Genomic DNA, 144,179 nt, shown 5'->3' on the forward strand with positions numbered 1-144,179 from the left:
AGTAAGAATGGCAGCAGTGGCGCAAGGGGTGTGAAAGCGGAACCCATGGGTCATTTTTCAAACTCTGAACTGTGCAGTAATGGATTTAGCACCCATCTTCCTACTTCCTTAGAGTTTAGTCTTGTATGAAGCTTTCAACGGTTTAGGTTTCTCGACAACTGTGCGTCCAATGCTGTCAATGGGGAAATGGACAGACCTTTAAAGTTTGCATTTTAAAAGGTGGGATGCCCTACCTTATCTGAAGTTTTGTGGGCTGTTTGGACGGTCACATCACACAATATAGAGGTTTCCTTTTGCAAATACCCCCAAAGAATTCAGGAGGATTGATCTAGGGCCTAAGGAGATGCTATGAATGAAAAATGATTTCAGGCTTTGTTCATTCATTTGTTTTCTCCTCAGTGGCACTAAAGTCACAGAAAATGCTTTATCCTTCCTTTAGCAGGTGGATGACACTTTACTGAGAATATATATAGAAATGTATACTGTGCACACTATATAATACCAGATATGGGCTGCTTTTAAAAGGAATTCCCTCCTGCCCCATTGTTTTGTGAGCAATTTGCTGCATATTTTGTTGTATGTGTTGCAGGAAAGTGTTTTACATACACACAGTGTTAGACTACTGCTTGCTACCACCTGCAAACCATGGTTGCACACGCTCCAATCTCCCAGGTTTGCCAACATGTACTAAGGGTTTGGTTTTCTTGGAATGAAGGTCACTGGGCACTGTGATATCTTCAGGATATATAGTTTTATTTACACTTATACACAACTGGAGCACAAGATAGAGGAGGTCACAGCATTAACACTCCATTAGGTTTCCAGGGACAATCTCTCTTTCTTTTTCTTTTTCTTTTTCTTTTTCTTTTTCTTTTTCTTTTTCTTTTTCTTTTTCTCTTTCTTTCTTTCTCTCTCTTGCTCTCTCTCTCTCTCTCAAAATGCTTGTTCTTCTACCTTTAGGATGACATAGCATTTAGCCAGGTGAAATGGGGATGAAGGCCCACCGATTTGTCTCTGGCAACATGGCAACTCTTTAATCCTGAACATGCAGGATGCTTACAGGACCTACTACAGTACAGCCATTATGTTAACAAAGAGACTGAGTTGAGCAGTTCAGTGGTTCTCTTCTCCTACAACTCCTTTCCCCATCATCTAGTTTCCTATGTGAAGGGATGTTTTATGTTCGTTGGAGAGCTTTCAGACCCATGAGCACCAGTCTACAGAGGTACAAGTCATGATGTTCTGGGAGAAAATATTCTTGATGGGTGTGGTTTTACAATAAAATAAAATGAACTCCAAGGGGGTGTGGTTTATGTGTCTGACAGTGCACACCTATACTTGTCTATGCAGAAGTGAGCCACAATGAGTTCTGTGGGACTTCATCTCAGTGAGCTTAGAACTGCAGCATACATTTCTCCCCGTAGCTGCCCTCAGACTTCTTCATTGAATAAAAAAGAAGACATTTGTTGATTCGACATGAATGCTCCATAAAGAGAAACTTGTGAAAACACTATGAACACAGCTGCTGGTAGTTTGATGGGTGAAATTATTGCCTTCCTTCTCCTGTTGGCTAAGCTACAGATTTTATATACCGATTTCTTCATTTCCCAATCAGCCCTTGCAAACTACTTCCAAAATGAAAGGCTGCACAGCCAATTCTTTCGTTTCAAAAATTGACACCTCTTCAATTTGTCATCACGTTCTATGCTTAGCAGCTTGATTTCCCATGCTCTGTGACACACTGCAATCCCCATTATGTTCCTGTCGATTTTGTCTTTGACAAGACAAGCAGCTGTCTTCATTCTGCCAGTCAAGCTAGCCAACAGCCATGTCAGGAGCAGATGGATAGAAAAAAGGGGGCATCTTCTAATTCTCATTGCCTTTTTGTTTGCTTTGTTTTCTAATCTTTCCTAATAAAGAGCTTCACAACAGCCAAAAGCCTTGACCACCCCCACCTGCATCCAAAGAAGAAGGATGCCAGCCGACATACACACAGACAAACACACCCCTTGAAACTTGCTTCCACAGGCTGTATCTTGACTTCTCAGAGTTTTGATCCATCAGATTTGCACAAAACCAGAAAACCACCAAAGTGTGTGTTTAGAATGTACAATTGCCTGACAGTGTGCTTTTGCATACTTCCTGGCAGGAAATTAAAAAACCTAAAAACAAATCGGGTGTGCATGCAGCTTTCTGCACACCAACCCTTTTGGTACTTAAGCAGTATAATAGAATCAACAAAATCTATTTGTTGACAAACACAGGGACAAACACAAAAGGGAACCACCTGCTGGTATAAATGGGAAAGACCAAAGTTGCTCTTCTTGTACAAATTAAAATATGTGTGGGTGTGGACTCCTCCAGTCTAATTCAAATAAGGAAACAGAGACCAACAGCTGAATAATGCTCAAATGTGGGCAAGCTCACCAATGTGTATCAGTTCAGAGTTATTTACATTGAATCAGTTTTTGTGGCCATTTACCCAATTTGGAGAGATATTTCAACCCCTGTTTGCTTTCACCACCCTGAAGAATTTGATACCATCAATTCTATGGAGCTTGCTCCCACAAGAATTGTCTAATCTCATTTTCAAGCCAACTAAACCAGTGGCCATGAGCACAGTTCATAACAGCACGTTTTGCAAGTTGATTACAACCCTGGACGGTTACGTCCAGTCAAAGGCGACTATGGGATGTGGTGATAATCTCGCTTTTCAGGCTGAGGGGGGCAGCGTTTGTCCACAGACAGCTTTCTGGGTCATGTGGTCAGCATGACTAAATCTCTACTGGCACACAGATGACCGTGACAAGTACCAGAGCATGGAAACACCGTTTACCTTCCCACTGCAGCAGTACCTATTTATCTACTTGCATTGGTATGCTTTCAAACTGCTAGGCTGGCAGAAGCTGGGACACAGCAATGGGAGCTCACCCCCATTGTGTGGATTTGAACCTCCTACTTCCGATCGGCAAGTCCAAGAGGCTCAGTACCTTGGTTTGTCTAGAGGACCAAACTTGAAGGCAGGACTAGAAGTGATGGGTGAGGAACTGATTTTGGCATGACATTAGGGGAAATGTGGGAGAGTTCTGCAAGAGTAGAACAGACTGTCTTGGGAGATGGCGGTCTCTCCTTTGCCAGAGACATTTAAGCAGAAACTGTAAGGCCATCTGTCAGAGATGCTAGAACTGCATCCTGCACTGCAGATCCTGCTTTGAGCACAAGGTTGAACTAGAATCCCCTAACAGCTCAGTACTTGAAACATTGTCAAATTGCTGCCATTACGACTATCCTTGTTCATCACCCTCTGCAAAAAAGTCCCTTTGACTCCCTAATTCTATGATTATCTGTTGAAGCCACTGCCAATCTATTTCACTGTGTGACCCCCTGGGTTCTAGTCTTAGGAGAGATGGGAGAGGAAATCACAACTCTTCCCCACGTAATTCATAATTTCAAAAACCTCTGACACCCCCCACTTAGCCACCCTCTTGTTAAAGTTTTTTTTCATAAAAATCTTCAAGCGGTTTAAGTCTTTCTTCATAGGAAAGGTGTTCCAGCTTCTTGATCTAGGAAGCTGAATGTAAATTTTAATGCCATGCATTTCCATTTAATAGAAAGGGGGTGTCACGTTTAAGCTTAGCTGCAGATCTGTCTTTAACAGGAGGGGGAAGCGGTGAGCATTTCCGAATGTTTCTAGACTATCACCCCCACCTCTAAAACATACTTTTTGGAAAGCATTTTAATTATCTTAAATAGATCAGATCCTTATTCCTCCCTCACACACTTCTTTCTGAAGAGCCAAGATGTCTCTAGTCTCTGTTACATGTTTAACCAAGCTTCTTGCATCTCCCTTCCTTCCCACGTTTCCATCTCCGTTTTCTTTAATATGGTATTCATTAAAACTGACCTTCAGCCTGCAAGGTTACAGTATCTTTCTTTCTTTATTAAAGAAGAACATATATAATGGCACAGCAGGGAACACCAGAAATCAGAAAGTCTTTTGTTTTAAGCAAAACAAGTGTTTTTTTTCTTTTCATAGAGAGTGATGGACAGGCATCATCAAAGCAATGCAATAATGTGTTAAGCACTGAGCTGTTAAAGAACTGCTTTAGATTAATCTGGCTATATTTTAACGCGGAAATGCACCTCCTAACTCCCTTATCTATTCCAGAGCACCTGGCACTGTGTCCTATTTAAATGTACAAATCCAAAGCTCATACTAGGTAAATATTCAGATTTCCATCAAACACATATATTTGGTGGGGGGGAGAGAGATCCTCTATATTTGGGTTTTTGGATTCCCTCCACCTCTGCAGGCGTGGGAGGAGAGGAGCTGCCAAGGGCCTATAGATTTTGTACATGAATTGAAAAGCATGACCTTGCTCCGTAATCTTCGTAGCAATGCATTCCAAAGAAAGGAAAGCTATTCTGCTGCTTGAAGTGAGTTCACGGCAGTTTTCTTAAATGCCCTTTTTTTTATTTTATTCTAAGCAGAGGCAGCAGTAACGGTTTGGGCTGCAAATCAGTTTTTCACGATGCCTGCAGAGACTGGAATGGGATGAAAGGACTCGCAACCCAAGCTGGTCAGATGCTCGCCGCCTGTGAAAAGGGGTCATCATTGGGCAACATTTTGACATCTCGACTCTGGCTTCCCTCTTCCTCTCCTGTCCTCAGGTTCTCTGCTGTTGTGCCACTGCCTGCCGGATCTTTTGTTCCAGGGCAGGTAAAGCACGGAACCTGTATAGGTCTAGCTTCTTCTTTTCCAGATAGGCAGAGCAGCTACCAATGAGACTTACAGAGTCACTGATCATGCACAGTGGCTGTCAGTGGATGTTGTACCCTGTGCACAGTGCCTCACTTGTTGGCACTCTGCAAAGTGCTAATCACTGGGCTTTGCAACACTTGGTGATCAGCCAGTCATCGGGGCTTGCAAAGCTCTGTTCACAATGCTTTGGTGGGGCCTGCAAAGCCCATTTCAGCTCAACTGCATTTTATATGAAGACATGAGATCAGTGCCGGATTTACGTATAAGCTAAACAAGCTATAGCTTAGGGCCCCACTCTCTTGGGGCCTCAGGAAAATTTAAAGGGGGAAAACTGGATGTCCATTTCCAAAATATAAGCTAAAAAACAAAATAAAACCTACATACAGTTAGAGCTTAAAAATTATTTCACTATTCATATACTTCTTCTTAATTGTATTTCAGTTCAACAATTACTGTGGTAAAATACATATTTTGTTATGTGCAAATGGCTTTAGATACCTATTAGTTCCATAAATTACCATATAGCATATATTCAACACAAGAAACAGTGACAATTTGTTGTTGACAAACGACAGCTGGACATATAAAGGGCCCCATTACCTTCAGTAGCTTAGGGCCTCATCAAACCTAAATCTGGCCCTGCATGAGATGTCGAGCAAATGGGTGTGGCTTGGCTGAAATACCCTCACCGGCCAAATGGGGAAACTTGGCAGGCCTAATTATATTTTTCTGAAACGAAAAGCTTCAACCAGAAGGTTGTATGGCAGAAGGAGACGTGGAAACTGCACCGGAAAACTCTGTTGCTCTGTTATACAAGACTAAATTAATTACCACCTCCACGCCACTCTGACAGAAGCGAGCTCTGTTTTCCTTCAATGTGCAAACTTTTATTGCTCTTTCCAGGTTGGGCCTGTCACTTATATTACAATGCGGTCAGAGTGAAAGTCAGAATTGTTGGATAACAGGGTCCTCACGACAGAAGGCGTCAGTGTCGCAAATTTGAAAAATGGGTTCCTCAAGGGTAGCTTTTGCCTGCCAAGGTTCTTTTTAAAAAGGAGCTCAGGCAGCTTTTAATGCACTGCCAGTTTCCTCTCAGCTTTCTCAAAGGGAAATTCAGTGCAGAATAATCAATCAGCCCAGATATTGAATACTGCAGTTTCAGGGGAATGCCTAGGGCAGCTCTAATTTTCTACCTCCATCTTCAAGCAGACAAAGTCTTGGACCCTGAAAAGTCTCACCTGGCTTCAGATGCAGAGAAATGTGTCTCTAATTGCATCGGTTTGCCCTGAAGTAAACCCAAGCCCAAACATTATGCACTTAAAATTACACCATTAGCAGTGGTTGATACCAAAGACCTAAAACTGCATATGCAAAATGCATCAATCTAACGTTCCACCCACACCAGAGTTGCTGTGGATTGAGCCATTCAAAGCTCCATGCACATTCCCTATAACCCTAGTGGAAGTTGCAATTTATGCGCCCCACCCCTCATTTCTAAAAATCAATATATTTTAAGAGAGGCAAAGAGAAACAACTATCACTGTTATAAGTGATGAGGAACGGCTAAGGGAGCTGGGCATGTTTAGCCTGGAGAAGAGGAGGTTAAGGGGTGATATGATAGCCATGTTCAAATATATAAAAGGATGTCACATAGAGGAGGGAGAAAGGTTGTTTTCTGCTGCTCCGGAGAAGCGGACACGGAGCAATGGATCCAAACTACAAGAAAGAAGGTTCCACCTAAACATTCGGAAGAACTTCCTGACAGTAAGAGCTGTTCGACAGTGGAATTTGCTGCCAAGGAGTGTGGTGGAGTCTCCTACTTTGGAGGTCTTTAAGCAGAGGCTTGACAACCATATGTCAGGAGTGCTCTGATGGTGTTTCCTGCTTGGCAGGGGGTTGGACTCGATGGCCCTTGTGGTCTCTTCCAACTCTATGATTCTATGATTCTATGATTCTAAGTCTCTCTGTGTGTGTGTGTGTGTGGCATGGAAGTATTGTGAGCTTAGGACAAATTCCTGGGTTCAGACTTCTTTAATTCTGATTATATATCTTCTGCACAAGGCTCTGTTTTCTCACTTTTCAGTTTTCCTCCTTTACACATCAGGTCACAATTATATTTATATATAAAAGAAAAACCCATAAAAGTTCATTAGCATTGTAGTGCAGATTTCCCTTAATATTCACATTTTTGTATGCAGTTCAGCCTACAATATACATTTGTAAAGCGATGTTTCCTAATACAATCCAGTGTTGTTATTGCATATATATGTTTTTATAAATGCACATTTCACGCTAGTAGATGCAATTTTGTCCACAAAAGATACAACTGAGGAAATGCTTTGCAAAATTCAGAGAAGTGCGAATTTCAAAGGCTGGCTGTGTTTCAGTTTGTGTTTTGTTTCAGAGAAAACGTGAATTAGATAGATTCACCTTTGAACGTGAACTGAATTCAACTTCTCCCTCCTTGCCATCCATAAATGCCACTGTTAGCAGAGCAGTGTGAGTTGGCACTTGTAGTCACTTTGATTTATGTGTGCCTCTCATCCATCTACATTTCTTTTGCATACTATGTTGACGTAAAGTTGAAGCAGTACATTTGCCTGTAGTATTGCACACCTTATTTCACACAAGGCACCCACAACGAAGTATAGATGCCACAAAGTGCAGGCGAGTGAAGGTGTATGGAAATACAGACACTTTTGTTTTCTCAGTGTTGTGATACAGCTTAAGACAAACATTCGTACCTACATGCATTCTGCTGACATTTCATTTAAGGAATGAGGGAGACAGCAGGGAACTAAATACACACCTTATTATGTTTTGCTGGGTCAGCTGATAGCTGGCTGTGTTTTCCTTAAGTCTGCATTTTGTTAGGTTAAGGCCTGCCTATTTTTCATTCTCTCCTTCTTACCAGCTAGCAACCCCTTTCCTACTTAAGCATAACTATTTCTTCACTAATTCTACAACCAATATATATCCAGCAAGCAGCACAAATTCTCTGCTCAGTCTCCATTATCTAGCCAGGTGGGAGCTCTCTATTCTCCAGTGTGGGCAGGTTGTCTTCCTTCAACCCAGTGAATTTTTTTAAAAAAATGCTTACTTTTTTGCTAGAAGAATATTTTTGTGTGCACCCCAGTCTCCAAGCATTAAGAAACTTCAAGGGTGCCTACAGCTATCCAGAGTTCAGTTGCCTTGGAGTGAAGGTGAATAGAGACTGTGGTGTCTCTATTCACCTGTGATATACATGTTTATTTACACTTATATACAACCTAGCCCTAGAATGAAATGGTTTCTAGCATTAACACTTCAACAAATCTTGCTATAGCTAAGGGCCCAGCACAGAGCAAGACAAGTCTCTGTCTCTCCAGCTTCCAGCAGCAGCACAAACCCTCCGGTCTATTACTCTCCTTTCTATGAAGATGTGGCATCCAGCCAAATAAGGGCATACCCCACAAGTGTCCGAGGAAAATTAGGACACCCTGGGTTTTTCCTGTGAGAGCATAGCAGCCATTTTAGGCATAATGATCTCACACAACTTGCCTCAAAAAAAGCACTTTTGGGGAGCTGTGATCTCACGCGGCACCCAAATTGTACATCTGGGGGGCATTTTATATAAATATATTAGTAACTTTGTATTAATGTAACTGTGTGTTTTTGTAAAATGATAGGTTGTCTGTCATTGCTTCAGTACACTGCTTAGAAATATTTTAAATATATTAAGTAGTATAGAAATCAAATAATCAGTCAATCCACATTTGGGCCACTAGTGTTTAATGAATGCCAGAAACTGCTGTATATTAACAGTATATATTTTATTTTCTAAAAGTGATGGTATGACAAGCCCTAACAAACTCACTAAGGCTGACCTTGCTTGCGCTGAAGCACTTCAGTCCTAGTTCTAGTTCCAGGGTACATGCCATACCATAATAAGGCATCGTCTGTCTATTCAGCATCACATTTCACCACAGCTAGGACTGCTGCTACTTTCAAACTCTTTCAGCATGTATCCTTTGGCTGAGTTTCACAGTGAATGGATGCTGTTTCTTGTCCCCTGCAATGCTGATTTATAGTGACAAACAAAGGAACAAAAACATCATTGATCAAAATGCTTTTCTGACAGCTGATTCTCATTCATTCCTGCAGGACTGTGCTCCCAGCACTCACTCTCTCTCTCTCTCTCTCTCTCTCTCTCTCTCTGAAAGAGAGAACAGCAATCTAGGAAACATAATCTCATCACCCAAATGAACTCACTTAATCGAGACCCTCAGACGCCACTATCAACACAAAGATTTAAACAAATTTGGTTAATTTATTTCAATTTGCACAAAATTTCTTCTCAAATGATAATGAATGAAGAGAAAACAGTTAAGGTAAACAAAGAAGCACTGTCATTGCTTTACAGTGGTACCTCAGGTTACAGACGCTTCAGGTTACGCGATTTCGGGTTGTGCACTGCGCCGAAAACAGAAGTACCAGAATGGGTTACTTCTGGGTTTCAGTGCTCACACATGTGCAAAAGTGCTAAGTCGCGCTTTGCGCATGCACAGAAGTGCCAAATCGCGACCCGCATGTGCGCAGACGCAGTGCTGCGGGTTGCGAATGGTGCAGGTTGCAAACGTGCCTTCCGCACAGATCACGTTCGCAACCCGAGCGTCCACGGTATTTCTTTATTAATTTATTGGGGGTGTCACATAATTATAATTATTATTATTAATAATAATAATTTATTTATTATTTATACCCCGCCCATCTGGCTGGGTTTCCCCAGCCACTCTGGGTGACTTCCAACTGAATATTAAAAACAGTACAGCATCAGGCATTAAAAACTTCCCTAAAGAGGGCTGCCTTCAGTTGTCTTTTAAAAGTAAAATAGTTGTTTATTGCCTTGACATGTGCTGGGAGGGCGTTCCACAGGGCAGGCGCCACTACCGAGAAGGCCCTCTGTCTGGTTCCCTGTAACCTTACTTCTTGCAATGAGGGAACCGCCAGAAGGCCCTCAACGTTGGATCTCAGTATCCGGGCTGAACGATGGGGGTGGAGACGCTCCTTCAGGTATACAGGACCGAGGCCGTTTAGGGCTTTAAAGGTCAGCACCAACACTTTGAATTGTGCTCGGAGACGTACTGGGAGCCAATGCAGATCTCTCAGGACCGATGTTATGTGGTCCCGGCGGCCACTCCCAGTCACCAGTCTAGCTGCCGCATTCTGGATCAATTGCAGTTTCTGGGTCACCTTCAAAGGTAGCCCCACATGTTCTGTTTATATCAATTCTATATATATATATATATATATATATATATATATATATATATATATGTATATATATATATATTTGCTTTCGTAGATTTTCACGGGTACAGGAATGCAGGTTTTGGTGTCTTCGGGTGTCTTCCCGTGTAAGAGTCGGGGTGTCTGTGCGACGTTTCGACGAGGTCTCACTCGTCATCTTCAGGCTGGTGCTTTCGGCTTCTTGTTACTGGAAACAAGTTCCAGTAACAAGAAGCCGAAAGCACCAGCCTGAAGATGACGAGTGAGACCTCGTCGAAACGTCGCACAGACACCCCGACTCTTACACGGGAAGACACCCGAAGACACCAAAACCTGCATATATATATATATATATATATATATATATATATATATATATATATATATATTTGCTTTCGTAGATTTTCACGGGTACAGGAATGCAGGTTTTGGTGTCTTCGGGTGTCTTCCCGTGTAAGAGTCGGGGTGTCTGGGCGACGTTTCGACGAGGTCTCACTCGTCATCTTCAAGCTGGTGCTTTCGGCTTCTTGTTACTGGAACAGAGCAGAATCTGGTGTTTGAGTTCCTATAAATACCACACCCCTCAACAGTATTTATAGGAACTCAAACACCAGATTCTGCTCTGTTCCAGTAACAAGAAGCCGAAAGCACCAGCTTGAAGATGACGAGTGAGACCTCGTCGAAACGTCGCCCAGACACCCCGACTCTTACATGGGAAGACACCCGAAGACACCAAAACCTGCATATATATATATATATATATGGGAAACCTTCTTTTGTCATTTTTCTCAGTCTTGTAAGCACTGCTTTCACTGGACAGCTAGGACTTACTTCTGAGTGAGCCAGCACAGGATGAATTCAGCATGCTTTTCAAAAGTCAAGGGAGCTGTCCAAGAAAAGGAGCAAAAGCCCAGTTCCATCTCTATTGAGCATTCATGCCGATTTGTTTGCAGGAAGGTTATACTGCAATGAGAATTCCCCTCAAACCATGATTTTTTTGATTTATAAGTCTTCTCATTAATCTTTCATTCAATCAGTCAATTAAAAAGAGGGGCAGGGTTTCTTCTGTTATTTTTACTGAGTAGTGAATGACAGTGTAGAATAGCTGGTGAGAAATTATTTTGGAAACAGCCTTGAAAACTGTGGTTCTTGTCACATTAGCTTACTCTCCAAGGTTAACCGTGTGGCCCTCAGTAGCCTACAAAACATTAGCCATTCTTGCAATGCAGTGAGGTTGAGTGGCCATCTGTCTGGGATGCTTTAGGTGGGGTTCCTGCATTGTAGGGGCTTGAATTCTACAGTTCTATGATTCTATGGGTATATAAGGGTGGCACACCTCTGCCCCAAGAATAGCATGATCACATACTTTGGAGGTGGTCAGCCTGAGGAATGGTGGCTGGAGAGCCCTTCAGGCCTCTGTTGATTCAAAGAAGACACAGTCATAGAATTTCCAGTGCACCTAGTGTGCATTTAGACATAGAAGGACTTGCACACAGAGCCATATTTCACTTCCCACAGTCAACCCCAGCACCAGCTCTTTTGAGCTCCTAGCAACCCAGTTGCTTAGCAAAACCATTCATAAAATTAGGCTTTTAATGCTGTTCCATTTCTTTCTTTTGTTGGCTCTCCTTTGTCTATGTAAAAGGGAGAGCCTCTGTGAGACAGAACCATCTTCCTAATATTTGTATTTCAAATTCCTATAACGGAGCAGAATCAAAAATATAGACAAATAAGGCATGCCCAGAATAATAATAACAAATCTTCTTCCTGCCATCCTCCTCTCTAGGACTTTGGTTGTGTGTGTTACTAGGTTAACATTTCAAAACGAAGCAACACCCTGGGGATCTGATATATGAAATATGGGTGTTGGGTCTCCATGACATTCTGTGGAACACTGACAAGAAGGCTGTTCAGCCCAATCTCCTCCAGGACTTCACTTGCATTGGGGGTTAGGGCTGATCTGGCTGCTTTCAATGCCACCGATAAGCCCTGCAATACGTAAAGTAGTACACTTCTCATCGAGGGAGCGGGCATCGCTCAAAGGGAAGAACCACTGACCTTCACAATTGCTCAGTGCTAGTGAATAGGCTTTGTGTGCAAATGATTCCCAGCAGCCCTTCCAGTTAAAAGGATCAAGGAGCAGGAGATGGGAAAGATGTATCTGCCTGAGACTCTGGGGAGTCCCAGCCAGTCAGAGTAAACAGGTCTAGGCTAGATGGACAAATAAGCTTGGCATGGTACCAGATGGCTTTCTTTAGAAACAAATTCTTCACCACTGTGTGTCATCACTGCCGGCCCTCTCCCATCTTACAAATGAAGCAGCGCAGCTCCCAGACAGTTTGTTTCCTGGCACAGTTTTGAAGCATGACTGCTGTTAACCTCTAACTAATTTCTAACTGAATTTTAGAAATTTAGCTGCCACTGTGGTGTGGGGTGTGGGGTAGTGAGGGCTTCAGAAATCCTTACAGACAATCCTGCATTATTCTCATTTCCTGCAGCTTGAAGCCATTCGTTTGAGTCCTACCCTCAAGAGCAGGAGAAAAAAAGCATGCTCCCTCTTCCATGTGACAGCCTTTAAGATATTTGAAGATGGCTATCATGTCTCCTCTCAGCCTCCTCTTCTCCAGGCTAAACATACACAGCTCCTTCAAATACTCCTCATAAGGCTTGGTCTCCAGCCCCTTGATCATCTTGGTCGCCCTCCTCTGCACACGTTCCAACTTGTCAACATCCTTCTTAAATTGTGGTGCCCAGAATTGGACACAGTATTCCAGGTGTGATGGGAGTTCTGGTCCAGCCACACTCAGAAGGCCGAAGGTTCCCCCCTCCTGCTTTAACATCACCTAGTCCATAAAAGGCAAGAAAAACCCTCGCCTGTCTCTGCAGCTTAGCCCACAGAAAATCTGGTTGTTTTGTTCTACCTGAAATGAAGGGAGGGAGCATAAGTAATTTATTTGGAGTGTGAGAAGAGGGAAGGAGAAGAGGCCTCACAGTAATTATAGATAAGCAACCAAGCGTGCCATGCTATTAATGTCTGCTTGGTTCTAATATGGAGAAAGAATAGGAATCTGCATTTCCCCTCCCCCCATTTTAATTCTTTTAACAGGCACTTTTCAAGCCTGTGGCATTAAAAAAAAAAAAAGCCACCATTGCTCTAGTTTCTGTTGACCTCGGTAGAATGGAGCTGAGAGTCAAGTTAAAATGGAAGAACAAAGCAACAGCCCCTGGGCAGCCTGTGGATTCTACCTTTTCAAGTTCCTTTTGCCCATGGCTTTGAAGCAGTGGCTATTGGCCTTTTCATATATGAAAGGAGCGTGTGATGGCTTCAAGGTCTTTGGAGAGGCACAGCCACCCAAATCCTAAAAAGAAAGTGTCAGAAACACAGTGGAGTGATGCTAGTCACTGCGGAAGCAGGTGGAGATTTGCATTCAACCGCTGTGGGTGGTGCTGTGGGTTAAACCACAGAGTCTAGGACTTGCCGGTTGGCGGTTCAAATCCCCGTGATGGGGTGAGCTCCCATTGCTCGGTCCCAGCTCCTGCCAACCTAGCAGTTCAAAAGCACCTCAAAGTGCAAGTAGATAAATAGGTACTGCTCCGGCGGGAAGGTAAATGGCGTTTCTGTGCACTGCTCTGGTTCGCCAGAAGCGGCTTTGTCATGCTGGCCGCATGACCCGGAAGCTGTACACCGGCTCCCTCAGCCAATAAAGCAAGATGAGCGCCGCAACCTAGAGTCGGCCACAAGAGCTATGATCTCCTCCATTGCCATTCCATCTGTACAGGGGGAAAGGCCATAACTCAGTGGCAGAGAATCCACTGGCATCTCCAGATAGAGCTTCTTTATGAAGTCCTGGAGAGTGGCTGCCAGTCAGTGTAAGCGATACTGGATTAACTAAACCAATATAACATAGTTTCCTATGTTATTTTGCTCACTTTAACTGCAACGTCTTTGTGAAAGGCTGTCACAAATATGATAGAGCACCTCTCCCCCCTCTTGTCTGCCCCAGAAAGGTTCAAATTACAAGAAAAGGGGATTTCACTAGTCACTAAGAATAATGTCCTGACAGTATAAGCGGCTGGGGAATAGAACAGGTTGCCATGAAAAAGAATAGGCTTTCCTTTGTTAGAGGTTTTTAAGGCTGGGCAGCCATTTACCAGGGGTCTTGCTGGAGGGGTTGGACAATATGATATTTGAGGTGCCTTCTAATTCTATATATCCCCTAATGGAGAGATCCACATGTAAGAAGCATTTCATGTGTTTGCTGATGCACACACAAATCAATGTAGAACATTGAGGGGAGGCCCCATTAGCTAAAGTGGTACCTCAGGTTAAGAACAGTTTCAGGTTAAGAACGGACCTCCAGAACGAATTAAGTTCTTAACCCGAGGTACCACTGTATGTCCCTGTTAATTCTCCTTAACCTCTCAGCAGCTTTCAGTACCATCTACCATAGTATCCTTCTGAAGCAACAGTCCAAACTAGGGGTGAGTGGCACCGCTTTGTGGTGGTTCCAGTCCTAGTTGGATGGCCGTTCCCAGAGGGTGTTGCTTGGGGAATGCTTTTCAGCCTCGTGGAACCTCCAATGTGGGGTTCTGCAGGGCTCAATCCTATTCCCTACATTGTTTAATATCTACATGAAGCCATTGAGTGGGGTTATTTAGAGGTTTAGAGTACGTTGTCAGCAGTATGCTGATGACACTCGGCTCCATTTTTCTTTTACATCTTCAGGTGAGGCAGTGAAAGTGCTGGACTAGTGTCTTGACTCAGTAATTGACTGGATGAAAGCCAACAAACTGACACTCAATCCAGATAAAGCTGAGGCACTGTGGTGGTTCTCTAGACCAGATGGGTGGGAGATCACCTGTTATTGATGGGGTTACACTTCCTCTGGAGAAGCAGGTTCATAGCTTGGATCTTGGATCCTTTGCTGTCGCTCAAGGCTCAGATGGCCTCAGTGGCCTGGAGTGTCTTCCATCAGCTTTGGCTTGTGGCCTAGCTACACCCCTTTCTGGACAGAGATAGCCCAACTACTGTTGTCTATGCTCTGGTAACCTCAAAATTAGATTACTGCAAAGTGTTATATATAGGGCTGACTCTGAAGGCAGTTTGGAAACTTCAGCTAGTGCAGAATTCAGTGGCCAGGTTGCTCACTGGAGCAAGACAGTTTGAGCATATGACACCGATCCTGGTAGCACTGGCTACCAGTTAGTTTCCAGACCCAGAACTGGTGTTGACCTATAAAGCCTTAAATGGCTCAGGACCGCAATACCTCAGGGACCGCCTCTTCCCATATGAACCTACCTGGACCCTGAGACCATCTTCTGAGGCCCTTCTTCATGTGCCTCCTCCTCCTCAAGGTGTCAGGAGGGTGGCAACAAGAGAACGGGCCTTCTCTGCAGTGGCTCCCCGTCTGTGGAATGCTCTCCCCAGGGAGGTTCGGCTGGCACCTTCATTATACACCTTTAGGCGTCAGGCAAAAACATTCCTTTTTAACCAGGCCTTTGGTTGATTTCATTGACATCCAATGCCTGTGGTGTTTTTTTGGGGGGGGTATTGGGTTGTTGTTTTTATTTTGATTATGTATTTTGTGGTTTTATATTTTGGTTTTATTCTGTGAACCGCCCTGAGACCTCCGGGTATAGGGTGGTATATAAATTCAATTAACAACAACAACAATCTTCAAACTACTGACATTTTATCCTAGAATCATAGAATCATAGAGTTGGAAGAGACCACAAGGGCCATCGAGTCCAACCCCCTGCCAAGCAGGAAACACCATCAGAGCACTCCTGACATATGGTTGTCAAGCCTCTGCTTAAAGACCTCCAAAGAAGGAGACTCCAACACACTCATTGGCAGCAAATTCCACTGTCAAACAGCTCTTACTGTCAGGAAGTTCTTCCTAATATTTAGGTGGAATCTTCTTTCTTGTAGTTTGGATCCATTGCTCCGTGTCCGCTTCTCTGGAGCAGCAGAAAACAACCTTTCTCCCTCCTCTATGTGACATCCTTTTATATATTTGAACATGGCTATCATATCACCCCTTAACCTCTTCTTCTCCAGGCTAAACATGCCCAGCTTCCTTAGCCGTTCCTCATAAGGCATCGTTTCCAGGCCTTTGACCATTTTGGTTGCCCTCCTCTGGACACGTTCCAGTTTGTCAGTGCCCTTCTTGAATTGTGGTGCCCAGAACTGGACACAGTACTCCAGGTGAGGTCTGACCAGAGCAGAATACAGTGGCACTATTACTTCCCTTGATCTAGATGCTATACTCCTATTGAATAGGTGGAGACTGGGTACTTTTTTTTCTACATAGTCCACACACATGTAGATCTATTGCATATTTGTTTTGCTCCTGAAAAGCAATGGTGGAGAAACTGCTTTCATTCAGAAAGCAAAAGCTCACTGCCGATTAACTCTGCATAAACCTGCAGTGTGTCCGTTCGAACACAGATGTGGGCAGTCTTGGCAATCGCAGGCTTCCTTCTTCATTCAGCTGGGGGAAAGGTGCAAATAACCTAATCTGGGGGAGGTTTCAAATGTGTATCAGGTAAGGACACCCAGCCTTGCAGGTGGCAGGATCTGGAATCAATCTACATTGAAAACAGCATATTGAGGATAAGCAGAACAATTCCAGATCAAGAAAAAATGACATTTTTGTGCTACCAATGAGTCTCTATGCAGCCTGAGCTAGTTGGTTATATGTCCCAGACCAGCTACTGAAGCTTTGCTGGCCCAAACTGGAACCAGGCCACAGAAACTTGCAACTGAACCTGAACAGAAACAGCAAAATTAACGGTTCGCTCTGTGCATTATGTACCACCCTCCACAAATACTTGCGCATAAACAGAGTGCTTTGGTGCATTCGGAAACGGGACACTTGATTTGGGAGTCGAAAAGCTTGGATGCTGGAGGAAATGGTCTCTTTCTATTGATAACCACCAGCGTGCTTAATTTTTCTTCCTTTGTCTGTGAAGTCCTCTGATCTATAATGACACCTAGTGGAAAGGGGCTTCATTGCAAAAGTACATCCCAATGCACTCGATACACTGTGCCGTCAAGAGATACATGTAACCCAAGAAGTAATACACAACCCATATGGCAAGGGGATGAACTGCTGGCCTCTTGTGCCATATGGTATATAGTAACCCCCTCCCCCCCAATCAGACTTGGGGGAGAACACCTTTATTGTACCCAACAGAATGCTTTTTGCAAGCCCGATTGCAATAGGAAGGTACATTTTCAGAGAAGTCACAACTGAGGAAAGGAACCCTCCTCTCCCTGTGTGCGACAACCCTTTGCTGAAAGCACAAACTAAGCTACAATTAATCTTGGAAAAGGCCTTCTATCACCTGCATGCCCCCCCCATGGTGATTTTAAGCCGTTTCCTCTGCTTTTTCCGTTGCGTTGCCATACATCCGGGTTGTCCCTGACATTTTGCCAATTCGGCAAAATGCCCCCAAAGCTATTTTTACACCCAAAAAACAGGACATGGCAGAAATTTTCCTGACGTGTGGCAAGCCACTGGTATACAACCCCCTAGAGAGCAAGGGTAGACATCATAATGCCTTCCAGATTTTGATGGACTGCAACACTCATCAGCCCCTATTAGTGTGGCCAAAAATCAGAGCTATAGGAGCTGTGCATCACATTAAGCACCCTTGCCCTAGAGACTTGGCCAAGAGGGAATATGCAGGGGGAGAGGGGGGAGAAATTCAATATCCCCCAAGCCAGTATCAGAGGCTGAAGGGGAGAGAAGAGTGGGGAGCCCCATTGCACTAGTTGAAGTCTTTGCTCAGAGCTGGATAGATGAATCCTGCCCATGGCTTTCCTGTATACCACATTACTCTGTTAGCTTCCACCATGCTTCACTTGAAAATACTTCAGGCCAGTTACAACTTTTTCATATATCTGTGTACTGCCTCCCCAATTACGAGAGCAGAGCATAAATACCCAAGTGATTGGAACTGCAAGGAGGAGGGGTCTTTTTGGATCTCTTTACAGCTGAAAGCTAGAGAATCCTTAAGGCAATTCCTGTGAAATATATAAACCCCAAGTAGACACAAACACTGTGCTCAAAAACAAAAAAGTTTATTAGTTTGATAAGAAAATAATAATAATAATAATTAGACCAGCAGGAAATAAAAAGATACAAATTCAAATGAATTCGGAGTGGAATAATTCCCTAACACATTTTCTACCAGGTAAAATAAACAGCTCACTTACAGTGGAATCCGAAACGCACTTTCCCAGCAGTGAGTCTCACTGAATTAAATGAGACTTACTCCTGGGTAACTGTATATAGGAACACAGCCTCAGTTTCTCTAAGTAATAATTTTGCAATGAAGAGAGAGCACATAAACACATTTTAAATACGATCCACACCCACATTTACAGACTTGGGGGGAAAGAGGGAAGCAAGGAAGTCCATGTGGGGTTAAAACATACACACAAGCAGAATGAGTATATCTGCTGGTTGACTATGCAGTTTGAGAAATCCTAACTGCCAGAGGGTCAGTAAAACAACCGCTGCCACCCTCTCTTCCTTCAACCTGGCCTGGCTCTGAAGTAGCTCCACCCTGAAAAAAGGCACTTTCCAGTTAAGAAAAAACTTGTGCGTTTGTCAGTGGCTTTAAACACTCCCTTCATATTTCCATTTCCTATAGCATGTGAAGCAAGCAGCAGCAGCAAATCCCTTCCATAACAGGGATATATTTACAAAAGAGGCATTCACCCTATTCCCACTCCATTGCTGGGATAGACTCACTTCTCCTTACCCATAATTCCAAGGCCACATGAACAGGCCTAGCACCCATAAGACTCCAATGCTAATTGGCTCCCTTTTTTCCCTCCTTGTGGAGACACAAGGTTGGACTGCAAAGGCCAAGCAGCCAACTTTGAACACATGGGGCAGGACGGACAGCAGTTCCCCACACAGACTGGCTTGCCATGTACAAAAAGACTGAAGGTTGAGGCTACCAAGCTGTTACACTGACACCTCCATGTATGAAAATGCCTCTGGGAAGTCAGAGTTAAAGTGTCTATCATACAAACTTCCTAGATACTCGAAATGAACCAGAGGATTTTATTTTATTTTTACATGTTGAAAAGAAACTAGTACTGATTTCAAGGATCCAACTTTGCCCCATCCCTTTTAAGCATCATTTAACATCTTTGGTTGCAGAAGCTTATTATTCCCCTTAATGAGGCACATTGTATGGAAGAATGGGCTCGACTCAAATGCTTTAGAACAAGACATTTGAAAGAAATAAACAGCTGATGCCAGCATGACAAAACAGTCAGCGAGGCTGTGGAATCTCAATTATACTCTATAAATAAATATCACTTATCCTGACTTAGGACTTTTAGCTAATGGGACAGATACTGTGATTGGCTGGAGAACCATGTCAAAATGCTGCATGGCTTATAATGTAAATAATATCTCTCCGGATGCTTCCAAATAAATACAGAATGAAATTCAAGATGAAAAAAAGAACCAGCCTAGCCACCCACCACAGAAAAATTCAGGACACTAGACGATGTTGATGTTCTCTGTCCCTTTGCAATCCATTAAAGAAAACAACATTTGCAGTGAAGTTCAAGCAGTCAATGAAAAATAAATAATTACAATGGTAACTTAAAGTACTGGTTTTCTTCTCCTTGTATTTTTAAGAACAGAGGACTCATTCACACTTATGTTTACCCTGCCCCTTTCCCCTGGGAAAACCTACGGATTAGCAATGGATTGGAACAAACAGCAATTGGGTTTTCTGCGGATCGCCATTTGCTCCAATTTAGTACTAAAGAGCAGGTTTTCCAAGGGAAAGCAACCAGGCAAAGGCAAAACCACTTTGACTCATTCATACAAAGTACAGGATAAGCAGAGAACTGCTCAGACCTGTGCTTTCTAGGAGCTAACATGATGACCTTTCAAGTCTGCATACTAAACCTTCCAAACACAGTGCAGATTACAGATTCAGAAGCTTTCAGGCTGTAAGACACTTGCATCCTGTGAGAAAGCAGAGGTTACAAATATGGAGAAAAGCTAGACAAGGCCCAAAACTTGCACCCGTAGGCATTTTGGTAGCTTGGCACTCCCTATGTTATCTGATAAGCAGAGCAATCCTAAGTGTAGGAAGCTAGTGGAACTATAGCTCCGTCCTAGATTCCATTCAGGAGCAAGGATACTGCCCGTTGAGCCAGGATAAGCCTGGCAGAGAGGAAATGAGCTAATAAAATAAAATTTGACTTACACCACCCTTTTTACTCGCCTAACAGTGTCCTCAACTTGACTCAAGACGGCAACCATTTCCAGACATGTTGTCATTTGCTTGGGTGATTTTCAGCAAGTTCCCTCCTTTCTCTTTGAACCATTCCTATCCTATTACCAGGTGGTTGGGCAGATGAACCTAGTAGGAAGGATTGTGGTTGCCCAGGAGATGGTGAACATGTGCATTGCTAATTGTAATGTGGCAATTATTGGACAATCTGTCAAAATAACTTGTTGGGGTTTTCTGAACAGAAGGTTCACCTGCCTACAATAAAGTCTTAATTCTTCTTTCTAAATAAGAGGACCTGTACCTAACACTATTATTCGATGTCATTGGGAAAGAATTTAAGGTCAACCAAAAGGCAACAGAGCTAGAAATCTGGAGACGTTAATAACAGGACAGTTGTAATCAAGCGCACCATGCTTTGTTGCTCCTTCCTCACATCTATGTCCTTCAGTTGTGTGGCAGTTGAGGTCATTCTGCCAAGTACTTTTCTTTCTGAGGGTACTGAAGTGTACGTACCACCAGCACCTTTTTTTCTAGAAGAAATAAAATAATAAAACAAGGCCCTAATAATTTGGCCTAATAATTGTTAATCATAGAATGGTAGCATTTGAAGGGACCATTCTAGTCCAACCCCCTGCAATGAAGGAATATGCAGCTGTCCCATACAGATATCCAACCTGCAACCTTGATATTATCAGCACCACAACATTCCCATCTTCTATGTAGGTAAGAGGCCTGTAGCACCTTAAAAGACCAACAAAATGAATGACCACTCTTGGCTTGCAAAGCAGATTCCTATACTGGATACATTTATGTGACCATCTCCTACCACATCAGATGAAGTGGTGCCTTGGTTACAAAAACTCATAATCAGCTGGCATTTCAAGGTGTTTTTGTATTTCGCATAATTGCCTAGCCAGGCACACAATAACTAGGCAGCGCAACAGAGCTGAAGCCTTAGCCTTGTCGGTTGATGCTCTGAAATGTGATTCTTGGCCAATACATGTTAGACCACAGCAAATGTTTTAGCTCTTTGCTCCATTCCGCAGCAGTGATTTCCAGAATCTAAATTTTCTTCTTCAAATCTCTCTGCAGTCATCTTTTGGAAGTTACATTGTTTTATTCGTGAACAGCCTTTCCCTAATTATACCACTTTGGAGTGTTACTTCCACATTATGTAGTTGGGGTTTTTTTTTAATCACATGACTACAGCAGGGGTGGGGAATCTTTGGCTATTGTTGCTAATATTCCCTGACCATTGGCCACACTAGCTACAGTTAATGGGAGTTCCAGTCCAACTACATTGGGAGGTCCACAATTTCTCTGTCCCTGGCTATACCCTTGTTCTCCACAGTTTTCTTCTCTTCACAATGTCTTAAGGGCCAGGCCACACATGACTCCTGTGGTGTATTCTCCCACAGAATTTTTCTTTAGTTAAAATTCAGCTAGCAGGGTAAGGGGTGCCATCTGAATTGAGGCTGAGGTGCAGGGGAGAGGATTTAACCCTTTGCTCCTGCACTGTGGCCTTGAGGAAAGTTGGCCCCCTCTGAGGTAACAACTGAAGAAAAGAAAAGAAAAGAAAAGAAAATACAGATACCTGTATTGATCCTTTCTTTCTCTATCTTACTCTGTAACTTCAAGCAGATTGCTTAAGTTGAAGTTGAAGAAATGGCACAATATACACAATATACATTTTGTAGAGCTTTGAATAATTGTACACAAGCATCATTAAATGACATAAGAGGACAAAGCCCAGGAAGTCCTAGCATTCGTGGTGGGGATTTGGTTTTTGTTTTCAAGGGATGTGGTTGCTCAGAAGTTTCTTCACTTAGCACAATATAGGCATGGTAGTCAGATTTCTTGGACAGATTTCACATCTAGATCACTGCATTCTTTTAGACCCAACAAGGCCAACTAAAAGTCTTTCAAGAGATATTTCCTGTGGACGGTACATCTTTGCTATTGAATCTTGCTACTATTGCACAACAGTTTCAGTTATCTGGTTCATGGCCTATTGCTGGTCAGTTCTACAATGAAAAGAAGTAACTGAAACACACAGAAGAAATAAAGAAATAGAAGAACAGGTTAAGGCTTTACCCCAACCCCAGAAAGAAAACTGGTAGGTGAATACAGCAAAAACCCACTTTGTTTCTGCATATATATATATATATATATATATATGCATACACACACAACTTCTCTTGGGAATGAGGCTTGAGAATTAGCTGTTGTAGTCACGACTTTCCAGAATGACATTCAGAATATGCTTCAGTTGAGTGAGGCGAGCCTTCAGGGAGGTCTCAGAAAAGATTGTCAATTTGCGGGTCAAGTCAAGGGGCAAAATGGAGATAAGCCACCAACACCAAACTGGTCCATCTGGAGATGCCTTGTGAGAAAACAAGGGAAAATACATTAACTCATTGTGCTAGGGGTTCCATATCACTTCATGGAGGAATCAGTTATGGCCTGTTCAGTTGCAATAACTGAGGGATTGTCCCTTCTTCGGCTAATTAGTCTGCATTCCCCACCTGCAACAGTGATGGCTGATGTATGCATATTGTCTTATTTATTATGTTACTAAGTTGTAAGCCCACCCTGTGAGCTTCTGACGTAAATTTCTTAAATAAATAGAATCCTTCAGGAACATACGGCTGTTGTTTCTGTGCTTTTTATCTTTGTTTCGTTCTTATGCCTTATCAATGTAAGCATTTCACAGGTTGTATGCTGCTCTGGGAGTACTATATTGAAAGGTTGCCTAGAAATTATCTAAATAAGAACAGTAAGGGAAAAAATAACGACAGGAACCAAACTCCACTGGGAAATGTGCCCCTTCCTCACTTAAGATCTGGATAAGGGCTGAGAACGCCTGAGGATAGGAAAGAGTTCCTTCTTTCAGAGCTGTAATTCCTACTTCCATGTTGCTTCAGAATAAAGATATGCATGTTTTGTGCTGTTCAACAAGATAATAGTTCCTGTACTTTAATTAATTAACCAACCAACCAACTGGGTAGAATAGGACAAAAGAATCTACCCAAATTAACAGGCTTCTTCACATGCTATAGTGAATGCAGGAACAAGCTGTCTCTGCATATGTGCAAGTGTTTGTATGAAAAAATATGCAAGTTGATTGGTACAGCTCAACTATTTGTGTAACAGGTACATAGATTGTACACTCATTTAATAAGAAGAACTAGCAGTGCAAAGAAGCCCACCCATTACCACCATGAATTAGAAAATAGCTGCAGGACTGATTTGGAAAGTCCTTCACTTCCAGGATTTTAAAAAATACATCAGGTAGAAAATCCTTCTACAGACTTCTCTTCTTGCCTCTGCTGCACAGCCCAAGATGAAGCATCTTGTGGAAAATGCATGAATAGGGATGACAATGTATTGGTTCCATGGATATGGAAACAGAAGCCCTCCAACGACAGTCCATTGACCAAATATTAAGTAGCCTTTCTCTAGGAAATCACACAACCAATACTGCAATCTGCATTTCCCATCAAAAGAATTAAAGTTTACTTTCATAGGAAATATGCATTAAAAGTTCATATTTAATGGATGTATTGCATTTTAAAAGTTTACTTCTTAAAACTTCGCCTGAACTTAAAACAGTGCACAATCTTAAACTGCTTAGCACCCAATTTACTTGACATACTAAAAAAAAACAACCTAGTAACAAAACAATGAACCACATGATCGAAAAAGAAAATATCATAATAGTTCCTTTTTCCTTTTCCTTTTTTGTAATTTAAAAAACCTGCTTAGTTCCCAGGCAATAAATTTAGGCAATATCCCTTGGGAAGCCATAAGAAAAGCTTGTAAATAGACCCATTTATCTATTTAGCAGTGTGCACATATTTTAAACATATGCTCTAGAAATAAATTTGGGAAAGAAAACAAATATTTCGATTCATCCCATGTCCCTTGAGAGACCAGTGCAAGAGCTTAGTTTTCTGTAAAGTTGTTCTTGGCTGATCAAATATGCCTGAAGATTACATACTGTGGTCAAAAGTTCAAAGTTGGGGTCAAAAGTTACTTTAGTGGCCTTGGGTAGCAAGTTAACAAATGGACCAATTTTTCCATTCCCACAGTTAAGGTACATACTGTGATGCAGAGGGGGTGTTGGGGTCGGAACTTAACAGGTTAAGTTGTTCCCATGATGCCTCAGCATTCTGACAAGACCCTTTTGAGTTCAACACCTTCCCCTTTGCCTTGTGCCCCTTCCCGGCATCATACAGCAAAGCATCAATTTATCCATAATGGCAGGCTGCTCTGAAAATCTTATGATGAAAAGCTGGGACTGATGGAAGTTGTGGTTCAACAACACCTGGAGGACCACAGTGGGAAAGGCTGATGTAAAGGAACTGGAGGAGCTGTTTGGTGCTTTAATCTCTAGCCAAGTCTCATTTGGTATACAAACAGAAATTCAACACTTGATCATGCTGCATCAAGTCTTATCTTCACCTCATTCCTTCAGTATTATTGTGTTCTTTCCCCCACACAATTTAGCCAAGATTGGCAGGCACCTGTAAAGATTGGCTACTGGTCTTTGAGACAGTCCACTGATCTCAGTAAGGCTATTCTTAACTTCTTGCATCTCAGCAAGCCAGCAAGAAGATGGAACAGATTAATCACAGGATGCAAATGATCGCACTGTTCCTGAGCTCTTTCAAAACAAGACTGTTGCTAAACTTGGCAGCAGGCCATTTGCATCGCCATAGGCACAGCCAGTTCAACAGTGTGAAAAGCATAACATTAACAATGGCCTGGGCTATTAGTATCCCCGTTAGGCTGAGTCAACGAGCTGTCACTTCACTAAAGGGGAGTTTGAGATGAGGGGCCAAAAACTACACAACTCCATGAACTGCGGTAATTTTTTTCAATGCTGCTTTTATCCACGAGTGCCGTGCATCTACTGGTTCCTCACCTTATTATGTTATCTAATAAATGGTCCACACATCTTGTATGTAGAATCCTGTGATCATTTTGCCCATTGGGAAGGCAGCTAGGCCAGTGCAAACCTACAGTGTATATGCTCTATTAGGCTCTTAGGGTGGGCTTGCAGGAAATAGGATGCATGCCAGTGCAAGTCACTCTGCACATTGTTGAAGCATCCAGATCTAACAAGACTGGATCTCCCATGATTTTTCAGCAAAAAGAGAAACAGAATGGGATGCGAGAGTGTCTGTATCATTAGGTACTTTTCTCCTATTCTGACCCTTCCCTAGTACATTGTGTTTCACTAGTGCTTTTGAATCTGGACAGCTCCCATTTCTAGGAGCCTGGAGAGAGAAAGTGCCAATACCTGTATATCTTCCTCTTTCTCAGGAAGAGGTCCATGGTGCATCAAAAGCTGTCTGAAGGTGGTGTCTCCATGTTCATAAAATCTCTGAGTTAGCTGGTATGTGCAGTCATGAAGAATTTGAAGCTCAGCCAGTTCTTCTCCTTCCACCTTTGCAGAGAGAGCAGCAGATGGAAGAACAAAAGAAGTGGAGGTGATGGAGAAGGGGAAGGGGAAGGATAAGAAGGGCGGAAAGAGGGAGAAAAGCTCTGTACGAACAACAAGGCCTTGATTTAAAGGGATGTCAACTAAAGCTTTAGGTAACTAATTGGCAGTGGGCAAATTTTAGCTGGTGAAGCTGAGAGTTAATGCCATGCTTTCTTCTCTCCTTTTTGAGGTTATTTTGGTTTTCAGATATGTGTCCTATTAAAGGTAAAGGTAAAGGTACCCCTGCCCGTACGGCCCAGTCTTGACAGACTCTAGGGTTGTGCGCTCATCTCACTCTAGAGGCCGGGAGCCAGTGCTGTCCGCAGACACTTCCGGGTCACGTGGCCAGCGTGACGAAGCTGCTCTGGCGAACCGCCACCAGAGCAGCACACGGAAACACCGTTTACCTTCCCGCTATAAAGCGGTACCTATTTATCTACTTGCACTTAAGGGTGCTTTCGAACTGCTAGGTGGGCAGGAGCTGGGACCGAACGACGGGAGCTCACCCCGCCGCAGGGATTCAAACCGCTGACCATGCGATCGGCAAGTCCTAGGCTCTGAGGTTTTACCCACAGCGCCACCCGAGGTTATTTTGGTTTTCAAATATGTCTCCTATTAACCGCACTGAATGGTGGCCTTTCCTTCTAACAATAAATTGGCTCTCCCGCATCCATCAGTATCCTAAAAGGGCACGTTTGTGTGTCTGAAATTTTAATTTGATTAATCAGTTGAAAGGCAGATTAACACATCAGCTCAAGTTCCTTAATTGGTTGACAGCCCTACTAGTTTTGCATTTCTCCTGCACAGAACTTTCAATCAACAAAGTGCACCTGTCATTGCAATGATTTAGTAACTCATACCACATACACCCCATCACCAAAGCTGGCGCATAAGTTATACGGCCAATGGAGGAGACACTCTGTCCTATTCGGTGTTACGATTGCTGTAGCCATAAGCTACATGGGGCATGTTACTCACCTTCTCATCATCCAGATACTCAATATCTGCAGTGTGGTAGCCATCTCTATGTCCACGTCTCAAAACCTGGAACCTCCGTTTGCCTATGGTATCCACTAAAGAGCGTCCATCAGGTAGAAATGCTATCTTCTGAATCTCCAGCATGCAGCCATAATCAGCAAAACTGAAGAGAAGGAAACCAACATTGAGAGGGTTTCATAGAATAAAAGAATCGTAGAATTGTAGAGTCGGAAGGGACCTTAGGGTCATCTAGTCCAACCCCTTGCAATACAGGAATCTCAACTAAAGTTCAATAGAGGGAGAAAGGGATTAGAGAGGTCAGAGCCACTCTGCCAGGATCTCTCTGCCACTTACCTCTTCCCATTCTCATACATACACATGCCAAACATCTTTGTGCCAGTTTCCTGACACCTTCGCATCATGAGGCGGTAGCGAGGCTCAAAGACATGAAGGGGACACACAATGCCTGGAAAGGACATTGTGCACACAAAGATTGGGATATTCTTAGTCAAGCTGCAGAAGGAAGGAGAAAGAAGCATAGTTACATGCTCTCGGTGTGGCTAAAATAATTTATACTTGTGCATGAGCACATGTGAATAATTCGCTAAACTGGAGCTCTCCAGATGTTTCAGGCAACAATTCCCATCAGCCCCGGCTGGCACTGCCAGTGGTCAGGGATGATGGGAGTTGTAGTCCAAAACATCTGGAGAGTACCAAATTGGTGTATGCTCCACATGTACAGTTATACAACTTAGAGATGAGGCACAAGCTCTCTCTCTCATCTAGGCAGCTGTGAAGGGCAGTCATTGCCAAAGGAATGGGGAAGACTGATCCTCTCCCTTACTCTTCACTTCCACGTCCTTTTCACACCTTTCACATTTGCTGGGGTCTAGCTTCCCTGGCAGGGCCCACTGGAACTGCTACCTATCTTATCTGATTCCTGAGACACTAGGCCCTCACGAAGCATTGCTGCCAGAGCCCAACACTGCTTGAGGCCCCAAGCACTGCCACAGCCATGGAGCCACTGCTCTCCCATATCCTCCTCCCGCTAAATGGGCCTATCCAGCAGCATTGGCACTTTGGGGGTGGAAGCAATTGTTTAAGACCAACCAGAGAAGTGGATAAATGCAGGCAGCTGCAGGGCCACCATGGGAAGACAGCTCAGAGCCAGGGCAATGGTGGTGGGACGACGATGAGTGGTCAGAGGGAGAAGAGGAAGAGCAGCCTAGGAGGAGGAAGGGCCATATGCTGGGGAGATAACAGAGCTTACTGAGCAGGAAGAGTTGGGGGCAGAGGACAGTTCAGACTCTGAGGCAGAAGAGGGGGCTGGAGGTGTGGGGCCAGGAGGCAGGACACTGAAGAAGCCCAGGAGACTCCAGCTCCACACAACTCCCTTTGATCTCCTAGGACATGTGGGGAAATGAAGTAGGCTGAGGAGAAATCAGTCGTGTGCAAGTGAAGTTTGAGACTACTTAGGAAAGACCCAGGGAGGGGGAGCATTAGTGGACACGGGGAAAGTGGGGTCCTTCAGTCCTCACACCTGCCTCAATTGGGAAAGACCTGCAGATAAGGGTTGGTGGGAGTACCAGGCCACCAACCAGGCTGCAGTGCTTCCGTTTCACTTTGAATAAAGAGTTAACTTTACTGACTTCTGGAGATCTGTCATTTTATTGCCCACCTACGCCTGACCTGAGCCCTGACACTACAAAACACAAAGGAAAAGTCTCTGTTTACTTTGAAAGTTCTGCCATTTCAGCCTGGTGGACGCGTTTCCTGTCTGCAAGTTGTAAAGGGAAGACAGCCATCATGAGCTCCTCCAGCAGAAGAGTGGTGTTGTATTTTCCAGCTCTCAGGTACTGGAAGAAACCATAACATCGTAAGAAGAGTCCTGCTGGATCATGGCAAAGGCCCATTTAGTGCAGCATCCAGCTCTCACAGGGGCTAACCAGATGCCTATGGCAAGCCCAGGAAGAGGACCTGAGTATAACCCCACTCTCCCCACATCTGATTCCCAAAGGCATCACTTTCATTTCATGAGGAAGAAAAATCATTATGGCATGTATTAAGGATTCACCATTTCAAGTAGCCTCTCCCAACCTTAGGTCCCTAGATGTCTATGGACAGCAACTACCATCATCCCTGACCATTGGCCATACTGGCTGGGGATGATGGGTGAAACCAGGTTGGGGAAGGCCTCTTTTTTGAGAGTTGTAGATCCTTGTGCATTTTTCTAGACAACAGAATGGTTTTTGTATTCTTTTTTTTAACAGAATGTAATTATCTAGTTTTGACAGCCAAGACCACAAATCAGATACATCCCAACACCAGAAACCAAATTCCAGGTTAGCATGTTTTCAAACAAAGATCTACAGGGCTTCCAAACACAATTTGAAGGAGAAATGCATGCACCTTTTTCATGTTTGATATTGCCACTATTTGAGATCAGTTCCCTCTTATTATCGGAGTCTATATTGTGCTATCTAGATTTAAAAAAAACAACAACACTTAGTCAACACACATCACAGCCTTCTTTCTTCTTGTTTTCATGATGAACAAACCAGTATCTACTATCAGGAGGGCCTCGCCCAAGTGGGGCAGAACTGCAGCAATAACCGCCTGGCACTGCCACTTACTGGGAGGGGCAAAGTGGTGGAAAGGTCAGGGCTGCATGACTACAGCAGCAGAGCAAATCTGACATGGATATCAACCCACCCCTCCTAGTAAACAGCAGTGGCACTGCTGCCAAGAGGCTAGTGCTATGGTTCCAGCCCACAAGGTGAGCAGCTCCTGTCTATGTGTAAGTCTAGAAAGCACAAAACTCAGGTAGAGGAAGGAGAGAATATGGAAACTGAGGTGCGGGAGCATTTACTCTGCAGTGCAGGAAGAAAATCAGGGCAATGCTGTAGCTCAGGGCCAAAGCATCTGCAATCCCCAGAATCTCCAGGTAGGAGAGACTACTGCCTGACAACCTAGAGAACCACTGCCAGTCACTGTAGACAATACCGGTCCTGGATAGCTCAGTTGGTTAGAGCGTTGTGCTAATAATGCCAAGGTTGCAGGTTCAATCCCTGTATGGGATAGCGGCATAGTTCTGCATTGCAGGGGGTTGGACTAGATGATAATCGGGGACCCTTCCAACTCTATTCTACGATCAAGGTAGGCAAATGGTCTCACGAGTATAAGGCAGCCTACTTCTGAAGTAATATGGCAATGTCTTCCTTAATTGGTTCCTTTAAGCAGGAAATTACAGTGATTGTTCCCTGATCATGTCAACTGCTTCTTTTCTTCATGTGAATCCTGTTGCATGCAAAATCACATGGGGGAGGGACCCTCTACCTATGCAGGATATGGCCCACAGAAACCATACCTATAGCATCCATATAATAATTCAACTTAAGCTGATGTTTCCAAGGTGGGGGACAACGACTGTATTTGCCTCATGTCTGTAGATTAGCTTTCCTATTCCATTACTTTGCTACCTGTTCACAGGAGGCCAGTTTGCTTGTGTCTGCTATTGACCCTTCTCCATTATGGGATGTGTTATGTGATTTCCCATTTCAATAATGTCATCTGCTCAGCAATAAACCTGTGTCTCAGAGGAGCCTCTTAATTGGAGGCTGAAAGCATTATTTAATCATTTCCACATCTAATGCAAATATAATGTTTCCATTTAATCAACAATTATCTACGCAAGTCATACCTGGCAATATTCAACAAACCCGCATTTATTTAGCACTTGGAGAAGAGCCAAGTACCTTTTGGTCTGATGATCCTAGCAAGAAAGCAGGTGCAGCGATTTCTACCATAGCCCTGCACCTGCTATAATTTCACTTACGTAACATGCTGCTTTTTCTAACAATTATCCAGGTCAACAATGGAATTAAATAAATGCCATCAGCTACTCACAGTGATAGAATCCACAATGATCTTTTCCCCTCAAGCACAAAGAAAAGCTCTAATTCAGGTCAAATTAAACACAAATTCAGACCTTCCTTTTCCTCCATTATGCACACATCCTGCAAGATTCCTCTTACCTCTCTGAGGCTCTGTTTGCAAAGTGGACAGTTGGGTCTATGATCTAGGCAACGCTCCAAGCATTCTTTGCAGAAAGTATGGCCACAAGGTGTGGTCACAGGCTCAAAGAACATTCTGCAGAAAAACCAGAGGAAGAAAGGGAACGTGAAAAATTCAGGTGGCAAGAGAATTCCCAAGCAGCATCACAGACAAGGCTAAGGTTTTTTTAAATGTACCAAAAAATATGTCCATTTGTAGAAAGTTTGGTAGTTGAAGCCACATTGCTAATTTTTGATGGCTGATGGTAAAGTATATAGGGACTTATTTCTTAACAATGAAAAATCTCTAGTACAGATCATTACATTGTTATGGGGAAAGGAGTACTGTGTATATGCTTCACTGTCTTCCAAGAGTCATGTTTGCATGTTGTGTGTGTATGTGCACAAATCCGCTGTTTGCTGAAAATCCTAAGCACTTATATAAAACTTGCTTTTTCTTTTTGCCTGATAACATCAAGCAATTCATTTGGGAATAAAGCGAAACTTATATTCAGGCCGATATGGTATTTGGTGTTTTCCTATTGTAGTTTTATGTTGTGAACTGCCTTGAGATCTGCAGATGAAGAGCAGTCTACTAATTTAATAAATACAGTGGTGCCTCGGGTTACAGACACTTCAGGTTACAGACACTTCAGGTTACAGGCTCCGCTAACCCAGAAATAGTACCTTGGGTTAAGAACTTTGCTTCAGGATGAGAACAGAAATGGAGCAGCAGCAGAGGGATGCCCCATTGGCTAAAGTGGTAAAGGTAAAGGGACCCCTGACCATTAGGTCCAGTCATGGCTGACTCTGGGGTTGCGGTGCTCATCTCACTTTACTGGCCGAGGGAGCCGGCGTACAGCTTCCAGGTCATGTGGCCAGCATGACTAAGCTGCTTCTGGCGAACCAGAGCAGCGCAAGGAAACGCCGTTTACCTTCCCACCGGAGCGGTACCTATTTATCTATTTGCACTTTGATGTGCTTTCGAACTGCTAGGTTGGCAGGATTAGGGACCGAGCAACGGGAGCTCACCCCGTCGCGGGGATTCGAACTGCCGACCTTCTGATTGGCAAGTCCTAGGCTCTGTGGTTTAACCCACAGCATCACCTGCTAAAGTGGTACCTCAAGTTAAAAACAGTTTCAGGTTAAGAAAAGACCTCCAGAATGAATTGAGATCTTAACCCAAGGTACCACTGTAAGTAAAAATAAAATAAATATCACACACTTTAACTGTTCTAGTCAGTGGTGCACCCAACAGATTATGCACCTCCTCATTTATGTGGTAAGATGGCAATCCAAGAATGTTCCAAGGTGGCATGGGGTAGCTAACTGAGAAGGGCTTGCTGTCTGTCTGTCCATGGCCTGGTATCGATCCAACCATGTTTTCAATGTCAATTTTTCAGAAGTTCATAAGGCACAACATCACCCTCATTCATGAGAAGAAATTGCTTAGCTACGAAACAAGGAGAAATAGGCACTGTAGGCCATCACAAGGAGCCACTGATTTTTCATCAACAGCATGTGGCATTTTCCATTGGTCCTCCTTCCATTTTGAAGGAAGCATCACCAAGCCTCACCTCGACTGCATTGGCATGTAGTCATCTCATTTCCCTTAACTAAAGTTTAGGTGGATAAGCCTGGGTGACAAAGTTGCTAATAAGGATATTGCCTAATTACAGGCACAAATCCCCCAGGCCATGAGCCTTTTGGCAAGGCTTGGGAGAATTAAGCTTTTAAATCCTGAGAGAGAACGAGATCAGCACAGGGGCATCATTCACATCGGTTTCTCCCTGTCGTTTCCTTGATGAATGAGGAAAGGAAAGGCTGGAAAAGGTTCATAAAATAGGCAGACAAGGTGTGTGTTTAACTGGACATCCAAATGAACCCAAATCTCACAATCTCACAAAGCTCCAGCACAGAGCCCAACCTCATGCTTCCGTACAACTCAGCAGAAGTAGGCAGAGATGAGGGATCAGCTTTGCTCAGTTTCTCTGTATTTTTATTATTAAATTTCTATGTTGTCCTTCATCTAATGATCACAGGGCAGTTTACAGTCTAAAACACTATCTGCTGAGAGAAAACAAGATATAAATCTAGAAATAAATAAATAAGGGCGGCTAATTTTATATTATTTGTGTGTGTGTGTGTGTGTGTGTTGTTTTATATGACGTATGTATCCCGACTCAAAATCATGGGTGATAATTCAACTACGTTTTACTCATAGCAGACCCCCTGAAATTAATGAACAAGCTAAAGTTAGGTCCATTTAATGGGTCTACTCTGAATAAAACCTAGTTGAGCATTGTCCTGTGTATATGGAGGCCATGGTAAGTATTTTAATAAATTGTTAAATAAATGGCTATCAACACTTTCATCTGCGATGATGAAAAGCGCTGAATTCTCAAATGCTATTATAAAGTCATTTTCACACCTCCCATTATATATATTGCATTCCACTCTCCGCCTTTCAAGCTTTGGCTAGAATGTGAAGCAGATGACTGATCACAAAGTTCTCACGTCAAAGTGCACAGGTGATCCTTTATCCAGCAACTCTAGAAACTGACCGTATGCAAAGAGAACATTCCAAGTCTGATGTACTCAAGAGATCTGCAAAGTCTGGTTTATGCTCCTGGGTTGACTTGGCTTCTGCTGCCGATGCCCCTTCTTCAAAATCTTTGTTAGTGAAAGAAAAAGCAAGAGAGAAATGTTGAATGCCACACATTACCCCACCTCAAGTCCACAGGGCAGCTTCATCAACTTTGCTTTGCAGATGATAATCACAGTCATACTGGAACAACCCATGCCTTTGTACCTCAACAGACTAGTGGTCTCATGCTACACCTGAGCGACAAGGGAAACTGCATCAATAAATAGTGCCTTCACACCTTACATTTTTAGGTAGAAACCTGAGGGTTAAAGTGAATCCCTCCTGAATGTGAACTTAGTGGCAAACCTAGTAACATCATGGGAGTGGTTTTTCCAGCTACTCCACCATTCACCTTTGAAGGCTTATAAGAAGCTTCTGCAGGAGAGGGACCATGAGTAAAAACATGGAAGGGGTGTTTCTAGGACTAAACTGAAACTGTGAAGCTTCCTTGTTATGTTGCTGTTGGATACTGCATGTTGTTATATTTATAGTACTGGAATGTAGTTTTTGGTGTGTTATATTTGATATTGTTTTATTATGTCTTTACGAAATTGGTTTTGGATTGTTTGTTTCAAATGCATTCCTATTTATATGTTGCAACCTGCTTTGAGTGTTATTTTTTTGTGTGGAAAAGCAGCGTACAAATAAAAGGAATGAATGAATGTCTCGGTATAATGTGTGAAATGGCCTTATGGGATTTGCAGAGGCAACCTGCCACCTGACAGCATTTTGCAAACTTGCCCTGCGTAGTGTCTGACATCTCATAATTGTAACACTTAACTCAGGCTTCCTCAACCTCGGCCCTCCGGATGTTTTTGGCCTACAACTCCCAGGAAGAAGAGTTTTGATTTGATATCCCGCTTTATCACTACCCTAAGGAGTCTCAAAGCGGCTAACATTCTCCTTTCCCTTCCTCCCCCACAACAAACACTCTGTGAGGTGAGTGGGGCTGAGAGACTTCAGAGAAGTGTGACTAGCCCAAGGTCACCCAGCAGCTGCATGTGGAGGAGTGGGGAAGCGAACGCGGTTCACCAGATTACGAGTCTACTCTTAACCACTAGACCACACCGGCTCTAGCTAGCAGGACCAGTGATCAGGGATGATGGGAATTGTAGTTTCAAAACATCTGGAGGGCCAAGGTTGAGGAAGCCTGACTTAACCTGATGTCCCCTTCCCTGCAACAACACCAAATAGGATTCTATGTCATCAGGCCCAGTCAAGAGCAGGCACTGTAGACTACGGAGAAAGCCTCCTGGGAGCAGCATCACTGACGCCCGCCGTGGTAGGGCAGAGCACAGTGGCAAAAAGGGCAGGGTGGCAAGGGCAGAGCCAATCTGGTCTTCCCACCAATGCGCATAATTACCCTCAGCTCACTGCCATCCTGCCCTGCTCCAAGTAGCACCATCGCTGCCTGGCCAGCTCCATAGCATCACCACACCAGCCACCCCTGAACCCAGTAGTTGCCAGTAGGTCTTCTGGCTTTTTTTCAAGCAAACCAGTGGGAGTGTGTGAGCCCCAGGCAAGGCTAGGGTTATTCCGATCACAATAAACAATGGCTTATCATGAGATCCAAACACTGCCATTTGTTGTGTAGACAGGACCTCTGCTCCTCCATTAAGACCTTGCACCCTAATATAAGCTATAAAAATTGACTGGTGCAGTTTAGAGAATAGTGGTTAAGATACCATACTCCCATGAAGATTCAAGTAGCCACCTTTTGTTTTCCCCAGGTAATACTGACTTCTAAACATTGTTTTTTTATATATATCCTTACCCCTTTCCTTCTCTGCTGAAAAACCTGAATTGGACTTCTTCCTCAACCATTCTGGTATGGAAAGTGCTGCTTGGCTGTGATCAGAAGCATCTTCTCCCAGCCAAACTTCCTTTCTTCCCTTCAAATCCTATTTCATAAAGAAAAGCATCCTCTTAAACACCTCCTTTCCAGAGCAGACCAAGCAAAAAGACTACGGGTGAAGAAAGACATGAAAAGACAGTAGTAGTCTGCAAAGCACATACATGCAATCCCCACATTTCTTGACTAACGTTTTGCTTTATTGAAATCTAAAGTTGTTGTCTGCAACAACAGTTGCCTACTTCTTTCCACTATTATTAAGACCTTCAATTCTCCAAAAAGGTAGAATCTCATTCAAGAGGCAGATTTAGAAAGCAGGAATAAAATTTCCAAGAGCAAATTACTAAAACACAGTATGTATGCTGGTTAGGTGGTCTATATGATGTGCACACCCATCCAAAGTGATATTCAAATGCATGCCTCCCTTTCATGCTGCTGCTAGCCTTGTAATTGGTACTGCCACTCCATGTTGCTTACCTGCAGGGGTTCTCCTTCAAAAGACACAAGGGCAGTTAGCTCTTCCCCTGAATTAGACCCTTTCAAGTTCTGACTGGCATCACTCTTCAGCTCCATAACAGTGCCTGGAACAGGGGAGGCGTCATTCGTGAGAATCTGGCAAGAAGAAGAAAACAGGTTACTGTATTTCTGAAAGGAAAAGAAACTTCAAGGTAGAACTTGCTTTTAAATACCAGTATCTCTCTTACTAAGAGTTTTGTAAGTCAAAAATTGTGAAGCTAGCCAAATGCAAATTAAAATGGCCCTTGCTACCACAACTAAAACAAGACTTCAAGCCAGTTTCTTTACCGTTTTTCTTTTAGTCTTTCCCTTTCACTGGACAGAAAAACTGTTTCCTACAGCTCCAAAAAATCATTAACAACATGCCTTTAAAAATATGCATGCAATGGGACTAGATGTAAAGGCAGAAGCTTATACTTATATCACAATGCATTAACTAATATATTCGACTGTAGTACTATAGTTAAAGAACCCACCTGAAATCAAATTATTGGAGGATTTCCACTCCAGGAACTAAAGTCCCCTGTCAGCATAAATGGTGTACTGTTCTGAAATGCAAACAGTCACACTACCTCACCAGAGTGTTTTACTCCTAACCCATAATAATGGCAGGAGCTAAACTGTTTTAAACAGTATGACAGATGTTCACAGCACCTGTTGCCTAGATTACTGTACACTCTTAACACCTAGCAATACTAATGTCTCGCTCATTTGAGCCTGCCATTATTGAAATATTTTCATTCAAAGCTGTGATTATATTAAAAGGTCCTGTAGCATTATTTCATGCTCAAGCCATCAAAGGGAGGGAAGTTTGCAGTGTAAACATGGAAGCGCCAGTTTAGCTTTGGTTTTGCGGCCAATCAAAATGAATACTCCATCTATTGTTTTTGAGCAGTCCGTGTAGGCACAACCATGAGGCTGCAATGCTGCATGATCAAACAGATGAAGAATCTCATGTTATTTTGCTGGGAGGCAGTAAAGTGTCAGACATGGCAACACTAACAATTCTTTATACCCAAAATTTAAGCTGAAGCTAATTCAAATGGCCATTGTGCATTTTAACAGTGTTGTCTAGGTAAACTGTAATATACGTGTGTGTGTGTGTGTGTGTGTGTGTGTGTGTATTACACACACACATTTTATGTTTTACAAGCCACATTGAGAAAGTTTTACCTTAAAGGAACATAAAATTATTTAAAATAAACAAATACCTTTTCTGTTTCGTATTGAGCAGCATGAAAATTGGGATTCAGCGTGAGGCAATGTTGGAACTGCAGCAGGGCCTCAGATTGCTTCCCCATTTCCAGGAGGACCTTTCCCTTCCTAAAGAAGACCTGCAAAGAAGCAGACAACATAGAATTTTAATTTGAAGCCTTCAGACTTCCTGAACTCCCATATTCTTCTCTTAGTGTGCTGCTTTTGGCATAATTCAGAAGGCACCAGTCCAATCCCCAGCATCTCTAAGTCAGGCCTGGGAACTGGAGACCTTCTGTCAGACAGTGCAGACAGCACTGCATGTGATGGAACAATGGTCTAAAATAAGACAGTATGCTATGTTCCTAACAGTGACTGGGAATTATTTATGATTCACATGCTAACCAAAATACATCAGTAAAAAAATCATACTTGTGATGCCGTTGAAGCCTGCTGAATACAGTAAGGGAAACCTGGAATTTATTTGCTTCTTCATTTATTATATTTCTATGCCGCCCTTCCTCCCAAAGCAGCAATAGTTGAACAAGCTGTCAATCACAAAACTACTTTTAGCCCTTTGGAGTATAACATCCGGCATGAAGATTGCTGGACTTATTTGGCTGTAATTTGGTAGGATTTATCCACTAAAGAGTGGCTATTATGCTTGCAAACTTCATCCACTTCTGTCAAAATGGAACAAAATTTGTAGCTTTGTTATTATTATTTCCCAATAGTGATTGGGAAAAACAAAGTAGGCTCAAGGCCCCAAGTTGAATTAGGCGGTCTTCAGATTGGTGCAGCCTGAATCAAGCATAAATTTTTAGTCTGAACCTAATCTTGTGTCTGCTGTACACCCCCACCTCCTCAAAGCAAAAGCCAAATAATCTAATTGAAGCAATGCATTTCCTTGTCCTGTTTGGACTTAGATTTTTGCTTAGTCCAAACGTATACATATTCTGCATATTATAAATTTGTTTTAAGTGTTTGTGAGTCACTATTCCTAGAAATGTCTCCAAATCAACGGACAGTCAATGAAAAGCTGGAATTAATGTGGTAGACAAATAAAACAGAGATGAACAGTGAACAAAATAAACAAAACAGGAGTCAGGAGACCCAATAGAACATAACGCTGGATCTCTCAGGCTCATGCCTAAATAATGGTAGTATTGGTGCCACATAAATCTATCTAGGAAGGATAGTTCAATGACAGGATGCCACCACTGAAAAGGCTGTGTGGTCAGCCATGGTACCTATGGTTGGTTTTCTGAAGCCAGCAGGGCAGACTCATATGGGGAAAGGCAATTCTACTTTCAGACCATTTTAATTCTTATCAACTTTTACAAGCCTTGTCACCCATTCCGAGACCATGGAAAATCTCACCTACCCCCAACCAACGGATGAATTATTTTACTCTAATGCCATTTCATGCTAATCGTTGCTTCTCTCTCTGAAAGTAGTCCTGATACTTCTGATCTGTGTATTGTTTCAATTAAAGAAACCAAACACCTTTACCTTGCCAGCTTCATCAGTTCAGCTCACCATCGCAACTTGTGCTCGCTGCAGGAATTCCAGCTTCTTCATAACTTCTGCCTTATTAATTTGCTGGCAGACAAGCTATGACACTGACTGAATGAATAAAGATTGTGTATGACAGGAAGCCAGACAAGTTCTTGGGGTGGGGTGCTGTTTTTCTTTTAACCCAATAGAGTTGTCTAGGCACACCGAGTTTAACGAGGATTGACAGATGAACCAATTAACATAATGCAGTGTTTACATTCTATCCTTGAAACCTAATGCTTCATTGACAGATTTGGTTAGTGTGTTTCCGAAGAAGATCTACCCAACAAAGCCGCCAGGAATGTCTACGTTTAGGATTACCAATGAACAGCTGTACCATGGCTACAGGCGATGTGCTGGCAATTCAGAAGTTAGATTCACAGTGCAGCAAGTGAACACATTTGTTTCTGCTCTCCGATGCTAGACCTGTGCTATCTGTTTTCTCCCAGCAATCTGAAGACAGTAAGAATTTCCTGGATGATCTATCTAACCCTTCTTGATACTGTGGGTTTAGCACAAAGATGGGGAAGCAGGATCTGGCTAATGGGCCAGATCCGAAACTTCCTCATCCCCTGTGGGCTACTTTGACAAACGAACAGCTCCACCCATCTGTCAGATCGCATGAAGTCACATGATATCAGGTGATTCAAAGGAAGAATTAGCATTGCACACTGTGTGCTCCAAATTATTCGCTGTAGCTTCAGTTCAAGTTGGGCTGCAAAGGGAAAAATCTGTAGCATATACAGAGTATAGAGGTGGTTGCTGTTGTTTTATATGCCTGTTGTCTTTGTCCATGGAGTTTTCTTGGCAGGGATACTGGAGTGGCTTGCCGGTTCCTGCTCCAGGTGGATCACGGTTGGCCAAAGCTCTCCACTATGACCTGTCCATCTTGGGTGGCCCTGCACGGCATAGCTCATAGCTTCTCTGAGTTATTCTGCTTCGCCACAGCAAGGCAGTGATCCATGAAGGTACAGAGGTACCTTACAGCAATTACACAGATGCTATGTCACAATCATGGATCCAAAGTTTCCTTACAAAAGACACAAGAAAAGCTCTCCCTTCATCATGGGATGCATGTCTGCTACCTACTCTGGCACAAGCCTACTTCTGCAGCAGAGGGGGTGGTTATTTGTTTGCCTTGGTTTTCGAAAAGCCTAGTTCTTGAAAGTTTTGGCTCCCAAACGCCATAAACCCGAAGTGACCGTTCTGTTTTTTGAAATATTTTTGGAAACAGAATGTCCGATGGGGCTTCTGCAGCTTCCGATTGGCTGCAGGAGTTTCCTGCAGCCAATCAGAAGCCGCGCTTTGGTTTCTGAACATTTTGGAAGTCAAACGGATTTCTAGAACAGATTCCATTCAACTTCCAAGGTACGACTGTATATGTTCTTGTTTCTATCATGTATTTTATGTTGTGAACCACCCTGAGAGCTATAGATGGGCTGTATACTACTACTACTACTACTACTAATAATAATAATAATAATAATAATAATAATAATAATAATAATACTTTATAGAACGATAGTCAAATACCATTCTCAAAAATCAGTGCTCCAGTTGTTGAGGTTTTTAGCCATCTAACATATGACCACGTACACTTCCGGGGAAAGAGAAATTACCAGAGATGTTGTCAAAGCAAACTTACGTATACAAACATCAAACAGTACAACGGATCTTTTAAGGATGCCATTTCATGGAGCTTAGATGCTCAAGAGGGGTTTTGTGTTTGGGTGGTTGTTGTTGTTTTTTGTTATAGACTGAAATGCCACTCCTCTTCTCTGGCACCCAATAATTCAAGCACCATAAAATATTCTGGTAACAGACTTTCTTAAGTTTACTGTCTGTCTACCAAATTTTGACAGTAACAGTGAACTGGGAGGCAATCTTGGCGGCTGTTCCTCAAGTACAGAATGTCTTCCTTCCAAAACCTCACCAGAGTCTGTGAATATTCCAGAAGTAGTGAGGAATTCATCTTTTTTGGCTTTCGGTAGCCAGGGAGGAAGGGAGAGAGGAGGAGGAGGATCATTTGAAGCATTCTAATAAGCTTAGTAGATTCAACATCATTAAGCCTGGCAACTTGGCAAAGGGTTGCCCATTAATTAACTGCTCCCTTTTCACCTGATTGCAGGGCTACAGTATCTCACTTGCACACTCAGCCTATTACAGAACACAGTTCCATCACATTCATGGCTTGCCTGTGGGCAAATACAGATGCTTGTCCGGGACAACAACATCAAACTGCACATTCAACTCACCTCACTCTCTTCTGGCTTTTGCCTGCACAGCACCTCCAAATCCTCCAGGGCATCTTGGTATTGCTGCAAAGCCACATACACCTCCGATCGGCATAGTCTCAGCATAAGATCATCGGGAGCTACAGGCAGAAGCAGGACACTTCAGAACTGTTGCTAGCAAAGCAGTAGTCAAGGTAAATCTCTGTGCCAGAAGCGGGGGACCTGGGATCTATTTGGACTCCCAACTGCCATCAGCCCTTGCCAATGGGAGCTATAGTCCAGAAATATCTGGGGAGCCACAGGTTATTCACCTGCTCCACAAATTCTTGCACTCCCAAGCAGGGTGGATTTGATTTAAATCAAATTAAATCAAGTCAGTAAGACTTGATTTAAACCATTTTTTTACAGAAAGAATCATTCTTGCTAGTATAATCTTAATATTAACAACCAGACGAAGGTTTCATTTTTGGAATAATAATTTTTCAGAGTAGTTTTTACAGTTATATCAAAAATTACTGATTTGGTTATACTATTAGAAATACATAGACACATAATTATGAAATTATTGTGAGGTTTAATAAATTAACTGTTTATATTTGAACAACTTTTCTGCTGTACTTTATTGGAAGGAGAAAAATAACCATTTCATTAATAACAATTTAAACAATTTCTTTAACTAAAAGAATAACATTATAGCATCTGTATCCATGTTTGTTAACTGATGTGGTTAAACATTTTTTTTAAAGAAAACTTAGACTGAGTTTTAGCACATATGAAAAACTTAAAACAAATCCTTATTTCCTGATGAATAGCCTTTGGACTATAATGTAACTTAAGTAGAAAACTATCTTTAGAAAGATTTTTCCTCCAAAAGCATTTTATTTTAAAAATCCAATTTAAATAAAAAAATCTGATTTAATTTTTTTAAAATCTGATTTATATATATATATATTTTAAATCATTGATTTTTATCCACCCTGCTCCCAAGTTAATATAAGGTGACATAATTTTTTTAAAAACTGTGTGTTGCTTTTGTTTGTTACTATGGTATGTATTTTTTGTGTATTTATATTGTAAACCACCCTGTAGTTCTTGGATGAAGGGTGGTACAGAAATTTGATTAATAAACAGTAGTAATAATAATAATAATAATTACTAGCTAGAGTGTGTTAACTTCCAGTGCTTTATGGTTCATCTGGGCAAGGTTTGGAGATCAGAAACCACTGTACAAGTGGACATCAAAAGGGTTGAAATGATGGGCTTGTTGGGTGACTTCAGTTTGCTCCTAACCTAGTCACAAATCCCATCATCTCCAAAACCCACTCACTACATATACAATCCAGCTATCTATAAAATCTATAAGTGATGTTTCCTTCCAGTACACACACACACACACACACACACACACACACACACGTTTTCCACATCTGAAGTTGCAGTAGGAGAGGAAGTTGGAAATGAGGAACTGGAGATAAAGGTTCTGTGTGGCACAGCCCAAAATAATTCCCATCACAGATTAAGGCTGCAATCTGGTACACACTTACGTGGGGAAAGCCTTGTTGAACTCAACGGGACTTATTTATGAGTACATATGCATAGGACTATGAATACAAGACAGGAATATACATCCCCAATTTCTGAGAATCATGTAGTCCATCCTCCTGCAATGCAGGATTCTATCTGTGGTTATACTCACAGATGCAACACTCTGTATTGTTTGAGGTCTCTATTTAATATGGTTGCTATTGGACCTAATGGTCAGGGGTCCCTTTACCTTTTTACTCATATTCTTTTATTTTTTGCTCCCAGATTTTAATATTTTGCTACCAGTAGCAAATGGCGTGGTGGGGCAGAGTGGCTTCCTTAACCTCCTGGCAGATGAGTCATGGTTGCTTACAGGAAGAGGTGAGGCACAGGTACTATAAGGTCAGTGTGGGGCAAATGCGCCAGCAGAGCCTATACAGCACTCCAGTCTCCTGCTGCTGCATTTGCACTGCTTTCCCCAAAACCCTGGTGAGCAGCACTGACTCACCTGCCAGGAGGTCACATAAGCACCTTTGCCCCACCATGCCCATCTGCTACTGATGCTGCTTTGATCTCCTTGGAGGGAAAAGCTAGCTACAAATGCCTTAAGGTAAATAAATAAGAAACAAATCTACACCAGAGGTGTGGGATGGAAATCAGCATTTATTTAGAGAGAGATGAAAGTCCACAAGTTTTAAAGAGGTGCTATGTGTATTGATAATGCGAAAGAAATTCCCTACCAGAGAGGAATGGCAAACTAAGCTGTTAGACTATGCTGAAATGGCAAAGCTGACAGGGAAACTCAGAGAACAAGCAGACAAGAAATTCAAGAAAGAATTGGAAAAGTTTGTAATTTATTTAGGAGACTACTGTAAGCAGATGAAAACATTAGCAGGATTTTAATCCCACTTGTAATGTAACAAATACTATGGACAATATGGATAGATACAAGACATAGAGTATGAAATAATATGCAGTTGGAAAGGCTGACAATAGAACCCATGGAGGGAGAGGATGGGGGGGGTCTCGAGATTCAGAGAAATCTCATTTTATGGATATGTATTTGGTATTGTAATTAATATACATTTGTAAAATCAAATAAAAATGATTTCAAAAAAAAGATAATGATATAGAAATAACATTGATTATTATAATTAATGAACATAGGATTCCACCAAGGTTGGGAGAAAGCTCATATAGTCTACAACCCTCAGTTTATAGCAGCACCTTATTTGCCCCCCATCATTACAGATGCTTTAGCTATGATTCCTGCATTGCAGAGGGTTGGACTAGATTACCCTTGGGTCTCTTCCAACTCTAAGATTCCACGTTTAAGCCTTATTTAGAATAAAACATCTGAACTGTAGCTCAGATAATCTTCTCTTTGTGCAGATTCATGCCCCAAAACCCTCATTTGAAAAGCATGCTCTTGTGCAGTTCAGCAGAATCCGACTCGGTCACTCAATTCAGTTTGTTTAATGACAGGACCTACTGGCTTTTGAGTTAGAGTGATGCAGCTGTGCTTATTTTACCTCAGAGGGGACGAATTAAAACTGGTAGCCTACATGGTTCTTGGACTGCCAACAGCCCACCCACCCCTCCGTCCCCAGCCAGTACATTTCCACAATTAAAAAAAGAAAAAACACCACAGGGCTGCCTTTGCTGTAGTGATTCACCTATCAGTACTGCAGCAGTGATTCATCTATCAGTGCTGCAGAAAAGTGATTACACAACAACAGTTTCCATTGCAGAGATGTTGAAAGAATGAGAACCACGGAGCACAGGGAGCCTGCTTGCCGTGAGCTGCGGGTCACATTCTCCCCTTACATAAATTAGCTAAACTCTGACCCTCGTGTCTAACTTTAAATCTGGAAACCTGCAATGAAATCATCCCAGAGTCAGTTGCTAAACAAAGTGTGCTGGAATGCTTTTAGAGCTGGAAGGCTGAAATTCATCATGATCAACCCTTTTCTGGCGGAACCCAACAATCGCAAGATGACAAAGATCCTTAGAGTAAGCCATGAGCTGCCAGTACTTCTAAGAACTTCTCACACTACCCCACTGTAGAACCCACAGATCTTATCAAGTGTTGCCATGGGCTCCTAATGTATATTTTGGAGTTTGGGGGACAAGCTTTGATTATGCAGCAAATGCAGAAATAATAGTTACACAAAGAAGCTGTGTACATCGTAAGCATGTGATGGACAGATGATCCATGAGAGGACCCAGTCTCATACAAATGTATGGTGCATGGAGATGGGGACTGAGAGCCCACACCTCATTCTCATGCCAAACTCCATGTAAAAGAAGCAATCAATCCTAGGCCAGCCAGAAATGCAAACAGTAGGGAACAGAGTACAAACTGCCACTATTCATGGCCATGCATTGAAGAGAAGTTCCCTTCCCGTGTTTAGTGAACAAATGGAGAAAGGGGGAATCAGGATCACAGCTACTGTCCCAGCTCCTGGCCTCTCCCTTACGCATCTGAAGGCTGTATGCATAGTTAAATCCCACCTGCACCAAACATTTAAAGCAGTATCACGGCACTTTAAAACAGCCATTGCTTCCCCCAAAGAGTTCTGGGAAGTGTAGTTCGTTAAGGGTGCTGAGGGTGGTTAGGAGACCCCTATTCTCCTCACAGAGCTACGATTCTCAAGAATGGTTCAACAATTTTAATTGAGGGAATTGCAGCTCTACGAGAAAAAGAGGGATTGCCTAACAACTTTCGGGCCCCTTAAACAAGCATTCACATGGGGAAGTGACAATGGTTTAAAGCAGAATGATTCCACTTTGAATGTATTGTGCATGGTTCCTCAAACAAGATCAGGAATTCTACAAGAGGCAGGATCTCTGCAAATACACATTATGTGTAGACATGGTGATGGCTGCCATCTTGGATGCCTTTAAAGGGGGATTAGATGAATTCATGAAGGATAAGACTAACAGCAGGTACTAGTTATGACAGCTAGTTCCCCCCCCCCCACACACACACACACAAATGTGTTCAGACCTTCAGACCTTGTTCACTGAACAAGTGAAAATGACTAGAGGAAGAGGCAGGCACAGTCTTCAAGGCTGAGAAAAATAGGAGGGAGGAGGAAGTCATTTGGAAAATGCAGTAAGCTTTGCCTCCATACTGTTTTGCTTGGTGTTTCAAGACGTCTATCATTCGTGAATATTTTAACAATCTACAGCTTCTGACCGATCAAAATACCTTTTAGTGGCATATGCCCTAGTTATTTTGTTAATGCTCACCACTTATGTCTGCATTATCCAATGACTGTACATTCTGTTCTTATAAAGAATTGATAAAAAACAAGCATAACAAACAAATGCAGCACTTTCCCAGCTTCCATGGCTCACAGGTTCCCCCTTCAGATGCCAAATACAGGTTCCCTGAGGGCATGTTGTTGCATAAAATACTTTTTAGTGGGAGCAAGAGAAAGTTTGCCCTGGACTCCGCAGACAATAATATCCATATCCTTGCCTTAAATCCCTTTTGGATAATAGCAGCGAAGGCTAACCTGTGGCTTTCCTGTATCTTTAAGGCCTTTGCCAAGCCTTTGCCTTGCACAAAATATTTAAGTGCCTTTGCCATTTCCTAGCCAAGCAACATTGTAAGGGGTTATATGGACTGGGCTAAGGTGGTGGGTACATTGCTGCATCTTCACAGCACCCAAGTATGTCTTCTTTCAGTTGGGTCTTTGCACCTAGGTGATAAGATGGAAGAGGAAGTAGTGGAGAGACTGTTCATTTTGTCCCACTTGGTTGACTGAAAAAGCAGTCTAAAGGCAACACGGTAGCAAGGTACAGATTCTGCAAGTAGCCTTGAGTCTCGTCAGGGGAAAAGGCACATTATATAATAAGAGTATATATATGAAAAAGCAGTCTAAAGGCAACCCGGTAGCAAGGTGCAGATTCTGCAAGCGGCCTTGAGTCTCATCAGGGGAAAAGGCACATTATATAATAAGACTATATAATAAGCAATTAAATCTGAGCACCGCTCTTGCTTTGTGTCAAGTATAATCGGGATCACCACTCAAACAACTCTGCGCCTTACTTCTGCAAGCAGCACCATGCTTTGCAGAATCCAACTCTTTTACTTAAGATTGCCACATTGTCTCCTGTCTGGGGCCTTGGTGATGACTAGCCACATGCCAAGAGCGGATGCACAGAATTTAGGACTGTGTCAGTTTGCCAGATTACTGCCAGGCTTCTTCAGGCCCATTAACAGTTTATGGGCTATTCTTACATAGCCCTACAGACCTGATCCACAACATGCTCTACTAAAAAGTTATGCCATAGCCAGGCTCAGCAAGATCTAGTGTTTGTTGTGCTCGAGTATTCCACCATAGATTCACCCGCTGTGCTGGGGAAGTCATCTCTATCTCTGCACTATCCATCTGTAAAATGGGTTGGTGTCTTCTAAATGCTCGACAGAATGCTGACAACATGAGCGTAAGAGAGAGGTGATTTGAAGTGAGTTTATAGTCAAGCTCAACTTGTTATCTGTACTGTGTGTACTTTCAGTTCTTGCTTTCTGCCTGTGACACGGTGAAGTCTGGATTGTGTTAGAACAGTCTGAGGTGGCTTGGTATCTTGTATGGATAGTATTGCTTAGTGGCAAGAGACTCGGAGGCACAAGCAGCAGTTGTATAACTTTGGTGACAGGTCCAAGACATTTTGCTGCTTGAGGTGAAGTATAAGATTCCTTCCCATTTTTAGTGGCTACATTCTCCCATTTCTCATATGTCCCTTTGCTAGAGCATCCTGTTTCTAAAGTACAGCTTCAAGCTAAGGCCTTTCTACAGGGGCATTATATGGGGGGGCAGCTTGTGACAGCCACCTAAAGAAGGGATGGGGTACCTTGCTCTCCAGATGTTGTTGGACTTCAACTCCCATGGTCCCTGGCCATCAGCTACGCTGGCTGAGGCTGATGAGCCCAGCATCACCTGCAGCTGGAAGATCACAGGTACCTCATCCCTATCCTAAAGCTACTGTAGGCGAGATTATAATATAGATCTAACTTGTAAGAGTGTAACTTGCACTCTTTCACCTGCTTGCTCATCTGTTTTGTCACACGTGGGACATCACAACCTTCTGCTTGTATGAAGATTGCAATATGAAGAAAAAAACAGCCTGAGTTTAGGGTCTTGCCACATGTCATATTAATCAATTGCTGTTTCTTCACCTGTCTCCCACCCAACATCTACACCTGATGTTCAACTGTTCTGTTTTGTATCCAGGTCTTCTTGTGTGTGTAAATAAAGGGTTGAGGGTCTTAAATCATTTGATATGATTGAAGACGGGTTGCTGGATAGGTGGCTGATGCACTGTTCAAAATGTGGACCAAGATTAAATTGCTTAAACAGTCTCTGTCTAAGAGAATTATGAAGAACACAAGGGGGCTGCATTGAGCACATCCCAGACCAATACCATTTCTCTCCAGTTACCCTGTGTTCCCACATAATTATAGCTTATGCGTCTCCATCACTCCTAAACATTTGGTGAGGAAACAAACAACGTTCCATTTTTTAAAAAAAAAACTTGGATATAATCACTTATTTATTTTAAAGTAACTGTTCTGTTGGAGGGGTTCCCTACTGTAGTTCCATGGTGTTTCTGTGTGGAGGGTCCACCAGCCTCTGCCTTGACTTGCTAAGGCACCTCTTCTCCCTCTTGTGTGGCAGCCATGTCAAGGTGGTTTTAAGGAAACAGGGACCAGAAATGCTTCTTCCTGTTTCCTGAGCCCCAGGACCTTCTTCCAATGGCACCAACTCCAGAAGAAGAGATTCCTTTGCAAAGGAAAGAGATCTTTGAATAGACTCGCTTTTCCTCCCCATCACAGTGTTGCGGAAGGAAACCTCTAGTCCCTAGAGCAGTATAATGGGGAGGAAAAGAGCTAGAAATCCCACCCCACCCCCTTATTTGGCTGGTCTGCCTGCCTGTGTGAATGTGTTTGTCTGCCTGTGTATGCTCCTCACTGCTGAGGGGATGTGTGAGAGACACTGCTGCCTGGCTATCTTTGTGTTCTGCCTTTGGCAAGTGAGCCTAGCTGAATCTGTAAATGTTGTGTGTTCACTTGTCTACCTGTTTGTACCACCTCTGCTCAGTGCATATGTGTGTGTGCACCTGCTTATGTGCATTCATGTGTGGTCTGCATGCACACAGATGTGCTGTATGGGGTGTGCACACAAGTGCATGTTGGCCAAATGAACCACCTTGTAGCCTTGCAGGATGAAAGGGAAATGTACGGCTTAAGAATTGCCCCTGCATTAAACCCAATCATTTCTGCAACAGCAGCAATACTTGCCCTTTAACTATTGTATGTAAAACTCTACTTGATGTTTGCATATGCTCTCGTCCTTAATGTTTTAAACAGGTTTTATTTCATTTTTTAATTCTATTGTTTTACTACATTGCTATTTGCCACCCTGGGCTCTTTTTCAAGGAAGGGCAAGATGGAAATTTAATGAATCAAAATAATATTGTTCGCAATCCATTTCAGACTTCGGAAATCAGGTTTAGGATTATACAAAAACATGGGATTGGTAGGAACCTATTTCTAACCCACTTAAATTTGGTGCAGCTTACTCACAGGTAATTGTGTAAAGGATTGCTGCTAAAGGCAGAGAAGATCCCAAAGGTTTGTTTTAAGTTGAGTCTACTAGAAAATATTTGACTGAGGTGGGAGTCCTAGCAATCATAATTTTGAAGAGAAGAAACATTAAACTAGCCTAAAAAGAAAAGGTTTCAATTTCCCTGGATTTTATTGCATGCTGTTTCTTTCACAAACCAAAGCAATAATAGAAAGAAATTATGACATGAAGATGAATAGAGCAATAAATGTGGCTCTGAAAACAACAGAATGCCAGTTTGATGAGTTTCCATAAGGAAGCTCTTGTCTGTTGTGAAATGCATTAAATTGTTGCTCTAAGAGGTGAGCTGAAGAAAGAGCACTTTCTATCATACAGGCAATATTAACTAAATACACAGGGCTGCCTTATTTTCCTGACCAAGTCTCTAAACCGTTACTAGCAAAGCAACAAGCAGAAATTGAACATGCAAAAACCCTCCTAGCACAAAGACAGTGGTTGGGAGAGCTGCACCTCTTGAATATCTGCCTGCTGCGTGGCTGTCAAAGGCACAGTGTCTCCAGAAGAAAAATGTGATAACCCAAACTGACTCCAACAAACTACGCAGTCAGCTTTTCATGCTAGAAGTTTGACAGAAAGGGTGAGGATTTTACAACTGAATAAAAAAATCACTGATCTGGACCAGCCTTTTCAGGAAAGTCTCTCTCACACACACACTGTCTATCTATATGCAAATACCATAGAAGAATAAAGGTATTTTGTGACAAACAAGCCATTAAGCTGTTTGGGAGAGTGGTTTAAATGGTTACAGACACAAAAGTGAATCCAGTACTATAGCTCATGGCGGAATTAAAGGTTAATTTCAGATCAGTTTCTTGTTGTAAAACCAGGAATATAGTTGGAATTCTACACAAGAAATATAAATCTCTCCATAATAAACTGAATAAATGTTCAGCTAATTCCTAAATGAATCCTTGTGACTACTGCTGGTCATGCATATTTTGCTGAATTTACAAAACATAAATAACGTAACATGCTGTTTACAGGCAAGTCCTGACAAGAAATTCATGACCCAAAGTGAGGGCTAGCTTTTATGCTAACCGCTGATTACCGTCACAGAAACGGAAATCTTTGTGCTGTGTTATATAAACACACACACGCCCCAAAACCAAGTGCTAAATTAAAGGATTTAACAGTGAGATCCAAGCAGATTTACTCAGAAGCAAGTCACATTGTGTTCAATGGGGCTTACTCCCAGGTAAGCATGCATAGACTTACAGCTTTAATCTATATTATCCAGAGAGTTATTTGCACCCTGCAACATGTTCCCTCCTGAATAAGCCTAAAGAGGAATCTAGGAAGACTGCCTTTGAGATTGGTAAAGCTGAGGTGACCTAGAGCTTGTGGGATTCAAGAGCAGCTGGATCATACAGGCTTCACTGATTCAGACCTTCATCTCTTTACAGGATTGCTGAGGCCCTCACATCATTCTTCATTTGTTAAGAGCCTGTTATAAAACACCAGCTCAGAGTCTGCAATGACTCAAATGCAGAGCACAGGTGTTTCATAAAACAGGTGAGCCTAGCACAGTGGAATAAGCTCATCCAGCCTCCACTTGACAGTTTCCTCCTCTTCAGTTTGATGGTTACTCCCCCCCCCAACACAATGTCATGCTAATTCAATAGGTGCAGCTTTCTCTTTCACTGCCTCTCTATACCAGGAGTCTGTTGAATTTCTGCCTATCAGCCAACTATTTAAAGAAAGCCTGGGGTGGAAATCACAACACTCCCTGAGTTTGGGGAGTGGGCATGTAAATGATGAGGTGAAAGAGGGAGTGTATGTCTTCTCTAGGGAAGGATAGCACAGTCCATAGACCATAAGACTCTTAATCTCAGGATTGTGGATTCAAGCCCCACATCAGGCAAAAGATTCCTGCGTGGCAGGGGGTTGGACTAGATGACCCTTGTGGTCCCTTCCAGCTCTATGATCAGGGAAGAAATAGCATTGTGCGTTACACTTTTATTTTGTGCAGCAAAGCATGTACTGGGTTCAAATCCCCACACTGTCTTGGGCAAGTCATACTGCCTAGTAAGTTCAGAAAGGACTAAGTCCTACCCCATGGGCTTAGCCAAGGGGGGGCAGCTGCCCCCATAAAAAACCTCCATAAAAGTACATAGGAAATTGAGGTTCTCCCCCCCCCAACAAAAGGCCTGCCCCCTAACAAAAATCCTGGCTGCTCCCATGCCCTACCCTATCTTATTTTTGTGTTCTGTGCCCACAAAGAGGAGCCAAAGGCGACCACATGTTCCCCACACCCCTGAACAGATCCAGCAAATCCGGCAGCACAATTCGCATAGGTCAGCTTTTCAAAGGTCCCACGAGGTGCCCTATAAAAGGGCTGTGCCTGCCATATAAGGCAAAGCCATGCTTTTTTCTATAAAAAGACAAACCAACAAACCCTCGTTGTATAAGTAATTTTCTGATGTCACCATCGCCACTGGACGCGTTCTTCTCCTTGACACACGCGCAGCATAAAAAGTTGCAAGAGAAGCAAACTTCCCAAAAGTTTGCATTAATATTTTTTTTAATTATTATTAAAAGTAAAGAGCTGTTTTAGCAGAATGCGACATGCATATGTGGCATACGCGGAAGGCGGCTCCGTGTCCGCAAAGTCTCTTGCCTGTAACGAGCAGGAAACGAGGAACTCGGCGACAAACTGTTATCGAGGATTGTCCCTCGCTGCTTACACAATGCGATACGGTGACAAGTTGCATAACCGGCGACGGCGGGGTGTGTGTCTTCAAATTCAAGACTCCCGAAAGAAATCCGTCAAAGCCCCCCTATTAACCTGCCTTGTCCCTCCACCCCCACCAGACCCGTCAGTGTCCCCAGTCCCCAATAAGGCATCTCTGGGGCATGCAACGCTTACCCAGCGTGACCCCTTTCTGCACGCTCCTCAGCGCTGCCCGGTAGTCTCTGCTTCTCAGCAGCTCCTGCAAGTCGGTCTTCAGCCTGGCCACTTGAGTGCCTTTGTCCAAGCATTTCTCCAACAGGTCACACAGCAGGACGTTGCAGGCCACCGTCCGCGATCCCAGCAGGACGGACTTCCCCCCACACAGCCGGCACTTGGAGGGCAAGTCTCCTCCGAGGCATCTTCTGCAGAAGGTATGGCCGCACGACACGGTCACTGGGTCCCACAGAGCCCGCTGGCAAAAGGCGCACAGGAAAATCTCCATGGCTCCTGCCACGGAGAGAGAGGGCAGGCAGGCAGCGGGGCTGGCTAAAGGGTGCCTCCCAGGGCAACGGGCGAAGGGCGATCGCCTCTGAAGAAGAGCGGCATCGAAAAGAAGAGCGGGGATGGAATCGGGGGGCGAGGGGTGGGGAGAGGATTTCCCTGGAAAGCCGAGTCTCCCGTGGGAGCAACTTGGCGTGGCGAAGTAGCCTCCTGCAGCGACCGGGGACACTTTCCCAAAAAGGCCGGGAGGTTCACCTTCCTGCTTTTGTGGGGGGGGGGGGGCAAGACCACGAGCCGAGTGGCTCGCTCGCTCTTAAAGGCGCAGCGCTCTTCCCCGGAGGTTCCCCACGCAGAGCGCACTCCGGAGAACTTTGCAACGGATCGAGAAGCAGCAGCTGGTGCAATGAGAGCAGCTTTCCGCTTTCACTTTCCTTTGTTTATTGCGGGTCGTCGTCCCACCCCTTTTTATTGCCCCTATTTCATCCCTTTTCACCCAAGAGGTGCCTGCTCAGCCTCGTCGCCCGAGACATAGAAGCTTTCAAATGCATCCAGACAGACACCAAAACAAAAACAACAGAGGGAGGCGGCGGCGCAGGGGAGGATGACCCTTTGTCCCCACCACGACCGGGGAAAAGTCAAGCTCGCTCGCAGCGCGCCACCCGCCGCTCCCCTGCCGCGTCTGCGCGGAAACTAAGCGAGCAGGTTACTTTTTGGAGAGGTGCCGGCCGGGGAGGAGTGGAGGTTGCTTGTGTAAGTGCGAGCTCCACCCGCCCCCTTCTCCTCAAACTCTTCTGACGGGTCCTGCTGCGATCGTGCCACTTCGCCGACGCGCTGCCCATCCGCTCCCCTTTCCAAGAGGCTGAGAGAGAAGCGAAAAGCATCCGATTTCCTCCCTCGCCTCTGGATTCATGCAGGGCGCACCGGCCGCCTCTCCGCGTGCATCAACTTGGGGCGAGTTAGCAGGAGGGGAGAAGCGTGGCGGCAGGATTTGCAAACAGAAAAAGCACAATCGGTCACTTTTCTTTTCCTGCTCACTCGCCAGATTGCTTCCGACCCCTTTGGTTACCTTCCGGACACAGGCGCGCGCACAAACATGAAACAACAACAGAAAAGGCCCAAATATTACATAAAATGTGGAGTAGCCCCATGTGATGGAGCCGGAAAGCTGCTCCATTGGCTGCCGGCTTCGGCCCGCCCCTGTTGTGAAACAGCCATTGCGGAGCGCGTTTCATAACCTCTGAAATGGGCAGTTCGGAGTTTGGAGGTGGGGGCGGGAAGGGAAGACGGGAGAGAGAGAGAAGACCCTACTTTGGGGGGGGGGGGGACTGGGATCTGTTTTGAAGTCCCCAACCAGGAGGAGGGAGTGGCGATTGCTTGCGAAGCGCAGTTGATGCATTGCAAGAGGCCAAGACTCCTGGGTCAGCTCTGCGTGTTCTCGCAGGCAGCCCTTAGTCAACCTATAGCCCTTCAGCTCGGCGTTGCCTCTTCGTCGTTATGCTTCCCCCGGTGAAATGACGCTCTCGGGAAGTATTTGCATGCAGAGTACAAAATGTTCCGGATCTGAAATGATTGCTCATGAAATGAGCAGCGCGAGCAATCCCAGGCAAGTTTGCTCGGAAGAACCAAAGTGCCAGGGAAAGGCGTAGCTGGTAGGTGAGCTGTTCCCTTCCTTATAGGGAGCAGGGCCCATGGAAGAACCTGGTGGAAGTGGCCTTTTGGGTGTGGTGTGGACAACGCAGCAGTAGGGGACAAAGGTGCCATAATTTACTGGGTGGCTGTCAGGCTTACTTGGGTGGCCATGGGGCAGCCTTCCCCTTGAGACCCAAATAATTTCATAGGGTTGTTCTGATGAGGCTAAAAGGGACATGGAGGAAAGAACACTGCCTCAAATGTTTGCGCAAATCGCCAGGATAGAAATGCACTAAATAACGTATCTGGTAACTTGTGAGCCATCAGGATAATTCAGTTCCCCTTCTGTTTGTCCCCCATCATAGGAGTGGTGTGGCCAATCCATAGGCCTGTTTAGCTCCCCCAGGCCTCCCCATTTGGCCCACCAGACCATTTGGGCCAAGGCACAACCCTGACATCAGGTGTGGGACACGTAAACACAGGGCTGGGCCAAAGGGGGGTCGGAATTGGAAGATGCTTTGAAGCCTCAAACAGTCAGCAGATTGAGCTTTAAAGTGCAAATTGCAAGCACCAACGATCAGCTGGTTGTCAGTGCTTGAAGATGAGTGGCATTAGAGAGTTCTGCTTTGGAAAGAAAGAAAAAATGCTCCAGTTAAAGGAGCATTATGAGGAAGTTGCTGTAGGCCCTGATGGGCAGTTACAGGGACCTCCTTTGTCAGCTGTTAAAGTTCAATCATCCAATGTGATTAGAACATAAGGTGATTGGCAGGTAGGTGGTCCCACTCTTCTGCCAAAGTTGAGAGGGTGAGGAGAATCTACCATCTTGAATTCAGAATGCAATAAAACTGCAATAGTCTCTTAGAGTTTGTTTGTTTTTTTAAAATAAGAATCTTCGTTTACATCTATCAATCTTAAATGTTATGTTTCTGTCTCTAAAATGGGCACACGTTTTTTGGGAAAGTCTTCTACTTTCTTAATTACCTGATGTCAGATTTCAGAAACTTCATTGAATTATTTGCTCTGCACATAGTGCACTTTCCTGCTTTCCATTTGGGGTGCAAGTTGTGTTGGTCTGCGGTTGCTGGATGCCATGCGTGGATAGAATCGACTCGTGTCAGGGGGCTTGTAAGTACAAGCAATGGATGGATGAGGTGGGAAAGGGGGAATCTGTGTGAACAAGAGTGGTGGTACTGCTTACCTGGGTTTGGTTTCCTTTGGAGCAGAGAACACTGGAGACATGATATTTTTGAATAGTTGAGTTTCTTTACAAATATGCATGTAGAACATGGATGGAGACAAACTAAACATGCCCAAAACAGCATTTTCACTTCCCCACATCAGATCTCCAGGTACTTTTTGCTTACAACTCCAAGCTTGAATCTCAAGGCGCAATTTCTCTTTTGTTCCTTTTCACAGACACACCTGCCTTCATTCAATTAAGCCAAGGGGCCTCCAGGGAATACTCAGAATATTCCAGAGATTTAGGTACCAAGAACCCATCTTTTAACACTCACAGACATACATTAAGGATCACCAAGCAGCCATTACACAAGAATATAAGAAGAAGTGTCAAAGGGCCCTCTAGCCCAGCAACCTGTTCTCTCAGCCTATGGGAATCTCACAGACGATTATGGGAAGCTCTCAAGGAGCCTCACCATTCTTTTTCCAGCATATGAGCTGAGTGACAAGCAGGGCTTGGCCACCTTTCATAACACCATTGTAGTCAGCACTGCGAAAGAGGGCAGAGGCAGATGGCTACTGGGATGGGCACAATATCAGGGAGTCTCAGAAAAACAGTTCACACACATTCATCGCTGAGCTTAGAGCCAGTTTGCATGTTACCACAGCCACACAGAAGCCATCACAGGAAATGTTTTCTCAGACCATAGACTCCATTCCAAAGCAAGACTTCCAAAATGGTCTTCCGTGTAGGAAATCAAGAGCTGTCTTCATTCTCTTGGGCATAACACGAATTTCCCACAGTTCACCAATGTCTTTTGATGCAAAGTTTGCTAATCGTACACCATCTTATGTATCCTTCCCCTTAGCATTCAAAGTTACACATGACTTCCCACCCCCCTCACAAAGAAGTTATCGGGGGTAATTTCAGAGAAGAAAATTGGAATAGCTGATTGCCATGGAAACAAACTCTCTACGCATTACATCGTCATGCAGATTGTGGAATAAATGCATTTTAAGATGTGAAATGCTACCGAGGGGGCTGGTGTGCTTATGCAGTAAAATAAGCCGATATTTCAGAGAGGGGAAATTGGTGCCCTTGGGATGTTGCAGAACTGCAGCTCCCAACAAACCTCTCCATTTGCCATGTTAACCGAGACTGATGGGATATGGAGTCCAGCCAAAGGTTTCCGCATCCATGCCTGTTATTGTGAGTTTAACAGCCTGTCTTTTTTTGGTTGGTTGGTTGATTGTGCTTGTTATGTAGAGGGCCGTGCATATTGATGGTTGTGTTATATAACTAAGTAATAACAACGTTATTAACCCACAAAGTATCCGTAAGCATTCCTAACTTATCTAATTATTTTAACAATACTCAACATCTTCTTTAAAAATGAATTTTTTTAAGGGAGTGGCATGCCCCACTTCCCTTGCTGGTAAGAAATTTGAGAGGTTTGCCACTTATTGCTCTGTTTCCTTGCAATAAAAAAGTGAAGATTTATGGTGTATTTGTAATTTCTAGTTATTTTCAAATATGCCAGCATAGCATATTGAGACCAGTGAGATTTACATCAGACAGAATAAATGCTAATCCTGTTTTGGATTCCCCATTAGCAATAGTTGCATCCCTCCTTCAGGCAGCTCCAGCTCTCAGTCTGTCATTGTCCATTTTCAAACTGCCTTTGCTTTGTTTTTCTGCCGCACACAAAGTTTGTTTTCAGTTGTGATTGGAAGGCATGGTTTCCCACTACGTGAGGGAGCCTGACATGCTCCATCTCCCCTTATTTCCTGTTTCACACCCCAAGATGGATATTATAAGCTTCACTGACTGGTTTCAAACAAGCCATGGCATTATGATGTTTGAACTTTGGGAACTCTGGTTTGTTTAAACCCTGGTTTGAGAGTAAGCCACAGATCAAAACACTGGTATAAAGGGACAGCAGCAGCTGATTCAAAAGTTGGCAATCCTATTTGAAATCAAGCAACACTGCCAAAGCTTGCAACAGTATGAGTTAATATGAACTGGGGCTGATTGGGGAATATATTCTAGTATTGCAGAGTGTGATTTGGCCATAACTGGTGCTTGACTGAACAACAGAATACAAAATATGATACCTTTTATTGAAATGCGAAATGATCTCTATACTGTAGATGTTTCCTTTATGCAACGTTGGAATTTTAAACAGGTTTATTAGGCACACCCATTAAGAAACAAATCTATTACTGAGACTTAAGATGTGATTGCAACAAGCAGACCAGAAGCATACAGACTCCTGTAAAGAGACATCAAAGCCGTTGATTTGTTATCAGATTCCAAGAGAGAGCCCTAAGGTGCTTTACTTTCAACCAGACTCTTTCTCTCTCAATCTCTCTCCCTCTTTGCACTGGGCCCGGGGGTAACCTGTGAAACATGGTCCAGGACCAGTCTAGAACCCGAAGGTTCCGCTGGGAGTCAGTCTGACAGGGCCAAGGCAGGACACGAGGCAAGGACAGGTGCAGGATCTAGCATACAGCAATGTTGCTCCTGCAACCTGGGGCGGGGTCTGACAGCCTTTTATCTTTGTCGGGGTAGATGCCAGTACTGATCTCCTGGCAACTCACCTCCCTGTCTCGCCCAAAGGTGAGCACTCCTCCTGCGAGTACTCAGGTCTCTCCTTCTCTCAGACCTTAGTCTCTGCAGCTTGGGAGACGTCAGTGGGTTACTAGACCCAGAGGCCACCTCAGCCTCCCCTGACCAAACCGGTAATGGAGCAGCTGTAAGTGATGGCCTAGCTGAAGGCAACAAGGTAATTCTCGCATCTGGAGCCAGGGCAGGCTCAGGCCCCTGACTCCGCCCAGCTGGTGTTTGTTGCAGGGGAACCTGTGCAGACTGGGACTCTTCAAGATCAGGCCCCAGACTTGGCTCAGATGATACCTGAGGCAAAGGATCCGGTGCAGACTGAGTCTCCTCTGGTTCCAAGTCCGAGCCTGAGTCCCAGGCCATCACACTCTTGGAGGTCACTTACACATCACCCCCTCCCCCCCAAGGACAGAAGAGGATACAGACTTGCATAAAATCTGCACATTATAGTTTATATAAGATGCTAGCTTTAGAAATAATTATGATAATTTAGATGGGGTGAGGATCCTCTGGTCCATGGGCCAAATGAAACCCACCTGGGATCCCAACTTGCCCCACAAAACCATTTCCACCAAAACATGCCCCCTACCCCTCACCTGACGTCATCAGGTATGGGGCAGCGACGGATGTGGCCACAAACTTAACCATGAGTTTAAAGTGAGCTTGAAGAATCCGACTGCTCCTACTGCTGTAGCAATTAGAATGATGGAAGATGGTACCGTTGAGAATGAATTATCCACGCGAAATTTTGCTCTGAGCAAATTTCTGTCAGTTGCACTTTTTAAAAGAACCCCATAATAAATCCATTTGATTTCAGTCACACAATCAGGGTTGCGACTGTATCTGAACATGAAAGCTTTTGGTCGAACACTACCACAGGGATTGAGATGGTTGGGCAACAAATCCCCTTATTTATTTATTCTTTAAAAACCCTCACCAACAGACGGCATCCGAATCAGAAAAGAAGTGGATGGAAAAAAATGGCCCAACATTAAAATTGGTGAGAAATACAAGTGATTTGAAATCTATTGGGGAGATGGGGCAACCACATTGACTCTTGGATGAATGCTCCCTTGCTATCCCTCTTGCTGTTCTGGCTTCTGGGATAGCTGTATATCCTGCATTCGCTCCATAAGACGCACACACATTTCCCCTTCCTTTTTAGGAAGGAAAAAAGTGAGTCTTATAGAGCAAAATATACGGTAAATCAAATTGATTTAAATCACAATTTAAATCACTATTCAGTGAGACTTGATTTAAATCTTTTTTTAAAAAGAAAGACTCATTCTTGCTGGTATAATCTTAATATTTACAACCAGATGAAGGTTTCATTTTTGGAATAATAAGTAGTATTTACAGTTTATATCAAAAATTACTGATTTGGTTATACTATTAGAAATACATATACAATTATGAAATTATTGTGAGGTTTAATAAGTTAACTGTTTATATTTGGACAGTTTTTCTGCTGTACTTTATTTCCTTAATAACAATTAAACAATTTATTTAACTAAAAGAATAACATTATAGCATCTGTATCCATGTTTGTTAGCTGATGTGGTTAAACAATTTTTTTTAAAGAAAACTTAGACTGAGTTTTAGCACACATGAAAAACTTGAAACAAATCCTTATTTCCTGTTGAATAGCCTTTGGACTATAACGTAACTTAAATAGAAAACTATCTTTTGAAAGATTTTTCCTCCAAAAGCATTTTATTTTAAAAATCCAATTAAAAATTTTAAAAATCCGATTAAAATTTTTTAAAATCTGATTTTTTATTTTTTTAAAATCCTTGATTTTTATCCACTCTGCCTGGAAGGAAGTCCCATTGAATTCAGTAGAAGGTACTTCTAAATAAGCATGTGCAGTCCTGGCTTAGAATAAAATACTTAGGGTTGCGTGACACATACAGCCTTGCCCTGGATGTTTCGCCACTTGTGGGAGTGGAAGCAGGCTTCCATCAAGCCAAAACATGAGGGAATTGTGGGGAATTTTTGATGACACTCCATCATCTGTGCAAAATTCTCATCTTTCCAAAGCCTGCAGGTGGGTGGACTGCTAGTTAGAAGAACTCACTGTAGACAGAAATGCTAACCAGCTCTTAAATTGGGACAAATATGTAATCTGTGGGGTTCTCCTCACCACCATCACCATCATGTACTTAAGGCACTGAGTGAATCATACTTGTTTTAATGATTCAGCAATCACAGGGAGTCTGAACACCAGCTTTTGCACACGTCGGGAGGTTGCTACATAACAGGAGCTTTCAAGTTATGTCACAGCAAAGCCTATCATCTCAGCAAGGGAAGAACAAAACATTTATGGAGTTCTACATCCTTCCAAAGCACTTTGGTCAAGCCTAGAGACCTACAACCCACCCTGTGGGCTTTTCCCAAGGTGTACCTTCAAGTGCATTTAAAAAGCAGGTTCCAATTGTAGAAAAATGAAACTTTTCTGGGAAAGAATGCAATTGATGCACCAACATGCGGAAAACCATGAAGCCTTTTCACAAAAACAGAAATGTTTCTACAGATCTGATAAATTTTGGGAAAGGAACTCTTGCAGGTAATGTTGCCCATTAATAGGTGGGAGAAGCAGAACTGGATTTTGATTGTTTTGTACTTTTAGCATTAGAGCTGTGAGAAGTCGCTTCTGGCATGAAAACCATCAACATAGTTTCTTATCATTATGTGCATCGCGCAAGTGCAGGCAACGACTGATTCAGCAAAGATATGACAGTCCGGTCAGGTTGACCTGGCTTGCAGTTCAGCTCTTTATGGCTCATCCTGCTTTCCCAAGCGGCTTTGGTCACATTCACACACCATCCATTTGAAGCACATGACTTCTCCCAAAGAATCCTGGGAATTGTAGCTCACCCCTCACAGAGATTGCGATTCTCAGCACTCATAACAAACTGTACTCCCCAAGGTACTTTGAAGGAAGCCATGCACTTTCATTGAGGACCTCTTTTTCCTTCTCTCTGTCCTTTGGTTCAAACCCTTGCCTCTGACCATGTGCCTTTTCAATCCCTTGAAAGAGCAAAGCATAGTTACATTTAATTTTGAAATATATATATCATCTGTCTGGCTCTCTCCACGTCATACAGAAAATTACTTTGAGGACTGGAGGAAAGCTGGCAAGGTGGTGTCCCAGTTACAGGAAAAGGGGTTTCTGGGGATCAGTGCTGGACCCTCTTGCTAGGGCCATGGGTTTAAGGATTCCCAAGGATGCCAGCCACTAGAATCTCCTTGATTCTTCTTCCTCATAAGATCCTTTCTTTCTGGCCAGCTCATAAATTTTATAGACACTGATTATGACCGCTACAAACTAAATAGTGCTTCTGTTGCTTCTACTATTAATCCCATTTCACAACAAGCTGCATCTACTGGTAGTCATTCACATGATAGCTATCCAAATGCCAAAACCACAGATACCTTCCCTTCCATAAGGGTGCCCTACCGTAACATTCCTCCGAGTGTTCAGAACAGAAATCCATTAGAATACAATCACAACATTGCTACCCAGATGTTATTTGACGTGGTTTTTAGAGTTTTAGATCTTCATGACATGCACACATAGATGCAGACCAACAATATAGACTTTGTTTTTCAGACGGTGCCTGACGCACAGAGATCCTGTAATTATTCCTCTATGCGTGAGCTCGCCTGAGTATTTCTCATAGTTAAGTAAGATGCTGCTATGGTTGTTGTTCAGATGTTCTGTTCAGGGACTCCTAAAGAAAACCTGTGTGTGATGACATGGTTATATAAATATGAGTGGATGCATGTAAACAAGATATCTCTTAAGTAATCATTACCGGCTCTCTTGCTTTCTCTGCTCCACCCTCCGATGCCTTATATAACAGGCATTTGGTTTATATACTGATTATTTTATGCAAGGTTGTGTGTCAAAGGGGGTAATGAAATACATGTGGGTGTTTTCCAATCCTAGTAAAGGGATTGGCTGGTTGGCTAGAACCCTGGAAAGGGTGTTACGTTATACAGCCAGGTTGTACAGCAACCAATCAGCTATACTTGACCAATTTAAATAACAAAAAACCAGGCTCCTTTGGTAGGTTAAGCTAGGGTTAGCCAGTATGATGACCACCTGAGGTTGCTGGACTCCAAACTCCCATCATCCATAATAAAAAAAAATCCTTCCAGTAGCACCTTAAAGACCAACTAAGTTAGTACTTGGTATGAGCTTTCGTGTGCATGCACACTTCTTCAGATACACTGAAACAGAAGTTGCCAGACCCTTCTATATAGTGACAAGGTGGGGAGGGGTATTACTCAGAAGGGTGGTGGGAATGGGAGATTGGCAGATAGCTGAAATGATCATCCATGACCTTGCTGGCTGGAGCTGATGAGAATCAAGATGGGTGACACCTGGCTTGAGAGCAGTACATGTGAAAAGGATCTAGGAGTCTTGGTTGACCACAAACTTGACATGAGCCAACAGTGTGACGCGGCAGCTAAAAAAGCCAATGCAATTCTGGGCTGCATCAATAGGAGTATAGCATCTAGATCAAGGGAAGTACTAGTGCCACTGTATTCTGCTCTGGTCAGACCTCACCTGGAGTACTGTGTCCAGTTCTGGGCACCACAATTCAAGAAGGACACTGACAAACTGGAACGTGTCCAGAGGAGGGCAACCAAAATGGTCAAAGGCCTGGAAACAATGCCTTATGAGGAACGGTTAAGGGAGCTGGGCATGTTTAGCCTGGAGAAGAGGAGGTTAAGGGGTGATATGATAGCCATGTTCAAATATATAAAAGGATGTCACATAGAGGAGGGAGAAAGGTTGTTTTCTGCTGCTCCAGAGAAGCGGACACGGAGCAATGGATCCAAACTACAAGAAAGAAGATTCCACCTAAACATTAGGAAGAACTTCCTGACAGTAAGAGCTGTTCGACAGTGGAATTTGCTGCCAAGGAGTGTGGTGGAGTCTCCTACTTTGGAGGTCTTTAAGCAGAGGCTTGACAACCATATGTCAGGAGTGCTCTGATGGTGTTTCCTGCTTGGCAGGGGGTTGGACTCGATGGCCCTTGTGGTCTCTTCCAACTCTATGATTCTATGATTCTATGATTCTATGAATCCAATATCATTGGCTACCCCTGACTTGAATAGTTCTGCTGTCCAGACCCCAGAGCCTTAGAGCCATTAAGCTGCAAGGGACTTGAAGGTCATCTAGCTCATCCCATTCCCATTGCAGGGGGGGGGGGGAAGGCAGGATATAAATATGATAAATGAATCTATGCCTAAAAGCACAAAGAGCTTCTCTCCAAATTGCCTTTCTACTGTCAATCCACATGACTTAAAAAAACAAAAACATTTTTTCTAATTGGGTTTCAAGATAAGAATACAAATATAAAGAAAAAAGAAAACCTATAACCAAACTTATCCCCTGCAACATTAGAATCATAGGGAAATGACTGCCTGAGACCAGTGTGACTTGCCACAAAGCAAGTTCAGAGCTCAGTAGCAACTGGAACTTAGCTGATCCAAGTCTATGAGTCTCCACATGTGGAATCAGAGAAACCCACAACAAAACACATTCCCCTCTTCTACTTTATAGACATGCTTCATTTATGTAAAATGGATTCAAGTTGCAAGAGCTTCCAACTAAACATCAGGAATAACTTTGACACTAGAACGGTCTCCCTTAGAAGATAGTGGACTCTTCTTCCTGGAAGGTTTTTAAGCAGAGGTTGGATGGCCACCTGTCGTGCGTGATCTAGTTGATATTCCTGCATTGCAGGGGGTTGGACTAGATTACTTTCCAACTCTACAGTTCTATGATTTCAGATATCTCCTATGTTATTTCCCCTCTCGCTCCCACATTACTTTTTGATGAGCTCTGAGACCCCCTAACATCTTCTCTGCTTTGTTAGGGATCAAACAACTTCATCTGAACACTTGTTCGACATTTAGGATTAAAGATAGTAGCTTCTAATTTGCAGCTCCTGCACAGGTCTCTTCCAGTATCATCCCCTCCCCACTTTGTGAAGCAATTTTTTTTATTTTTTAAAAAGTACATACCCATAGTAGTCATTAGTTAAGAACAAACTCAGCAGGAATGTTCAAACGTGTTTGGCTAAATGTTTGATGAGCATGAGACGAGACCTTATGAGAATGCATATTATATTTCCTTCATGTGCCGGGTGCGGGGTCAGGAATGCTGACTTGCCTGGGATCCAGTAACTGTTTCTACATGTGCAGATAACCGTTAGCATATGCAAAATCTGTGTCCTCTCTTGTCTTCTGTTCTGGGGTTGCCCCCAACCTTCCAGAGCAAGTTTAGGGACTGTGGGGTTGGAGACGCCGGGGGGAGGTGGGAAAGTCCCATTACACGATTGGACCACGTTCCATAATTACCTAACCAGTGCCAGAAGCCTAGCATGCATGCTTAATGCATTTTTGTTTTCTGTTGGGCACTGTGGAGTCATGCTGAAAAAGGCTTGACAAAGCATCCGTTAGATAAGATTTAGAGTATAGATGCAGCAGTTTTGTAGCACCAGCTGGTGGCACTGCTACCTCACTTTTATAGAGCTGATCCTTCCTGCAACAGGGTATTCCACAATGTGAATCCTACCACAATGGTATTTAGTTATTATCACCTTTCACTAAGGCTAGAAGCAGCTTGCTTATGAAGGGAGCATTAAGCAGAGTATTAAGTTTTAATGGAAAACAAAACAAATACACTCCGTTTTACACGCATTGAACCCAGACACTTCTTTCTTCCTTTCCAAATGCCCTGAAGACATTCTTAGGCAACTCGGCTCATGTCCTCTGCTAGTTGTTGGCTGCCCCAAATTTAATCCTTTTCCTTCTTTTTCTTCTTGTCACCACTGCGAGCCTGCGGCATACAAGAAGAGAGAATGTAATTTGGAGCTGAGGAACATTTCACAATCCCTCAACCCTCTTTCGCCTTTCATTATGGTAACCACATTCCAAAAAGCAGCAGCTTCTGTCAGTTCAAGCAGGGATCTTTTATCAGGGAAAGTTTTCATCCTCACTGCCATTGCTTCTCTTTTCTTCAGAGACACAAGTGCTTTTGTACCTAAGACCACACAGTTTCTCACTGTATCTGCCCAGAGCATGCAAATGCAGGGTGATGATAGCAAGAAGGAGGGCAGTCTGGCCCATCCACCAGCCAAAGAAGGAGCAATTATAGGAAACTGCTTACCCCCTTCCCTGCTAGAAAAAACACATTCAGCTTCAGCCGCCAGTTGCACTGGGACTTCAAAGGAATCATCTGCCGACTGACCATCCATTGGCAACAGGACTTAAAAGTGTGGTGTGGGTTTCAGGCTAGTAAATGTCCATACATTATTGCAGTCTACTGTAAGCCGCCTTAACGATCATCCAATCTTAAGGTGGGATATAAATATGCCAATACTTCTCACAGGGGTACTAAAACCTTCATTTGGTTTGTACCACTTCAGACTGCCATTGGGTGTGGATGGGGGTGTTATGCGATTGTGTAATTCTCCATACAGTGGTACCTCGGTTTACGGACAGCCCTGTTTACGAACTATTCAGTTTACAAACTCCACAAAACTGGAAGTAGTGTTTCGGTTTGCGAACGGAAGCCGAACAGTGGAAGGGCACCAGCAGTGGGAGGCCTCATTAGGGAAAGCATGCCTTGGTTTAAGAACAGGTTTTGTCTAAGAACGGACTTCAGGAACAAATTAAGTTCGTAAACCAAGGTACCACTGTACAATGAAACCCCCACAGCATAAACTGGCATGTCAAGGAGATGGATGATTGTTGATACCACGGAGTGCCTTGCAACATAAAGGTCCCCAATTGAAGTCTGAAGTGGTACAGCCCAGACAAAGGTTTATGACCTCTGTGAAGGACTAGACCGTGTCTGCTGCTAGTACATTGGCAGTGAATATAGGCAGGGCTGCCAGTTAGCTTTCCAGCAGGTCTGCTGAAAGGCAAACATTTAGAAAGTGTCTCTATCTTTAACTTGGATAAAAGGTGGAGGGGAAAGTGTTGTCCGCTAAAATATGGGACCAAATAATAATCAGCCTCAGCCTCAGCCTCAGCATCCCTACCTACCTGCCAGCAGTTGAACCCCTTCCCATTCAGTCTACCAAGCATCCAATTACCTTTTCAGAATCGCTGTCTGAGCTGCTGCTGCTGTCATCATCTTTCCCATCATGCTAGGGAGCAAAAACCAAGCGATTAGACCAGTGGTGGTACAGAACACAGAACTTAGCAGTCACATGGAACATACCATTGGTCCACCTGGCTTGCATCATCTACCCTGACTTGCAGCAGCTCTTCAGAGTTTTTAGAAAGGGGTCTCTCCCAGCCCTACCCTGGACATGCCAGGGATCGGATCTGCAGCCTTTGGCATACAAAGCGTCTGCTCTGCCTCGGAGCCACAACCATCCCCCTTGCTTATGGCAAAAAACAGCTTTGTATATAGAAGGTATCAGATTCAATCCTGGTATCTCTAGAAAGGCCTGGGAAAGACTCATGGGGAGCTGCTGCTAGTCAGTATATTTGTTTCTTCAATTTCTTACCCACCCTTCCCCATAAGGACACAACAACAACATAAATTTTTTAAAAAGCAACCATTTAAAAACCACCAACCCCAAACAGCCATACTTTTCAGGCAGGTCATAAAAACAACATTCCTCGGCTGTCAGAGTAAGGAGATGCATTGTCAGCCTATGCTGAAAGCTATACAGCGTCACGGACCGGGTGGATGCAGTCAAAATGGGGGGAAAGAGAAACCAGAGAACCTAAATTGACAGATCCATCCATCCCTACCATCACAAGACATATGGCAAATTTGGGGAGTGTTTTTTAAAAAAATGTGGCCGATAAATGGGTGGGAATCTTTTGAGATTTTGAATCCTCGACATTTGCCAAAGCTTACATAAATGAACAAAGCAGGATGAGAAGGTAACTGAAAGAAGGCACCTGGGGCCGAATTAGCATCTTGACTTCAATGCATGTCGATGCACTTTGTGCCAGTCATGGACTTCTATGCTGTGATGTGGGAACATGAAAGTGGATTCTAAAGGGTAAAAAAAATCACTGCACTCTCATTCTAGTTTAAAAGCTCACTCATCATGTGCCCTTTGAAAGATGCTACACACCCATCCAGCTGTTTTTTCCCTACATTTCGCAACAGCGTCTTTCTATCTCCCTATTAAATGCTGAGTTCTGTAGGCATTTTCCCCCATTAAAAATTTCCCTTTAGTTATCCAAGCTGGGCCCAGGTTGACTCACATACAGAGCAGGGAGGAAACAGTCAGCTGAACTGCATTGCTTTCAAAGGTCTTAAGAAAACAAGTGATGAATCATAGCCAAATAGTGATTGTGGCATGTCATGTCTTGCGGACCCACTGTGTGGGAGCCTCACAGTTAGATAAACACTTCTTCTCAACAGTGGTTTACCAAGATGCACAATCTTAGCCTGTGTCTGTAAAAGATTCTGAGTTTTAAGCCTTCTTGCATAGCCTCCAGTCATAGGCCTTTATTCCAAACTTTCACTACCCTTCACATTCCTATATCTTTCTTCTTGCCACCTAGACTCACATTGGCACAGAGAATATAAAAGTGAAGCAACTACTGTATATATCTTTTTGAAGTGTTACACAAATAAATGAATTTCCTGATCTGCGTAAATGTATTCCTCGTGGAGGATGTTGGTAGAATGTGGTCAGTCCTTTGCGGCCACTGACATCACCTATAATTTGAACTCCCATTGTAGGACAAATTCTCACAAACTGCAACATCATGTAATTAATTGGATCAATGCAGCTTTACAGGAGCAGCTGCTGCCTCAGAGTGATAAATAGTTCTGCCATCTGAGCAGAAGAAACGAGCTTGCAGTAGCTCCGATGTGATGATTTCATATGGCACAGACAGTGAATGAGTTATTAAAGATTTTCATGCTACTTCATAAAATTGGATTGTGTTTACTGTATTGATTTTTGCAAATTCATCCATCAGGATATACAAAGCTAGCCAATGACCATCATTCTGTGGGGCATTTGGAATGGTTTTAAAGAGTACTAGTAAACTAAATTTTATTCACACTAGATACACTGAAATTAATGAACATGACTAAGGTCCATTACTTTCAATGGGTCTACTCTCACTGGCAGGCAGGGGGAACGCACCGTCCCCGGCAGCGCAACCCTGGTGGGGTGCCATCGCAGCTGCCCCCCTGCCCATGCTGGGCAACACCCCCCCGCAGGCAGCAGGCCATGCCCCCAGAACGTGCGCCACACCCCCGGGATGAACGCCAGCCACACCCACGCCTGCTCTCCACCCCCCCAGTGCTGGAGCATGAAACTCCGCCACTGTCTATTCTAAGTAAAACTTACTTGAAAACTACTCAAAGGCTTTCAGGACATTGTACTGAGGAATCATCTGTCTCACCAAATGAAAGAGACTGAAGGTGTGTGTGCATAACCATTTACTCCGACTCCAGTGCTCTCTCACCACTGATGTTTGAAGCCATGTGCACCCTGACAATCACCACAGTCTGTATCTATTATGTAGTTTGATGAAACCACCTTACATCAGACTTCAGAGTTAAGCTGAGATGTGTGCATTTGAGACATTCGCAGGTGACAACTCATGAACAGGTGACAGCTTCACTTGAGGGACTTGAAGGGAACCAAGCAAGTAAATGTGCATTGGGTGGAGACATGCCTCCCAGCTGTAAGGAAAGCCACCTCTAATTCAGCATCCTTTTTCTTACCTTTTTCTCCTTTTTCTTTTTCTTGTCTTTCTTGTCACCCTCTTTCTTGCTTTTTTCCTTTTCCTTTTCTTTTTCCTTTTCCTTCTCGTCTCTCCCAAACACTAATGGTTATGAGATGAAAGAAAACAGAGAAACAGGAAGCAGGGATGCTGTGACGTTTACAAAGTGCAGTCAAAGATGCATCACCTTCATCTGCATTCCCCAGCCAAGAAAACTTCCAAACACTATTGCAGTGGTGGCCATCCTTGCTTTTGCCAAGTGTGCCACATGCCAAGGCTTTGCAGGTCTGCTTCTCTGCTATAGGCACTTTACCAAAGGCCCTTCAGCCTTCAGTCTAGGAATGCCACAAACCACAGTTGCATATGCCACAACTTGGTCATCCATGCTTTTTTGCAAAGATGGGGAACCTACAGCTCACCAGATGCTATTGGATGCTTCAGCCAGTATGGGAGATGATGGGAGCTGTAGTCCAACAATATCTGGAGAGCAACTAGTTTCTATCCTTGCTTTAGTGGATAGTTGAGGTATCCTCCAGATGTTCTGAACTACACCTTCCATCACCACTGGCCATGGGCCATTCTGACGGGAGCTGATGGGAACTGGAGTTCACAGCATCTGGTGGGCATCATATTGGCTAACCCTTGGTAGTGTACTAGTAGGAAAAAAGCAAGAAATTAGCTGTACATTTTACAAAAGACTAATTCTACTGTCTGGATTTTTCACAGAGGATCTATAATCAAGTAGATGCCTATCTCTGATGGCCTCAGAACAGAAGTGAGAAGGAATATGGAAAAAGGAAAGTCAGCCTTGAGCCTTCAGGAAGCCAAGAGGACAGACCAGCTGGGCATATTAGTCTTGCCAGAAAATAGCCTGCTTTAGTTTATGAATGGCATTACACACTCATCTCCGAAGATTAGAAACTACAGGGGCAACTCAGATACGACACTGAGTATTTGAAGGCTTCAGTATTGTAACTGCTGTTCATGACACTTTCTGCTCTGTTGAGATGTAGGGATCAGGTGTATTTCAGAATGCCAAACACCAGCATTTTGTCCATAAGAACATAAGAAAGCCCTGCTGGATGAGGCTAAAGGCCTATCCAGTGCAGTGACTCATCACAGTGGCCAATCAGTTGCCCATGGGAAGCCTGAAAGCACGTCCCACTTGTGGTTCACAGCAGCAGGTATTCAGAGACTCTGACAGTTGATGTAGAACATAGCAATTGGGCTTGCAGAACGCTGCACAATTGGAAACAGGTGCTGGTGATATGAGAGAGTTTTTATTATGTTAACTTCTCAGTGCGGCCCAAGGGGTTCCAACGCTTGAGGTGAAATGCCCTGCTGCTGCCCACACGATGGGGGAACAAGTTTCATAAGAAGTCTCCCTTGCTAGGTGGTGGGGGAAATCCATTCCAGATCCCCTCCCTCCCACCGGCCAAGGGGTTTTGCATACCCTTTCAGGGGAAGCCAGTGCAAAGCCCCACCACACTACCAGGTGATAGAACCCTTCTCGCTGACTCAGTAGGAGGGGAGGCATTCCACAGAGCTTTGCCACCAGTCCCTCTCTGCGCCTAGAGGCCGGGAAGACCAACGGCAAAGCTGGGCAAGGGAATAGGGTAATGCTCCCTGAGAGGTGCCGCCTGAGGCAACCACCTCACCCAGCCTCATGTAACTTCTTCTTTGTTAACAGATGTATTCTCAGTATAGATGCAAAGCAAAAGTGACCCACCTTTCAAAATGGAAGACATTCTTCAGTCGTGATGCAGCTCTTGCCGGGAGGAAATGTAGATGTATTAGTATTTAAACCTGTTTCCTAAGGCCACACAATGCACATTCCCAGTATATCAAGGGGACTGGTAAGGATTTGGAAGGGGCAGGAGAAAAAGACTGTGAAAAGGTTATTGGAGGCAAGGGGATTTTTACATGGGAGACTAAATATTTCTACCATGGGGTTGCTCCAAATACCCTGATTTAAATTGTCTTCAGGAGGCTTGCCTTGAGAGAGTATATATCATCCTAGCACATACAAAAGAATCTGGTTTTGCCTGTTGTTATTTGGCCTCACCCACCATCACCCCTATATAACATACACGGACAGATTAGCCAGCACTGGATAAGCAAATTGACTAATTTTGTGTAGCAAAAGAGGAAAAGTTTAGTTCCTCCCGATTCCCCAGCTAAGGCCGAATAAACCAGCAAAACCACTACAGAGGAACTGAGGCACATAAAGTCAATGCAAATTTCACCATCTAGCATATGCTTATTTTCCTATGCAAATCTGGCAAGCCCTAACTTTTACTTCTCCTGTAGATTTGTCTCTGGGTGAAGTCTTAATCCACAACTGAGACAGCCTCTTTCTCCCCCTAAAAGGTGAAGAACCTATGCCGCAAGGCAAAATGTCCCAAACCTTAGTTCAGTAAGTGATATGTAATGCAAACAGCCTAAAATCAATAGACTCCTTCAAAATGCACGTGCAAAATATAGTGTCTTCTATAAGCACAGAATGAGAATCAAGTTACATTTTCTTAATGGGAGAAAAGGAAAGCAGGTAAAGGAAAGCAACCTTACCTGGTAGGGAAGAAAGAAAAGCAGCCTTGCCTCTCCAATGTTCTTTTGACCTATGGAACTTCCGTCCCTGCCGCCTTGTCATTTGTGCTCTCTCCTCCCATATTGCAACATGGACAAGAAGAAAAACTTGTTCCACCCACCCCAGGCACCACACACAATCAGGGAGTGTCCTTTTCGTAGATGCTGTCCTTGCTCAGGCAAACCTCATTCTGTAATCCTGGCATACCTTCTACCAGAAAGGTCTGGTTCAAAGCAGTCAGAACAATTCTGCGTCACATTTGAGATATCTTTCCCTTATTGCTCCACAGTTAGAATTAAGCCACTGAATCAAATGGTGGTCAGCTGCAGGGCAGACCAATACTATTGGCCACCTGAGTCAAAGGACCGTCTTGCATCTCCCCACTCCCCATTCCACGTACAAGAGCTGATTGCAGTGATAGTTGAATCTTGCTAACCTTAAGGGATAGCAGTCTCCTAAGGTCAGCAGGCTGGTTGAAGGAGTGTAGTGTAAGCTGCAAGTCTCAGCATTGGCTTCCTCGCTCTCCCTAATCATAGAGCTGCAATGGGTGAAATCTCTTGATTCAAGAACTTGTTTTTTATTTATCAACTTTGGGGGTGGGTGCCCCAGAGTTCTCTCCTGGCTCATAGAGTTTATTCACTCATTTCATTCTTATCCCACCCTTCCTCTAAGAACTCAGGGTAGCATATAAGAAATACTCCCCCCCCCCCCGCTTTGATCCTCAAAACAATCCTACAAGGAAGGTCAGGATGAGAGTGGCTGGTCCAAGATCTGAACTAAGGATAGACACATCTCTGGGGAATGTAATACAGTCGTACCTTGGAAGTCGAACGGAATCCATTCCGGAAGTCCGTTTGACTTCCAAAACGTTCGGAAACCAAAGCACAGCTTCTGATTGGCTGCAGGAAGCTCCTGCAGCCAATTGGAAGCCGCAGAAGCCCCATTGGATGTTCAGCTTCCAAAAGAACATTTGAAAACCGGAACACTCACTTCCAGGTTTCGATCGTTCAGGAGCCAATGCGTTCAAGATCCAAGGTATGACTCTATCAGCATCTTTAAAGGATTGTTCCCTGCAGGCCATAAACAAACAAATATTCTGAGCTCGGCAACTTCACTGTGGACTTTGTTGTCTGCTCTAGGTGGCTGCTGCTCCAGCGACAGATATCCCATCTGCGCAAGTGACTTGCTGGCATGTTCCTCTTGTGTTTCACTTGCAGCTTCTTTGCTTTGCAAGAGCAACCTGCCTATTAGGGTCCAAAGCAGTAATAAAGTAGAAGCCGGAGGAAGAAGCCGTTATGTGGCTTTCTGCCCAGAAATACCACTTCATTATGAAATGTTAGGATGGAGAACTAGGAATAATGTAGTATACTATTTTATTATTAACAAAAGGCATCTTTGGGGTGTGGATTTGTATGCAGTACTATTCCTAGAATGACCTCATTCAAAACCACAAACTGTATTCAACACACCCATTCCTTTTCAGTATGACACCTACCACCTTCCCTCCAGGGTCACTATTTATCTGATGATCTGCCTTTCCATGCAGATAAATAGGTGATGTGTTGCCCACTGCTAGCATGGAGGAAATTTTTTATTATACACCAACTTCTGTTGTCACATTAGGGAAAACATAAGCACCTGTATATTTCCCTTTGTGGGGCAGACAGTTGCTTAGATGACATTTGCATCAGAAAACTACCCTCTCCTCCTTCCTGGGTACCAGGCTGCCAGTCTCAGTTCCCTCCTCCTCCAACTGAAGGTGCTTTTTTCGGGGGAGGGAAATACATTTAGGGAGAATGGAGACCCACTTGCAAATCTTCTAATTTGACCATCATAGAATGAATCAGCCTAACCACAAGCACATGTAACACATGTGTTTCACAGGGGCAGACTTTAGTCTTTCAAATTTCAATGGCACCCTGTGCAAGGCCAAAACTCGGCACCCTCCCACCTCTCACCTTCCATCCTGCTCAATTCACTATGTCATATAGTTGATATCCTGCAGCACCCGCTAGGCTCAGCACCCAGTTCAGAACTCCTCGTACTGCCCTAAATCCACCTTTGTGTTTCACTTTCACTACATTTTACTTTTAGAAAGTGCTTCTAGTCTTACCATTTGTTCTCAGCACTCTGAGTATTGCCAGTTGCTTGCCTGGCTGATGAAGCCCACGCTGTCAGCAGATGTTCATAACTGACGACATTCATGTCATTCATTATAGAAAATGTGGCCAGTAGCCATATTGTTTGAGGGGCCAATCATTCACAACCCTTCATTTCTGTTTCAGGTTAGAAAAATCAATTAGCGTTTTTGACAGCTCCATAATATGACATGAATTCAATTTTTTCTCAGCTGTTGACAGTGGATAGATTTCCATGGAATCTACTTAACAGGCTTATTAAATCTGATGCATCTGGTCCTGCTTAGAACTCCTGTCCTTTTTTCTTTAAGTATTACATGCTGTACTTAGTAAGTCGCATACTAAACATACCAAGATGCCCCTTTAATTTTGGAGCAGTCGTTAAAACAGAAGGGAATGGGCTTGCTTCCCTTTCCCCACTCTGATGTGATTAAGTGTGTACAGGTAGGAAGAGAGCCTACATAACAGCAAGGCTTGGGGAAAGATTGTGGACAGCTGGCCACATCAGAAGCCATTGTTGTTTCAGGCAGTACCAGACCTCCAGCAGGGATAGGATGGGTGTACGAATGCACAGAAGCTACAAGCAAATAGTGCTACGGAATTGCTTTTATTAGCTGCATAATAGAAAAGAGATGTTATGTGGCCTGCAAATGGTAGAATTATATTTGCATTGGGGAGATATTTCCTGCCTTTAAAACAGGAGCGGTGAACTTTTGACCCTCCAGATGATGTTGGACTCCAACTCCCATCAACCCAAGCAAATACGGCTAATGGTCAGGGATGATAGGAGTTCTAGTCCACCCACAGGTTCCCTATCCCTGCTTTAGAATAGCACGTTCTGTCTTCTTAAATTCAAACTTACATGGCTGGTATCACAGACATACACAAGCCTCAACATACATCAGGTTTCCTGTTTTATGGAACCACCTTACTTCTTCTATAACATATTTGCATGTGCATTTTCTTTCAGATCAGGGCCTGCTTTTGAAAATGGTGCATACCTAAAACCCAGAGTCAACATATTGCTATGCTTTCTCACAGTATCAGATAAGCAAGTCTCCGTGTCTCGAGGGATGACATAATCCACTTTTTAATAGGCAGGTACAAGCAGGTTCGGGGATGCGGGTGGGTTAAACCACAGAGCCTTGGACTTGCCGATCAGAAGGTCGGCGGTTCGAATCCCCGCGACAGGGTGAGCTCCCGTTGCTCGGTCCCTGCTCCTGCCAACCTAGCAGTTCGAAAGCATGTCAAAGTGCAAGTAAATAAATAGGTACCGCTCCAGCGGAAAGGTAAACGGTGTTTCTGTGCGCTGCTCTGGTTCGCCAGAAGCGGCTTAGTCATGCTGGCCACATGTACGCCGGCTCCCTTGGCCAATAAAGCGAGATGAGTGCCGCAACCCCAGAGTTGGTCACGACTGGACCTAATGGTCAGGGGTCCCTTTACCTTTACCTTTACAAGCAGGTTCAACTACTTAAATGTATAGGCTTAGGGCCACTTCCTAGACCCAGGCCCTGCTTAAGATGATGGATTACAATAGGTTTAAGCATGCTTAACTCTCTATTAGATTGTAGCTATGGAGGGAATGGCTAGAAACAGAGACAATTGGTCAGTACTGGAAACTGAGAATATCTATATTATTTTCAAAGCATTTACCCATAATTTAATGAACACAAGACCATGCTGGATCAGGCCATTGGCCCATCCAGTCCAGCATCCTGTTCTCACATGGGGGCAGACCAGATGCCTGTGGGAAGCAGGACATGAGGCACAATGGAACTCGGCTCACCTGCGATTCCCAGCCACCAGTATTCAGAGGCACACTGCATCTGGCAGTGGAGGTAGAACACAGCCCTTGCGGCTAGTAGCCATGCATAGCCTTGTCCTCCATGAACTGGGTTAATCCTCTTCTAAAGGCATCCAAGTTGGTGGTCCTCACTGCTTCTTGCAGAGAGTGAGTTCCATAGTTCGACTATGCAATGTATAAATAAGTCCTTTCTTTTATTGGTGCTGAATCTTCTGACATTCAGCTTCAATGTCCACAAGTTCTGGTGTTATGAGGGAGCAAAAATATTTCTCTATCCACTTTCTCCAACCCATGTCATGTCACCCTCTTACTCACCTTATCTCTAAACTAACAAGTCCCCAAATAATGCATTTTTTCCTCTTAGGGGAGTTGTGTGTTTTTTTAACCTATGGTCTTAAAAAAGTTTGTGTGTTATTTTCACTAATGTGTGAATTTATCCTAGTATATGTATGTTTTTACACATCACTGGCCTTGCAAATTGCAGAGAAGTGTGAATTTGGAGGCTGGATGTTTTTTGGTTCACATATTGATTTGGATTGGCGCAAATCAGGTAAGCTCACCTTTAAGCATGAACGGAGTTGAACTTTTCCTCCACTAAAGGCATTAAGATTGTGGGAACAGCCTTTAAAGTAAATTCTGATTGACTACAGAGACTGACATCAGAGATGCAGCACCTCTCACAATTGGACAAAATAACTGTCCCTCTCCATCAAGGGGTCAGCTTTTACGGCTCTCAAATCCCCATAAATAGATGAAGTCTCATGTCAGTATTTCTTTTCTTCCTATAATCATCAAAGTCGCTCTTAGAATCTCTTCTACTCTGAAACCCAATACTCTGCTGAAGCAAGTAAAATATAAATAGCTATGTTTAAAGGTTGATTGTTAAGCTAGAATTTCACAAAACTTTCTTATGTCCTGTGTCCTCTGGGCATTAGGAAGTATAGTCAAAGCTCCTTACTGTTTTAACGTTTCTAGAGCTGGGATGAAGATAGGATTCCTTGGAAGTAGGACTTGACAGCTAGAATATTCAGTCTAGGATTAGCCTCTGGTGGCAGACCATTACCATTCTTTTCTGTGAGTATCTTTATACAAAAAAGAGCCCCAACCACCCAATAACACCAGCTAGCATAAGTTAGGTCCAAACTTCAATCTTATACAAACTTACTCAAGAGCACACTTCATTGAACCCAGTGGGGCTCGTCTCCAAATGCACATGATTACACAACGCTACATGTGAAAGTTAACTTTCTTTGCAACTAGCTTTTACTGAATATGCTGAAGGATGGAAATCTATAACCATTTTTCTTTAGGGGAAAGATACCCTTAGCACCACCTCCTGAGTTAGCAGGAGACCTTTGCAACACCACCCTTACTTAGCCCTGCTCATGCCCTTCCAAAACTGAGAATGAAGCTAGTCTATCATATTTCCTTCCTGCTACTTATATAACTTGACTCCACACTCATTTAATCTGAATACATTTGGCAGTGCAATTTCTCTCCCACTGTGTCCAAGCAAGGATTTGTTTTTAATTCCTGGAGGCAGCAGGATACTGACCACTCTTCCCTGGGGGTGCAAAACATTTTCTAGTCCTCTATATTTTATTTGAACAAGATTTAACAAGGAAAACTGCTGGAGACAACACGCCATTATTCCATTTGAATAAATACTCTTTTTTTTTTTCTTTATGAGCACAGCAGCAGGAGGGATAGTGCCTGCTAAGCCAGAGCATAATACAATTCCACACAGGAAGAGAAGAAAAATGATTTGATCTTGTTGATGTTTATTCACAACTGCCACGGCTATCTCCTTTTCTTGGCACCGATTTACAGTTCTACTTTTTCTCTGCGGAAGGATAACCATGAAAAAGGAGTAGGTGGGAATGCAAAACTATGTGGGAAAGCAGATGGTAGCAATAATTGGATGCTTCACAACAGCAGGAAACAAACAGTAGAGTGCACCAAAGAAATAAATTAGTATTACTGCTACAGAATAGCTAGTTAATAAATAGTCTGAACTTGGAAGAGCAAAGTAGCCCAGTCTGGGACTGGGAAATCCCAAAGAGGCTGAGAAGATCCCCCAGTTAGAAACATATTTGCTGTATCATGAAGTAAGAGTTTTAGAGACCTGCTGTTGCATGTTCCCACTATTAAAAAAGCAAGAGGAAAACACTCAAAATGTGCTGGGAAATCATGTTAAGTGACTGCAGAATTACATCTAATGTGCAGGGGATGGAGGAGAGAAGAGGGGGTGACAACTAGTTCCTCCCCCCCACCACCACCCACCCCCGGTGCCTTGGGAGAAGCCTTATAAGTTCTTGAACCACCAGCAAGGCTCATTACACTACAGATCTTGGATGTTGCTTGAAGATTTTTCCATTAAAATTATTAATGCCTCTTGGGAATTGTTTTCCCTTTCCTGCAATTTAACAATACACCCCCCTTTGTTTGTGTTTACAATGAAAAACACAGTTGCTGTGAGTCATGGTTTACGCAGAAGCTGTCAATTTCTGCAAAATTATCTGTTCACAGGTTCCAGAGTCAGTTTATCGAGCATATATACTCTCATCTCTCTTTATATTTCGAAACGCCATATGCAGGACTGCCAGACTATGATACATAAGACTGTTACCTGCTACTCCTTTGCAGGATAAAGCACATTTAAGGGAACAAGCTTTAGAGCAGTACCAAGAAGTGTGATTCACCTTTTACTGACCCATCCTGGAGTAAGCATGCCTGCATCCTACAGACAATGGATAGATAGCCTGGTTTTAATGGGAAACCTTCTCTTTATTGAATCACAGAACAACATTTATTCTCTTTATATAATATAGTGCAGATTTCACAAACATACATATTTAAAATATAGATTCTTTGGTAGAAAAAGAATCTGTCCCAAACAAGAGAACATTTATTGAAAGCTGAAAGACGTTTGCCCTGATGTAGCCACCATTTTGAGTGTGCTGCTGCAACGCTGCTTTTCTGAGTAACAGGGTATGCCAGTAGTCAGAGGATTTAGAAATCAGAGCAGTTTGAAGGCTGAAAAAGATACTAAAAATATTACAACAAACCAGGGATAAGCAACATGGTGCCCTGCAGATGTGGTTGGACTGCAACTCCTATCATCTCTATTGGGGATGTGGCCCAACAACATCAAGAGGGCACCCTGTTCACTACCCTGGCAATAGACCAAACCTGATAAAGATGGTGAAAAATTCACTCTTAGAATAAGAGAAAAGTTGGGGGTTGGACTAGATGACCCTTCCAACTCTACAACTCCATGATACCATTTCAAACGGCTGTATCCAGTGCTAGTCCTACTCAGAGTAGACCCATTGAAGTTAACAGATATGTTGCCTTAAGTTCATTAATTTCAATGAGTAAGACTTAATTGGATGCAACCCAAGCCTTTTCCCTTACTAGTCAAGCACTCGTTTTATTCTCTAAGTGGGGCAAATCATAGCAAGTTGCTTGGTTGTTTAATACAAATATATTCAGGGTGTTCCTCCCAAATTGCAAGCACAAAGGGGGAGGAAAACTTTCCCATAGCCGTGCAAGATATAAACAATGCAAAGTAATAATTTTATAAAAATAATTCTGTCCTGAAAGTCTTGGGGCCTGTCCATATGAATCAGCAACAAACCTTTGCCTGGGCATCTAGGCAGGGATCCCACACTCCTGAATACAATGGCGCAAGAGCATTCAGCCACTTGGGATAGGGCCAAGAGGAAGAAAATACGACCGCCAACTACGTACATTTAGCCTGTATTAGCTTTTTATTAGCTAGTTATCTTTGAGCTACTTTTCATCGATCACCGGAAAGCTAGACATTCCAAGTATATTGGCCAAATCTGGTCTAAGTTTCTGTTCTATCCAAACAAGTAAGCTCAAAGAAGCAGTGTCACTTGAAGAGTGATTTTTTTAGACTTCCCAATTTGTCTCTAAGGTTTGATTAATAAAAGAGACAAGGCTAGGAAGATAAGGGGCTGATCCAGGCCTTTAATGAAATCTCTTTAAAACACACATACTTGTAGTGTAATCCCATGTTTGTTCACTTGGAAGGAAGTCACACTGTGTCCTATGGAACTTACTCCTGTGTAACTGTGCCCAGTATTGCAACCTTAATGATTCTTTCTCCAGGAACCTCTGGGGAAAAAACATTAACCGGCACAGTGACAAAGCCGCCCCATACTTTGAACTTGCAACGTTGTCTGCACTTTATCTTCCTCGCTAGCCTAGGCAGATAAATGATGGCCATTCAGCAAGTTATTACTGGTCAGCGAAACACAGTCAAAACGTTTTGTATTTTGTTACAAGCTCCTATTATTTTGCTGAACTGGGGAGGTGCCGTTTATGCCGGCTGGGGCACTGCTCTAGGTGCAGAGATTTGATTTATTGCTGTGTTAACTCCGTACGAGCCTTGATGTGAGAAATCTGTAGAACTGGCAGGAGTAGCTGGAAGGCATCTTGGATGTAAGAGGCACTGTTTGAAGCCTGCAAAGAAGAACATAAAAAGGCAATCACGCTGGGGGGCCCTTTCTATAAAGAGTGCCTGCTAATTCTAGAGGTTAGAATTGGTCAGCACTCAAAACCACCACTCCCCAAATCAAACACTTCAATGGAATAATGGGACATTATGCAACAAAAGGCATCTAGGAGAAAGGGCTGAGATATAGCCATGTCCCGTCTGGTAGCCTACATACAATGTTCATTGAAGAGCTATACCCACCCTCCACCCACTGCCATTTGAGCAGATAGTTCATATATTTTCTACATCTGCAATCCATAAGAGTTTGGGGAGTATTAAATATTATTTTTGTTCCAAAAATCCAAATTAAAGTTTTACAGCATAACCTCCCGCAGTCTAAATGAGCAGTCAGAAATATTTCTCAACATCTTATCCTCTACTTGCCACCCAATCAGCACAACAAAAAGATTACACCACACTTAGCTCTTTCAGTAATGAGATTTCAGAAACTAGTTACATAATATGAACCAGATGCTGTAACTTTATGACAATATTCACACACACACACAAGATTTCTCAACTTATTCTTTCTTCACTCCAGTCATCAGCCAGCCCACCTCAGACAAAGTCATAGCCAGTAAAAATATACATTGTTTAACTAGCTAAAATGTTCAAGTATATTGCAACTGACCTCCAAAAACACTCCAGTGATTAAAGGGTTAAGGACATCTGCCTTCTCTTCCACCTGGAAAGATTGGATATTTTAGTTGCATTACCAAACACAGCACAAAACCTCTTGAATTTTATCTGATCTCCAGTCCAAAAATGATTTAAAGATACACTGATTAGATTAGCTGATAATCCATCTCACATTATTTGAAAATGCAGCTCTGATGTATTTCACATCAAGAACATGTTACATACAAAGTAAAGTCAGTTTCTCAGATGAGCTTGCAAAAATTAAAACAACAGCTGTATTACTGGGGCATCATGCTACTTGAGAGAGAAAAAGGTCAGTATGAACCAAGAGTACTGAGGGGGCTACCAGAAATTATGAACAGGAAGTTCATAATATGCAGTCAATGTCAGCCGCCAAGGGGGGGGCATAGAAACCAAGAAGATATCTCTAAAAAAAGCATAGTGCAAAATGGACATTTTCCACAGACGTTGCTAAACAACAGTTTGCAAAATACTGTTATCTCACTAAGTCATATTATGATATTAATGGACTTGAATCCAATGATTTTAGTTGGTCTACTCTCTGAGTACGACTAACTAGATTATGGCCCTATGGATTCCCCCCCCCCTTCTTTTCTTTTTTTTAAAAAACCTTTTAATAAAGAGAGAGTAAAGTCTAGAACTGACTGCTGCAGCCACAAGAGACCGTAGGGTGCCTTCTCTTTTAAAACAGCAAAACAAAGGGAAATCCAGCTTTTCAGATAACTGAAGTAAGATCATACCATTGTCCAACAACTCTTTAAACTTGACTTCTTACCCCAGCAGCTGTTAAGCACGTCACAAAGCCTTTAGACACAGCCGATAGTTCTTTGCACAACACAATGGTCATTCTGAGAAAGAACAAACAGCACACAGTAAACACAAATTGAAAGAAAATTTCCTCCTTGAATGCAATGCTTTTCAATAACCGCTCTTCAAAAACAAAAGTGATTTGATGAATTAAGATTCTTTTGAAAGAATCTGCCTCCTTCAAGCTTAATTCAAGCCTGTATTCGAAAGACAGATGGTGGAGGGAACAGGGATATTTCGAATAATCTGTCAGCATCACACTCTTACCTCCCCTGGGGGGGGGGGGGCTGGTATGGACATCACTATTCTGTCTCATCAATCCACCACTTTGGGTGGTGAGATAAGTATAAAGTCCCCTGCGGAGTGAAAACAAGCACATGACCCCAAAGGAGTGGTGTGATCTCCTGGCTCCACAAGCAAGCAGGAAGACAAGTCAGAACCTTGCCACCTTTGCAGCAGGAACACAACTCCATCTACACCATTGCACAGGTTGCTACTGATTGGATTTGAAATTATTTTTTGTGTATGTTTTTGTTGTTAATCGCTTCTAGGTGCTTTGTGAGAAGCGATTCACAAATGAAATAGACGGAAGTATTAAGCAATCTGCCTCCTCCCTGTTTTCCCCACCCCTAGTTCTCTGCTCCAGACTGCAGAATCCATGGCTGCATTTGATTTTTTAAAACACAGAGGAAAACAACACATAAGCGGGGGCAGTATGCAATGGACTTGTTCCGTTGGCATAAAAATTTATGCATGCACAAGGAAACTTTCCTCCGCTCCCCAAATCTGCTCTGGAACAGATTAAAGGGGTGCATGGGAAGAGGAGAGGGTAGAAGTTCCATTAAAGAAGCAATTTTTTTTGCATCAACGGAATGAGTGGTGTAGAGCTACTTTGGATACAACTCTTGAGTATAGTTTGGCCTAATAGTTCTCTAATATCAAAATCAAGAGAAATGGAACAGTAGTATCAAAGCCAGCAACAAGGATTCTACAGTGGTACCTCGGGTTACACACGCTTCAGGTTACACACTCCGCTAGCCCAGAAATAGTGCTTCAGGTTAAGAACTTTGCTTCAGGATGAGAACAGAAATCGGGCTCCGGAGGCACAGCAGCAGCAGGAGGCCCCATAGGTAAAGTGGTGCTTCGGGTTAAGAACAGTTTCAGGTTAAGAACAGACCTCCAGAACGAATTAAGTACTTAACCCGAGGTACCACTGTACTTATCATCTTATACACAGCAGAGTGGCCAAGAGTGATCAACCTTACTGTGAAAGGGCTTTGGCCCGATCTAGGGATAACGCCTCTTGCTCCTGCCCGTGAAGAACCAGAGCTGCAGTTTTGTGGAACGCTTCGATAGAATAAGCTGTCAATTCAGCCAGGCTCCTGATCGCACATGCGTGAACTTCCTGCAGAAGTTAGAAAAAGATAAATAAATTATTGTGTTACTTTCCCACCCAATTCCATCCCACAGGCTTCATGCAGAGATTGTAACTGCAAGCATGAAGCAGCATGCTGTCAGCTATGAGCTTAGATTATATAAGCGCATTGACAGCTAGACAGCAGTGCAATATTCCTTCGGTTAAAATGATTACCTCTACTGATTTTTTATCCTCTTGCTCAGCATCCCCGGAGCCCACTTGCTGGTCTCCTTCGTTCGGCGTTTCTTGTTTTGCAGTTCGCGCGCTGAGGCTTTTTGTCAATTCATGAGCGGAGTTCCTTGCCTGTCCGAGAGGAAGCAGAAACACACCAGCACATCACCAAAAGGAGAGGCAGGACCATCCTGATCATGCTGCACATGGAGGAAGTACAACTGCCTCTGGAACGAAACTACACAATGGGGAACATAATTTTTGTTGCATTGACACCTGCAGTTGTTCTAACCTAATTTCAATGTGCTGATTTCATATCTGAAGTGGGTTTTGTTCTGTAAGCTCTAGGTTTTTTTTGCAATTCATGTTTTTCACTTTTCACCATAATCTTTGTTTTTCACAATGCAAGAATTCAATATTTTATTAAACACATAGCCAAAGCAGTACCATATGAGTATAAATGTAAGTGACTTACATAGCATTGAACATGACATGTACAGCATTGAAAATGACATGTATATCTATGTACAGCTGGAGGTATGCAAAAAAAATTATTCCCTTGGGATGCACAATATACTGGGGAACAAATTTTTTTCCCCATTTTCTTTTGCATGAGATTTTTCAAATGTTCTTATATGTTCTTTCAATGCTGGTTTCAAATCTGAAATTATTTCTGTGTACATGCGATAGTTATCTTTCAATTTCTGACTCTTGCCGATATGTCATATTTACACTGGGGATAAGTGGACACTGACACGTTGATCTACCCTAACCACATGGTAATTATTGTTTTGCAAACCTAGTTTTTCTTTATTTTACAGTTTTGTAACCTAAATATTTGTATTTTTCAGATCAGACCATGGCTTCTTCAAGTAGACAAAAATGTGTAAACAAGCCTGATGCCTTTTGTTATGTATGTGGCTGCTACCCACTTCCTCGTCAAAGACGCACTATAACAGTGTTTGTGAGGCGTGCCTAACAGCCAAAAGATGACCAAAAAACACTCACTCACTTGGGTTAGTTTGGCTGGCGTTGTAGAGACTCGTAATTGTGAAAAGAGATCTGCTACTTCCTTTGTGAAGTCTTCCTCCTCTGAAAGCAAGAGATGACAGGTGCTGAATGCTACATCTAATCATCGACAATAAAACTTACTAAGTTGCACAAAGAGATGAATGGACAGAACTGTGAACATCAAAGCAGCAGAAGTAAGAGATGATTGGATCCCTTTCGGAGCTCGAAGCATGGGTACCCCCAACAAAAAAATAAAATTCTGTTTTGTAATTTGGAACTAATGTGATTTGATTGGTTTGTTAATAAAAATTATTTTTCAAAAAAATAAAACTTACTAAGTTGCATTTGAATTTTGCATTTGTACTCATTTCTGTCCTTTGGTATAAATAGCTTTGCTTTACAAATACCACGCACACACATTTCCCCTTACTTTTTAGGAGGGAAAAAGTGAGTCTTATAGAGCAAAAAATACGGTATCTTAGTCTCCTTAAACTCTACCAAGAGGGACAGCCTCCTGCTCAAGGATTTGTATTAGAATGGTCTTCTTCCCCTTTATGTCAGGAATGATGAAGGAGATTATCCTGGGGAGCTTAGCAGTGCTTCTCTTGCGCAAGTCCACAAGACTTCTGCTGCGGTTTTCATGATCCCACTGATCAACTGCAATATCCTTCATTTAAGCTTTGGATCACAGACTCAAAGAGTGAGTGAGTCAGAATACCAGTAGTGATTAACCAAGAGCCTGATGACATAGATAATCTTGCCAAAGGTATTCACTTGAAGAAGCTGGAAGTGCACAGAGTAGTCAATTAACAGCCTGTGTTATCTGCATCTCCTGCAAAGCTTCCAGAGAACTGTCCACTGTCAGAAACAGAATAATGGCAAGATGGACCATTGATGGGACTTAATGGACTGGTTCATATGCTTAGTTTTCCATCTTTCATGTGTTATTGCACCACACTCATAACGGAATGACTGAACTCACCATTCAGACATTTTACTTTTGCTATTCAGTCTACTGTTACTTTTGCAAGTGGGAATTCTTGTAATTACCCTTCTTTTCTTCCTCTTCATCATCATAAAATTCAGCTAACGAAAACGCTTCTTTGAGCTGTTCCAGTTCGGCCTTCAAAGTATCTAACTCATCTCCGGAGAGGGCGCTTATCACCGACTTCACCTGATTTAAAAGGAAAGAAAGCCACAAAGAGAACCGTAAACCCACCAGCCAGAAACGCTTGATATTTGGTGTGAAAAATTAAGGTGGCAGCACTAATGACAAGCTGACTACGGAAAGCAATTCACTCTTTGAGAAAGGGAGCTCTGTGTTTGGCATATTCCCTCACAGCAGAGAGAGAAGGTGTGTGTGTAAAAATATCAAACCTGCTCTACCTCGCAGTGCCATTGATTTTTACTCTCAATGGCTCAGGCATTCGGAGCAACAAAGATCGAGAAAGCTCTTATTTTAATAAAAAACACTACACAAGGGGTAAAGAAACAGCAGGGGAGGGCAGGGAGAGGTGTTTTTCCTGCATTTACTGGCTTTCATTTACTGATGCTTGTGTGGAATCTATAAAAGGGCTCATCTGCCAGAGTTTAAAGAAATATTCATTTTTATTCCTCCTCAACTGTAAAAAAAGGAAATTGCTCAGGGCCATTACCTTTGATTCACTCTCTCTGGAAAGCATCTCTAAAGCTTCCAAATGAGAAAGACCCTGAAACTCATCAAAAAGTAGCCCATAATGGGCTTTCTTCTCTGTAGCCATGGAAACCTCAGTAGCTGTCCGCTGTTCTTCTCTCTCCTTTGCCTCTCGCAAGATCTACAAATGGAAAAGTTGAAGCGTTAACGCTGGTGCATGTATATAGAAACACACACAAAGGAAAGGTTCGTCCTGAAATATCTGGTGTTCTGCTGTGAACAGCTCTAGGGACTGATCATTTGCCATTAAGGGAATCCAGGAAGAAGCTACTCTTTGTTGCTGTGTAGAAGCTTGAAGTTAGCCAATACCTGAGAAAGTGTGGAATTTCTGATCATCAGGCCTTTTGTTTTCTTAAAACCAGGGTCACCTTCAGCTATCACATCCATGGTCTTCTTACCAATGAATTCTAATGCATCCAAACTTCCACTAATAACCGTCTTCCCCTAAAAGTGGGGCAGGGTAAGGTGGGAAGCAAGAGAAAAAGAGTAAACATTTGATTGATGGAGTTTACTTACGTGCTGCATTTCCACAATAAGCTGCACCCAAAGAGGCTTACAGCACACATTCAAAACATCAAAATACAGAGCATTGGAAATACAAATATACAAAACACAGAGCATGTCAGTAAATTCAAAAATTTGAAGGAACAGAGATCAAAACTCAAGTCAGAAATATAAATCACATGATGAGAGCACTGGGAGTCAAGTGTTCAAAGTGCAGGGTGGGGTTTTTAGTAGACTTTGGGAAGAATGATAATAGGTGGCAATAAGAAGGAACAACACAGCCTAGCACCACTTTATCTTGATGCTGGAACAACCATAAACATGACAAATAATTTTTCAAAAGCATATAATTATATGCTGTAAGAAGTGGATAAGTTTGCAAAAACTATATTTCTCATTTTGTTTTACGAACCCAGTGAGACGCATTTCGTCTGCTTATTCCACGTTGATAAAAAATAAGTCACATCCACATCATACATTAAAGCACATTCATCACACATCTGAAGCACATGGCTTCCCCCAAAGAATCCTGGGAGCTGTAACTTGTTAAAGGTGCTGGGAATTGCAGTTCTGTGGGTGGTAAACTACAGTTCCCATAATGCTTTGAGGGAACCCATGCACTTTAAATGTGCATTGAACGTGCTTTAAATGTATGATGTGAATGTGACCAAGTAATGCTTTCCAAAAAAACCCCAGATGATTAAGCCGCCATGTTAGGTTGCATTGACCAGGTATAGGTCCCCCTGCTATTTTTACACTGAACTCCACATAGCATGAACGCCATATAGTACATTAAGGTGGAAGGTGACGATATTAAACTAGAAAATTAATATGTGCTGCATTAGTCCAAACCAGGCCGCCGCCACCTAACACCTTACAGTCTTTTCTCAGGTTAGATTACAAGCCAACCTCGAGAAGCACCGCCCCCTCCCGCTACCCGGCTGCAGCAATGACAAGGATGGATGTTTCTCTTCCCCTTTCTTCTTTGTGTTTGAAAGCTGCTAAGGCAACATTCCTCCTGCCATCACAATAATAATAAAATAATAATAATAATAATAATAATAATAATAATAATAATAATAATAATAAAATTATTTATATCCCGCCCTCCCCAGCCGAAGCCAGGCTCAGGGCGGCTAACAACAATAAAACAGTACAAAAGTACAGCACAAACAACACTCTAAAACCATTCATTATAAAATTAATTAATTCAAGCCACTGGCAACCATTGGGCCAGAGCTCCGCGAAGATTGCCAAGGGAGGGAGTCAGGCCTGGTGGAACAGCTCTGTCTTGCAGGCCCTGCGGAAAGATGCCACTAGTCACTCTTCATCCTGGAGAAGAGTGACTAGTGGGGTGCCACAGGGTTCTGTCTTGGGCCCGGTCTTATTCAACATCTTTATCAACGACTTGGATGATGGACTCAAGGGCATCCTGATCAAATTTGCAGATGACACCAAACTGGGAGGGGTGGCTAACACCCCAGAGGACAGGATCACACTTCAAAACGACCTTGACAGATTAGAGAACTGGGCAAAAACAAACAAGATGAATTTTAACAGGGAGAAATGTAAAGTATTGCACTTGGGCAAAAAAAATGAGAGGCACAAATACAAGATGGGTGACACCTGGCTTGAGAGCAGTACATGTGAAAAGGATCTAGGAGTCTTGGTTGACCACAAACTTGACATGAGCCAACAGTGTGACGCGGCAGCTAAAAAAGCCAATGCAATTCTGGGCTGCATCAATAGGAGTATAGCATCTAGATCAAGGGAAGTAATAGTGCCACTGTATTCTGCTCTGGTCAGACCACACCTGGAGTACTGTGTCCAGTTCTGGGCACCACAATTCAAGAAGGACACTGACAAACTGGAACGTGTCCAGAAGAGGGCAACCAAAATGGTCAAAGGCCTGGAAACGATGCCTTATGAGGAACGGCTAAGGGAGCTGGGCATGTTTAGCCTGGAGAAGAGGAGGTTAAGGGGTGATATGATAGCCATGTTCAAATATATAAAAGGATGTCACATAGAGGAGGGAGAAAGGTTGTTTTCTACTGCTCCAGAGAAGCGGACACGGAGCAATGGATCCAAACTACAAGAAAGAAGATTCCACCTAAACATTAGGAAGAACTTCCTGACAGTAAGAGCTGTTCGACAGTGGAATTTGCTGCCAAGGAGTGTGGTGGAGTCTCCTACTTTGGAGGTCTTTAAGCAGAGGCTTGACAACCATATGTCAGGAGTGCTCTGATGGTGTTTCCTGCTTGGCAGGGGGTTGGACTCGATGGCCCTTGTGGTCTCTTCCAACTCTATGATTCTATGATTCTATGATTCTATGATTCTAAGTCCCGCAGGGCCCTGGTCTCTTGTGACAGAGTGTTCCACCAGATCGGAGCAACAGCCGAAAAAGCCCTGGCTCTAGTTGAGGCCAGCCTAACCTCTCTGTGGCCTGGGACCTTCAAGATGTTTTTCTTTGAAGACCGTAAGTTTCTCTGTGGGACATACCAGGAGAGGCGGTCCCGTAGGTACGAGGGTCCTAGACCGTATAGGGCTTTAAAGGTTAAAACCAGCACCTTAAACCTGATCCTGTACTCCACCGGGAGCCAGTGCAGCTGGTATAGCACCGGGTGAATGTGATCTCGCAGCGAAGACCCCGTAAGGAGTCTCGCTGCAGCATTCTGCACCCGCTGGAGTTTCTGGGTCAGTCTCAAGGGCAGCCCCACGTAGAGCGAGTTACAATAATCCAGTCTGGAGGTGACCGTCGCGTGGATCACAGTGGCTAGGTCAGGGCGAGAGAGGTAAGGAGCTAACTGCTTAGCTTGGCGGAGATGGAAAAATGCCACCTTTGTTATAGCTACAATCTGCGCCTCCATGGAAAGGGAGGTGTCGAAGATTACACCCAAACTCTTAACGGACGGTGCTGGCACTAATTGCGCCCCCGCAAGAGATGGGAGTTGCCCCCCCAAACCCATATCGTCCTGTCCCAGCCACAGGACCTCTGCCTTTGAAGGATTTAGCTTCAACCGGCTCCCATGTAACCATCCAGCCACAGCTTCCAATCATCTGGTCAGTGTGTCTGGGGCCGAGTCAGGATGGCCATCCATCAACAGATAGAGTTGGGTGTCATCGGCATACTGATGGCAACCCAGCCCAAAACTCCGGACAAGCTGGGCGAGGGGGCGCATAAAGATGTTGAAAAGCATCGGGGAGAGCATCGCACCCTGAGGTACTCCACACACCAAGGAGTGGCGCGATGACAATTCCCCCCCAAGTACCACCCTCTGTCCCCGACCAGAGAGAAACGAGCGCAGCCATTGAAGGACTGTGCCCTGGATCCCCACGTCGGCAAGGCGGTGGTCCAGAAGTTCGTGATCGACCATGTCGAAAGCTGCTGACAGATCTAGAAGAATCAGCAGCCCCGACCCACCTCGATCCAGTTGTCTACGAAGATCATTTGTTAGGGCAACCAGAGCTGTCTCGGTCCCATGACCAGCGCAGAAGCCAGACAGGAATGGATCCAGAGCCGATGTTTCATCCAGAAACCCACCAAGCTGTTCAGCAACCGCTCTCTCAATCACCAGGAACAGAAGATTCGAAACCGGGTGGTAATTGGATAGATCTAAAGGATCTAATGAGGTTTTCTTTAAGAGCAGGCGCACCACTGCCTCCTTCAGTTCCCCTGGGAATGTCCCCGTGCCGAGGGACAAATTGATGATATCCCCCAGGAGGGCCCGCACCTCATCTGGACACGCTCTAATCAGCCAAGACGGGCACGGGTCGAGAGGACAGGTGGTGGGCTTTCCAGCTCGGAGGAGTCTGTCCACATCGGCTGGGGATATCCGGTCGAAGTGGTCCAATACTGGACCCGAGGACAGTCGAGGGGCCTCCAGTTCCTTTATTGTATCCAAATTGGCAGGGAGGTCATGGCGGAGCAACAAGACCTTCTCCGCAAAAAAGCTCGCAAATGCCTCACAGCTGAGTGTCAAATTGTTATTTAAATTTGGCTGTCCCTCAAGGGACGTTAAAGACCTGATTATACTAAATAATTGCGCCGGGCGAGAGCTAGCAGATGCAATGGAGGCCAAGAAGTAAGACTTCTTAGCAGCCTTCACCGCCATCTCGTAGGTTTTCATAAAAGCCCTATAAGATGTTTCTTGAGGCTCCGTCACAGGCACCCCGCCATACTCGCTCTAGCCATCTGAGGTCTCGCTTCATTTTCCGGAGCTCCTCGGTAAACAAGGGAGCCCGGTTTCTGCGGGGTCACAGAGAGCGCTTAGGTGCGATCTCATCGATGGCTGCCAGGAGCTGGATATTCCAGCCCTCAACAAGCTCAGTCAATGAGTCGCCAGGGGGAGCAAGGTCCCACAAGGCTTGGCGGAATCTATCAGGGTCCATCAGCCTCTGCAGGCGAGCCCAAATCGGCTCACCACCTAAGCAGGGTGGGGGTGGAAAGTCAATCCTGGCTTTCAGAGCGTAGTGATCAGACCATGGCACCTTCATCAAAGGAGACATGATCACATCTATACCTACGCCAAAGATCAAATCCAGCACGTGGCCTGCTTGATGTGTGGGGCCCGAAACAAACTGGGAGAGCCCTAGTGTCGCCATGGAAGACACCAGGTCCAGAGCCTGTGAGGAGGGAGTGGCATCAGCATGAATGTTGAAGCCCCCCAATACCAATAGGTTAGGGAACTCCAAGGCCCAGCCGGCCACCACCTCCAATAGGCCTGACAGGGTGGCTGCTGGTGCGCTAGGTGGCCGGTACACCAACCAGACAGCCAAGCTCTCCTCGGAGCCCCACACTAGGCCAATACATTCAATGCCGGGGATCGATGGCGATGGTAGAGCCCTGAAAGGACAATCTTCCCGGATTAATAATGCCACCCCTCCCCCCCAGCCCACAGTCCGCGACTGGTGGAGGACGGAGAAACCCGGGGGCGCCATCTCTCGGAAGGTAACTGTTGCCCCTTCGTGCACCCAGGTCTCTGTCACACAAGCCAGGTCAACCCCCTGCAAGATAAAGAAATCTCGCAGGGTGGCAGTTTTGTTGCCTATAGACCTGGCATTGCACAGCACCAGTGACGGAGGTGAGTAATCCTTGCTCACCCTACCCTCGTCCCTTGGGATGAGGCACAGATTGGAAGGGGTACGAGCGTATCCATATCTCGATCCCCTTCGCCTATAACAACTGCCCCCACCGCCATGCCTCCCTCGCCCCTCCACGGTAGCAATCCCAAGCCTCATAGTAGCCTCCATTGATGGCAATTAATGTTATTCTTTCGCAGCCTAAAACAATAAAACCTTAAAACAATAAAAACAAAAACAACCCAGAAAACAAAAAAAAATGCAAATAAAAACTGCAAAAATTACAAATTCATCAAAATCTAACAAATTCCCAAGCCCACCCAAACATCCATCCCACCCCCATATATAAAAAATCTAAAGGGAAAGGAAATTTTTAAAACATGTTAAAAAGAACTCTGCACCGCTCCGGGTCCTCCTGGGCAGTAGCAGCATCAGTGGCAACAACCGTCCTTGTGAGGCCCCACCCTGGGCCAGATAGTAAGTGGCAGGAAGGAGCAGGGCCCTCAGGCACTCACACAGGAGAGTCCTCCTGGGCAGCAGAGCAGTCCATTTGAGGCTTCAGGCCCTGCCCCGGGCCAGATGGTAAGTGGCAAGAGCAGGGCCCTCAGACACTCACGCAGGGGGCCAGCAGGGGGGTGGTTTCTGGCTCAGACTGTAGACTGTAGTGGGAAAAAGCTATGAGGGGAGGAAATATAGGCTACAGTGGTGCCTCGCAAGACGAAAATAATTCGTTCCGCGAGTCTTTTCGTCTTGCGATGTTTTTCGTCTTGCGAAGCACGGTCTGTCGCAGCTGCGCCTCTTCAAGCGGCTTTAAAAAAAAAGCGCAAGACGTTTTCGTCTTGCGAAGCAAGCCCATAGGGAAATTCGTCTAGCGAAGCAACGCAAAACCGAAAAACCCTTTCGTCTAGCGAGTTCTTCGTCTTGCGAGGCAATCGTCTTGTGGGACTGTACTTCACAATACCAGCATGTTAGGAATACATCACTTCTCTAAATGAAATAAAGCATTACAAAGTTCAGCAACATCACTAATTGCTAGCAAAGTCCACAGAATACTACAAATCCAAATCTTTATTGCTTAGCCAAAGGTCCTTACCACCACAAAGCACCATGCAATGTACCATTTGCTAATGTACTTGTATACTTTCAGGATATTTCACTCCACCCCAATTAAACATCAGTTCTAGACTAAGGAATTCATTGAGATTGGTGCCCAGGGGAGTCGCCTGTGTGAGTGTCTGAGGGCCCTGCTCCTTCCTGCCACTTACCATCTGGCCCAGGGCAGGGCCTGAAGCCTCATTCATTGAGATTGGTCTTAAGCACGCAGCAGGAAATCCTCCTTTATGAAGGAATGCCGTCAAGACATTCCAGATTTTACATCTCAAGGATAAAATGCCCACTTCTACTCAGACGCCAATCAAAAACTTTTTCTTAACATATACAGCTGCTAGACAGGTCACAAGCAACTAATTACTCACCCATAAGTTATGATAATGCATATTACACAACACTACAGAATCATTTGATGATTTAATGAGCCATTGCGCAGCATCAACCAACCGCTTGAATCACGTTTTCCACTACCCAGAATTCAAAATGAAAGACAAGCTTCCAATAAATAAATTGATCCAATAAATGAATAAATAAATAATAAAATAAGCTGGTGTTAATTGATATATTGCTTGCAGTCTCACTCACTGTGCTCTGAACAGCAGCAGAGATGGTAGAAAACATTCCAAATGCACCACTAATAGGCGAGGGATTTTCAGTCTCTTCTTTGCCATCATTGCCTTCTTCAGAGTTTTGGATTTCTGAAACAAGGGGAAGGGAATAGGATTTAAGTGGTGTGTGGGCCAAACTTAGCCTGTGAGGGATTTAAATTTGACCTACTAGGCCATTTTCCCCAAACCGTGCACACCTCTCCACACCTGACTTCATTTGTGGTGCGAGGTGTGGGGTAAGCAGAGATAGAATCATAGAATCATAGAGTTGGAAGAGACCACAAGGGCCATTGAGTCCAACCCCCTGCCAAGCAGGAAACACCATCAGAGCACTCCTGACATATGGTTGTCAAGCCTCTGCTTAAAGACCTCCAAAGAGACTCCACCACACTCCTTGGCAGCAAATTCCACTGTCGAACAGCTCTTACTGTCAGGAAGTTCTTCCTAATGTTTAGGTGGAATCTTCTTTCTTGTAGTTTGGATCCATTGCTCCGTGTCCGCTTCTCTGGAGCAGCAGAAAACAACCTTTCTCCCTCCTCTATGTGACATCCTTTTATATATTTGAACATGGCTATCATATCACCCCTTAACCTCCTCTTCTCCAGGCTAAACATGCCCAGCTCCCTCAGCCGTTCCTCATAAGGCATCGTTTCCAGGCCTTTGACCATTTTGGTTGCCCTCCTCTGGACACGTTCCAGTTTGTCAGTGTCCTTCTTGAATTGTGGTGCCCAGAACTGGACACAGTACTCCAGGTGAGGTCTGACCAGAGCAGAATACAGTGGCACTATTACTTCCCTTGATCTAGATGCTATACTCCTATTGATGCAGCCCAGAATTGCATTGGCTTTTTTAGCTGCTGCGTCACACTGTTGGCTCATGTCAAGTTTGTGGTCAACCAAGACTCCTAGATCCTTTTCACATGTACTGCTCTCAAGCCAGGTGTCACCCATCTTGTATTTGTGCCTCTCATTTTTTTTGCCCAAGTGCAATACTTTACATTTCTCCCTGTTAAAGTTCATCTTGTTTGTTGATGAAGCAGCTGCCAATGCACAATCCAGCCCCTTTATTGACCCCCCAATTGTCCATTGGCAAAGGAAAGCAGGCTTTGATTTTTCCACCCATCAACTGATGAGCAGTAGAGCCAAAGGTCAGGTGAATGAGTTCCCTTGCACTCCTTACTCCTAGGGTTGTGCGTGGTCCCTACTTCAAAGCACCCAATCAGCTGACATCACTGTGATGTCAAGTGATTGATAGGTGGTTACCACCACCTACCTGTCTAATTTGAAAAGGATCTGGTCAAAGAGCCAAAAAGGTTCTCCACCTTGGTTTAGAACAGAGGGAGGGAGAAATGTAAAAATGTCTGCTGGCCAATTGTTTTACCCTTTTTAATATATGCAATTGTTTCTATGGTATTGTGAAATTGCTGCAAGATGCTTTATAGGAAGCGATTCATTAAATAAATAAAGATGTATACCAAATCTAAGATATCTCTCTCTCTCTCTCTCTGAATTGCATAAAATTGATGCTTCTATGAACAAGAGGCGGCAAATAAGGTCCCAAGCATCTTTTTTAATATATTTGTGATAATGCCACATAAAACTCATGCAATATCACAGATGTAGTGCTTAATATCACAAACCTGTTGCCAATCTGATCTTCGTGTGACAAAATCCATAGTTGACTTCAGGGTCAGTGATAAAACAGCTACTTGATAGAAATCCAGGAATTCTGAAGTTTGTGTTTGACACTTGTGATTAAAAGGCAGTTCAACATTTTGTGACCCGTGAGGTCATAATTTGAAAACTGACTTGGATAAGCATGTGTCTTTAAGAAATGGCAGATCTTTCTTTTATTTCTGTTTCGCAAATGATGTTTTCTGAATACGGCCAAGTAGTCCTATTTTTATTTTGGGTTGAATCCAAAGCTTGAGTTCAAGAGTCACACAGTCCTTGCCATGAGTTCCAAATCTGTTCCAGAGGGATGGGGGACCCTCAAGAATAGAACTGGGGTGTGCATAGGAAGCTGCAGTGGGGATGAGAGGAGGTGAAAGTCCCCTGATGCAAATATTGGATTCTGCCCTCTGCCTCCATGTCTACTTTTACAATTGACATTCTACAATGAAGGAATCTGGTGTTATAGTAACAGTACCATCCTAGGCAAGGACTTAGGTTGCACATAATGCTAAGCCAAACCATGACTTACTGTGAATGCATGAGTGTGCAAGTACTAGCAGTAGAAATAAGGTCTACTTTGACACCCACACCTACACACCCAGATGGTTTGGCTTAGCGTTACATCCAAATCCATAGTCATGGTTTGTGTCTTTCAGACAAACCACAAGCGGCAAGGCAAGAACAAACCTTGGCTACAGCTTGTCTGAGTAAGACCAACCACAAGTCTGGTTTTGGACAGACCAGCAAGCCAGACAATGGCTGAGCTTCAGCAAGATGAAGATCACAGGAAGAGTGAAGCGGGTTGCAGTTTTTACTGTTAGTACCTGCACACCAACACGCCAATGCTTAGCCATGCTTTGGCTTAGTACTGCAATGGCTCTAGGGCTTGATGCAGAGATATTCATGTGCAAAAGGACAATACCTAGAATCATAGAATCATAGAGTTGGAATAGACCACAAGGGCCATCGAGTCCAACCCCCTGCCAAGCAGGAAACACCATCAGAGCACTCCTGACATATGGTTGTCAAGCCTCTGCTTAAAGACCTCCAAAGGAGGAGACTCCACCACACTCCTTGGCAGCAAATTCCACTGTCGAACAGCTCTTACTGTCAGGAAGTTCTTCCTAATGTTTAGGTGGAATCTTCTTTCTTGTAGTTTGGATCCATTGCTCCGTGTCCGCTTCTCTGGAGCAGCAGAAAACAACCTTTCTCCCTCCTCTATGTGACATCCTTTTATATATTTGAACATGGCTATCATATCACCCCTTAACCTCCTCTTCTCCAGGCTAAACATGCCCAGCTCCCTTAGCCGTTCCTCATAAGGCATCGTTTCCAGGCCTTTGACCATTTTGGTTGCCCTCCTCTGGACACGTTCCAGTTTGTCAGTGTCCTTCTTGAACTGTGGTGCCCAGAACTGGACACAGTACTCCAGGTGAGGTCTGACCAGAGCAGAATACAGTGGCACTATTACTTCCCTTCATCTAGATGCTATACTCCTATTGATGCAGCCCAGAATTGCATTGGCTTTTTTAGCTGAAATCAAAAGAGCTTACAGTCAAGAATTTGGGCAAGGCCAGTGTAGCGTGACACTCCCTTTTCGTCCAAAAGCAGACACATATGTCATCATCACAAGCTAACTTGAAAGTCCCCTTGATTTTTCAATAGCTTCCTATGGGGAACTGCTCTTTCAAACGAGTTCAAAGCCCCTTTGAGTGCATGGAAATAAAAGTAAAGGTAAAGGGACCCCTGACCGTTAAGTCCAGTCACGGATGACTCTGGGGTTGCGATGCTCATCTCGCTTTACTGGCCGAGGGAGCCGGCGTTTGTCCGCAGACAGTTTCCTGGTCATGTGGCCAGCATGACTAAGCCGCTTATGCCAAACCAGAGCAGTGCACAGAAATGCCGTTTACCTTCCCGCCGGAGTGGTACCTATTTATCTACTTGCACGTTGACGTGCTTTCAAACTGCTAGGTTGGCAGGAAATAGTAATGCAATTATTTGGATCCCAGCCAATCTACGCCAGTAGTTTCACATGCAATAAGCTGATAAATATGCATTCAATTTGATTTGGACCAGTAGTCATTTACACCATACAGCAAAGAATCCTCATATGCAAAGGCACCTCCCATAGCCATATAGGAGGTGCCAGTGCTAGATAAGACATAGGCTATGGGCTGTAGCTCCCATTCCTTTGTGTATATGTCTTGGATAAAAGGAGGCAAGGGAAGCTGATACTTATGAAGAGCCTCACAATCTGTAAGTAAACTAGTGACAGCAAAATAGCAGCTTCTATTGAAATATATAACAGATTCCCTTGTACAAGAAGTAATAGCATTAAAACAACAACATCCATCATAGTACCACAAGGGGCAAACTTCAAATAGTTTATATATTTTTAATAGAAACCAACCTTCCCCAACATCTTTAGCCTCAGAAGATAATTCAGTAGGGCTGGGGATCCCAAGGGATGTCTCTGCTTTTTCAATGACATTTGAGATTCCGTGACCTAAAGAAAGCAGAGATGTTACTTTAGTCCAAAGGTAAAATGAATTACTTCACCAAGGAAGCAGAGGCCAAGTCAGCAAGATGAATTGCTCCAGGCAGTATGCTGCATTTGAAAAGCACAATGAATTGCCCAATCAAGCCAGTAGCTTAAAATTTCCCTCTTTTTCCTTTGTTTAAGAGACAGCACACATTGCAACCTTTCAACTTCTGTGCTGTTGCTTACATTTTTACCATGTTTAATCTGCCACTAATTAATCTTCTTCTGTTGTTTTCTATATAGAACATTTTGCACTTGTCACTTTTAACTTCTAAAGGTAAAAAAGAAAAAGAAAAGCAATTTTGAGCAGACCCAATTTATTTGATTCGGATTGTATAGCTTAGGTTTCGGGCAGCCTCACCTACGGTAGCCACTGTAGCAGAAGCAGTCGAGAGCAATGATTTTCCCCAGCTCCCCCAGTAACCCCATCCTGTCTGCGACCCTTCCATGGAACTGGAACCCTGGGGAAGAAACGAAATGACATTGCCAACTGTACTATTGAAATTAAACATCCAGTTTAACCAAAATTCATTTCCAGACAGGAAAACCAAGTCATTCAGGAATTTTTATAGCAACACAAGTCTTGAACCTTGCCATATGGGCATCCAGTATATATGTTTTAAAGAGGTGTCACATGCTGTTGGCCATCTGCCCCCATCAGCAGTCTAGCTGCTGCATTCTGCACTAGCTACTTACCAATGCATGGTCTACAGCGGCCAAGTTATCCCAGTCCAGACACAGTCATAGCTGGCAAACAAGGCAAAGCTGGTAAAAGGCACATGCCCTCAAAATATGCTCTAGGGCAGTGGTTCCCAACCTTTTTTTAGCCATGCCCCACCTAAGCAACTCTAAAATCCTGATGCCCCCCCATGACATATCATTATTATTCAAAAAGTGAACTATTCACATGGAGGAAACCTAAAAGGCCATTAACTGCTAACAAGTCATTCTTGATTTGTCCCCCTTAAAAATAAAGTTGCCCCCTGTGGGGCATGTGCCCCACATTAGCAAACCACAGCTCTGGGGGGTCCAGAGCAGATTGTGGGTGTATATGGGGAAGAGAGAAAGGCGAAGTCTCATTGCACTAGCAGGAACCCGCTCAAGCAGTGTTAGATTCCACCATACATCGTTTTATTAAATAATTTAAAAAATAATTAATTAAACGAAAATTAAGCAGAGAAGAACGCAGGTCATTGCTTGTATCCCTTTTGACAGGTTCCATCCTGCTTAAAGCACTCAGTTTGTCTCAGCCTTTACTGACTCTCACAGTTCTGACCGAGTAAGGTAGCAAAATCAACAAGAGGGTTTTGCCACTGTGCTGTCCGCTGCTACATCCATCCACATCTTCTTAGCCCATCATAAGTTATACAAGTCTGACTCCTGCTTTCCCTATGTCTCAAACAGGTCCAACAAGATGAATGTTAATGATGCACCTTACTATTTAGCACACAGGACAAATGCAGAACACAGATATCTACATCTCACAGTTCCACACTTCATTCAAATGGATCTTCTTGGCCCATTTGAATGTATAGGGAATGTATAATATTAAAATGTGAATGTTGTTGGGGTAAATGAGAATTTACTGATAGCAGGCTTAGCACCAATACCTGTACATTCTGACCCAGTGGCTGTTGTACAATACTGGGCTCAGAGATTTTTGCTTCAGGCCTTTTCCGTGTCATAGCCACAAGCTCAGCTTCCTCTCCATTAGTCTCAGTGGGTTCTGCCTCCTCTGTCTTCTGAACATTTTCCTCTAGTTCATGAGCAACTTCATTCAAGGGTTCATTATCCTTTTGGGACATGACCACAGCATACCCTAGATTTATAAAGAATTATTGTTAAAACACATACAAGAAGTTTAACAAGATAAATGGCATTTGGGGGGGAATAAACTTAACTGGAATATTTTCCGGTGGCCTACATAGGTTGCAGAGTAATTTAACATGTTTGGAACATATATACTTTTGGTGTCAATCTGCGCTCCTTACAAAAAAATAATCCTAGTATGTGTTTCCCTAGCAAGGACAGTCGTGGGAATGTGGGAGTTAATTACATTTTTTAAGTGTCCTTATTTGATTCGCATTGTACCCATTCATTATGATACTAATTCTATGAGACAATGCATTTTGAAAACAAAGTATTTTCCGTAGAAAAATATAGCAGTTGAAAACTTCCCACCATTGCTCCCTAATAATCCCAGCGTATAGGGGATCTAAAATCCAGGTTATGCCCAGTTGTGAAATTCTACATAATGAAACTACATGGCCCAGTTAGTACAGTAGCTACTCAAAACATTTTTCTTAAGATTGTTGTGCATTCCAAAATGTATTCACTTGGACTTGAAGTGTCCTCCCATTCACCAATGGCTCTTTGATCCAGCAAAAACTTCCATAAACAGAAGGCAAGAGGCAATTTTTTGCCTCTTTCGCTCTGAAGATTCCTGTGCCTCTCCCCCGTGTCTGTTCTAGACGGCTGACTGGTGGGGCAGAGGTCTTCAGGAGACAGGGACTGATACACACAAGTCACTCCACTCCCATTTTTCTTCATGAAAGCCTCTGCTGTATCAAACATGACAATGCTTGTCATAGAAAGTCAGCTATGTCCTGCTGGTCCTAGAATCATAGAGTTGGAAGAGACCACAAGGGCCATCGAGTCCAACCCCCTGCCAAGCAGGAAACACCATCAGAGCACTCCTGACATATGGTTGTCAAGCCTCTGCTTAAAGACCTCCAAAGTAGGAGACTCCACCACACTCCTTGGCAGCAAATTCCACTGTCGAACAGCTCTTACTGTCAGGAAGTTCTTCCTAATGTTTAGGTGGAATCTTCTTTCTTGTAGTTTGGATCCATTGCTCCGTGTCCGCTTCTCTGGAGCAGTAGAAAACAACCTTTCTCCCTCCTCTATGTGACATCCTTTTATATATTTGAACATGGCTATCATATCACCCCTTAACCTCCTCTTCTCCAGGCTAAACATGCCCAGCTCCCTTAGCCGTTCCTCATAAGGCATCGTTTCCAGGCCTTTGACCATTTTGGTTGCCCTCTTCTGGACACGTTCCAGTTTGTCAGTGTCCTTCTTGAATTGTGGTGCCCAGAACTGGACACAGTACTCCAGGTGTGGTCTGACCAGAGCAGAATACAGTGGCACTATTACTTCCCTTGATCTAGATGCTATACTCCTATTGATGCAGCCCAGAATTGCATTGGCTTTTTTAGCTGCCGCGTCACACTGTTGGCTCATGTCAAGTTTGTGGTCAACCAAGACTCCTAGATCCTTTTCACATGTACTGCTCTCAAGCCAGGTGTCACCCATCTTGTATTTGTGCCTCTCATTTTTTTTGCCCAAGTGCAATACTTTACATTTCTCCCTGTTAAAATTCATCTTGTTTGTTTTGGTCCTGATTGTGAAGATCACACAATACTGACAGACAGAAACAACATCAGTGTGTGTGTGTGCTAACAACATCAGGGAGCATTCCCCAATATCGTGGGGGGAAATAAAAGATGACCATACCATATTCTCTCCCTCTCTCACACACACACACACACTTCAGATATGCAGAACCACAAATATGTCTCTTCCTCTCTCTGTCCACGTGCATGACACAGGGCAGACAGCCCATTTCCCAAACATTTGCTCTTCTCAGGTCATATCACTTACCCCCCAAGTGACCTGTCAGCCTTCTATTACAGTTTAACATTACTGAATGACATCAGTGTGTTCAGTTGTATACAACACTGTTGTGAATAATAAAAAAGAAGGGAGGAAAACTGGATTTATTCAGGGTGGGGGTATTAGGCAGCAGCTAAAATAGCCTTCTGCTTAAACACTAGCCTGGTAGCTTTGTTGTTGTTTAGTTGTGTCCGACTCTTCGTGACCCCATGGACCAGAGCATGCCAGGCACTCCTGTCTTCCACTGCCTCCCGCAGTTCAGTCAAACTCATAGCCTGGTAGCTATACAGGTGGCAAGAAACGACATATAGGCAAATGCATTGAATACCATATGGGTGAGTGAGGGAGCTGTTGGAGGAGGAACTCTGCACCTAGTGTAGAAACCAGGGAAGCTGCCTTCTCCTCCCCTCTGGAGTCTAGCACAGAAACACAAGATGCTGCTGCAGGAAGGCTAGTGATCTCTGCCCCTCCTTGGGCAACACCCAACAGGCTACTAAAAAAACTAACTCCTTTTCTTGGCAGGCCGCTAACTTTCGTGCGCTTATTTGCAAGGCTAAGCTAAACATGAATCAAAAAGAACTTTTTAAGAGCTATGTCATAGAACCATTAAAGGCAAAGCAAAAAAAAAGTATCAAAAAAAGAAAGGAAGTACAATTGTTACCGGAAAGTGGCAGACAGTAAGTACTGGAAATGCAGCAACTGTTGATACTGTAAAAGATCAACTTGAGGCTACAGCTGGCAAACAGAGGGAGAGGTTGCTTTCTCCACACTTAAAGAGAAAACACCCGCTTTATGGAGCTCCTTTCAAATGGAGAACGGTGTGGGTGGGTCAGTGGGGGGGGGGAGAGAAGAGGGACCCCTAAAACCCGCAGCGCCCCCTGGAAACCCGTAAGTGGGTCAGGGATTTCGCACCGGGACTCTCGCTCCTCCCTTCCGGGGATGCTCAACAGGCAGGCCGGCCCACGGCTGCTTCCAGAGGTCGGGACGGGGAAAGCCCCATCATAGGGAAGGACCCCAACAGAGAGACCTCCCCACCCCTGAAGGGAAAGCCTCACTCCGCCCTTTGGTTTGGGGGACGGTGACAAGCGCCCTCCGCCCCCAGTCATCTCCTGTGAAGGTTTCGGCCAAGCATTGCTGCTGCTGCTCCCCAGGGCGGGCGGCGTTGTAGGGACACGTAGAAGAGAGTCGCGCAACTTACAGGCAACACAAACAAACCGGGCAACTCGCGGTCCGCCGCCTCCGCCTCGTCGGTTTCCACCCGCCAGAGGCCTTCCCCGTCCCCACCGCAGCCACGTCTCAGCAAGTCAGGCACACGCGCCTCTCCCCCAGCACAAACACCGACGGACGGTCCTCCAAACCATAGAGGCGGCGGGAAAGAACGGCGGCGCGTGGGGGTGGGAGGAGAATCATTCCAGGAAAAAACACGCCCGACGGGCGGAAGTCGCGTCGCTCCTCCCGTTCCCTCGGCGGACCTCGCGCAGGAGCAGAAGAGGCAGCTGAGAGGAAGGGAAGGCGGAAGGTCCGGAGTCCCGGTTGGAGCTGTGCGCGGGGGCCCGTCAGCGGAGGGAACCGGGAGGCGGACTGAGCGGGCCGAGCGAGGGATGACAGGGCGTTGCCAAGGTAACTCGTCACGGGCGCAGCTCCCGCTCGGAGTTCAAGGCCGGGTCGTAGGACCCGGAGCGATGCGCCGGTGTTTTAGTGGGCGCATTTATGACGTTGCGGGCGTTGGCCTCGGGGGCGAGCTGCTGGGAGCTGTGCAATGCTTACAGGGTGGTGTATTTGCGCATACCTATAAATCGTGTGTATCCATGTATATGCATGCATGCAGAGTTGAAAGGAAGCGTGCACGGCCGCCACCAGCTCCTGGGAACTTGCGCCTCCTCTCTCGCAGGGCAAAGGAGAGACCAAACCGGCCCCAAGTCATGAGCTAGTGAGGATGTAGGTTCTACAGCGCTTGCTTTCATCGTCCCTCCCTATTCCTTTCCCGCCTTTCCCTCTTGCCTATTAGGTTGCAGACCTTGCTGCTCAGAAAAACAACAACAACACAGGCACTTTATACGTGTTAATAATAGCACACATGTGTTTACTCCCTTAGCAGGGCTAGCAGATAAAGCCTGCACAGGCTTGGAGGTGACATGGACTCAGTAGAAGGCGGGTAAGTCAGAACAGTACCTGGCAGGTTAAGGCAGACCCTTATAGTTCCCTAATGAATTAAGACAGAGTTAGACAAGTTGGGGGGGGGGGAGCAGGCTTAGATCTGGTAGTTTGGGGTGGAGTTAGTGGAAACTTGTGGTCCAAGGGCAGAGCCTGGTGGCATCTATGGTGGAGAGAAGTCCACGAAGCATTACTAGTTTTTCAGGCTCCAGTGTTGGTTTTTCCGCTGAACTCAATTTTACTGGTTGGACCAGTGAAAAAGTGACTGTTTGATAATTCAAGTGCCTACCATAAATAGAGTTTGTACTGCTAGTTGTATTGGGCTTCCGTTTTAAAAGGAAAGCTAGATGCAAACCGTGAAATGATCTGGTTACAAATGAGGAGGCTGGTCTCGTCTGTAACACTGAAACCTGGGTGGGTGAACAGGGTGAAGTTGGTCTTACCCAGCTGTGCCCACCTGGGTACTCAGGCAGCATCAGGGCAGGCTTGGGGGTGGGGAGTTGTTGCAGTCTATAGAGATTCCATCTCTGTCTCCAGGTTCTCTGTCCAGTTGTGTGGGGATCTAGTGTGTGTGTTTCTGGCACTGGGCAATTGGGACAGATTAGGAATTCTGCTGGTTTGCTGCCTGTCTCCCTACCCAGCACTCTGCCTGCCTGAGGTGATGGAGCTGGTTTTGAAGGCAGTGTTGAGGAACCCCAGACTGCTGGTTCTGGCGGACTTCAACATCCATGCCAAGGCGATTGGCTCTGGGATGACTCAGGACTTCATTGCTGCCATGATGACCATTTGCAGGATGTGCTGAACAGTTGCCTTGCCTTGGTAATGCATTGGAGAAAGACCACAAACTGAAGCTCAATCCAGATAAGAGTGAGACATTGTTAGAGGCTGGTTCCCTAGATCATATGCATGGGAGGTTGCCTGCTCTTGGTGGAATTACACTCCCTCTGAAGGAGCAGGTACATAGCTCAGGGGTACTTCTGGCTCAGGTGGCTTCTGACCTGGAGTACCTTCCATCAGCTTCAGCTGGTGGCCAAGTTGCACTGCATCTAGACAAGGGTAGCTTAACTTCTGTTTCTGTTCTCTGGTAACCTCTAGATTAGATTACTGCCACATGTTATACATAGGGCTGCCTGTGAAGATGGTTTGGAAACTTCAGTAGCCAGGTTGCTCACCAGGACAAGACAGTTTGAGCTGATCCTGGGTTTGGTGCTCTTCCTCAACAAATCCACTTTTTCAAAAATCACACTTCATGATAAGAAAATTGATAGGAAGATGGGAAGTCTGGGTTAATCATTGCTTGATGCGATGTTGTGTAACCTCCCCACAAACAAACCAGAAAGAATGCCCAATAAACAACCAGTGTTGTATAACACACATGCCCTCCACTCCTGCAAAGCGTGCAAACCAGGATGAATGCTCAACAAACAGATAATCTGGAATCAACCTTCAGCATTTTTCTTTGTGTTATTCCATCTTCTCAGCATCGTATTTCTGTGGTGTAATTGCATTTGTGTCAGGCATGTGTAAACACATTTTAAGTTCTTAGATATAAGCATTGCATTTAAAAATGTCTGATACGGTTGAAAAAAATTACAGGTATGTAGGATCAACAGCATATTTTAGGTAGAGAGTTTATTAGGATAGTTTTCTGCACAATGGTGGGGGTAGTATTTGGGGCTCTTTGTCTAGGCCTTTAAAGCAGGGGTGGGAAAATCTACTCCAAATGTTGCTGGACTCCAACTCCCATCGGTAACAAATAGCACGACCAGTAGTTTGGAATGGTGGGAATTGTAGTCCAGCAAGATTCCCTTTTTTTTTTTTTTTGCTTTAATTGCAGGGACTATCCTCCATATTATGTAGAACTAGAATATATATATATATTATCTAATAAATAATATCAGTGTGGTGATCATTTAAATTCATTAAATTAGTCTTAGAACTTAAATAAACAGCTAGCCCCTGTCACTTGGAGTCTTGGAAACACTCAAAAAGCTGCAAAGTCTAAAGTTGAACACTGTCAGTCCTTCATAAAGGTAAAGGTACCCCTCCCTGACTGTTAAGTCCAGTCATGGACGACTCTGGGGTTGTGGCGCTCATCTCACTTTACTGGCTGAGGGAGCCAATGTTTTGTCCGCAGACAGCTTTCTGGGTCATGTGGCCAGCATGACTAAGCTGCTTCTGGAAAACCAGAGCAGCACACAGAAACGCCATTTATCTACTTGCACTTTGACGTCCTTTCGAACTGCTAGGTGGGCAGGAGCTGGGAGCTGGGACCGAGCAACAGGAGCTCACCCCATCGTGGGGATTCGAACCGCCAACCTTCTGATCGGCAAGTCCTAGGCTCTGTGGTTTAACCCACAGCGCCACCCGCGTCCCCCAGAGAGGAGCCTTACCCTCTTCTAAATAACTAGGTGGACAGGAGCTGGGACCGAACAACAACCGCCAACCTTCTGATCAGCAAGCCCTAGGCTCTGTGGTTTAGACCATAGCACCACCTGTGTCCCTCTCAGTCCTTCATATGTATACCTAAAATGTTTCTCGGAGTTCAAGCCTGATTCTGTACATATGTAAGCACAATTCTACATAACATCAGGCTGTTTCAGGAGCTACTCCTGAAGAATCTACTCTCAGCTTTAAAACACCTTGGAAATTTAGTGTGCCAGCGTCTTTTAAAAAAAAAAGAAATATAGATTCCAAAAGTATGGGTATGCTCTTTCCCCTAGTTTCACCTTTGTAAATATTGTCTCTCCGGATCACTGCAGTAAAATGAAGCAGCACCTGACTCTCTGTGATATATCAGTTTTGACATTTTCGTTTTCAAAAAGAAATGTTGTAAACTAGCAAATGTGGCGAGTGATTCTTAAGGGCTCTTAAAGCAGGGTGGGTTGAAACATGGTAACTCAAATATCTGTAAGATCCTTTGCTTTTGCAGTGATCTCCGTGTTTAAGTGAAATTCTTGCTCTTGAAATAGTTCTGTGAGTACTGGAGTTGCTGAAGTTGATAAAAGTGAGACTCTTTGGAAGGATAACTGCAATTCGATAAAATGTCGCCATCCAGTAAACATAGGAAATATTTGTTTTTTGTTCTCTTGGGGACATAGTCTAAACTTTTTGCTTTTCCACTATCTATTTAGGCAGCAATATTGTAGATATTTTTAAAGTGCTGCAGAAACAGGAGCATATGCTTCCTTCTGTTCTCTGAGAGTCCGGATGATTGTACACTGCATAAAATTGAGCATATGTTAGTTTGTAAGTGTGCAGATGAAAATGAAAGACATCTGTTCTGCTTCTCAGTACATATACTCTGGACTGAATCTGTCTTCAGGTATAGTGCATCTGTGGCTCAGATGGAGCATGTTGAACCTGTGTTAATGTTCATTCATAACAGCTACTTTATGCTATGCATGGCTGTGCTTTTCTTGAAAAATTTAGGGCATTATATGGTCTTTTCTTCCTTGTGGTTTATCAGCCACAGAAGCTGTTTTATATAAATATGATGGCTCTGTCATAAAAATGTAACCTCTTTTCCTCAAAAGGAAAAAAAACCCCTGCAGCAGAAGATCTTTGCTTAACAGTAATGGGTTTGCATAAAAGAAAATGGGATAAACAGTTTAATAAATCAAACACTGAAGGATTTAATGGCAAAATCCAATGACCCATCACAACTGCTGCTGTGCATTATGCAAACAATGTACAATGTAGTAGAAAGCATATGCAATTACTGCTGATATTTATCTCAGGTCTTTGAAGGACAATGTAACTGGATTTTTCCCAGTTGCAAATAGCCTCAGGATGCTATCCAAGCCCTAGGTGGTGCCTGGTTAGGCATAACAAAGTGGCAGGACCATCACAGTCCTACTGCATGCCCTAGCTGTGGCATAAAGCAGGTAGGTACAAAGCTTTGAGTCTGCAGCCATCACCCCAGTCTGAGTCAATGCTGTTATATGATGGCAATTGGTATTACAGTGGAACCTTAGAACCCAAACACCTGTAAACGTTTTGGCTCTTGAACAATCGAAAACCGGAAGTGATTGTTCCGGTTTCCGAATGATTTTCGGAAGCCAAAAGTCTAGCGCAGCTTCTGCGGCTTCTGATTGGCTGTAGGACGCTCCTGCAGCCAATCGGAAGCCATGCCTTGGAAGTCGAACTGACTCCCAGAATGGATTCCATTCAACTTCCAAGGTACATCTGTACTTGAGATCCAACAGCTCCCAAGTCATCTCAGTAGCACCCCTGCTTGGAACTGATACCACTTCTGCCCACCCACCTGTTTGGTGTGCAGAACAGAGAGCTCTGCACTAGCAGAATAGTGGAACCAAATCTCATTAAATTTATATTGCTGTAGTTTAGATGCATATATTTCAGGATGGAATTAGTTCACTCTGAGTTTTTAGAGCACTTTGAAGATATTGAGGAGAACGCTGCCATGTAGTAGCACCGTGAACTGCCCTGTTTTGTACTCTGAATTACTGGGAAGTTAGATAGCATTGCAGAAAGAGGTGGTTAGGAAGGAAGCAGCTAGGATAAGGGTAGAAATGCATTAAGGGTTCGAGTTTAGAGAGTATTGTCTATACTGACTGGCAATGGCATTCCAGGGTTTCTGGCCTCTCCCAGCCCTACTTGGTGATCAACCTTCTGCAGGCAAAAAAGTTTGCTTCTTGGCAGCTGCTCCTTTGGTTGGTTTGCCTTTTTCAGTTTCAACCCAAGGGTGAACAAAACCTTGAATGTTGTATGCAGCGGACCTATTAAATTTGTTTCTGTTTATAATTTGAGCCTACCAAAGGAAAGAATGGTTAGTTTTTAGGTCCCATTCGTTTCCTGGAAAGTTGCTATTTGTGCCTATTTACCTTAAGCTCCTTTCAGCTCTAGACAACTAACATTTTATACTAGGGGTGGCTAACCTTTGGTCTGCTTTGATGGTTGACAGCTCTCTGGGGACTGCATACCAGCAGCTGGCATGGCTAAAGTCATAGAATCATAGAGTTGGAAGAGACCACAAGGGCCATCAAGTCACCAGTGCATACTCAATTGCATGTGCACACTTACCACACATTTTGATAGGCAGACAGACATGCAGACATATTCAGACAGCCCACCCCTTGCACACTCTTCTGCCAGTCAGCAGAGGATCCGGTGGTTTCCTTCTCATCACATCAGTGGGCTGGGAGTAGTTCCCCTCTTTCTTACCCAGCACTGATACAGGAAGGAAAATAAGTGTTCCTTTCTATTTCTGAAGCCCTTTTCTTCTGCTTAAGGGGGGGAAGGCACTTTTCCAAGGTAAGAAGAGGCAGATTTTGACAGAGGACAAGGAAGCCACTATAAGTGGCTTGGCAAGCTGAATCTGGTCTGTGGGTTTGCCTTCCCTGTTATATGCCATTTCATTCTGGAATTGTATTGTTAATTATTTGAGTTTGAAAGCCAAAAAGCTTTGCTTTGTTAAGAATCCTGACTTGCATTGGTTTTGTTTTGTTTTACATTTCAGTTGGATTGTTCCTTTACTTGTAAAGAAAAACCCAAAGCCCTTCCAAAGTTGATGAACCCATCAATATCTTCCATGGTGACTGGTGCAATACAGACTGCTTAACTTTTTGCAGTGTGCTTTATACTTCAAGCTTTCATGAAGCTCAACTGCTGCCTATTGACTTTGATTCTCAGTTCTAGTGTTTCTGCACTAGAAAATGTGGCCTCCAACCTGACAGACTCTCCTGGGTCAAGGTTCCTTCCTCTCGATGCATCATTTCTTCCCACCCTACAAGCCTTCACAAAATCGGCAGTACCTCAAGATATCATAGTGAAAGAAGGTAACGGTGCTTTCATTGAATGTAAGCTGAACATCAGTCAGCATAACAGCATCCTTTGGTTCAACTCAAAAGGGCATCTACTGAAACAAGATGGAGAGGGTAAGAGACAATTGTTTGACTTGCTTAACACAATGTACCAGGTGTGCTGTATTGATCACAGAAGTTCTCTTGTATGTCACTTTTAAGAAGACTTTGAAGGGAAAGCCACTCTCCCTAGGTTCGTCACCTCTCTGCCCGAACATACCTACATTAAAACACAATACAAGTCTATTTTAAATTAAAGTACTGGATTTTGGCTGAAGCAAAATGGGCTATAATTTACACAACTTGCAATCTAGGTACTGTTACATAATATTCAAGCAGCTAGTAGTTTTCATTCTGAATTAGTTGCTTTAGGAGTATAGCTACTTGATATTTTAATCCATGTGCTTATTCCATGGTTTTTATCAGGGAAGAATGCTCACCTCATCAAACCCAGATTTACATTTAGATTGGGAGACGACAGTGCAGCAATAATTTTTGGTGACCCAACCCTCTAGGGCAGCCTTTCTCAACCTGTGGGTCCCCAGATGTTGATCTACAGCTCCCAGCACCCCTAGCTAGCAAGGCCAGAGCTCAGGGATGATGGGAGTTGTAGTCCAACAACATCTGGGAACCCACACGTTGAGAACCGCTGCCCTAGGGGCTGCATGCCAGCAGAAGATGTGACCATCTTATACGGGCAGACAGTCACCTCAGCTGAGCCATGCAGATCAGCTGGGGAGAGGGGGTTATTGTCTGTTATGCAGTCATCAAATGATCAGTCTGGTGACTGGGGAAGGGAGTGGTTTGCATCCCTATCATGGCACTGGGCTCTGTCCAATCCAGCAATACATTTACCTTTTTTTTTACCTTTTTGCTGTTCTGCCAGAATAGGGTATTGGGAAAGCAGAAAACATTGCATGAAAAAGTGAGATAGCACTGTACACATATTTTGTCCAAGTGTCCACCTTTTATAGCCCATCAAGCTTTTAAGTACACATTTGCCTGCTGCCACAATCCAGTGGATCTTGCTACATTTGTTAATAGAAACATTTGCAGTTTAACAATATAATTTTCACAAGCAGTATTGGGGTTGGAGGGAAGGGCCACCCTGTAGGAATGAGTGCCTTTGCAAATGGATAGCAACATTATAATGTAAACAACTGCCCAAATCAGACCCAGGGCCCAGCTCTAACCCAAACATGCATTTGTAGATCTATTTCTTCTTTTTTACAATATATTTGTATGTTGGGAGTGCTGCTGTGTGACCCACCTTAGATCAGGCAGTGACCCAGAAGTGGGTCTCAACTCACCAGTGGAAGACCAGTAACCTAGATCAAGTACATGAGATGAATATTTTCTTGGCTAGGTAAAGATATTCAACCCTGCTTGACTAGTATGTTGGCAAATGACCAGAAATATGTTGTTATCCATAATCCCAATTCATTGTTGCTGGTTTCGTAATGCAGTTCACGGGGCATGCCTATAAATATATCAGAAAAGATGCAAGTATGATCTGTAACTCCAATGTTGAAATCTTTTTTGTATTTGTGTTTTAGATGGAAGATGGCTGATCTCTAACAGTACCCTTAATATCACAAGTGTAACCTTTGGTGACCGGGGGCGATACAGTTGTGTTGTCACTACCCAAAATGGCTCTTTCTATTACTCAGTCACCCTCAGGGTGGTCGCCACATCTGGGGACATGGGCATTTACTACATGATTGTCTGCCTGGTTGCCTTTACTATCACCCTGATCTTAAATATAACACGTCTGTGCATGATGAGCAGCCATCTCCGCAAGACAGAGAAGGCCATCAATGAATTCTTCAGGACTGAAGGGGCTGAGAAACTACAGAAGGCCTTTGAAATTGCCAAACGCATTCCAATCATTACCTCTGCCAAAACGCTGGAACTGGCCAAAGTCACCCAGTTTAAGACTATGGAATTTGCTCGATACATTGAAGAGTTAGCCAGAAGCATCCCTCTTCCGCCACTCATCCTTAACTGTAGGGCCTTTATGGAAGAGATATTTGAAGCAGTGAGAGTCGATGACCCTGATGAAGTTGGAGATGGAGTCAAACAAGACCTCGGTGTCCAAGACGGACTCTATCCCTTAAACCCAGAAATTAAGCGCAGTAATTCACCGACAGCAGATTCGGATGATGGTTCTGTAAATGACCATGGTAAAGAAATAGCTGTTGAGGTATCCATCCACCTTCAGTCAGAAGCACAAAGCATTGACACTGTTTCCCACGACAGTGTTCCCTCCATACCTTCTGAAGATGATGCAGGTGCTGAAGCCAGTACAGCAGCAAAGGCAGATGTATGAAAGCTTCATCTGGAAACTTCAAGAAAAAAGGGGAAGCCAAAAAAAAAAAAAGCAGCTGGAGTCACAAATGCACAAAAACCTTATCTCTTTTTAAAAACTCCAGTGGCTATAAGGTGCTGAACATTTAGCAAAAGTATGGATTTGGATTTTTCTTTTGTAACATATCTCAGTGTTCACCAACCAATTAGGAAAACAGCTTAAATCATGTTTTTTAAACATTCTCCTTGGTAGGAATGCTGCTGGGGGCATTTTACAGAGGGGGTACTTTCTCCCAGTTTTGGGGATCTCCAGTTAACATCAACAAAAGAGCAAGGATACGTTGACATAAACTGTTTTTGCCATTCTTACAGGGAGGTTGAATTCCTGAATATGTCCAGTGATGATTTCATAGTGTGTAATGGCATAGTTCACTAGAACAGTGCTTGTCTTGCTTGTCTGAATGTATAATATCTGATCAAGCTTATCTTGAGTTTGTAAGAAACATACATTTTAGCATTTCTTATAGTAATAGTATAGGATTATTACACTTTTAAAATGAAGAGTTGGATCCAGACTGACTCATGTTTAGAGTAGATCTATTGCAATCAGTGACACTTAAGTTAGCCTGAGTCCAGCCTTATGTCAGTAAGCTGTGAAATTACCAAAGCTGCCAGTTTGTCATGTTGTTCATGTTCGCGTACATTGCAATCACATGCAATACTTGAACTAGAAAATGGAAACCAAATGCAAATTTTGGCATCTGAATTTCTCATAGCAGCCAAGAAGTGGTAATTTGGTTGTTTTAAATGTGCTGCTGCTTGCCAAGCAGTTCAAAAAAGGCCCTGTCTGTTTGGGGTTGTTGTTTTTTTAGTAAAGCTCCAGATGTCAGCACTTCAAGTATTCTTTCTTCTCTGACACTGCTGAAATTCCAATGTGTTCTAGTGCCATCAGTATTGCTAGGAGGAAAGCAATGACAACTTAAAACAGTTATGATCTTGTTGAAGAGTTTGCAATAAACTCTCACATTAAAAAGGGAAATGAAACCTCTTTGGTTTCTCAGGCAGTTGTTTCTGAACAATATTTATAAGAGGCAAATGTGTGGCCAGAGTCTTTGGAACTAGTCATCACCCAATGGATGTGCCTAACACTCTCCTAATGATTCAGGTAGGTAGCTGTGTTTGTCTACTAATGTACATTTGTGTTTGATGAAAAGCAGCCATGGGTGCAGAATGATTGGGGTAGAGGAGCTGTGCAGGTGGATGAGGAGGTTGTGGCTGGCTTTTGCATGAACATATTCTGTATAACATTCTTTGGCAATTTAGTAAAATCTGATGAATGCAACAAAGGGTAAATGGTTAACACATTGAGTGACTTCTCTCCTGTGCTGATGCTTAGCTACCTCTGCATGTGCAGCAGGTGATACAATGGACTGTACCACTTCAGATGGGGATACTACATTTGAATTCTCAAACACACATTTTAAAAAATCAGAAAAAGAGGTTGTGGCCTCACTTCTTATTGGCCCTTTTTTATTTTATTTTATTTTATTTGCTATACAGGAATCTTCCAAATGTTTCACGTGATCTAAGGTGGTGCAGTCCTTTCTACCACCACATTGTGTGGCATAAGTAGACTGATATTTAACCAGCAAATTATCGTTGCATGACAGGTTGATTTGTTAATAGCCACTATAAATGTTTCAAATGGCCATTTCCCCATGTCATGAATTGGGCCATGTTATAACATGTAGAGCTGGAAAACAGACTGAATAATTGGAAGATGATAAAATTAACTTTTGGCATCCTTCTGTACTCTGAATAATATAGCTGGTTGGCTTCCTACTTGGCCCATGTTCTTTTTTGTCTTTCATGTGGCCATAGCTGTGCAGACCCAGTTTTGTGATAGGAATGTGCCTCTGCTAGCTGCTCATTAAGCTCCAGTCAAGGCAGATTCTAGCTTTTGCTATTTGGTGCTTGTTTTTTATATATAATTTAAGAGTGTGTCACTTTAATTGCATCTTATATCCAGTTTTGTTTTAACGTATACAAAGCTTGTCTACATTTTTTTCACGACTTAAAACATAATGTCATATCATTTTAACAATTGGCAACGGGAGTTCCCATTAATTTCCTACAGCTCTTCTTCTGCTGTTTTATTCATAGAATCTCATTTGAACTAGCAATCGGTGAAGGGAAATAAACACAGTTTTCAGGCGGATTTAGTTTTACATCTATAGCAATAGAAGTGGGTGGCAAACGGCAACAGTAATGCTACCTAGGAAATGGGAGTCATTGGTAGTAATGCTCGCTACGTAACTCATAAAACGAGTAAATGATATTTACCTGTCAGAATTTTGCTTGAATTTCTTCTGACAAAAGTTCCTAAAGCAAAATAGAGATGGTGCAGACATTAACTTGGCAGTGGGATATATCTGAGTTTCCCCTAACCTCCAAAGGTGCTCTTCAAACTAAGTTGCTTGCTTCTGGCCCTTGCTTCATGCTCAAGTGGCCCATTCTTCTCCACTTGACTGCTGCTTGCTGTGAAGCATAAGCTGGACACCTGCTTGGGAATGCAAATAACAGGTAGGATCTCTGGGTCAGGAGCTAGCACATCTACACTCCACCCAGGCCCTGTCCATTCATTACTTGCATGTAGGGTGTAGTTGTGTTTACATGCAGCAGGGCTGTGCTTTTTGCCCTGCCCACCCATATCATGCCTCCTTCCTCAAACAATTGCAGACAAGCAGGAGGTCACATGTTAGAGTTTCTGTTCAGTAGTGGGCCACTTGGTTATTTGAGGAAGGAGGTGTGACATCACGGGGGGGGGCAGGGCTAAAAACATATACCCTCCTTCAAGAAAACACATCTATGTCCTACATCAGGCATGTCCAACTCCCAAGAGACTGTGATCTACTCCCACTATAAAAAAAAACTGTCAGTGATCTACCCATTGGATTGACCAAAGTTGCTGAGCTTTTTTTGGAGGGGAGGGCAAGGAACACACAATTGACCAGGGACGCCTGCGATCGCCCTGCTGGACATACCTGTCCTACATGTAAATAAGGCTGCAGTATTTATCTGTTGACTCCTCTGGGCTTTCCACAATGTTTCCTGTGCTACCTGACTCTATCCTAAAGATAGAAACTGTGGACTGATGCATAATAGCTTCACTTACGTAAGCTAATCTGGCAGCAATGAGTGAAATTACTTTGGCAGGCTTGGCTGATAAATGTATTCCTCTGGGATTCCGCTCTGTCCTAAATCATAAGAACAGGTCGATTTATTTTCAGTGTGTCTGTTAGATGAAGAAAGTCTGCAGGAAGGAATTAGAATGCGACCCCTGCCTCTTGCTGAATACCGCAATCCTGATTTTTCACAGTAAGCGTTTATCAGCAGCCCCATCCTTGAATGTTGAAGCACACAGTTCACAGTTTTGCACTGAGGAGAGATGGTGTTTAATACTTTCCAGAAGCGTGGGCTCTTCTAACTCTGGAAACAAGCGATTAAATGTTTTGAATCCCACCAATTTATTCCTACAATTACAGTTTACAGCAGTAAATTCTACAGGCTATGGATTCCTCTGTGCCCAGTAGCACTGCAATGCTTACATGGCAACAGTGGCAACACAGTAATTGCTGAATGGATTTGTAGGCCTAATAATCAAGTCAGATTATTGTGATTGTCCTTGTGAATCTGCAGAACATGATGTTCTATGTATAATACGGAGGCACAACTAGCAAATTCGGGGCTTCCAACCCAGCAGATACAATATAGCAATGTTTGATGTTTCCATAGAAAAGTCGCTGGAAAATTCCAAATAATCATATAACACTGGAACCTGGGTATAAGATCTGTGCAAGACAATAATACTTAATTTCTGTTTTTCAATTTCTGTGTATAAAAATATAATGTATATTCAGGTATACCATTGAAATATTTGGAACTGATATCGTCTACCAGGAGTAAGGGGGTGGGCAATGGGGAAAGCAGTTCCTCTGAAACCTAGAACATGATCTCCGACCCGCACTCTCATTGCTGGTAGACAGTCCATATTTGTTCTGTTCCAGGATAGAAACTGTGAGGTTTATTTTCTCTAGACTCTTCTGTAAATAATTTGCATTTATGACACAGGCATAGGACCCCGCCTGTGCAACAAAGGCACAACTGAAACATACAGTATATTTTCAAGACTAAGTAAAAAGAAAAGCATTAAAACTGGATGCATGATGAATTTGTTGTTGAGCGTGGATAAGCTTTACAAAATGTTGATGTGATATTGTTAATTTATATGGAGAAGATTGATTGTGTTTGCATTTGTTTGATGCAGCTAACTAAAAATTGATGTAAGATTACTCAGATGGCCAACAAATGGCAAAAGTCACTTGCAGATGAAATGTCACTTGCAGAATGCCCACTGGCTCACTGAGTATAAATTATACCAATGCTTGACTTAAACTAATGTCTCTTGTCAATCATGAGGTTGTCTTGTCTTGTTTCCTTAGCCTCTGAATTTTGTGGCAATCATAACGATCTACTTTTAACTGAAATAGTATTTAAAACAATATTGTAGTAATTTGCATTCTGGAGGGGGCAGTGTCAATTTTCTGTAACAGCACAGGATTTCATACTTTCATATAAAAGGTGGTGGGCTTCCCCCCCCCCCCCAGAATAAAATCCATTATTAAAAGTTTGGACTGTTTTTTTCCTGGTTTTTGCATGTCTTCCTGCCAGAAAATGACAGAAAAATGAACTGTCCAATATAGGGTTTGGAGAGCTGGCTTTCGCTAATTGCAATAAACCTTGCAGCAAACCTATCATACAACCAAAGAACGTTTGCTAGAGTATTTGAGTGTCAGGCCATATAATAAAATATTTGGCTTGTCGTGTTGATGGTCCTGTGACCATCTAAAACAATTCATGCCAGGTCTGGAGAACTGTTGTTGTGTAATAACTGTATTACAGCTAATATCCCTAGCAACAAAATGCCCTTTCCTTTTCTGAGCTTACATAAGTTCTTTATTTAGTTTTCATAAAATGCAATTCTGTGCAGAACAATGGATTTTTAAAAGGGGAAATGCGTAATTAACCTTCAGCAAATCTATTATACAAGTGATGGAACAATTACAACTTGATAAGCACAGGATATTTAGCCTGGCAGAATCTCAAATGTTGCCCTGTGAGTAGGCCACAGGTTAGACCATAACTGTCACAACCCAACTGAAACCTGTTTCTCCAAGGAAGAAATAACTCCTTAAAGAGAAAATGGGAGAATATGTTTTATTTGGTTAGTGTTCATAATGCAGTGTATGATCTTTTAGATTATACTTCCGGGTTTTAGGCATTCAGGATCCAAAACGTTCGAAAACAGAGCCGTTCGAGAACCAAGGTTTGACTGTATTTGTGTGTGAGCAGATGAGTTGAGTTCCATTGCAGTAGCAGAAGTCAAATTGCTCACATAATGACTTTGAGACCTAGTGTTGAAACCAGCTATCTCCTTTCCCTTTAAAAGTATTTGGTCATCAATGGAGTGTAAGAGGGGAGATCAAGATGTCAGCTGAGCCCACAGAACGGACCTTGTCTGACTTCTGTATATTAAAAACCTGGGCAGTGAGTGTAATAGTTTTGTGTAGAGCCTTTTACACAGCAGGGGCACAAGGAAATGTTTGAAAATGACAGTAATAATAGTATTTAAACCAGGGAAAGGATTCATGAGTCACACCTGATAACAAAATGGCAAGAAAAACTGTAGTAGGCATATATTACCTCAGAGCAATGAAGAAGCAAATGCACTCACATATTAAGAAAATATCTTCTTTGTACATTATAATCTCCATGTGTACCTGCTGTTTTTAAACTTATTTTGTAATTTGCCTGTTGGATGCTACATCAAACCATGTGGGTGATTTATGTATCATAAGTGGTAGCAAAATGCCTGTTGATCTTCCGTTGAGCTTCTCTAAGGCCAGAAACGTCAATTTTTCGAAACTGTAGCTATAGGCATTTAACACTAGAGGCAGCTGTTGCTTTGAACACGAAGGAGACACCAAAAGCTAGGGGACTTGAACAGTGTTCGCTTGGTGTAGTGTGCTGATATTCAAAGCTCTCACATGTCCAAAAGGTTCTGGTTTGGGTCCTGTGCATAGCTTGAGGTTTGCTGACCTATTTTGAATTTGTAATGGATTATAATCCATGTATTTGTAGCTGAATTATGGACATATTTTTAAACCATTCTGTAAAAACAGGAGGGCAAAAATGTACTTCACTGAAAGCTGAGCGCCTCACAGTTAAGTAGGGCATGATCCAGCCAGTTGTAAAACAGAGTAAAACTATTTTTTTCCCCAGAGCTGCTCTGCTTAAAAAATTAAATGTGATGTTCACTGGGTGATAGTCACTCTCCTTCAACCTAAACTACATTATAGGGTTATTGTGTGACTAATTTGGAGGGAAGGGAGAAAACAGATCATTTACACCAGCCAGAACTCTTTGGAGGAAAAGGGGAAAATTATTAATTAATCAATAAGGGGTTGGTAGAGGGGCATAGAACCCTTCAGTTACTATTCCAGACTTCCAAATTATAAATCCCATAAAGGGATCCAGGTTTGGGCAGAAGACTTGGTAAAGTGTTTTGGCCCTTTTTAAAAATCTAGCTGCTAGTTTAGCAGGCAACTAATTCCACAGTCCCTTAGCTGAAACCTAACATCACTCCTAGGCACTATGGTCCATGGCTCTCTTGCTGGGGTTGGTAAAGATATCAGTGCATTGAGTCCTGCGGTAGCACTGGGGCCCTTGAAGATGCCAGATGCTGGCACCAGACCTGTTCCCATGGACATCTTAAGTAGGGTTATCCTCTTTTTTTTTCCTGGCAGGACTATGGCCATACATGCAGATGGAGCACATGTTTGATGAAGAACAGAGCTGTCGCTTTTTTTGCTGCAGACCTCCTGTTTCTTCAGCCACTGCAAATGATGCAAAGAGTCTTTGAGAAACCAAATCTTAGGGGCAGCATATGCAAAACAAATACAAGAATGGATATAACTAACTTTTTCTTGGACACAACCCTTCATAATGCAAAGAGCAAAATTGTATTAGCTAAAATTGAGACAAATTGCATCAGGGGAGGCACGGCAATGAATTATCACCAGCTAGATGCATTAACATTAGAATCAATTTTCGTAAGCACTCATTGTGTAAAAAAAACCACACCCAATAAGTTATAAGTTTATAATAATGTCCAAATACATTGATATAAAGTAATTATTTCATTCCTTCCACTCACAAATATTTTTCACATACAGTACTTAATTGACATATTTCCCCCAATCTTTGTGCAACGTAGTACAGTCACTAGTGCCACCCATATAGTTTATTCCATGTGCAGTACAATCCTGCACAATGCCCCAAAGCACTGCAGTTGGACAGCCCTAGTAACATATTTTCCTCTGATTAGAAGCTAGATCTATCGGTCATAAAAGAACTCGCCCTTCTTCCCACCCTGGCATTTCCCTTAAATAACAAGCTTGGGGATAAATGTTTCAGTTTTCAGGAGCTGGATCTGAACATTGATTCTAATTGCCATCTGGATTGACATCCCAGCTGAGTCATGGCCATGTTTCCCTCTATGCAGTTATGACAACACTCAACAAAGATGCATCACTGTTTCCAAAAAAAAGAAGGCAGCCCCACGTGGCCAATTAACATCCAAAATTGGATTCAGTACCTCACGACGTATCCAATGAGTTGGATCATGAAAAGCCACATCCGAGATAATCCCCTGTATAAGAATGTTCCCCGGCTGTATTTGATCTATTAAGCCAATTTGGTGAACACACCTTCCCTCCTTCACATGTGTCCTAGTTGGTAGCTTCTCATTATTGATGGTTTCTGTAATTTGGTTTCAAAGGGGAAAATAGAATATGGTAAAAGAAGAAGAGAATTCCCTGGATGTCTTGATCCAGGTTTGGGGCAAGTACTCATTGTTGAGAGAACCCCAGCAGAGATTTATAATCACAAAACATTCAGCAAAGTAAAGCATGGAAATACAGGCTGTTAGATCTTTAAAATATCCCCTTATAAGTTGCTTCCAAATTATTTGTATAGAAACACTCATATGTCTTGCTAAAGACATGCAGTCTAAGCTTGGAGCATTCAACTTTGACCTTACACGTAGGGTTCACATGGTGGAAGAAAAAGAATAGTTTGGTAACCCTTCCTCCCAAGGTGAGGGGTTGTGACCTAGCTAAGCCTGGCAGGACAACTTACTCTATGCTCTTAACCCCTTCATGCATTAACTGGAGTTAAGCATGCTGGTTATATGAGACTGGATTTATCCCATAATTATAACACACTAAAACAAGTCAGTTGTTTGTTTTCCTTTTTGCAGTGTTCCAGCTTCAAGAGCGAAACTCCTATATTGACAATTCAAAGGCTCAGTGAATCCCTGGGGAGCTTCAACAGCTCACTGCTTTCTCCCCCTTGCTGCTTTTGTTGTGTGCAATATCCCGATACGTGCCACAGAGAGGCTTTGTATGTGCGCTGCTTCTCATTAATTTGATCACAGGGCACGGATGGGAAATGTGATTCAACTGCCTAAAATGATCCAGTTGGCTCTTCCATTTGTAATCTTCAGCTCATGCCTTTGAATTCATTAACTGTGAACACACACATACTGTACACCAGTACACACTTGTAAAGATACTGCCTTGCATTTCTCAAAGCATCATTCTTCAGGGGAGCTATTGACAAAGTCAGTATTTTTGTAGTGCTTGTTCTAAATGCATTAGGACACTCACGAGATGCCTGCACCATCCTCAGGCTTACAGGCTTACATAGCTAGTCTGTCGTATGCAGTTGATTTTTATCACTATGTATATGCACAGCAGGCGTGCTACATGGAGACAGAAGTAGCTAGGGATAGGCAGGAAGGTGTGGAGATTCAGTTCAGATTTTAATGCAAACCTAATTCACATTCTCTGAAAAAAATATGCAAAGCATAACGTAGCTGACCTCTGGAATTTGCACTTCTCCAATTTTTGTGACACAGTTCTCCAACCAAACCCTGAGTGAAAAAAATGTGTATGTTGGGGGAAGGTTTAAAGGGACCGAATGAAGACCCAGGTTCATTGTGCTCAGTGATGAATGTGCTCTTACATAACAGACGAGAAGCATCTTTACCTCCATCTCATAGAAGCTGAGGGTAGAAGCGGCGGTATCCCTCTTTGCACCACCTCCTTTGAGGCAGCAGTGACACACCAATAAGGCTGAGATAGATAGATAGATAGATAGATAGATAGATAGATAGATAGATAGATAGATAAAATCACTTGAAGACTGGAGAGAAGCAAAGAGCAAATATGCAATAAGAACAAATGCTGGTGTCAGGAAAAGAAACCTGGGCATGGAATATAAATGTATTTGGTAGCTTCAGCAATTCTGAAAACACAATCAGAGCACAGAGGCTGTGACATTAAAAACACTTTGGATTTGAACCAGCCAGCCTTGCAAGTTGTTACCCAAAAATAACACAATAAATTTGTCATTGGATCTGGAATATCATGATAGGCTAATGGAATGACTGAACAACCACACCATTTCAGCATTCCTACGTAATGCGTCATTTCCCCAGTTGCCAATGTGGTTGTTTGGTTAGCTAAAATGATATAATTCATGGGATTAGTTTTGCAAAGGCCTGTGGATTCCTACTAGAACCTTGGCTCATGGTTCTAGAAAGTGTAGTTTTCAGTTTCATCTGTGTGCGTCCTTGGCCAAACTGTCTTTATGGAATGAGTGGGATTTGCAAAGAGAGAGAGAGAGAGAGAGAGAGAGAGAGAGAGAGAGAGAGAGAGAGTTATGATTAATGTATTCATTTTGGCTGTGATTCTGTGGCCAGCCATGTGCTCTAATGCTCACCTATTTCAGTAATCATTCGGTGTACAAAATTGTGGGCAGCAGAACTTGGAATCAAGCGTCTCATTTCATTCATAATGCCAAGGGGAACCCAGATTTGGTACTGAGCATGCACTCAGGAGGGAGCAGCAGCCAATCATGTCTCTCTGACAAAGACAATATACATGTTTCCTGCCTTTCAGACTTTAGGGTGCCAATCCAACATCGCACACATGGAGTAACTGGCTTTGACTGCGAGGGTGCCCTTTCTTAGGAGCTGAAATGCTGCCAATCAGTAAGGAGGAATAGGGATGCTGAATTTGAAAAGTGCAAATTACCAAGTAAGCCATGTTAGGATGATTGGTACCCCAAGAATAAGAGCACTGTGAAGAAGGCAAGGCTGGATCTAGACACATCAAAAAAGCACCTCAGGGAAATGTGTTCTAAACTTCATAAAGGGAAATCACATTGGTGAAAGGCGGGGCTCCACAGCGCCATCTGGTGTCATAGTGTTATAACGCATATACAGTGCTTTTCTTTGCCAGTGTAGCTGAGTCCCAAGTCTGTGGTTGGAATGGTGGGCCTCAGGGGCGGAGGAAAGGGTGTGTGGTGGGGGCAAGGCCCCCCGGCTGCTACCACTGAGGAGGGTGACAAAATGCCAGGCAGCACTAACCACAAGGCCTGGGAGTGACGTGGTGGTTTGGGCGCCCGTAGGCTCTGCGCTGCCCCAAATGGTCCGACCACCACCTCCCCCTCAGCTGTAGGGTGACTGAGTGGGAGGAGTCAGGCAGACTCCTCTGAGGCCCCACGGAGTGTCCTGCCCTGGCTGGCCCTGCCCCGCAGATGGCTGGCTCCACTCCTGGGCGCCAGGCACGCGCACTGCCCCAGGCACCCAATCGGCTTGCTCCGCTCCTGGTGGGCCAGGAAAGTAATGAAGAAATGAGAAGTGGAGCTAGCGCAGAAGAAACCAAACTGTGCTGCTCAAAGACTACAATCTGAGACACGCTACCAAGGAGTAAGTCTGATTCACCCTCATAGATCTTACTTCCAAGTAGGAAAGGATAAGATTGCACAGCATAACCACAATCTAAAATACACTTAGGTTGCAATCCTATACATTTTAGTTCAATAGGACTTAGGCTGTGTATGTAATGAATTCTGCTCATATTGATCCAGAGCAAAACTCCAACGTATAGTTAGCAGAGTAAACACTTAAACACGTTGCAGGATTCCCCCCCCCCCCATAGACCAGATGCAGTTGTATTTCATCCAGCAGAGGTTACTGCTGCTACTGAAGGTTAAGGAGCATAATGGTCACAAATTCATGCATTCAGGATTGGCACTGTCCATAAGAAATCCACTTGCAGGAGACTTAACTTAAAACTTACAAGAAGTTACACTAAGACTGAAACCTTAACACTTAAGCATACTATGTACAGAACACACCAGAAGGAAAAGTGAAATATACTCTGAGTCGAGTGTGAATTTCCTGCTCTTTATTCAGCTCATAGCAATGAATGAAAGTTTCCCCAAAACGTCTAGCTATATATACGGGTACATTATTTACACAATGGGCCCCCCATGATTGGCTAATTCCAGCTGCTCTTGTAGGCCAATCGTGTTGCGGATTCACCTCCTCCAGAAGCCTGATTGGCTGCTCCTGGAGAGCAATGTGGTGTAGTGGTTAAGAGTGGTAGACTCATAATCTGGGGAACTGGGTTCGCGTCTCTGCTCCTCCACATGCAGCTGCTGGGTGACCTTGGGCCAGTCACACTTCTCTGAAGTCTCTCAGCCCCACTCACCTCACAGAGTGTTTGTTGTGGGGGAGGAAGGGAAAGGAGAATGTTAGCCGCTTTGAGACTCCTTCTGGTAGTGATAAAGCGGGATATCAAATCCAAACTCTTCTTCTTCTTCTCCTGCAGGCCTGGAGCTGGATTGGGTGGCTCCTGCGGACCAATCAGACTGCTGCATTCTGGATCCTATTGTTCTAGGATTCTGCTCAGTTCATAACAAAAAGAAAGAAAGAAAGAAAGAAAGTGAAACTCAGGCTCCTTCTGGCCCATTATAGTCAGCATGACCTTGAGTGAAAGAGATAACAGAACCAGTTTACGGTAAATCAGCTGTTCACCTTCTCTGAAGGAATAACCCAAACTTCAGGAACCTTCTGCCAGTTTCCAGGCAGAATAAAAACTTATGTGTCTGTTACAAATTTGTGCAAGCTGGAAGTTTCTATCACACAGAGAAGCTTGCAGAACCCTCTTGAATCAATTAGAATGACAAGATTTCTATACTTCAGCTCAATACTTTCTTCATCAAAAAAATGCAAACTGACAGTGCACACACCCGTTTACTCCACATCCAGTTGGCTCCTGCCATTGGTTTGAGAAGCAGTGTACACACCTAGCCACAATCCATATCTATCCTGTTATTTCTTATGAAATAGTGCATTTTTATGCCTGTCGCCCCCAACCAGCTTCCATCTGATTTGCAGGGGAGAAATGAGTTAGCTGCATTTTAAGCCAGTAATGTGTACACAGCCTTATTCCCGGGTATGTATGTCCAGCCTCAGGCAGCAATCTTATATCCACATTCCTGAGAGCGAGCTGTATTGAACTCAGTGGGGCTTGCCTCTGAGTAGACATCTCTAGGATTGCACGGTTACTAAAATGTAGGACCTATCAAACTATGTGAGTGGAGAAGCTACCATCCTAGTAAATGCCCTTGGGATTGCATTGCATTTGTTATTGATGCTTAACCCGTATTCTTGTCATGTCCCTGCCAGAAGAATAATCTTGGGAGCACAGCCTGGAGCTCCCAGAGGGAAATATTGTAGAGGAGCAGGCTGTGCTAGGGGACCAGGAGGCAGACCAGGGGGATCCAGGGTCCTCAAGGGGTGACAGTAATCCAACCTTCCCCTCACAACACAGGTAGCCCCTTCACAGACTGAGAGATGCAGGCTCATGAGGAACATGGTCTCCTCAGGAGTAAAGGAATACTTGTTGTGAGCAAGCCACATCTCATGAGTAGACCAAATCTGCACACAACACCAATGGCTTATAGCTGTGTTCTGCGTGGGACTGTGTATGGTTACCAGATTTTTTTCAATGAATCCGGGGGTACTTTTTTTCTTTTCTTTTTTTGACACTGAGTAGCAACAGGGAGTCAGTAGTGGGGATGGTGAGGCAAAAGACTCTGGACCCAAGCACACGTGCCTATTGTATAAAGGTGCAAAGCCCTTCTTTTGCACCCTATGAAACAAATGCTTTAAAAACTGGGCAACGGTGCGCCGCCCACACGTGACTCCCTAGCCTCCCCCAATCTCCTGCCCCCTCCCCCTTTGTTTTGACTGATCAGGGGAGGCTTGGAAGTCGTGGGCAGGTGGCCGTTGCCCAGTTATTTTAAAAACTCAGAGCATTTATGTTTCACAGGGTGCAAAAGAAGGGCTTTGCACCTTGCTTGGCAAAGAAACTGCGCCCCTTGTGCCCCTCCTGGGCAACAGCCATCCGCCCGCGACTCCCAAGCCTCCCCTAATCTGCCAAAACAAAGGGAGAAGGGGGCAGGAGATATGTACCGCCAGATGTCACTGGTTCCCCCTTGGCAGTGGTGGCGGCAGCGAGCAGCTCCTGAAGCCAGCCAGAGCCAACTGCGCTACCAGGCTGGCTCCGGGCTTCTGAGGCTGCTGCTACCATGTTTCCTGGGGACAGATTTGCAGATCTGGGGACATTCCGAGGACAGATTTGCAAATCCGGGGACTGTCTCCGGGAACTGGGGATGTCTGGTAACCCTACTCTAAAGGCTCAGGTTTACAAGCCTTCAGTCGTTGGCCCAGAGTGCTGGAACAGCATCTTTGCACTGGCCTCTAGCTAGCTGCTAGGCCCACTGTGTGCAAACCTTGGACAGTTTCTGCCCCCTGCTTCTCATGGTGCCCATCTATATGGACTTTGCACTTCCCCATTAACTTGTAGCTGCTCAGCCTGTGCACTGCCTTAAATATACAGTAGTACCTCGGGTTACATACACTTCAGGTTACATACACTTCAGGTTACAGACTCCGCTAACCCAGAAATATTACCTCGGGTTAAGAACTTTGCTTCAGGATGAGAACACAAATTGTGCTCTGGCAGCGCGGCAGCAGCAGGAGGCCCCCATTAGCTAAAGTGGTGCTTCAGGTTAAGAACAGTTTCAGGTTGAGAACGGACCTCTGGAACGAATTAAGTACTTAACCCGAGGTACCGCTGTATTGGATTGTAGTGGCCTGGCCAGGTTCAGAAATGAGTTCAGATGTGCATTTCTCCCTCTAACATTTGCATTCCTTTTAAAGTAAAGTGTGTAACCAATAGGATATGCTAATCAAAGGAGAAGCTTTCCAAGCGACAGGGGACCATTGTCAACCTCCCCAGTTGTTTTAAAGCTGTAGGCACCCGCAGTACCTCATTTTGAAAGTTTTCTTCGTGATTCATCTGACATTAAGCACTTGTCCTGCAAGGAGAGGAGAGATGGAATCTAATTTTAGAGCTACTCCTGGGATCTGATTTGGAGAGCACGGCAGCATAAACAGATGCCCGTTTGTCAAGCTCAGCAAGACATATTGGTGCACAAAATTAAAAACTGAACATTTGCTTTCTTGTGATACCTTCCTACATGCAAAATGTGAATCAGGGATCAAAGCTGCTTTTCAGATGAGCAATCTGCAGCTGATGGCATTTAGAAAAAGAAGAGAAAAACTTCCCCCACAATTTGCTTGCTTTTGTTCATTGTCATTACAGCTTGGGAATCTGCAAGAAGATGCAGCAGATCAACATGAATCTTTCACCTCCTCCTTCTGCTGCTGCTGCTGACAAAATCCCATGGAGGCCCTCTTGGTGTACAACTACAAATCTGTAGCTTCTCTCAACCCACTGCATAATTCAGCTGATCATAGGAGCAAGCAGAAAGCTGCTTCTTCATAGGCAGCAAATGTTTTAAAGCAATATTTTAAAGCAAATATAATGATGGCATTAAAACAGGCCCATCTAAAACAATGCTATCTGTTCTGTTTCCCACATTAGTAGAAGGCTATGATCTGATTAATAATAATAATAACAACAACAAATAATATCACCATCATCATCCACAACAAAAACAACCTGATCTCTTCCATTAAAATATAGTCCATTTCTCCAGGATATCACAGCTCTGACAAATGCAGTGGTGCCTCGCAAGACGAAAAGAATCCGTTCTGTTATTCTCTTCGTCTAGCGGTTTTTTCGTCTTGCGAAGCAAGCCCATTGACGGATTAGCGGATTAGCGCTATTAGCGCTTTTAGCAGCTTTTAGCAGCTTTTAGCAGCTTATCTGCTGATCGGATCAGCTGATAAGTGGCTTAGCGGCTTAGAAAAAGGGGGGAGGGGAAAAAACCAGCAGGAACTTACAAGACATTGTCGTCTTGCGAAGCAAGCCCATAGAAAATTCGTTTTACGAAGCACCTCCAAAACGGAAAACTCTTTCGTGTAGCGAGTTTTCCGTCTTGCGAGGCATTCGTCTTGCGGGGCACCACTGTAATACAAAGACTACAGTGGTACCGCGGGTTAAGTACTTAATTTGTTCCGGAGGTCCGTTCTAAACCTGAAACTGTTCTTAACCTGAAGCACCACTTTAGCTAATGGGGCCTCCCGCTGCTGCCGCGCCGCCGGAGCACGATTTCTGTTCTCATTTTGAAGCAAAGTTCTTAACCCGAGGTACTATTTCTGGGTTAGCGGAGTCTGTAACCTGAAGCGTCTGTAACCCGAGGTACCACTGTACTGCTAAGTTCGTTCTACTACAGCTCTACAGAACGGTTCAGAAAAAGCAGCCCAACTCTGAAAGGCTAAGAAGGCGGTTTTCTGTTCCAGCCAGAAATGCTGCTTAAAGCCTGCACTTCTCCAACCATGCTCAGTACCCCTGCCCAATGACAAAAGAGCCTTGGGTCAGATTGATTATAGTGCAACACCTGCGAAAAGCCAGAAAATCTCATGATTCCCTCTTAAGTTCTCGTCCAAAGGGGAATTGGGGAGAGAAAAGTGGAATGGATGCTGCACTACCAGATGAGCATGGAAGCAACACATGTGTCAGAAGTGGGTTTTAAACGTTCAGTGTCTCCAAGCAGTGGTCCTGTTGGCAGGGGTTGGCTTCTTGACTACTCTGCAACTCAGTATGGCCCAAGGTTCAGCAGGATACTCAGCTCGGTGGAACACTGATTTGGTCCATATCCAGGTGACTGATAGATACAGAAGCAGCCATTAGCTGTGCATTCCAGAGAGGTAAAGCAAAGAGGTGGCAATGCTAAAACCAGGTCTTTTAAAATAAGGTATGAACAAATGAAGAACTCAAACTTTTGTGTTTGTTATAATAAATTTCAAAGTTTGTGAAACAATAGCCACTGGGTAGAAATTTAAGTGCAGATTAAGATGGCACATTATCACCTTTAGGAAACAATTTAAACACAAACACAACTTTTGGTGATGCAATATCCTCACCAATTTCTGCACACTATACACTGTGTTCCTTAAACAATGGAAAGTATCAGCAGGAATAATGAAAAAGCTTGGTCCCTCTGAGCGAATCATGTCATTAATTGCATGCCATTATTTGAAACTTGTTGTCAAGTCTCTCCCCGCCCGCCCCCCCTTGTGAATCATTTATCAGAATATGACTCCATGCAAACAAAAGGCGTTTGATACTTTAATTAGCACCTCTCAATTTCTTTAAGAGGCTTTGTTATTCGTTTTTTACAAGTGATGAAAGAAAGCATTGAATTGTAAAACAGAAAACATGGAGTTGGTAGTAAATGATGTGAAATTCATAAATGAACATATTTCCCATAGTTGATATCTGGTTTGGTATAATACGGGCATTTTAGATTACCGGTACTTGGAGAAGAAAATAGGAAAAACCACTGGGCCGGTAAGATACAATCTAAGTCAAATCTCTTATGAATACACAGTGGAAGTGAGGAACAGGTTTAAGGATTTAGATTTGGTGGACAAAGTGAATGATTTTAGAATGTTGTTTATGTTGTACTTTTGTACTGTTTTATTGTTGTTAGCCGCCCTGAGCCCGGCTTCGGCTGGGGAGGGCGGGATATAAATAAAATTTATTATTATTATTATTATTATGAAGAACTATGGATGGAGACTCGAAGCATTATACAGGAGGCAGCAACGAAAACCATCCCAATTAAAAGGAAATGCAAGAAAGCTAAGTGGCTGTCCAACGAGGCCTTACAAATAGCAGAGGAGAGAAGACAAACAAAATGCGAGGGAGATAGTGAAAGATACAGGAAATTGAATGCAGATTTCCAAAAAATAGCAAGGAGAGACAAGAAGGCCTTCTTAAACGAGCAATGCAAAGAAATAGAGGAAAACAACAGAATGGGAAGAACCAGAGATCTGTTCAAGAAAACTGGAGATATGAAAGGGACATTTCGTACAAAGATTACCATAATAAAGGACAAAAGTGGTAGGGACCTAACAGAAACAGAAGACATCAAGAAGAGGTGGCAAGAATACACAGAGGAATTATACCAGAAAGATATGGATGTCTCGTACACCCCAGGTAGTGTGGTTGCTGACCTTGAGCCAGACATCCTGGAGAGTGAAGTCAAATGGGCCTTAGAAAGCACTGCAAATAACAAGGCCAGTGGAAGTGATGGTATTCCAGCTGAACTACTTAAAATTTTAAAAGATGATGCTGTTAAGGTGCTACACTCAATATGCCAGCAAGTTTGGAAAACTCAGCAGTGGCCAGAGGATTGGAGAAGATCAGTCTACATCCCAATCCCAAAGAAGGGCAGTACCAAAGAATGCTCCAACTACCGCACAATTGCACTCATTTCACACGCTAGCAAGGTTATGCTTAAAATTCTACAAGGAAGGCTCAAGCAGTATGTGGACCGAGAACTCCCAGAAGTGCAAGCTGGATTTAGAAGAGGCAGAGGAACCAGAGACCAAATTGCAAACATGTGCTGGATTATGGAGAAAGCTAGAGAGTTCCAGAAAGACATCTACTTCTGCTTCATTGACTATGCAAAAGCCTTTGACTGTGTCGACCACAGCAAACTATGGCAAGTTCTTAAAGATATGGGAGTGCCTGATCACCTCATCTGTCTCCTGAGAAATCTCTATGTGGGACAAGAAGCTACAGTTAGAACTGGATATGGAACAACTGATTGGTTCAAAATTGGGAAAGGAGTACGACAAGGCTGCATATTGTCTCCCTGCTTATTTAACTTATATGCAGAATTCATCATGCGAAAGGCTGGGCTGGATGAATCCCAAGACGGAATTAAGATTGCCAGAAGAAATATCAACAACCTCAGATATGCAGATGACACAACCTCGACGGCAGAAAGTGAGGAGGAATTAAAGAACCTTTTAATGAGGGTGAAAGAGGAGAGTGCAAAATATGGTCTGAAGCTCAACATCAAAAAAACGAAGATCATGGCCACTGGGCCCATCACCTCCTGGCAAATAGAAGGGGAAGAAATTGAGGCAGTGAGAGATTTTACTTTCTTGGCCTCCATGATCACTGCAGATGGTGACAGCAGTCACGAAATTAAAAGACGCCTGCTTCTTGGGAGAAAGGCGATGGCAAACCTAGACAACGTCTTAAAAAGCAGAGACATCACCTTGCCAACAAAGGTCCGTATAGTTAAAGCCATGGTTTTCCCAGAAGTGATGTATGGAAGTGAGAGCTGGACCATAAAGAAGGCTGATCGCCAAAGAATTGATGCTTTTGAATTATGATGCTGGAGGAGACTATTGAGAGTCCCATGGACTGCAAGAAGATCAAACCTCTCCATTCTTAAGGAAATCAGCCCTGAGTGCTCATTGGAAGGACAGATCGTGAAGCTGAGGCTCCAATACTTTGGCCACCTCATGAGAAGAGAAGACTCCCCGGAAAAGACCCTGATGTTGGGAAAGATTGAGGGCACAAGGAGAAGGGGACGACAGAGGACGAGATGGTTGGACAGTGTTCTCAAAGCTACAAACATGAGTCTGAACAAACTGCGGGAGACAGTGGAAGACAGAAGTGCCTGGCGTGCTCTCGTCTATGGGGTCACGAAGAGTCGGACACGACTAAACGACTAAACAACAACAACACTTGGAGAAAGGTTTCTATGAGAAGCACCTCATAAACAATCATCCTGATAGAATATTGAAGATTATGTTTCATTAGCATGCATAAAGTCCAGAATTGTGCTGGTATATCAAACCAGCTAAGGAAAATTTCTTTCTTCAATGTCTCGTTTGGCTTTGACAAGATAATTAATCCCCCTGTTAGACCCTCTGCAATGATGGCTTTGTGTCTGGAAATCTGCCTGCACCTAATCCAGTACTCAGAGCTGGACTTTGTGCAACAGGGTAGCAGAATAGCAATAGCTTCTTTGGGTTTTCAGTCTCTCTGCAGTAGTAGTTTGGGTTCTGGGCAAATGACCACTGTAATTTTCATTGCTTCTAGTGAGATCAGTGTGCAAATTCAGGTCATTATTCTTTTTTGTTAGGCGGGCAAAAAAGATGTCCAACGCACTTTCCCATGGTATGGGGTGGGTGAATTGGTCAATTTTGGTTTATCTATTTCTCTTTTTTCAGTCTTCTCCACAAGAAGCCGAAAGCACCAGCCTGAAGATGACGAGTGAGACCTCGTCGAAACGTCGCACAGACACCCCGACTCTTACACGGGAAGACACCCGAAGACACCAAAACCTGCATTCCTGTACCCGTGAAAATCTACGAAAGCATATATATATATATATATATATATATATATATATATATGCTTTCGTAGATTTTCACGGGTATAGGAATGCAGGTTTTGGTGTCTTCGGGTGTCTTCCCGTGTAAGAGTCGGGGTGTCTGTGCGACGTTTCGACGAGGTCTCACTCGTCATCTTCAGGCTGGTGCTTTCGGCTTCTTGTTACTGGAACAGAGCAGAGTCTGGTGTTTGAGTTCCTATTTATAGGAACTCAAACACCAGACTCTGCTCTGTTCCAGTAACAAGAAGCCGAAAGCACCAGCCTGAAGATGACGAGTGAGACCTCGTCGAAACGTCGCACAGACACCCCGACTCTTACACGGGAAGACACCCGAAGACACCAAAACCTGCATATATATATATATATATATATGCTTTCGTAGATTTTCACGGGTACAGGAATGCAGGTTTTGGTGTCTTCGGGTGTCTTCCCGTGTAAGAGTCGGGGTGTCTGGGCGACGTTTCGACGAGGTCTCACTCGTCATCTTCAGGCTGGTGCTTTCGGCTTCTTGTTACTGGAACAGAGCAGAGTCTGGTATTTGAGTTCCTATAAATACTGTTGAGGGGTGTGGTGTATAGCCTCCAACGTTCTGGGCAGAGAGGAAGTTCCTAGATTAGTGTGCCTTTTCTTCTTTTGTTCCTTAATTACTTGAGGGATATCTTGGGTGATTTCATGAGTGATATTCTGAATATCACTGGGTGGGTCATTAAGTGTAGATTAGTTGCTAAAGCTTTCGTGTCTTGACCTCTTGAGCTTGTGAAGAGTTTTTCTGAGAAGATGGCTGTGCTGCATTTAGTTGTGCTCTGGCTTGGCTTCGTGTATAGGGGCGAGCTATGGTTTTGTGTCTTGTGCCAGCCAGATCTGTGTAGGGATTGCAGGGGGGTGCAGCATCCGGAGGTGCCACTATAGTTTGGCTACTGGATGGAGTCTGTAATATGTCTGTGGAGAGGGTCTGGGTTTGGGTCTGGTGTGGTTGATTGGTGACGGCGTTCTGTGTGCCTCTGGTTCTGGTGTCGGTTTTTGTGGGGAGGGCTAATTTCCAGATGTCTGGCAGGCGGGACGTGTCGTCACGCTTGTTCATGTTGTGAGGGTGTTTCTCTATCTCGATGGCTTCCATGATTATTCTCTTGTGGTGATGTTCCATGTTAAAGAGCAATTTGGAATCTGCAAAATTAATTTCATGTCCTGTTTCTTTCATGTGTTGGAAAAGAGAGGAAGTTTTTTCTTCTTTTTTGACGGCATTCTTGTGTTCTGCGATACGTGCATTTATTCGTCTGTTTGTTTGTCCAATGTACGTGGCTGGGCAGACTTTGCAGGGTATTTCATAGACCCCTTGGTTTTCCAGCTGGATTTTGTCTTTTGGGTTTCTGAGGATATTGGCTATTTTTTGGTTGGTGCAGAAGGCTGTTTTGATATTGTGTTTATGGAGGATTTTGCTGATTTTGTCTGTAGTGCCCTTGATATAAGGAAGGAGGGCCATGCCATTGTTTTCTTCTGTGTCTTGGTTTTTGGGGGGTGTTTCTTTTTGGATTAGCTTCGTAACCCTGTTTTTCTGGTATCCATTGGCGATTAACACATTTGAGAGATTCTGTAACTCAGTTGTCAAGTGGTCTTTGTCAGCCAGGCGTTTGGTTCTGGAGATGAGAGTCTTGGCTACGGAGTTTATTTGTGCAGGGTGGTGGTGTGATTGTGCATGTAAGTAGCGGTTGGTGTGTGTTTTTTTCCGGTAGATAGTGTGTCCTAGGGAGCCATCAGGTTTTTTGTAGATTAGGACGTCAAGAAAGGGGAGTTGGTTGTTGTCTTCTATTTCCATAGTGAATTGTATTTTGGGGTGTAGGCTGTTGAGATGTGTGAGGAAGCTATCTAGTTTTTCTTTCCCGTGTGGCCAAATTACAAGCACCTTTGTAATTTGGCCACACGGGAAAGAAAAACTAGATAGCTTCCTCACACATCTCAACAGCCTACACCCCAAAATACAATTCACTATGGAAATAGAAGACAACAACCAACTCCCCTTTCTTGACGTCCTAATCTACAAAAAACCTGATGGCTCCCTAGGACACACTATCTACCGGAAAAAAACACACACCAACCGCTACTTACATGCACAATCACACCACCACCCTGCACAAATAAACTCCGTAGCCAAGACTCTCATCTCCAGAACCAAACGCCTGGCTGACAAAGACCACTTGACAACTGAGTTACAGAATCTCTCAAATGTGTTAATCGCCAATGGATACCAGAAAAACAGGGTTACGAAGCTAATCCAAAAAGAAACACCCCCCAAAAACCAAGACACAGAAGAAAACAATGGCATGGCCCTCCTTCCTTATATCAAGGGCACTACAGACAAAATCAGCAAAATCCTCCATAAACACAATATCAAAACAGCCTTCTGCACCAACCAAAAAATAGCCAATATCCTCAGAAACCCAAAAGACAAAATCCAGCTGGAAAACCAAGGGGTCTATGAAATACCCTGCAAAGTCTGCCCAGCCACGTACATTGGACAAACAAACAGACGAATAAATGCACGTATCGCAGAACACAAGAATGCCGTCAAAAAAGAAGAAAAAACTTCCTCTCTTTTCCAACACATGAAAGAAACAGGACATGAAATTAATTTTGCAGATTCCAAATTGCTCTTTAACATGGAACATCACCACAAGAGAATAATCATGGAAGCCATCGAGATAGAGAAACACCCTCACAACATGAACAAGCGTGACGACACGTCCCGCCTGCCAGACATCTGGAAATTAGCCCTCCCCACAAAAACCGACACCAGAACCAGAGGCACACAGAACGCCGTCACCAATCAACCACACCAGACCCAAACCCAGACCCTCTCCACAGACATATTACAGACTCCATCCAGTAGCCAAACTATAGTGGCACCTCCGGATGCTGCACCCCCCTGCAATCCCTACACAGATCTGGCTGGCACAAGACACAAAACCATAGCTCGCCCCTATACACGAAGCCAAGCCAGAGCACAACTAAATGCAGCACAGCCATCTTCTCAGAAAAACTCTTCACAAGCTCAAGAGGTCAAGACACGAAAGCTTTAGCAACTAATCTACACTTAATGACCCACCCAGTGATATTCAGAATATCACTCATGAAATCACCCAAGATATCCCTCAAGTAATTAAGGAACAAAAGAAGAAAAGGCACACTAATCTAGGAACTTCCTCTCTGCCCAGAACGTTGGAGGCTATACACCACACCCCTCAACAGTATTTATAGGAACTCAAATACCAGACTCTGCTCTGTTCCAGTAACAAGAAGCCGAAAGCACCAGCCTGAAGATGACGAGTGAGACCTCGTCGAAACGTCGCCCAGACACCCCGACTCTTACACGGGAAGACACCCGAAGACACCAAAACCTGCATATATATATATATATATATATATATATATATATATATACCTCACAAAAATTCAACAGCATTTTAGTGCACGTTTCTCCAGTATGCACATTTTAAAGCAATCTCCCCAAATATAGGTATTTATGAAAAGCAATATAATGCATTTTATCTTATTTTCATTTGTGCAGACTTTCCCCCAACATACCCATTTCTGGAAACATTTTTCAGCTGGACAACTTCATTGCAGAAGTTGAAGAAGTGTGAATTGCAAAAGATAGCTGGGTTTCAGTAAGTGCAAATTGTTGCTGCTCCAAGTTCCTGGGTGTGTTACAATTAAAACACAATTTTTAAAACAGTTCAAAACAACTTACAATCACAGAAATCAGGTGGGCCTTAAGAATATACATCTCAGGAGTCAAATGCCAGGCTAAAGATACGGTTGCCATATTTCAAAAAGTAAAAACCAGGAAAACACCAAAATTGTTGAGGGTTTTTTTAGGAAAATGCCCAAAAACCAAGATTTTTTTATTGACTTGCCTAAGATCCAGGACAAGTGCCACCTTTCATAAATCCCCCCCAGACATCAATTCCGCCTTTGAAATTCCTATATTGTCAAGGAAAATCTTTAGCATTCATCAAAAGTTGCATAGCGAAGGTGCCAGAAACACCTCTGTGGGAGGGGGGAGTTCCCCAGAGAAGGACATCTCCCAGGTTGCCACACACAAAACCTCTGAAGGTGGTGAGACAAGAAAGAGGGCCCTCTCTGTCAATTTTAACACCCAACAGAGGCTGTAGATAAGAAGATGGTCTTTCAGGTATTTGGGGCCCAAGTCATTTAGGGCTTTAAACACTCATATGAGCACCCTGAAACAAATTGGCAACTGGAGCAGCTGTTTTAAAGCAGACCTTATGCAAGATCTTAATGGAAACCCCCAGCAGGAATCTGGCTGCTGTGTTTTGAACCGTCGGAAGGTTTTAAGCCATCTTCAAGGGCATCCCCATGTAGAGTGCATTGCAACAATCCAGTCTGGAAGTTACCAGAGCATGGAGTACAGTAGCCAAATAATTTCTTTTCAAAAAGGGGCCAGAGCTGGCAAAGCAGCCAGAGCTGGAAAACGGCACTCCTCACTACCAAAATCACCTGGTTCTCCAGTGAGAGTGCTGAACCCAGAAGCACCATTAAGCTGCAGACTTGCTCTTTCCAGCCGGGTGAAGTCTCACTGTTATGTACTGAGTTGAATAGGATTCAGAATGCAGCAGTCTGATTGGTCCTAGAACAATAGGGCCCAGAATGCAGCAGTGTGATTGGTCCACAGGAGCCACCCAATCCAGCTCCAGATGGAAGTGAATCCACAATCTGATTGGCCTATAGGAGAATCCCAGAATTAGCCAATCACGTGGGACCCATTGTGTAAATAATGTATATAAAACAGACATTCTAGGGGAACTTCCATTCCTCCTCCCCACTGTGAGCTGAATAAAGAGCATGAAATTCACTCTCGACTCCTAGTATATTTCACTCACCCAGGACAAGCCATCTCCCTACCTCCCAGACGTGAGAACTTGGAACATGTAACACCTCTGTCTTTTCAGGATTCAACTTCAGTTTGTTGCCCCACTGCCCAGCACTGCCTCCAAGCACTGCTCTAGCACCTCAACTGATTCAGATGGAACAGTTTCTCTGCCAACAAATGTCTTCCAGGAAAATAGACAGCAAGGAAACCCAAATAAGGTGCAAACAAGAAGACAGTAAACCAATAGAGCAATAAAAATGGGGGTATTTTATAAAGCACCAAAAATGGTTTCCAGTTCTCAAAGGTCTCGTGAAACAGCTGCTTGATATAAGCAGATCAGTGCCGCCTAGGTATAGGGAAGCAGCAAACATTTCAAAACTCCAAGCATCTCTCCTGCTGCAGTTAAAAACAAAAAGTCCTCTTCAGGTATGCTAATTGTTGTTCACGGTAACTAAATACAAATCTGAATGTGTCAAAGTAATTGGAAACAGTGCCGGGGAAGCCATTTTCATTGTCTAAGCCAAGGGAGCGACATTTATTTTTAGCACTGAAAAGGTGAATTGGTACTAGGGAGCTTTATGGTAAAATGTGAGCAGCCTGTCATTCCAGAGAATGGAGGGAGAGAGAGGAGGAGAGAGATGGCAGTGAAAATAAATAGCAAAATCCCCAAAACATATGGCTCATGCACTCTATCTTTCCACATGAGACAGGCCAAATAAAAGTTTTAAGACGGAAAAGGCAAATGAAATTGATAATCTGCCCAAGGAGAGTGATTCAAAGAATGCCAGGCTGCGACAAGTGGATGTCTGATTTACCATTTCCTTCTCTTTGCCATTTTATGACTGCTTGAGTTATTCTTGCACATGCCGTTCATTACGTTTCCATTCATTCCCGGGAACAAAAATAAATAAAAGAGATCTAGAGTTTATCAGCCCGTAGCAGAAACAATGAAACACTACCACAACGCATGGTTCTTGTTGTTTTGGGGGAGGTGGAATCAAAGTCAGAGCAAAAGTATCCTCTGCACAATTGGGCACTTAATATATATATATATTAGAGAGCCCTATGCATACGCTCAGCTGAATGATTAATCTCTGTAAGATTTCCTAGGCATCAGGGTGACCACTGAGAGAACAGAATGCTGGTCTAGATAGGCCTTTGGCCTGATGCTACAGGTTCTTCTGGGGTTTTTTTACTCTTGCATTGTACAGTGCTGTTTCCATTGCCACCATTCCCTACATACTCAACAAGGTTGGCAGAGGTGTGAGTGGGGAAGGTGGCTGGCAGTTGCTGAGCCTGCTGGTGGGCTCAGTCCTACTCAGTAAGCCACCAGGCTTCCTTAGCATAAGAAGAAATTCAAGTGGGTGCTGGTGAGCCAGGATCAGCGGTGAAGGATGGTCTGGAGGAGCCTGAAGACTCTACTCTTAATGCTATTGCAACAGATTATGCAGCAGGTCCCTCCTCTGCAGTGGCGTAGCGTGGGGGGTGCAGGGGGGGCCGGCTGCACCGGGCACAACATCTGGGGGTTGGGGTTAGGGGGCGCAAATCCACGGGTTAGGGGGCGCAAATTACTTGCCTTGCCCCGGGTGCTGACAACCCACACTACGCCACTGCTCCTCTGATCAACAGTCCCCCAAGTCAGCCTCTGTTCTGGGCCTCTACCAGTCTTACCCGTAACAAGGGCAGCTGAGACAAAGGTGGCAAATACAAAGTGGAAGGCGACTGGCAGGCTGGCAGGTCAAATTGCTTGAGCCTGCGCAGTAGCTGGAGATTGAGACCTCCCCATGCATGCGTACACTTACATGCACTAAAAGCATTTTCAAGAACAATTACATAAATTTAAAATGACACACCTGCTGCTTCCTGCAGTCTGCCGCCTGAAGCTGTGCCCTCTAGCCCACTTCACAGCAGAGCTGTTCCTGGCAGATTCTCTCGGTGCCCTGCTGGTAGACAGGTAATATCCTAATCAACTCCCTATCTTTGCTTCCCACCTGCATCACATGCATTCCATGGCTCATTTAACTCCGGGCCATTAGAGAGGAGGATTCTTTCCAGATAAGAAACCACAGCAGACATAAACCCTGTCAGCAGTCGAGTGTGCAAAGTGAGGCTGCATCTCCTAGAGCAGTAAATACATGGATATGCACTTACGATTGCTTACGCAGCAGTTCTCAACCTGTGGGTCCCCAGATGTTGTTGGACTACAACTCCCATCATCGCTGAGCTCTGGCCTTGCTTGCTAGGGGTGATGGGAGTTGTAGTTCAACAACATCTGAGAACCCACAGGTTGAGAAAGACTGGCTTACAGGTTGCACTGTGATCCATAGCTGACCTAAATCTCTTGGCATCATTTGCACCAGACAAATTATTGTACTGCATCCCATGATCACTGAGCAGGGGTCAGCAAACTTTTTCAGCCCCTCAGACCTTGGGGGGGGAGGACTATATTGGGGGGGGGTGAATGAATTCCTATGCCCCACAAATAACCCAGAAATGCATTTTAAATAAAAGCACACATTCTATTCATGTAAAAACACCAGGCAGGCCCACAAATAACCCAGAGATGCATTTTAAATAAAAAGACACATTCTACTCATGTAAAAACACGCTGATTTCCGGACTGTCCGCGGGCCAGATTTAGAAGGTGATTGGGCTGGATCCAGCCCCTAGGCCTTAGTTTGCCTACCCATGACTGAGTGTGATCGATAGTACAGTGGTACCTCTGGTTACATACTTAATTCGTTCCGAAGGTCTGTTCTTAACCTGAAACTGTTCTTAACCTGAAGCACCACTTTAGCTAATGGGGCCTCCTGCTGCCGCCACGCCGCTGGAGCACAATTTCTATTCGCATCCTGAAGCAAAGTTCTTAACCTGAGGTACTATTTCTGGGTTAGTGGAATCTGTAACCTGAAGCGTATGTATCCTGAAGCGTATGTAACCCAAGGTACCACTGTATGCCTAAAGTACCTTGCACATGGCCTGCACAGCTGAGCCTCCCAGTCTGCTCTGTAGATAGATGTCACGATCACAGCATCAGCGTCTCCCCTGAGTGAAGAGCAATGACTGGTTGCTGGCTTTGTGCCCCAGAGTTTCATTTTAAGGAGCAACCTGTATCTGTGGATGGCTCATTCATACAGCTACAGCACTGATACAGCTTAAGACCACTCAATGCTCTCTCATCACCTTCCTTGTCTCTTCACCTCAAGAGTCCTACTCAACATATAATTTTCCCTGTTTAAGAAGGCATTCTTAATTATGTTGCTTTCCTTTCTACACGAAGCAAGGCCCAAGGTAAAGGGTGATAATGCATCTCAATGATATTGACAGCCTGGCTGATAGAAAAGGGGACACTTTTTGCAGTCTCATGCTCAGCAAAGGCTCTAGAAGGATCAGAATCAGCTCCAATTCTGCTGATGAAACCAAAACTGGAACACTGGGTTTTTACATGGCCCAACCCATGGAAGATAGGAAAGGGATGCCTTTCTTTATACCTTGTGGCGTAGACAAGCTAAAAACAGCAGCTGTAGCAGACTTGCCAGTTGACTAGAAAATCAAATCAGAGGCTATTTATTAGGCAATTACAAGGGGTAATGAAAGCAAAGAACACAATGGAAGTGGAGGCAGATATGCTTTTATTTCTGGTCATGGCAAACATTTAAAGAGGCTTTAATTTTATGGGAGCTAAGTACCATCTGACTATTTAAAGTTGTTTATAGCCAACCCTCTGGGGAAGAGTGTGGGAAGCTGTTAACACATCCTTATTGCGGCTCTTGTTAGGAAAGAGCATCATGAGTTTAGAGACAGTTTGGTTCCTTACAGCATTCAACTTCTTTCTGACCTTTGATTACATACTGACAGATTTTCTATCGCAAGACAAGACCGGAGGAACTGTGGTGCAATCGGGCTTCAGTCTCTTAGCACAGCAACCAGGGAGAAAGTCTCATGAGCTCACTGGGACTTAAAGGTAAAGGGACCCCTGACCATTAGGTCCAGTCGTGACTGACTCTGGGGTTGTGGCGCTCATCTCGCTTTATTGGCCGAGGGAGCCAATACAGCTTCCGGATCATGTGGCCAGCATGACTAAGCCGCTTCTGGTGAACCAGAGCAGTGCACGGAAACGCCGTTTACCTTCCCGCCGTTTACCTTACCTTTATCTACTTGCACTTTGACGTGCTTTTGAACTGCTAGGATGGCAGGAGCAGGGACCGAGCAACGGGAACTCACCCCGTCATGGGGATTCGAACCGCCAACCTTCTGATCGGCAAGCCCTAGGCTCAGTGGTTTAGACCACAGCGCCACCCGCCACTGGGACTTACTTGTCTATAAATGTGTTTAGCATTATGTTGTGTGAAGGGATCCTGCACGGTGTTGTCACGGGAATATAAACTTGGGGAGAACAATCCTGTATCTAAGAACACCACCTTTTAAATATGTGATAGACACATATTTGCACGGCTTTTGTTTACCAAAAAAATGTTGACTGGGTATTTGTAATTATTAATTTAAAGCAGGTGTAGTGTTATGACGTACTGTGAAAAAGGTGTGCATACTTATAATGGGTCGTATCCAGCACTGTTGTTCTGCCAGCATAGCAGATTTCCATTTGGACATGGGACTTTCCCCTCCCCTCGGCTTCAACCCCCCCAGAGCAAATTTTGAGGGTGTGAGGGAAGAATAGAGGAAGGGGAAATCCCGTTGCATGGCCAGAATTCTGCGCACACAACATTGACTTCCATCCGCTGATGCTGTTGTAATAAACATTGGTTCTTAACAGAAATGTTTGTATTAAATTTTGATGGAAGCCATTTGGGCACCTCTAAAATGAAGTGGAAATGCAGGGTGTGCATGTTTTTCATAAAAACAATCAGTTATTGTTCTTTGGGTGGGCGTTCTCATCATGACTCTTGTGAGTGTGCTTTCATGTCCATTGTTCCCATGGAACAATGTCTCTGTTATCAGATGTACACTAAAAGAAAAGGATCCTCTGCTTCACAGCATCCCTTGGACAGCCTCCCTCTTTCTCTCTCTAGTTATTGCTTGCTGGCATTGCACTTGAAGGAAAATGGGGGATTGCAGACAATTATGGATCATTGTGAAACATATTCCACACCTGCTGTTTGAGTTGCCTCAGCTGCTTGAATAGAATAGAAGGTATAGTATCTTCTTCTCCAAGCAGAGAGACTTTCTTTTCACATTTGGATCCTTGGTAGGAATTCCAGTTTCTCCTGCTCAACACCCATCCCAGGTTATGTACTGCTTCAGTTTGCTAACAACTCTAATGCTAACGCGCCAGAACTCAGGTTGAGGCTGCACAAAAAGAACTGCATCCATTTTTGAATCATTATTGATCCCCTCTTATAACTTACTGAGGACTCTATTGTGTGTCCCAGGCATGAATTATGAGCTCATCAGTATCTTGCTGAAGTAAACAATGTACACAGAAGAGCAATTTATTCTTTGCTGCTGCTTCTTTTTAAAGAAGAAATAGTGCCTTATATCCATACTGTAGCATACACACACACACACACACACACACACACACACACACACGAGTTTTGAATGAAATCATTCACAGGGACTGTTAAGAGAACATAATAACTGTCACCTAGGGATGAGGGAAAATTTTTGTTCTAATGCACAGTTCGTGAAACTGAAGCTCAGCTCTCCTTTAAAACTCACACGTCTGTGAATATTGTGATGCAGTTCTCCAGGTCAAATAATAGATACGAAAAGTGTATATTTTAGGAGAAAGGTTTTTGCATTGAATAAAGTTACAAATTATGGATTAATGTAACCAAAATCATATTACAGTGTCACAGCAATGTAAATAAATCATATGGCTTTACATTACTATGCACTTCATTGTTCCAAAACAAAATAAAAATTGATCACATTTCTAGGAATCTTTGTCCTCTTCTTTATCTAATGAAATGTGTAAGTTTTGTTTGTATTTGTTCTTTGTGTGTATGTGTGTTTAATAAGAGTTCTGCAGTCAATGCATTAAATGAGTTAGACAGTAGACAGAAGAGCTTTCCTTCCCCTGCTCCTAGACATAATAAAGCAATTGTCAGCTGGTGCCAAAATGGAGCGTCCCCTTTGGCACAGCACTGCAAAATTAGGTGCCTTAAAGAGCCTTCATTGCTTCAGCATTGACCTGCTTTTGGAGGCAGCAATAGAAGGGCCATTGATCTCTTTCTGTGAGACAATTCGTGTGTTCTAGTAAAGCAATTTACTACAGCAATTAGAATATCCCAGCAGGAGGAAGCAAAGCTGTGGGGAGCTTAAAGCCACTGAAGTCCAAACATTTCACGAAAAGCAAATTTTAAAGGAGTCCAGGTTTTAAGATGGAATCTGTGTCACTGCTGAATATTCCTTTAAACAGGGACCAAGGAGGAGGAAGGGAGAATGTGTTTGTTGATGAAACATACTGATGTCAGGAGTGCTGGAAAGGGAGGCAAATGATTCGTGCCCAGCCCAAGCAGCAGCTGTGCTAAGCTTTCCCGACCCCAGGGATCTATCACTGCACTATTGCCAAGAACATACTTGCGCAGGTCACTCAAGCCAGTGGGGAGATGATTGCGTCATCCCAAAATGCCTTCGGTGAACTCCTCACAATGGGATGGGACGAAAGCAACATCTCAGCAATTCATTGTCTGCATGCCTCATTCATAGGTCTCAATTGTCCTGCCAGTGACCTGGAATGGGAACCTACTATAGCCACTTTGGTGATTGGGAGACAGATGTGGCCTGCAGAACTGGCAAGATCAAGTGCACCAACAGCGCGCAGCAGAATGTCAGCCGGTTGATGAAATCGGTGGGTTGCCAGCTGTGTGTTCTCCTGTGTGCAGCAGGGGAAAGGATTAAGCTCCGGCACGCTTGCTGCTGGAACATATGGTATACCAGAGCTGTTTCTCTTCACTGCCTCGGCTGCGGTGCCTGGAAGGTGGAAACTGACTGCGTCAGCTTGTAACTGGCTTGTTCAGCTGTGAGAACATCGGGGAGTTTCAGGGAAATTTCACACACAAGTTGTCAGCGTTTCCCCTCCGGAGATTCCACATGCTAACTTTTTGGATTTGCCAAAGTAGACGTGAGGAGGTGGGAGAAGAGGGTAGCAACAGACTGTTGCTATTATTGGGTGGGATCCAGTCGCCTACTGGCAAATTCAGGTTGTGCAATTATAGCTGGTTTGGAGCTCTTGCACAACAAACCTGTTTCCCCAAAGACTGGACTTTTTATGACAAAGAAAATGACTGGGAAACGCAGGGGGAGGTGTGCATTAACGCATGTTTGGGCAGATGCCTCTCCGTAAACAAGTCTGAGTGAACGCTCATTAAATAGCCAGTGTTGTCTAAACTCCCTGCAAACAAATCAGGATGAATGTTCTGTAAACAGGTCATTTAGAAGTAGTAGTAGTAGTAATAATAATAATAATAATAATAATAATAATAATAATAATAATTTATTTATATCCTGCCCATTTGGGTGGGTTTCCCAGCCACTCTGAATGGCTCCCAACAGAATATTAAAAACACAATAAAACAGGGCTGCCTTCAGATGTCTTCTAAAAGTCAGGTAGTTGTTTATTTCCTTGACATCTGATGGGAGGGTGTTCCACAGGGCAGGAGCCACTATCGAGAAGGCCCTCTGCTTGGTTCCCTGTAACCTCACTTCTCACAGGGAGGGAACCGCCAGAAGGCCCTCGGCGCTGGACCTCAGCGTCTGTGCAGAATGATGGGAGTGGAGACTCTCCTTCAGGTATACTGGGCCGAGGCCATTTAGGGCTTTAAAGGTCAGAACCAACACTTTGAATTGTGCTCAGAAACATACTGGGAGCCAATATAGGTCTTCCAGGACCGGTGTTATATGGTCTTGGCAGCCACTCCCAGTCACCAGTCTATCTGCCCAAAGAGCCAGATACTTCCATCACAGAGATTCGTTAAATACTCTTTCATGCATCAAGTCTCTGTTTTAGAATTTTTGTAACTAGAGGCAAAATTACACATTACATGAAATGGGTGTTGGTGTGGGAGTTTGTTTAAATAACCGTTACCATCAGAACTATTCCTCCTCTGCCTCCTCCATCCATCTGAGCCCCCAACAATTCTGAATCATATACAAAAATACAGATTCTCGATCTGGAACACTACCTCCAGATGTCACTTGCCTTCTGTCAAATGTTATGTATTCATTTATTGGTTTACATCTTTTCTATACTGCTTTACATTCGAGGGACCGCTAAGTGGTTTACAGCTTATCATAAAGCATCATGAATACAACTGTGCAACATGTTGAAACAGAATGCTACAAAGGAACAACGAATGCAATAACGAGCCACATTTAGAGCAGCATAATTAGCAGCAAAAATGCCAAGAGCACCATGTCCTGCTAAAACATTTTTTAAAAATACAAGTAAAAATGAGACACAAAAAACAATGAAAATCCCAACAATGTACACTCACAACCAAGATGGCTAGAAAGGAAGAACTGAAATAATAATAATAATAATAATAATAATAATAATAATAATAATAATAATAATAATAATAATAATAAATTTTATTTATATCCCGCCCTCCCCAGCCAAAGCCGGGCTCAGGGCGGCTAACAACAATCAAATAATCAGTCAAATAATCACACAATCTAAAATATTTCATTATAAAATTAATTAAATCAAATTGATGGCAACCAATTATGCAGAATTATGTGCAGGTTGCCAGAGGAGGGAGTCAGGCTGCGCCCTGACCAAAGGCCTGGTGGAACAACTCTGTCTTGCAGGCCCTGCGGAAAGATGTCAGGTCCCGCAGGGCCCTAGTCTCTTGTGACAGAGTATTCCACCAGATTGGAGCCGCAGCCGAGAAGGCCCTGGCTCTAGTTGAGGCCAGCCTAACCTCTCTGAGGTCTGGGACCTTGAGGATGTTATTATTTGCAGACCGTAGGTTTCTCTGTGGGGCATACCAGGAGAGGCGGTCCCGTAGGTACGAGGGTCCTAGGCCAGATTATGG

General features: G+C 43.7%; 3 protein-coding genes and 1 long non-coding RNA gene across 9 annotated transcripts; 1 reads left to right on the top strand and 3 right to left on the bottom strand.

Annotated features, from left to right (window-relative positions):
- Positions 1 to 18,103: 18,103 nt before the first annotated feature.
- LOC309525972 (LON peptidase N-terminal domain and RING finger protein 1-like) lies at positions 18,104 to 53,344 on the bottom strand. 2 transcript variants are annotated; one of them, XM_082211791.1, is made up of 12 exons: positions 53,248 to 53,344; positions 40,848 to 40,966; positions 37,053 to 37,175; positions 35,803 to 35,937; positions 35,248 to 35,374; positions 33,391 to 33,499; positions 30,809 to 30,923; positions 28,509 to 28,630; positions 27,129 to 27,287; positions 26,775 to 26,937; positions 25,614 to 25,760; positions 18,104 to 22,691 (listed from the first exon to the last, which is right to left on the bottom strand). In XM_082211791.1, exons 1-12 carry the CDS (start codon positions 53,327 to 53,329, stop codon positions 22,527 to 22,529), a joined length of 1,566 nt encoding a protein of 521 aa, XP_082067917.1. In that variant the 5' UTR covers positions 53,330 to 53,344; the 3' UTR covers positions 18,104 to 22,526. The 2 variants fall into 2 exon arrangements, with proteins under 2 accessions (XP_082067917.1, XP_082067916.1); XM_082211790.1 differs by lacking the exon at positions 53,248 to 53,344 and adding an exon at positions 51,876 to 53,232.
- A 10,931-nt stretch (positions 53,345 to 64,275) lies between these two features.
- Positions 64,276 to 71,033, bottom strand: LOC309526005. Its single transcript, XR_014216608.1, has 5 exons — positions 70,915 to 71,033; positions 70,076 to 70,114; positions 68,348 to 68,448; positions 65,730 to 65,783; positions 64,276 to 64,468 (listed from the first exon to the last, which is right to left on the bottom strand). It is a non-coding gene; the product is annotated as an uncharacterized lncRNA (long non-coding RNA).
- A 6,608-nt stretch (positions 71,034 to 77,641) lies between these two features.
- On the bottom strand, positions 77,642 to 101,707 carry FAM114A2 (family with sequence similarity 114 member A2). Of its 2 annotated transcripts, XM_082211796.1 has the most exons (15): positions 101,549 to 101,687; positions 100,513 to 100,632; positions 98,286 to 98,494; positions 97,037 to 97,136; positions 96,544 to 96,639; positions 92,438 to 92,550; positions 85,469 to 85,603; positions 85,122 to 85,280; positions 84,517 to 84,640; positions 83,468 to 83,547; positions 82,459 to 82,587; positions 82,133 to 82,272; positions 80,836 to 80,908; positions 80,032 to 80,085; positions 77,642 to 79,366 (listed from the first exon to the last, which is right to left on the bottom strand). In XM_082211796.1, exons 3-15 carry the CDS (start codon positions 98,478 to 98,480, stop codon positions 79,265 to 79,267), a joined length of 1,500 nt encoding a protein of 499 aa, XP_082067922.1. In that variant the 5' UTR covers positions 98,481 to 98,494; positions 100,513 to 100,632; positions 101,549 to 101,687; the 3' UTR covers positions 77,642 to 79,264. The 2 variants fall into 2 exon arrangements, with proteins under 2 accessions (XP_082067922.1, XP_082067921.1); XM_082211795.1 differs by lacking the exon at positions 100,513 to 100,632 and having other exon boundaries at positions 101,549 to 101,707.
- A 123-nt stretch (positions 101,708 to 101,830) lies between these two features.
- MFAP3 (microfibril associated protein 3) lies at positions 101,831 to 115,326 on the top strand. 4 transcript variants are annotated; one of them, XR_014216606.1, is made up of 4 exons: positions 101,831 to 101,970; positions 107,987 to 108,404; positions 109,886 to 111,801; positions 113,927 to 115,326. XR_014216606.1 is itself a non-coding variant. In XM_082211819.1 (3 exons), the coding sequence occupies exons 2-3, from the start codon at positions 108,122 to 108,124 to the stop codon at positions 110,656 to 110,658; spliced, it is 1,056 nt and encodes a 351-aa protein (XP_082067945.1). In that variant the 5' UTR covers positions 101,831 to 101,970; positions 107,987 to 108,121; the 3' UTR covers positions 110,659 to 115,326. The 4 variants fall into 4 exon arrangements, 3 of the variants coding, with proteins under 3 accessions (XP_082067945.1, XP_082067947.1, XP_082067946.1); XM_082211819.1 differs by having other exon boundaries at positions 109,886 to 115,326; XM_082211821.1 differs by lacking the exon at positions 101,831 to 101,970 and adding an exon at positions 101,998 to 102,120 and having other exon boundaries at positions 109,886 to 115,326.
- Positions 115,327 to 144,179: the final 28,853 nt, after the last annotated feature.

This window comes from Podarcis vaucheri (genome assembly GCF_965113315.1).
Source record: "Podarcis vaucheri genome assembly, chromosome: 2".
NCBI lineage: Eukaryota > Metazoa > Chordata > Lepidosauria > Squamata > Lacertidae > Podarcis > Podarcis vaucheri.

Excerpts from the sequence above, each read along its gene's own strand:
- LOC309525972 (XM_082211790.1), bottom strand. The coding sequence starts at position 52,182 with ATGGAGATTTTCCTGTGCGCCTTTTGCCAGCGGGCTCTGTGGGACCCA. Across the intron at positions 35,375-35,802 it reads TTGAAGGAGAACCCCTGCAG|GATTTGAAGGGAAGAAAGGA; the intron begins GTAAGCAACATG and ends TTTATGAAATAG. Across the intron at positions 28,631-30,808 it reads GCAAACAGAGCCTCAGAGAG|TACCTGAGAGCTGGAAAATA; the intron begins GTAAGAGGAATC and ends GGTTTCTTCCAG.
- MFAP3 (XM_082211819.1), top strand. The coding sequence starts at position 108,122 with ATGAAGCTCAACTGCTGCCTATTGACTTTGATTCTCAGTTCTAGTGTT. Across the intron at positions 108,405-109,885 it reads ACTGAAACAAGATGGAGAGG|ATGGAAGATGGCTGATCTCT; the intron begins GTAAGAGACAAT and ends TTTGTGTTTTAG.
- FAM114A2 (XM_082211795.1), bottom strand. The coding sequence starts at position 98,480 with ATGTCCCAAAAGGATAATGAACCCTTGAATGAAGTTGCTCATGAACTA. Across the intron at positions 84,641-85,121 it reads CCAGAGAGAGTGAATCAAAG|GTGAAGTCGGTGATAAGCGC; the intron begins GTAATGGCCCTG and ends CTTTTAAATCAG. Across the intron at positions 83,548-84,516 it reads TGAAGAGGAAGAAAAGAAGG|AGGAGGAAGACTTCACAAAG; the intron begins GTAATTACAAGA and ends TCTTGCTTTCAG.